General features: G+C 41.3%; 1 protein-coding gene across 3 annotated transcripts; it reads left to right on the plus strand.

The window, feature by feature from the left end:
- Window positions 1–10,580: 10,580 nt before the first annotated feature.
- On the plus strand, window positions 10,581–100,760 carry UBE3A (ubiquitin protein ligase E3A). Of its 3 annotated transcripts, XM_045005182.1 has the most exons (15): window positions 10,581–10,920; window positions 38,867–38,934; window positions 48,730–48,876; window positions 49,527–49,642; window positions 50,140–50,205; window positions 53,404–53,448; window positions 67,196–67,506; window positions 75,521–76,776; window positions 87,528–87,672; window positions 90,846–91,051; window positions 93,283–93,447; window positions 94,691–94,846; window positions 94,942–95,015; window positions 98,240–98,383; window positions 98,697–100,760. In XM_045005182.1, coding segments are annotated over exons 6-15 (2,580 nt in total). In that variant the 5' UTR covers window positions 10,581–10,920; window positions 38,867–38,934; window positions 48,730–48,876; window positions 49,527–49,642; window positions 50,140–50,205; window positions 53,404–53,446; the 3' UTR covers window positions 98,818–100,760. The 3 variants fall into 3 exon arrangements, with proteins under 3 accessions (XP_044861117.1, XP_044861099.1, XP_044861108.1); XM_045005164.1 differs by lacking the exon at window positions 50,140–50,205; XM_045005173.1 differs by lacking the exons at window positions 48,730–48,876; window positions 50,140–50,205.
- The last annotated feature ends 17,034 nt before the right edge of the window (window positions 100,761–117,794 follow it).

A 117,794-nucleotide genomic window follows, 5' to 3' on the forward strand; every position in this document is an offset into this window, starting at 1 on the left:
ATTGTGTGATCATGGGAGACTCTAACTTCTCAGATATAGATGGGAGGACAAGCGCTAGTAATAATAATAGGGCTCAGATTTTCCTAGATGCGATAGCTGATGGATTCCTTCACTAAGTAGTTGCTGAAGCTATTGAAGGCAGGGAAGGATGCCTCTGACCCAAAGAACTTCAGGTCAATATCACTCCTATGCCATCTTTATAAACTTTATGAATGTCTTATCCTCAATCGCCTCTCACCTCATATCAAATAGAACGAGTACCAGAATGAGCCAGATTTAGACCAGGAAAGTGGCCAAATAGTAAATATCAACCAGCATATAGAAGACGGATTCAAGAGAGGGATGTGTGATGGGTTAGACCCCCGTTCTAGGGTGCCACCTGATGTATTGTGGTCCCACTGAGCCTGCTCATTCCACCAGCCTGGGCTTGCTCACCCTGTCCTTCTGCGCGCACGCGCACACGCACACACACACACACACACACACACACCCTAGCTGTAGAATCACACAAAGTCTGCAATCAGCTCTATGTGGAAAGACTCAGCTCAGGGAATTTCCCAGCACTCTGGTGCACACACCCTCTGGAGTGTAAACCCAAAATTTTATATTGTCTTATACTGTATAGAGATCTACACAGCATAAGTTCATGAAATTTGCTCCTTCCCTCAATGTGGGAGAAGATATGCACAGCTTTTGCCCCTCCTTCCCCATTAGGAATTGCACAAACTGGTTATAGAATAAACAAAAATGAGTTTATTGACTACAAAAGGTAGATTTTAAGTGATTATAAGGGATAGCAAACAGAATCAAGATCACTCAGCAAATAAAACATATAAAATAAGCTTATTACATTAAAGAAATTGTCTACAAATAGTAATTTTTCACCCTAAATGTTGTTCTATGCAGGTTGCAGAGTTTCTTTAAGGTAAACTTGCAGCTTAAATCTCCAGGTAAACCCTTCTCAGGCTGACCTTTCTCACTTGGGCTCAGCCCCTGCCTCCCTCTCCCCTATCTTAGGGTATGTCTACACTACCCGCCAGATTGGCGGGTAGTGATCGCTCTATTGGGGATTGATTTATTGCGTGTAGTGTAGACATGATAAATCGATCCCCGATCACTCTCCTGTTGACTGCTGAACTCCAGCAGTGTGAGAGGCAGAAGCAAAGTCGACGGGGGAGCTGCGGCCATCGATCCAGTGCTGTGAGGATTCGAAGTAAGTAATTTTAATTTGATCTAAGATACGTTGACTTCAGCTACCCTATTCTCATAGCTGAAGTTGCGTATCTTAGATCGTTTTCCCCCGTCCCTTCCCCCCCAGTGTAGACCAGGCCTTAGTTCCTTTGTTTCTTGGAGTGTTTTCAGCAGTCTTCCTTCTTGGGTAGGGAGGCAGTGGAGAAGGGCCAAGATTAACTCACTCCCCAGACTTAAATAGGATTTACATATGGTGGGAATCCTTTGTTTTCTAGTTTGACCCACCACCCCTTTCCAGTGGAAAAATACCAGAAGTCCAAAATTATGTCCAGTACCAGGTGACATGATCACCTGACCCTGCACTGTTAAAGCAGCATCCCAGGAAACTTCTCAGGAAGGTGGGAAATTAGCATCTTCAAAGTCTTATTGTCCTTCCTAAGGGCCTATCCAGGCTGTTTGCATACTGTCTGGCGGGCATTCCCCAGGTGAAAACACAGTTGTAATTATTACATAGTCAATATTTCTTACTTCAGATACAGAAATGACACATGCATACAAATTGGATAATCACATTCAGTAAATAATAACCTTTCCAATGATACCTTGCATGATCCATCTTGCATAATACATATCTTAGTTATGCCATATTCATATCATAAGCATATCTCTATGAAGAATACAAGGTGTAGGGTCAGAGGATAACAGCAGCATACGATACAGTCAGCCATCAAAACTTGTTTGGCAAAGGCTATGATGTGATGCATGACTACTACCTAGTGCAACTCATCCAATCACTTCTGGAGACCAGACGTTTTTACATAAAACTGTGCAAGAAACAGAGCTGCCGGAGACAGCAATGAAATAGCAGCCAAAACCCCAGAGCAGTGAGGTTCCCGCTGCTGGCCCCTTGCCAGCCAGGGTCCCGCTGCCAGTCCCACTCAACGCCCGCTGCCGGCCTGGGTGAAGGAACCCCAGGCTGGCAGCGGGCTGAGACCCCAGCTGGCAGGAGCCAGCGGCTGAAACTCTCAGAGCTGGGGTGGGCTGAGCGGCTCCGCGGGCTGAGCACTCAGCCCGCCACCGCTCTGGGGTTCCCGCTGCTGGCCCCTTGCCAGCCAGCGTCTCCCACTCCAAAATCCCACTCGGGACCTGTTGCTGGCCTGGGTCAAGGAACCCCAGGCTGGCAGTGGGCTGAGACCCCAGCCGGCAGGAGCCAGCAGCTGAAACCCCAGAGCGGCGGCGGCAGGCTGAGCCGCTCAGTCACTGCTCTGGGGTTCTGGCTGCTGGCCCTTTGCCAGCCGGAGTCCCCTGCCGCAGCCCCACTCACTTTGCTTCCGGATGCAGTTCCAGCGCAGGCCCCCTGCCAGACAGGGTCCAGGCTTCCGGCCCTGCTCAGCCCTACCAGCCGCCAGCTCCACTCACCTCAGCTGCCTATCTGGGGTTCCAGTCGGTTAACAAGTGATCACTCAGAAGCCTGTGTGCAGCTTAAAGTATCGAAATACGTGCCAGACATTGGAAAACTCAGCAAGGAAAAGCAAGGGCAAGGATCACACTAAACTGATAAGATCTGCATTTTAATTTAATTTTAAATAAAGCTTCTGAAACATTTTGAAAACCTTTTTTACTTTACATATAACAGTAGTTTGGTTATATATTCTAGACTTACAGTGAGACCTTCTAAAAAACGTTAAAATGTAGTATGGGCACGCGAAGCCTTAAATTAGAGTGTATACATGAAGACTCGGCACACCGCTGCTGAAAGGTTTCCGACCCCTGATCTACATAAATAGTCTATAATTAAATTGGCATGTTATATAGCTCTTGTCATGGTGAGTACACCTTTTCATTGAACAGCACAATAATGGTAATGTAGAACATACATGAATTGTCACTGGGCATCACTTACTGAGATGGTCTGTCCGCTTTTCCCTTGGTGTAAATAACACATGACGTCTGTGAAAAGGAAACAAAGGTGGTTTGCTTTGTGGGTTTTTTAAATGACTAATGTTAATGATCTTTTGTTTCTTTTATGAAAATTCTAGATGAAGAATCGTTCCATTATCCCTTCCTATCCACATAAACATGACTATTGCCAAAGTGGGACTGAAGTCAGCTCAACAACTGGGGTAAATCAGCATACCACAGATATGGCCCTGAGTGTTTAAAAACAATATTAAAATTAGTTTAAAATGACCTTCATTGCACTGAGACATTCAGTTCACGATTTCACAAATTGACCACAAATTCTGCCAATGAGTGTTCTTTCTGAAGAATAATTTAGACATGGTAGATACAGTATTCTGGATAAATAATTCCTATCTAGTAAGTAATTAACCCATATGGCTCACTTATAAATACCATATCTATAAAAGTATTGTTGCCAACATTAAAAAGTAAATAGTATTACATCCAGTTTTCACAAGTGATTACAAGCACTTGTTATGTCAAGCAAATTTTAACTGAGAACTCCTATTTAATTGTAATTATGGTTTTGGGAAATTGGGAGCCTTGGCAAAGAAGTCAAACCAAAGCATTTTAATTCCTTGGTAAAGATTTGTTTGTGTGTACATCTCCTTTGGGTCCAGTAAGGAAAAAGCTAACTTTTTTATTTCGGGGGGGTTGTTTTTTCCAATTTCATGTTGAAGCATATAACATTATCGATGTAAACTGAATTAATCAGAATAATAATTGAGAATCAGGGAACATTTCATTTAGCAAAATAATAACATTGAATATAGAAACAGTAATTTAGATATTTTTGTTAATGAATGAACTGTACAAAAGTAAATATTGACCTGAAACAATGTATTGTCTTATTCCTCACCTATCATAGAATATTAGGGTTGGAAGGGACCTCAAGAGATCATCTAGTCCAACCCCCTGCTCAAAGTAGGACCAATCCCCAAATGGCCCCCTTGGGGATTGAATTCACAACCCTGGGTTTAGCAGGCTAATCCTCAAACCACTGAGCTATCCCTCCCCCACCTATGACAAAAGAAAATCTTTAGCATCATCCACTTGTTTTGTTTTTAATTTCAAGTGAGACAAGATAGTTTATACTGTGGAGTAGAAAATATCAGTGTAAAATAAAATAGACCTGCATGCTGTCAAATGGATTGATTCATGAAATACATTTTTCTTGACTTTGACCCCAACAAGAAGCTCAATCAATGTTTACTTTTCACCTCCCTTCTTGTCATTACAAGCAGCAGCTTTTGGGTTCAGAATCATTCATATGTAGATTTACCAGTGCTTTGGCTGACCTTTTTCATTTTTGCAAGCATTTAATTGTCCTCATGCAAAAAACAAAAATGCTAACTAAAAATTAAATCCACCACTAAACTTCCATACAAAACCTGAAAGTAAATGGCTGATCTCTGGCAATATAATATAGCTCAGTAAGATGTTCTTCCAATGCTGGTAACATATACATTGATTTTCAACATCTGTTTTAAATTAGTGAAGCTTCCAAATTAGGTGCTTGTTAAATCCCTGGCCACTTGTGCAGAAGCACTAGTCTATTACCTGCTGCCTCTCTTAACAGAAGGTCAACTCAACCTTTCAGGGTTATGATATAATCCCAAAGGCACAGAATCACTTCTGGTCTGAGTCATATCAGTGCAAACATGGCAACAAAGTGCTTCATAGTTCTGTCTGTAATTGCTAAGCTTTAGGGGGACTGAACATTTACTGGTCAAAATTGACAATAAGTCACAATTAAGTTTTACCATATTTATTTGGGCCTGATTCTTATTTACACTAAGACCACTTTACAGTGCTCATTTTACATCTACTTAAAGGCCCCTTTACACTTCTAGAGTGTTAATGAGTTTCAGTCCCATTTGTTTCTAAGTACTGCAATGTAGGTTAGTAAAGAAGTTAGCCTGTAGGTTTACTAGTGTCAGAGTGGTAGCCGTGTTAGTCTGGATTTGTAAAAGCAGCAAAGAGTCCTGTGGCACCTTATAGACTAACAGACGTATTGGAGCATGAGCTTTCGTGGGTGAATACCTACTTCATCGGATGCATCACCCACGAAAGCTCATGCTCCAATACGTCTGTTAGTCTATAAGGTGCCACAGGACTCTTTGCTGCTTGTAGGTTTACTGGTACTGTGGTCTTTAGCTACCAACTGTATATAAACAAAGCTAAATCAGTATAGATTTCACTTTGATTTATAAAAGCAGGCAAGAAAGCTTGGGATCTCTGAGGAAACAGAGATTGATTCTACGCATCTTTTTTAAATACAGTAACTGCGCCTGAGTTCATTTCAGAACTGGACACCAAGCTGAACCGAGGTACATTTCCTAACTTTAGGAAAATGTGTACCGTAACACACTAGGCAATGGAAAGACAGTGAAAACGGGGGTTGGAAGTGTCTGCAGCACTGGCATTCTATGCTAATACATATCCTCACTGCACACTGTGTGAGAGAGAAGGCTGAATAATAGCGAAGCATTTACAATTCATCTGCAAAGATGTCCAAAGAAAAATTTCTGGGTAGTCAGCCATGAGACTTAAACCTTGTCTACAGGGGAAGGATTTTGAAGATGCCGTCACTCAAGGGGAAGTATAGGAAAATCTGTGCTCTGCTCTCTCAAGCAGTATCGCTGAGATGAGGTTACTCTTCACATGTCAGGTCTGCTGCCAGAGAGAGGTGGGTGTGAGCTACTTTCTCTGCCCTACCTCCCAAATGTGGTGGTATTATTTGTATTAAGTAAACCCTAGAAGCCATAACCAAGATCAGGGCCCCCGTGTGCTGGCACTGTACAGAAGCATAGTAAGGAATAGTCTCTTCTCAAGAACTCACTTCAACAAGACAGACAAAGGAAATACTGTTGCCTCCATTTTACAAATGAGGAACTGAAGCACTGAGAGGTGAAGCGATCTACCCAGGATCAAACAAAATCGGCAGTAAACTTGGGAATTGAACCCAAATCTCCTGAATTCCAATGCAGTGGCTTACCAAAAGACCCCTTGTGTCCCTTGGGTGGGGGTGGGGCGTAGGGCAGGGTTTCTCAGGGGTCGCCGCTTGTGTAGGGAAAGCCCCTGGCGGGCCAGGCCAGTTTGTTTATCTGCCACGTCCACAGGTCTGGCCGATCGTGGCTCCCACTGGCCGCGAATCGCTGCTCTGGGCCAATGGGAGCTGCTGGAAGTGGTGGCCAGTACGTCCCTCGGCCCGCGCTGCTTCCAGCAGCTCCCATTGGCCCAGAACAGCGATCCACGGCCAGTGGGAGCCGCAATCGGCTGGACCTGCAGACGGGGCAGGTAAACACACCAGCCCGGCCTGCCAGGGGCTTTCCCTACACAAGCGGCGACCCCTGTTTGAGAAACTTTGGGGTAGGGGAATAATTGTTTCTTAAAGTCGAGATACCTGCAAGAAATACATATAGGATACATTCCCTTCAATGAGACTTCAATTCTTCAAGATGGAACAAAGACACAATTAATTCAGCTACTAGGATAAGGGTCATAACACTTTCTCCTGACATCACTGCTGCTGTTTCATAAGTTTCCCCTTTGCAGCAAGAAGTTAGGCTAATTGGAGGCTTATGTGACGGAAGCAAACGTGCAGCTCAGTCATAGAGTCAGTACATTTTCTAGCGGATGCACATATCTGCCTTGTGTGTTCCTAGGCTGTATGTTCCTATGGTTTGTACAACAAAAACTGTAGCAAGTTGATGGAGCTTAATCTTTCCATTTAGTATACTACGATACCGTCTTAAAGGTATTGGTTCCCCATATAAGAGCTTCATATGAGCAGCACAATCAAAGGGGTATCTGATCTGATTAAATGTGGGAGTCAGAGCAAAGCTACAGAAGCTACAATGGAAAAACAAAATTAATTACAGCAGAAAATTGATAGGACGTTAACTGTTTCAAATGGCATTACCTGCTATTGGAAAAATCTGAATCTTGTGGCAAAATATGAATGCTTCATTGCATGTGAAATCATATATGGACCTTCTGCAAACAATGGGAACATGGGCTTCATCTCAGACTCTAACCAGCTTTGAAAAGTTAGCTGCACATTTCCTTACGTTATGGCTTCTTGCTTGTCCCAAACTTGCTCCCTCTGAGATGGAAGACCAAGGGTCCAGTCCCCCTACTCTAAAGACTATTTTATCATATACCCCAGGGGTTGGCAACCTCTGGCACGCAGCTCGCCAGGGTAGGCACCCTGGCGGGCCAGGCCAGTTTGTTTACCTGCCGCATCAGCAGGTTTGGCGGACTGCGGCTCCCACTGGCTGCGGTTTGCCATCCCAGAACAATGGGGGTGGCAGGAAGTGGCGCAGGCGAGGGATGTGCTGGCCGCGGCTTCCCGCCACCCCCATTGGCCTGGGACAGTGAACTACGGCCAGTGGGAGCTGCAATCAGCCTAACCTGCCGACGTGGCAGGTAAACAAATTGGCCCGGCCCACCAGGGTGCTTACCCTGGCAAGCTGCGTGCCAGAGGTTGCCGACCCCTGATATACCTAAAGTGGAGCAGCTTCAGCAGAAGACATTGAGAAAGCCCCACAACAGAATATCCTGTAACATAGGGGTTAGCGCATGCTTGTGAGAGGTGGGAGACCCCTGTTCAAATCCTTTCTATCCATCAAGCAGAGGTGGGAATTGAAGCTGGAGCTTCCACATGACTGTGCTAATCAGTGAGCTAAAAGTTATAAAATGGGCACTACACTTCCTCCAGATGATTTGTGTGGAATGAAACAGGCACCTAACTTCTCACAAGAAATGTTTTAGGTGTCTAAAGTACCTCACTCCAGGAGAGAGTTTCCTGGCTGTAGATCGCTAGCAGAGTTAGGTGCCTGGATTTAGGCACCTGATTCCATGAGAGGCAGGCCTAGAACACACTCCTTTTGTCAACATCTCCCACTGGCTTGTTTAGGTGGGTCCATGCCTAGTGTGTTGGCTTTTGGAGATCACATTCTTAGGCATCTGGCTCCCCATGCATTGTATAAAAGCCTAGGCACTAGATTTTGTGGAATGCAGTGTTGTCCCCAATGATTTTTTGAGCGCCTAAAAGTTAGGAGTTGTGACACTCAGCACTGCAATGCCTAACTCCCTTTCTGGGCCTAAGACCCGGGTATTGCTTTCACTAAAGTCAATGATAAAACTTATAGCTCTATAGCTATGAACAAATACATTCAAATGGCAAGGAGCCAAAGAATGGAATCCTCATCCCTAAATTTAATACATTCAGATTATGTCTGGTATAAGGTGGTCACCATTGTTAGATGGAAATAAGGGGAAAACACACACAAAATAAGAGACAGTGCTTTATTTTAAGGGACATTTTAGGGAAACCATTTCCCGTAGCATACCATGTATTTTTCTCTCAAGTATACATTTCTACTGCCCTCAAGTATGCAATGCAATTATCAGAAGCTTCAATTTAATGTTTAAAATGATACTTATAAGTTTTAATACATAAGAATGGCCATACTGGCGCAGACTAATGGTCCATCTTAGCCCAGTACCCTGTCTTCCTGCAGTGGCCAGTGGCAGATCCTTCAGAGGAAGGAACAGAACAGGGCAATTATCAAATGATCCATCTCCAGACATGCCAAACCTGTGGGGAAAAACGCAGAAATTGGACTTGTTTTTGGCTTAATTGTTTTGTGAGTTGCATGTTGGCTAGTTTTTAGCTTGTTGCTTGTTTGGCTTGTAGCTTGTTGCTTCATTTTTTTGATGGGCTCCAGGTAAGCGGGGGCAAGTGGGGCAAGGGGCAAGCAGGGGCAAAGTTGGGGAGAGAGTCAGGGGTGTACAGGGGGTCCACCACAGTCCCAGACTGCATGCCAGGGGATCTAGTCACATAGAGTGTTGAGGTTCTTAGGGATTGGCTTGTTTTGGCCTTGCTTTGAAATGGGATTAGCTTGATATTTGGCTTATTGTGAAAGTCGGGGTGCTTATTTGCTGCATGAATGTTGGCAACTGCGTCCATCTCCTGTTGTCCAGTCCCAGCTCCTGGCAATCAGAGGATTAGGTTATGTCTACACAGCAAAGAAAAACTTGGGTTTGGCTGGACCCCCACAGGGTCCTAGAGCCCAGGCTCCAGTGTGAGCCTGGAAGTCTACAGAGCAATGTAGGACTGCTGTGGGTTTTTCTTTGCTGTGTTGATATACCATGAGGGACATCCAGACCATCTTGGTTAATAATCATTTATGGACCTATACTCCATGAACATATCTAATTCTTTTTTTTAACCCAGTTATACTTTTTGCCTTAACATCCCCTGGCAATGAGTTCCACAGGTTGACTGTACTTTGTGTGAAGTACTTCCTTATGTTTATTTTAAACTTGCTGCCTTAACTTCATTGGATGACCCTTGGTTCTTGTGTCATATGAAGGGGTTAATCACACTTCCTTATCCACTTTCTCCATACTTTTTGTGACTTTATAGACCTCTATCATATCCCCCTTAGTCATCTGTTTTCTAAATTGAATGGTCCCGGTCTTTTTAATCTATTATGTGGAAGCTGTTCCATACCCCTAATCATTTTTGTTGCCTTTTTTTTGTACTTTTTCCATTTCCAATATATCTTTTTGAATGAGCTTTTCCCACTCATTTTCCACAGCTGCAGGCACTACTAGGATGACCAGATGTCCCAATTTTATAGGGACAGTCCCGATATTAGGGGCTTTTTTTAATATGGGCTCCTATTACCCCCCACCCCATCCTGATTTTTCACACTTGCTAGCTGGTCACCCTAGACACTATGTGGCATTTCTGCTGCAGTTGGTCCCTTACAGTTACCCACTTGGGGTGGGAGGGTATCAGGATTTGACTTCACAAAGCAGGCCAGGGTCCTGCAGACAAGTCTCCTTCACTCCAGGACTCATGGTAAAGCACTCCCTGCCTGAGCACTAACTGAGGCAGGAGGCCCAGTGGAAATAGCTTCTGATCACCCAGTTGAAGGCTGAATCCTAAGGCAGCTGCACTGCGGGGCAGGTAATTAAGGCTCATGGTTGGGCAACCTTAATCCTAGACCGTCCCTCACGGTGCAGGGATCGAGCTTGCAACCCTGTTACTGCCCCTTCGTGCAGCGCGTGCGTAACACCCCAGAAGCGCTGCCACAAGCCCGCGGGTTTTACACCCCCTCTCGACTGCGTGCGTGGGGGGGGAGGGGCTGGCCCCAGGCTGAACCCTTGGGCTTGGCAGCCCCCCGGTCTCTCTTTCCCCTTCCTCTGCTGCCCAACGCCCCTCCCCGCCAAGGGGGGGACTGTCCGACCCCAACATGGCCGCCAGCGCGCGCGGCCGCCTAACCGCTGCGTGCCGACAGCGTCCGCCGCGAGACCCTCGGCCGCCTCCGCGCCCCGCCCAATGGGAAAGGTGGAAACTCTATGGTTCCGGGCGGAAAGTAGCGCGCCCTGCTCTCGAGCGCGGTGCATGCCGGGATACCCTGCTATGCCCGCGAGTCCTCCGAGGCTGCGCCGCGGCGATATTCGTGTTTCTCCCAAGATGGTGGCGCTGGGTTCGGGGTGAGAGAGGCGCAACGCGGGCCCTGCCCACCTCCCCGAGCGAGCGCCCCCAGCCCGGACCGGACCGCCGGCCTCGCCCTCATCCACCGCCCTCCGGAGCCCGCAGCCCCGGCCCCTCGCCGCAGACCGGCCCGGCACAGGCAGCGGCGCCGCCTCCCTCGCCCCGAGAGCAGCGCGGGCCCCGCATGAGCCCGGGCGGCAGCAGCAGCGATCGCGTCAGGGCCGCGCCGGGGAGCAGGCCGCAGCGCACAGGTCCGTCCGCGGGGGTTGCGGGGAGGCCCGGCCCGGCCCGGAGACAGGCGCCGCCGGGCCCAGGCGCGGCCCGCCCGCCCGCGTGTCCCTGCTGGGACAGTTTCGGTTTCGCCGCTGGGGTTTGCGGGGATGGAGCGCGGGGCGGCTGCCCGGGTGCCAGGAGACGGGGGTCAGTGGTGACCCCCCCCCGAGACAGGGGGTAGGTGCTGGTGGGGCCTCCGTTCTTTGGGGGGAGGTGCCCCCGGGGCAGGGTCCGTGGGTACTCTGGGGCACACGGTGTAGGAGGTCCCCTTAACGTGGGCCCACCGCTTTGAGAGCAGGGGGTGGAGAGGAAGCATGACCAGTGCTTTGGGCATTAGCTGGGGAGACGTCATGTCCCTGCTCTGTCACCAACTTCCTGTGTGACCTTGGACACGTCACTTAGCCTCTCTAGGTAGGTCTACATGACATTTTGGAACCCACGGGAGCAAGCTTCCAGGCCCAGGGCAATGGACTTGGGCTAGCAGGGTGGCTCTGGTGCTTTAAAAATGGTTGTGTAGACAGCGCTTTGAAGTTGTGGTATGGGCCGGAGCTGGGGTTCTGAAACCCTGGTCTCTACCCTGAGCCACAACTTCAAAGGACTGTCTACACAGTTACTTTCAGAGCACTAGCAGGAGCCGTGCTAACCTGAGTCTGTGCCGAGGCCGGAAGGTTTGCTGCCCTGGGTTCCAAAACACTGTATACACTGTGCCTCAGTTCTTTAAAGTGTGGATAATAGTACTTCTTTATCTCACACAGTGTTGTAACTTACAAATATTTAAAGATTAGGAGGTGCTCCCATGGTACTGTGATGGGGGCCATATAAATGTGGTAGGTCATTCAAGGGGGTAAGCTGACTTGCATGTGTAATATGTCATTCTGGTTGAAGAGTTTGACTTCTCGAGCTGTAAACAAGCTGCTCTTCAGTTCACTTTATTTAGTTAATGTTGATTGCAGGATTTTTTTTGCTTTTTGTGCCAGTATTTAGCATAAAAAAACAAAACAAATAGATTGGCTGGATTCTGCTCCTTGGACTCTTTCTGATCACGTTTCAAGTTATAACATAACTTAGTTAACTATAAGTTATAACTGAGGTGAAATGTTCTGAAGTTGTACCAGTGGCTGAGGTAAATGAATGGAGCTGTGGAAATGTTTTTATTAAATTGTTTAGTTGTAAGGTTTGTAAGTGTTTATAGTGTACATATGCTATCTTGTTAGGGTTGTTACAGTCAAGGAAAGCTTTTCTTCACTTTCTGTGTAATACCCACACTGCCCCTGGGTTCTAAGCATCTTTGGGCTGGAAATGTGTTCTAGGCACCATTCTTGTGATCTGATGCTTGCAAGAAGGCACGGTGTGTATGGACTTCTGTGGGACTCTTTACAGATGCAAGGACCTTCAAGGATCAGTTTGCCGGATCTGAGTCTTATTTGGTGCAGGACATCAACCCTACTGTATCTATGGCAAAAAGTCAGTTTTAGGGAAGAGACCTTGGGTTTTTATTTTATTTTAATGAGAAGTGGCTAGCACATTTTGTGTGCTACCAAAACAAATAATATAATACATCATGTGCATTCCAAAAGCAAAAAAGCTGGGAAACAGATTTAAAGATACAGATTCTATCACTTCGTAATACTATGAACGTTAGTGTTTGTTAGTGCGTGTGAACTGTAACCATATTCATCTTCTAAATTAAACCTCTAAAATGTGTATTATAAAATTAATTTAAATAATTTTCTCGCATAACATCCATCATATTGACTTATATACCTATTCAGATTTTGATTATTCCTAGTTCTGGTCACTTTTAGCTGCACTTCTCCGTCAGAACAACTGTAATTTTGTGTCAACTGTTACAACATAAACCAGTCTTAGAAAAACTGGTTATCACAGTATTAGGTAATATATGGCACTATTTATAACACTGGAATTTAAAAGAAGATACTTGTTCTGTCTACTCCAGTGTTTTCCATCATTACAATATGAGTACCTCTCAATAATTTAAAAATAAATAAGAACAGCCATACTGGGTCACACCAATGGTCTATCTAGCTCAGTAGCCTGTCTTCTGTCAGTGGTCAATGCCAGGTGCTTCAGAGGGAATGAACATAATAGATAATCAAGTAGTCCATTCTGTGTCGCCTGTTCTCAGCTTCTGGCAAACAGAGGCTATGGACACTTCACAGCAGGGTTTCTCAAACAGGGGTCGCTGCTTGTGTAGGGAAAGCCCCTGGTGGGCCAGGCCGGTGTGTTTACCTGCCCCGTCAGCAGGTCCGGCCAAGGGACTTACTGACCACCGCTTTCAGCAGCCCCCACTGGCCCAGAGCAGCGACCCGCAGCCAGTGGGAGCCGCGATTGGCCGGACCTGCGGACGGGGCAGGTAAACACACTAGCCTGGCCTGCCGGGGCCTTCCCTACACAAGCAGTGTCCCAAGTTTGAGAAACCCTGCTTTAGAGCATGGTTTTGCATCTCTGCCCATCCTGGGCAATAGCCATTGATGGACCTATCCTCCATGGACTTATCTAGTTCTTTTTTGAACCCTCTTTTAGTCTTAGCGTTCACAACATCCTCTGGCAAAGAGTTCCACAGGTTGACTGTGTGTTGTGTGAAGAAATACTTCCTTTTGTTTGTTTTTAAACCTGTGTCTATTAATTTCATTTGGTGACCTCTAGTTCTTGTGTTACGAGAAGGAGTAAATAACACTTCCTTATTTACTTTCTCCAAACCAGTCATGTTTTTATAGACCTCTATCATATCCCTCCTTAGTCATCCCTTTTCCGAGCTGAAAAGTCCCAGTCTTATTAATCTCTCCTAATATGGAAGCTGTTCCATATCCCTAATAATTTTTGTTGCTCTTTTCTGTACCTTTTCCAATTCCAATATATCTTTTCTGACATAGGGTGACCAGATCTGCACGCAGTATTCAATATGTGGGCATACCATGAATATATATAGAGGCAATATGATATTTTCTGTCTTATCTATGTATCCCTTTCCCAATAATTCCCAACATTGTTTGCTTTTTTGACTTTTACTGATATTTAAGTAAAAACATGAATCTTCATTCCTAGGTTTTAAGAGAAATAGTCTGATTTGCTTATAATTTATTTTGGGGTTTGATTTGAATGTGAGTGGGGGTGTGCACCTCTGTGTTTGAGAAAAATAGTTATAGAAGGAAAGTTAGGTTGAAGACATTAGTTTTATATTTAGCTCTGAAACTGGTAAGTTCATGGTCATTATTACCTTTTGTGGGAGTGAGTTCCATAGGATAAACGCAGTCCTGTGGAAATTCCAGCTTTGTACTGTACCTCTCTTCCCTTTAAAAATTCACACAAGTTTGTTTAGAACTAGTTCTGCTTATTGCTGCAGTTGCTAAGAGGCAAATGTCAATGATATTCCTTGTGATTGGCAATTTTTGTGGATTTTAGTTAACTAATGAAAGAAAAGAATCGGTAAGTAGTATTAAATTGGCCTTTTAAAAATAATATTTAAGGTTTGTCAAATACAAATTGACACACACTGTCACATTACCTAACTTGTCCCATTATAATGTCTATTTTCAGAAGGCTTAGGAGTTGTCTGTTTTATTTTATGTTGGGCTGAAAGTTATTACAGAACGTGTTGGCCATGATAGATATTTCTTAAGTTAATTAAAACTACACTTTTAACATGCAAAGTTTAAAAAAAAAAAAAAAAGTAGTAGTAGCATTTTGGTTGATTTCAGAAGCTATTCAGTAGAACCCTTACTTAAAAAAACCCAACAGTGCTCACTTTTAAAAAGTTAGAAAGCATGATCATAATGCTATTGCAAGACATTAATAGATTTATCTACACTAGGTTATCTTCTCAATTTCCCCACTATAACTACTCCCTGGTAGTGGTACTAGCATAGACAAGCTGTTGGAGTTTTAACCACTTAGTCAACTAAACCAATATGCCCCAGTTGCATTTTCAGTTCATAGAGCCCTGAAAAGCTGTGCATCTTGCATATGGCTCAATTTTTCCAGCTTCATTTTTTGTTATAATAAAGCAGAGGTATTGATCACTTCTCTGCATCAGCAAAGTTTTCTTACCTATTCTGTCCCACAGTGATACGTTTCATGATGTATCATAACAGGCTTTGTGGTATGTGTACAGAATTTAATAGCTTAATTTAGACTTATTAATAACCTGAATCCCCAATTTATCCAATATTCTGGATAGTTGAGACACTTGATATGCAGTTCTGTACAGTTTAATGTCATTGCTTTTATTTTAACAATTTAAGTGTTGATGTACAATGCATCATGACACTGTAGGTGGGATATTTTAATCCTGTATGCTTGTTTAGCAGCTTAAATAATCCTTGGACATGACACCTTCAATGCTTTTTTATCAACCTCAGTTCTGTATTAAACTTCTACACCGTTGAAATGTGATGTTTTGAATGCATAAAAATCAAGAAGTCTAGTTGTTGAGCAACTGCATCTCTTCTGCGTTGCAAATATATTTTCTCCTCCGTTTGCCTATTTGTAAAATAGGTGTAATATTTAATTTACTAGGGTATTCTGAGATGATTAATTTATGTACGTTATTTTGACATTCTGCTATTAAAGACTGTATAAAGTATATAAATGTAAACTATTTATGTAAAAGCATACACAAACTATAGATGCACTTTTCTTCTCTCCCTTCCATCCCTCAAAAACATTATCAGTGAAAACTGAGGACACTCAGTACTCATGGGATTGGGTCTGTAATAAATGAGGCTCATAATGAGTTAACATGTAAATTCTCATGATGGAGTAAGTCTTTCCTACCAGCTGGTGATGATAGGAGTAGATCCATTTGTAGTTTCCCTCCTAGTAGATATTCATGTAAGTAGACAGGCAGCATATTTCTGCATAGAGCCCATACCGCATGCACTTGTTCATTAGCCCGTTCGTTTATAAGCCTACCCCCCCAAGATGGATAGGTAAAAATAGCAAAAACTGCATGACCCTTTCATAAGCTGACCCTATATTTCAGGGGTTGGCAAACTTTGGCTCCTGGCCTCTTAGGGTAAGCCGCTAGCAGGCCTGGACGTTCTGTTTACCTGGAGCGTCACAGGCACGGAGCCTCTCAGCTTCCTGCAGCTCCCAGTGGCTGGGAACGGTGAACCGTGGCCACAGAGAGCTGAGGGGCTCCATGCCTGCAGACTCTCCAGGTAAACAGAATTACAGTGTATTAGATATTCAATTCAATGATTCCATAGAGTTTAAAATCATCAAATTTTGGTGTAGATCCGTTTATAAGCCGGCCCCTGCTTTTTGACACATCACTTTTTTACCAAAAATATTCAGCTTATGAAAGAGTATATACAGTACTTGTGCTTCTTTGGTTTGTGGTATTCCTTGGGCCATGCTTTCTGCTTTTGGCCTACATGTAATGAAACTGACTACCTATGCACTAAAGGCCTGATTTTCAGAGGTGCTGGGCACCTGCATTTCCCATTGATGTTAATTGGACTTGCTGATGCTCAACAATTCTGAAAGTCTCATCCTGAATCTCTTGATTTCCTTTCCACCACCTCCCTACAGGCCCTCTGTGCTGAAAGATGAATGGAAAGGGGTTCCATTGATCCTCTTTTTCTCTCCCAGCCTTTCATGGAGCAGGGATTTGGGATCTTCCACACACATACTTGTAACAGGAGAGCAAAGGAGAAAATAGGGTGATATTCAAACTGGTTACTTTCATATGAATGGATTCTTTATAACAAAGGAGGCAGTGAAACATTTCTGTAGGGGGCTGAGTATGGGAAAGTTTAGGTGTTTGATTTTCCTCATAGCTATGAAACTGGCCCACACTTCTCTCCAGGAATGCTTATGCATGTAGTAGCTAGATCTCCTGAGGTGAGTTTGGAGAGAACTACCAATGCTTTACTGTATGTCTACACTGCAGTAAAACACCCATGGCTGGCCTCTATCAGCTAATCCACACTCGCAGGTCTCAGACTGCAAGGCTATAAAATTGCATTGTAGCCATTCAAGATTGGGCTGGAAGCTAGATTCTGAGATTCCAGCCCAATCCTGAACATTTACAGTGCAATTTAATAGCCCCGAAGTCTGAGCCCTGCAAGCCCCAGCAGCTACCATGGGCCATCTGTGGATGGTTCATTGTAGCGTAGAAATACCCTTAATGTTTTATGTCTTGTGCAGCAAGGGTTATGTCCCTGTGCTGTCATGGATGAGATGTTTCCCAGATCTACCTCCTGACTCTGCAACAAGAAAGGAGAGAGAAGCATTAAACAAGGGCCATTCACTCTAACCTTAACAAGAATTCTCTTAAAAGAAAATAAATAAATCAGTGAAATCCTGGAGAAACAGGAATTTTGCATTCACAAAAGTTTGAGGAGGAAGTCAAAGGTAGTAAACAGGTGTCTGGTATTGTGAAGGTAAGGGACTAAATGAAGTAGAAAAAACTTCACTTTTTTGGAAGATGACAGTACTGAACCATGGGAAGGCTAGATTTGAAATAGAGGAAGCTTTCAGATTCCTGAGACACTCAGTGGCATGGAAGCAGGATTGAAGGAAGCAAATGTGAGCAATAAACCCAGGTTGAGAGTTAGTACACAAGACCATAAGAATGGCCATACTTGGTCAGACCAAAGGTCCATCTAGCCCAGTATTCTGTCTTCCAACAGTGGCCAATGCCAGGTGCCCCAAAGGGAATGAACAAAACAGGTGATCATCAAGTGATCCATCCCCTGTTACCTACTCTCAGCTTCTGGCAAAGAGGCTAGGGACACCATCCCTTTCCATCGTGGCTGATAGCCATTGATGGACCTATCCTCCATGAATTTATCTAGGTTTTTTTTAATTATAGTCTTGACCTTCACAACATCCTCTGGCAAAGAGTTCCACGGGTTGACTGTGCATTGTGTGAAGAAATACTTCCTTTTGTTTGTCTTTAAACCTGCTGCATGTTCATTTCATTTGGTGACCCCTAGTTCTTGTGTTAGGAGATGGAGTAAATGACACTTCCTTATTTACTTTCTCTACACCAGTCATGACTTTATAGACCTCTGTCATATCCCCGCTTTGTCTCTTTTCCAAGCTGAAAAGTCCCAGTCTTATTAATCTCTCATCATATGGCAGTCATTCCATACCCCAATCATTTTTGTTGCCCTTTTTTGTACTTTTTCCAATTCGAATATATCTTTTTTGAGATGGGGTGGCCATGTATGCACGCAGTATTCAAATTGTGGGAGTACCATGGATTTATATAGAGGCAATATGATATTTTCTGTCTTCTTATCTATCCCTTTCTTAATGATTCCCAATATTCTATTTGCTTTTTTGACTGCCTCTGCACTGTGAGTGGATGTTTTCAGAGAACTATCTACAATGACTGCAAAATCTCTTTCTTGAGTGGTAACAGCTAATTTAGACCCCATTCTTTTATATGTATAGTTGGGATTATGTTTTCCATATGCATTACTTTGCATTTATCAATACTGAATTTCATCTGCCATTTTGTTGCCCAGTCACTCAGTTTTGAGAGCCTTTTGTAGCTCTTCGCAGTCTGCCTGGGACTTAACTATCTTGAGTAGTTTTGGATCAACTTCAAATTTTGCCACCTCACTGTTTACTCCCTTTTCCAGAGCATTTATGAATATGTTGAATAGGACTGGGCCCAGTACAGACTTCTGGGGGACACCACTATTTACCTCTCTCCATTCTGAAAACTGACCACTGATTCCTACCCTTTGTTTCCTATCTTTAAGTAGTGATCAAGATAGAAAGAACTTGGTCATTGAAAGGTCAGGGAGAGAGCAGTACTTAGACATGCTCATGTGTAGGGCCCTACGAAATTTACGATCCTTTTTGGTCAATTTCATGGTCACCAGGATTTTAAAAATTGTAAATTTCATGATTTCAGCTATTTTTAAATCTGAAATTTCAAAGTGTTGTAATTGTAGAGTTCTGACAGAAGGAGGAGTTGGGGGAGAGGGGTACGCACAAGGTTATTGTAGGTAGGGTTGTGGTACTGCTACCCTTACTTCTGTGGTGCTGCTGGTAATGGTGAAAGCAGAGCAGGACAACTGGAGAGTGGTGGCTGCTGTCTGGGAGCCCAGTTCTGAAGACAGCTGCTGCACAGAAGTAAGGATGTCAATACTGTACAATGCCACCCTGACTTCTGCCCTGCTGCCTGCAGAGCAGGGCCATTGGCCAGCAGCCGCCACTCTCCAGTCACTTAGCTCTGAAGGCAGCAGCGCAGAAGTAAGGGTGGCATGGTGTGATATTGCCACCCTTACTTCTGTGATGCTGCTGGTCAGGCACTGTCTTCTGAGCGGGCATCCGTCCAACAGCAGGGTGGTAATACTGTGACTCCCTTAAAGTAACCTTGAGACCCCCATGCAACACCCTTTCAGGTCAGGACCCCCAGTTTGAGAAACGCTGGCCTCCTCCGTGAAATCGGTATAGTATAGGGTAAAAGCACACAAAAAACCAGATTTCACAGGGGAGACCAGATTTCATGGTCCGTGACATGTTTTTCATGGTCGTGAATTTGGTAGGGCCCTGCTCGTGTGAATTAATCTGTAGATGTGAGTGTGTTAACTCATATTGGTGGGTGGGGACAGGGAGACTTTCACTTGAAGAGGAGGAAGAACTATGTGGCGGATGGATTGTGAAGCAGGGAATAAAGGATAAAAAGGCTTATTGATTAAACTGTAATATAAATGAAATAGTAGAGTAAGACAATAGATTCATTAGAATGAAGAAAAAAATTTCCAGGGATAGACTTAAAGGAAGTAGCGATCTGCTTCTCTTTGAATCTCCCATAAGACTTTCTCCCAAACTATCTATAAAAAGCATTTCATATCAACTGGAGGAAAAGGAGAGTTGGTTAAAAAGAAGATATTTATATTGAATCATCAATTTTTTTAAATAAGTTGAGCCTGCTTTCCCTTATCAGTTTTACAAATCCCCTGGTTGGAGGGAAGTAGGGATGGTGTCGTCTGCTTCAGTTTTTTCTACTTCCTCCTTCCACCTTTCCCACCCTTTTTGCAGAATAGTGGAGAATTCAGAGGAAGAGCTGCAAATGCTCAGCTGTGTGGAATTAATTGGTGAGGTCTTTGAATTCTCACTTCAGTGGCTGAGGCAAGAGGATTGAGCCAACCACTTCTTTGAAGCATCCTGCTCTTTTTTTACTTGGAGGGGGGAGGGGCAGGGAATGTGTTTTAAGAGAGACTTCTGATACTCATCTGAACAGAAAACTTGGATTTTCTTTGGTGGTTGAAAGAGGCTTTATAGTCTTGATGTGTGCCAACCTAACCCCCAGTGTAGATGCAGCTAGGTTGATAGCTTCTGTCAGCTTACCTACTGTCACTCAAGGAGATGGTGTTCCTATCATAATGGAACCATTGTGATAGGCTGCATCTACACCAGGGTTTCTCAAACAGTGGTTGCCACTTGTGTAGGGAAAGCCCCTGGTGGGCCGGGTCGGTGTGTTTACCTGCCCCGTCCGCAGGTCCAGCCAATCGGGGCTCCCACTGGCCGTGGATCACTGCTCCGGGCCAATGGGAGCTGCTGGATCCTGGGGGACCCAGCCTTCCCCTGCATCATGAAGTCAAACACCTGCCACCTCGACAGCACCAAGGAACCATTCAACTACTATCTCAGCAGATTTGAATGTGCATTTGGTCGTCTGAAGGGTCACTGACATTGTTTACTCACAAGATTGGACCTCCAGTGAGAAAAATATCCCAATGATTAGAGCTGCCTTCTGTGTCCTGCACAATATATGTGGAGGTGGAGTGTCTGTCTGCTGAATTTTAACACCCAGGTACAAGGGCTACTAGAAGAGCTCAACATGCTGCTATGTAGCTCAGGGAGGCTTTGAAATTTAGTGAGCAGGTGTAGTGTGTGGTATGCTCGACCTGGCCCTGCTCTTTTTGTGGCCTGGTAAGGATCGTCTGGTTACTGTACATGTAGAAATATAATATTCAGTGCACCTATTTTGCTTTGCGTGATCCTATGAGTTGTGTGTCACCGTTATTATGAACTGCTTTTCCGCCAGAGCAGTTCAGTCAATTCAAGAGAGACCAAGTGGATTTTAACCATTTCTTGAAAACTACAATAGAAGTAAGTAAACAATCTCACTCCCTGCTGGGTGGTCCAGCAAGGCATACCGACTGCAGGCAAATTAACCTTTTTTTTCTTATTTAGAGTCTGTCGCTACTCCACCACACAGAGAAGCTCTTAACACCCTCCTATATATCCTAAGTTACACAGGTGCTTTGTAATGGTTACATGCAGGTTGGATTTGATTTAAATCAATTTGATTTAAATCATGATTTAAACCACTGGTCAGGAAGACTTGATTTAATCATGGATTTCTACATAAAAGTGCATTCTTGTTGGTTGTTATAACCTTAATACATATTCTTCACCACTCAGAGATAGATGTAGGTTTCATTTTTAGAAAGTACACACTATACATTTGTAAAGTGATTTATTTTGAAAACTTTTCAGATTAGTTGTACAACTATATCAGAAAATGAATGATTGGTTATTTCATTTACCAAAGGTAATTGAAGCAGATATTTATGAAGTCATTTGGAGGTGAACTATCTCCAATTCAACAGGTTAATCGTTAATATTTGGAGGATTTTCTTGCCATGCTGTATTAGGAGAACATCACCAGACATTTAAATTGTTTTATTTAACTAAAACATCATCATTATGTATTCTGGTTTTTTTTTCTTCAACAGCAAACTAATAATGTTTTAACAAAACAAACATGCGAATTTTTAAATTTAGTTAAACATTCAAGTTTTTTTAATTCAGATTTGTTTTTGTTAAAATTGTTTAACTAAAATAGTTAAATGAATTTTAAAAAAAACAAAACAAAAATTAAATCGACTATCAGCCAGGTCAACATGAGAAACTTAAAATATTGGCTTCTGCAGCTAACTCAGTTGTCTTCACCTTAATTTTCCTGTTTGTTCATAATCTGGAAAAGAAAAACAAGCTTTCCTGCTTTTTCAGGTCCCAGGAAGAATATATTCTTTCTACACCGGCAGAAGAAGCTACTGCTCTTAAGTGAGATTATCAGTTCAACAGTCTCTGAATCCAAGTGCTTAAGTGACTTCCACCAGTTCACTGGTGTGACTTCCTTTAAAACGTCATCGGCAAACATATATTTCTTGAATGGTTCACCCTTAGCTCTGAAGTTTATTATGGTTGGCATTATGGAAGGATGATTGCTGGATGTCCATGTCATAGCCATCTCCTCTTCTTCAGCAGTTTGACCCTAGTACTGGGTATTGAGAATATTTGCAAGAAAATGAGATGGAGATAGTGCTTGTCCCATTCATTTTTTCAATGCTTTAATTAAAATTTAATTTAACTCTATCATTGAATATTTCTCTTTTTAAGATCTCACTCTGTTCCTTCCAAATTTCAACAATATCAGCAATTAAACAGCTTTTTCCCTGCATTTTGTTCAAGGCTACAGAAATAGGCTTCAGGGCACTCAGTGTGTGTTCAATATTTCTCGCGAATCCAATGTTGAGAACTTTGGCTGTGACAGTGCCATCTCTTTTTTTCACAATTTTGTTCACAACTGTCATCAGATTAGGCCAATTCTTGATATAGTGCTCAAAACAGTCCACTACTGAGTTCCATCTCACGTTTTGTGGGAGAGTTAGCTTGGTTCCTCCAACTTTTTTCAGAGCAGCTGCTGCAAAGTGGTTGTTATGAAAGTATTTTGCAATTTCAACAACATTAGCCTTTATTTCTGGATCACTGAAGTCTTTGACTAGGAGGTGCATCAAATGAGCACTGCAACCGTTATTACCTTGGAACTCTTCTAAATAATTTCTTCTCATCTTGGCTACATTTGCAGCATTGTCTATGACCAAGCTGCATACTAGACATTTGATTTTTTTTTCAGTTTGTTATAGCTTTTACTGCTACTTCTTGTAAGTATTTTGCTGTGTGTGCATTTCCAGATATATCAATTGTTTCTGTACGGAAGACATTCCCTTCTTCTGTTGTCTCACAAGCACATACAACAGGATCATTGTGGACATTGCTCTACCTATCAAGACTCAGGTTAACAATTTTATCCTCATGACCAGTAGTTCTCAAAGCCAGTCTGCCACTTGTTCAGGGAAAGTCCCTGGCAGCCTGGGCCGGTTTGTTTACCTGCCGTGTCCGCAGGTTCAGCCAATCGCGGCTCCCACTGGCTGCGGTTCACTGCTCCAGGCCAATGGGGGCTGCAGGAAGCAGTGCGGGCCAAGGGATGTGCTGGCTGCCGTTTCCCGCAGCCCCCATTGACCTGGAGCATCGAAGCGCGGCCAGTGGGAGCCATGATTGGACGAACCTGCGGACACGGCAGGTAAACAAACTGGCCCGGCCCGCCAGGGGCTTTCCCGGAACAAGCGACGGACTGGCTTTGAGAACCGCTGCTCTAGACTTTCTGCACACTGCTCAGCTTCTCTTTCATACACTTTATCCAGCAATTTGCCTGTGACATCTGCTCTGTTGGGGGGACTGTATCCTAGTCTTAATGACTGAACCGTGTTAATGAAGTGTGGGTTCTCAGTCATACGGAATGGAGAGTTTGTTGCATAAACAAACCAGGCAATTTTTTCATCAATTACCTCTTTTTGTAATCTGCTGGTTCTTATCACAAAATTATCTAGGATTGTTTCTGGATGATGGAGACTTTTTGCTACAGGTGATATACTGTGGCTATGCGACATACATGGTGTGACTGAAACACTGTCATTGGTAGATAACTCTGAAACAATAGAAAATGATGGTGATCTTGAAGGCAGATAGTCTTCAGAATCTTGTATGTTGAGGATGGTTTCTCCTAAATAAAATAAGTCAATGCAGTTATTTAATTATTATTTCCATACTGCTCATTTAGTATCACTCATTGCATTCACTGGCACTCAGTACTACTTTAAAGGTGAAATTGTAGAAAAAAGATTTGCCTGTTTCGACTATTTTTTTTATCACAACTGCATCTAAAATGATAGTACCATAGAGTAACAACTATATTTTTTGCTCACACATGAGAATGCAAGAATAGTCCAGAAGGAAGACAGGCAATCCTTAAGAAAGAAGTATGAAATAAAAAAGTTTAGCCACCTGAAGATCCTGCATGTTCCAACATGTTCCTTTCATCTTCTTCAATGCAGCTTCCTCCTGAGAAGGAACACATCTCATGATGTTGTGTCATTTGGGCAACCAGGCCTTGAATTTCTTTGTTGCACTATTTGCATTTTGCACACATGCCTGTCTTACCCACAGGTAGAGGAACTAAATGAAAATATTCCCAAACTGGGTCTCTTTTATGGCCTGCTGCCATTATAGGTTTTCCCTTCTAGTGAGAGAATGGCATGATAGGTCTCAAATCAATGAAGGTTACACTCAGAAAGACCTCAAGACTTCTGGAATATGCTCTTAATCAGTTTCACTTTTGTTTCTACTGCCTGTCCCTCCCTTCTCACATTTATCTCCAGACTACTTCTCCTTGTCCAGATCTATTCCGCCCTCAACAATCTTCTGTTCATTGAACTTTTTGAAACTTTGCACTTTTAGAGAGAGGTAAGGGATGGACTCTGCGTACACAAATTTGCAGAGGGACAATAGGGTTGAGGTCTGTTATTTCTCACCTCTGTCTATTAATAAACAAACATTTTTGCTGTTAACAAGCATGTTATCTCTGGAGACAACAAATCCACAGTTTGAGAACTGCAAAACTAAGCATCTCTGATGGTATCTTCTAGACTGAGCACTGAGTCCCATTCGGTAGATAGAAAGATTAACCAAAATTCATACATAAGCCCCTGGAACTCTATAAGATTGGGTCCCTAATCCATGAACTGTTGGAACTGGTTTACAAAACTTTTCTTAAACATTACATGAATACATTGTCTCATATTATAGAATTAGACTTTATAATTCATATTCCATGATGAGATAGTTTTAATTAAGATACATTATGGCTCAAAGATATCTTTAGATTTTTTCCTCAAAGCATTTTATCCCCTGTGGTAACACTTTAACAGTCTTCCTTTTTGAGGTGAATATACTTGATAGAGGAAATTAGCTTATCAATAATGACACAGGGTCTCACCCAGCAGGAGAGAAGGCACGTTCCCTTTCCTTGAAGATGTTTTACCTTCATTTGACTCCCTACTTCAAGTTCTAGTCCTTTCTTAAAGAGAAATCCTCTGTAGTTTCCATCTTCTTCTTTCTCCTAACTGATGAGCTGCTCCATTGCTTGCTTTAGCAAGTCTAGTTTTTAGTTGGTCCAGAAATCTATCAGCAGATACTAATGCTTGCCATTCTTCTAGAACAGGAGCATACCAGAGCTCTGGCAACTGCTTTTGTCTACCTGTTACTAATTCAAATGGGCTATATCCAGTAGAGGCATTAATTAGTAGCTGCTCAAGGAGCCATCAGAATTTGTGTAATATCCCATTCCTTTCCACTTTCAGTGACGATTTTTCTAAGTGTCTATTCAGTTGTGCAGTTTGACTGCTCCATGTTTCCACTAGCCTGAGTATGGGAGGGGATGTGGACACTCTGCTCGATTCCATATAGCTTGTATACTAATTGGGTTAGATCTCCCTTGAAATGGGATCCCTGGACAAATCCAAAGAATAATAGAAATTCCCCACCTAGGGCATTACATGTTCAGTGAGACACCTCGCCGCATTTAAAGCAGTGTTAGTTTTTACAGGAAAAGCATCAATCCATTTTGTAAAAGTATCCACTTATCAAGAGGTATTTATTTCCTCTACGTGTGGTAGGTATAATCGACTTGCACCTTAATCCATGGACCATATATCCTCTGGGTTTGTTAAGGGAATCTTGCTTCTTCCCTGATCTGCGTTGACAGCAGCACATGGCAATTTCTGACATATTGGTCAATATCAGATTGTACCAAGGGGCCACCAAGCTGTTTGCAATAGACATTCAGTTGAATGAGCAATGCCCTGATGCCCCCCTTGATCATGTGCAAGATACATGATGTCATTTTGTAAGTATTTAGGCACTACTCACATCTGCTGGCTTTGTGGCTTTACTACGAGTAGACCATCCCCTTCAGGCAGTATTTGAAGAGGAACTCCTCCCTCGTTATCTTTTTTTAAGGAGATTTCATAGAGAGATTGTTTGTTCTGCATTTCAGCAAGACTGTATTTTTTTGACTCTGATGTTTGAGTTCTTGCTACAACATTTTGTTGTGGAGATTGCCAGCAGGTTATATTTAATGCTGCCTGTTTAGCTTCAAAATCAGCCTGATTGTTTCATTCTGCTTTGGGTCCTTTCTTTTGATGAGCTTTAACTTTGCCAATTAAAGTTTCATTTCTTCTCCTTTTTAAAAGGGTAACTATATACAGCTATAAATCAGTGAGTGGTACAGGTTTACCATCTTAACTATATATAGCATTTTTTCTCCCATTCTGAAACCCAGTCAACTAGAACCATGCACACCCATTGAGAATCAGAACACAAGTACAGATCTTTTTCTTAGGAAACATTTTCCAAAGTTCACTGCAGCCAGTTCAGCTTACTGAGCCAAATGTATATTACATTTGCTTGCAATCACTGTCTAATTGCCAGGATCTATAAGTGCAAAGCCAGTGTAGGCTTTTCCATCAATGTGGTATAATGAACCATCTATAAACCACACCTGTATAGATTTTTGTTCAGAAAAAGGTTTCACATCCCATTTGGAGCCCCAGAAAGATATTTCTTTCGAGTGCTTAGTTGAAGAAATGGGCACTCCTGGGGCTTCCCACCTACCAATAATCCTAAAGCAGTTTTAGATGGTCCAGACAGGGTCTTTATCTGCAAATCTCAATCCATTAAAGCTAAAGTCCAGCGAGCCAGCTGAGAATTTGATATCTGCCCATCTTTAATTTGTCCAGAGAAGATATTTTAGAAGGGTGTGAAGAGTCCTAAGGACTATGTGTTTAACCCTGTAATAGATTCTGAATGGCCCAATACGCTGCTAGAACTTGTTTGGTTTTGTTTTGGCTTGCAGAAAATTTTTCCTCCACTCAGCTAGGAAGCAGGGAAGCATAGGTGATAAGTTTATCCTTGCCTAACTGAAGCTGCATTAACACAGCAGAAAAAGCTGTAGTTGAAGCTCCTACTTCTAAAATAAAAGGTTTTTGTAGGTTAGTATCAGAGGGGTAGCCGTGTTAGTTTGGATCTGTAAAAAGCGACCAAGTCCTGTGGTACCTTATAGACCAACAGACGTATTGGAGCATAAGCTTGTCATGTCATCTGATGAAGTGGGTATTCACCCATGAAAGCTTATGCTCCAATACGTCTGTTATTCTATAAGGTGCCACGGGACTCTCTGTCACTTTTTGTAGGTTAGGATGTGCTCGTGCAGCTATCTGGGCAATTTTTTATTTTAAGCCCTGGACTCTTGATTGTGTTCAGACTTCCATTCCCAAATATCTCCCTTCTTGAGACATCTATACAGCAGTTCAGCAATTTCAGCAAATGCTGGAATAAATTCCCTATTGAATCCTGCTAATCTCAGAAAGGATCTCAACTCATGTTCAGAGTACTTGGACTTACTCCTGAAGGGGCTATCTGCTATCAGGGCCAATTTCAGTTCCCAGGAAGCATACTTTATTCCTGGCAAGCTGAACCTTCTTCCCATTCAGTTTTAACCCTGTCTCACTCAGTAGTTTAAACAACCAAGGGCAGGTCTACACTAAGGGTGGGGGTCGAATTAGGGTACGCAAGTTCAGCTACGTGAATAGCGTAGCTGAACTCGAAGTACCCTAGTTTGAACTACTTACCCGTCCAGACGCCGCGGGATCGAAGTCCGCGGCTCCAAGGTCGACTCCGCCACCGCCGTTTGCAGTGGTGGAGTACCGGAGTCGACCGGAGCGCGCGGGGAGTTCGAACTATCACGTCCAGATTAGACGCGATAGTTCGAACTCCGAGAAGTCGAACTCACCGCGTCGACCCGGCAGGTAAGTGTAGACTAGCCCCAAGTTAGGACTTCTCTATGTGCTTCCTGAGTTTCTGGGGCAACTAATATATCGTTGTCATGTACCAATACCCTATCAGTTTCTAAAAGAGGAGCCAGAAACTTGGTTATGTCTGCATGAAATAATGTGAGAGAGTTAATAAATCCCTGAGGAAGTAGGGTCCTTGTAAACCAGGAGTAGGCAACCTGTGGCAAGCTGATTGCCTGGGTCCTGGCCACCGGTCTGGGGGGCTCTGCATTTTAATTTAATTTTAAATGAAGCTTCTTAAACATTTTAAAAACCTTATTTACTTTACATACAACAGTAGTTTAGTTATATATTATAGACTTATAGAAAGAGACCTTCTAAAAACATTAAAATGTATTACTGGCACGCGAAACCTTAAATTGGAGTGAATAAATGAAGTCTCGGCACACCACTTTTGAAAGGTTGTCAACCCCTGGTGTAAATTGTTGACCTTTGTGCATGAAAGCAAACGTCTATTTCTGGGCTTTCTGGGGCCACAAGGACAGACCAGAAGCTATTAGTTAAATCAAAAACAGAAAACCACTGCCTTCCATCAGTTACTCGTTCTAATAGGATGCCACCACTGAGGCAACTGCAGGAGTACGCTGATTCAATGCTCAATAATCAGTGGTTAGTCTCCAGGAGCCATCCTGTTTATGGACTGGCAAAAGAGGAGAATTGTTTGTTTTTGTTAGTTGAGAACTAGTATCCTTTGGTCCACTAAGGACTTAATAATTTGAGTAACTGGCTCTTCTGCCTCCTGAGGGTATTTATACTGCTTTTTCGGTGGAGGATCACTTCCCACAATTAGCACTTCTCCACTGAGCTTTCCACAGTTTTGTTTATGGGTAGACCACAATTTAGGGAATTGGCTTGTTAATTGGTCCCATGGGGGGTTCTGCTTGAGGCACTGGGATAGATTCATTGATGGCTCTCATGTAGTAAGTGCCTTCCATTCCTTCCCTTGAATCAGGATTAGTTTCTATTCCCTTTTCTAATACACAAAATTTGTTTCTTATAATCAGTGATAGCATGGATGTCTGGAGAATGTCACTCCCAAGAATCCCTATATCATCTTCCAAATTTTGTTTGTCAGATTTTGTCGGTCTGCTCCCCAGATGATATTATTGGAATTTTACCTTTAAAAGGTATAAAGGGGGGTTGACCAGTGTATCTATCCAGTTCATGTTTCCTGGATTTTAAGGACTCACGTGCACTTGATTCTACAGGTAAGATACTGTTTGACGCCTTGGTATCCACTAACATTTTGTATTGCCTATCATGATTTTAACATTGGGGCGCCCACAGGAATCCCAGGATAAGGGAACCTCCATGGGTTCGTGGGGAATGCTGTCCTATTGTGGACAGGGAGTATTAGGGTCCAGTCCTGGGTCACCACCCAAGGTTCTAACTGTGTTTGCAGGTACAGATTTAGAAAAAGTCTTTCCAGGTGCTATGTACTCATGTTTAGAAAGTGTCATTATTAACTTCCAGCATGGAATTCTTTACTTGACATCTTCATTTTGTTTTTTAAATGGTCCTTTAATTCAGAATAAGAAGGCCTCTTTTGATCTTTTCCTTTATCTCTTTTTATCTCTGAAGCCCTTTTCCTCTCCTTCCTTTCTCCCTTGAATGGTCACAACAGATATTATTTTTCCTTTTATCTTTAAATCCTGCCTAGCGGAGCTATCCTGGCATGCTCCATATGCAATGAAGATTTTGCCATGGGTATTGTTTGCATTGACCAGCAAGGCAATCCTATTCCTAAAACCAGGATGGAATCCTACTATTAGTGTTTGTAGACCAGATTATCACAGTTGGCATCTGGGAAGATTAAATCATAGCCTCCCCAAAAGTGAGCTTCAAAAGGCTGAGTGGTCTCATACTCCCTTTGTTTTCTATTCTACAAATTATTTTCCCCTAAGAGTGTGGCACTAGATTATTTTTAGCTTCTCTTAATTGTGGTTTCTGATCTAGACACTTAACTATAATCTCAGTGGAAATAGCTGATTTGAGGTTGGGTGTAAGTGAAACCGCAACCACTAAACAAAAATCTTGATTTGTCCATTCATTTACTTTAGCTTCTCTTTTCCAGTTTAGAAGCCAGCTCTTGTTAAGGGTCCTATGGACTGAACAATGGCTTGAGTTGTTCAGGAAAAAGTGAAGTAGTCTTATTTACCACTTCTTTGTGGTCACCATTTTGATCGCCCCCTTTGGTGGGTCTCCATCTGACATGATGACATCTAGTGACAGGGACAATTGGATTAGGGCAATGGTTCTCAAACTATTTACCATTGTGGGCCACATCCGATGCTACCTGTATGGCCCCAAGGATGTTACATGGCTCACAGCTGTGTGCTGATTGGCTAGGTTGAGAACCACTGGATTAGGCTGACAGTCTCTCTGATCTGGATCATCAAGCCATAAATCTCACACATAATATGAGGGATATTAATCTCCCTCATTGTCATTCCTCTGAGGAGGAGGGTGTGGACTCTGTTGCATCGGAACCTATAATGGAAGCCATCTTACCCGTCTCACTTTCAGCTGGATTTGTAATTTAGCAATGGTTTGATTGCAGTGACCATGGGAAGCTGCCCATTTCCGTCCCTGGTTCTCCTGCATTAAAGCTCAAAGGACAGATCACATGTCTTCAATTCTTTCTCTAATTCCCCTACTTTTTTCCCAAGTTGTTGGCATTTCTTGGACAGTGTCACATTTTCATTAGTGACTGTTCCCATTGTCACTGAGAAGCTCAAAATGGAGGCTTGAGCAGCCTGCGGATTGCTCTAATGCTGATGGGCATGTTAGTGTCCTGACAATTGGACTTTTAAGTCCTTCAAGGCTTTCTGGATCTGACTCAGTCTTTCATGGGATTCGGTGCTCACCTTCCAGCATCCTTGAATGAGGGTGTTTTTCCTAATGACTCTTTTAGGCTTAGTTGCCATCAACTTTCTCCTTGCTCTTGGAGCAAATCCCAAAGAGGATCATTGAGAGTCTGCCATGAAGGCATCTTGGGACCAGTAAGGCCCCCTGTTGGAGGAGATGTAACTGAATACCTCTTCCTTCCCCATCCTCTCTTCTGTAAAGACTTTTTAGCCCACTACAATCTGTCTTCGAGAGACTATGATATCTTCCCCCACCTGGATTGCAAGGTTGCAGTTCCTGACCCCAAGTACTGTAATTTTGAAATCTGACAAGATCCACTGGTCCTCACATGGTACATCAGTTATTACGAACTGCCCTTCCTTTCATCCCCAACTCCAGAGTAATTGAGAGAGATCAAGTGGATTTTAACCATTTATTGACAACTACAGTAGAATCTAAATATGTGATCCTAAGCTATAATACAGCAAGTAAGTAAACAATCTCACTCCTTGCTGAGTGGTCCAGTGAGGAGTACCAGTTTGGGCGGATGAATCTTTCTCTCTGTTTAGCATCTATCACCCCTCCACCACATGCCACAAAGAGAAGCTCTAAACATATATGCTAAGTTATGCATGTGCCTTGTGATTGTTATGTGCATAATAATAATTAATGATATACCAATCTCCTAGAACTGGAAGGGACCTTGAAAGGTCATTGAGTCCAGCCCCCTGCCTTCACTAGCAGGACCAGTTTTTGCCCCAGACCCCTAAGTGGGCCCCCTCAAGGATTGAACTCACAACCTTGGGTTTAGCAGGCCAATGCTCAAACCACTGAGCTATCCCTCCCCCCCATGCATACACCGCATATCCAGACACATCCAACCGTGGCTCCTCCTACTGCCAGAAAATGTAAAACACATGCTAACAGATGCACCTTTACCCTTTTTGTTTTAATGTTTATCACTCCAGAGCAGTAGTTCCCAAACTTTAACAGCCTGTGAACTCCTTTCACTAAAATGTCAAGTCACGTGAACCCCCTCCTAAAAATGAATATTTCCAGGGATTTTCTTCTTTACCTGAGCATAAATTATAAAAGCACTGATCTTGGAAGTATAAAATTTGTTTTTATTACATGCTTATTACACACTATTTATTTATTTATTTATCATTACAGTATTTTTATTACATTATGAAAACGGTAAAACTCTTCCAAGATCTCACTTTTGTAGCTTGTATCTCTTTGAATAAGCCTGTTATAACACAAGGCTCCTATGTTTCATCCAGGAGTATCAGATGTGAAACAGCATGAAGGTATTTAAGAAGCCAACTCAGAGTTCCTCCTACACAAGCATTCAGGTCTCAAGCAGTCCACACGAACAACGGATGTTACAAGAAAGCTTAAACTTGTTCTTCATAATCATTTTAAAAACAATACTAGCTGCCTATTTAATTTTAAAAACAGCAAAAAATATCCACCTCCCTTTCCATTTCTTATAAGGAGTCTTGAAGGTTAAATCTCCTCAGTGTGATAGATATGCTTGGTTTGATCTGCTTAGCTCTTGGAAGTCCAGGAGCCCCATGCTGTCTGGAGTCCCTAGGTACAGTTCTGTCCGCCATTAGGGATTTTTTTCCTGAGAACCTCCTGTAACATTTTGCAAACCCCCAGGGGTTCACGAACCCCAGTTTAAATCACTGTCAGAGCCCTGCTGCCGCTACCCCGGGTCTCTGGCAGTGGGGCAATTTAACGGGCCCGGGACTCTGGCCGCTGCTGGATCCCCGGGCCCTTTAAATCACTGTTGGAGCCCTGCCGCCGCTACCCCGATATAACGCGGTTTCATCTATAACACGGTAAGATTTTTTTTTTTTGTCTCCCGAGGACCGCGTTATATTGGGGTAGAGGTGTAATTGTTTTTAAATTACACAGGTTGGGTTTTTTTGCACTGATTTTGTTACAGAATAAAATACTACTATTTGGAACATAATTAATCTTTATTATTTTACAATGTATGCAACCAAATGCTCAGCAGTTCTGAAAGCAACCAAACACATTAAAATCTTAATAAAACTTAATAAATTAAGAGAACAGAACTTATGAAGGGGGAAAGAATGTTCATGTCCATTCCAGCTACACAAACACCAACTGTGGCTTTCACAGGTCAGTGCATGTGAATCAGTGATTGTCTTTCATGTCCCACAGGATAGAGTGTTAGCGGTAGTGCAGCAACCCTGATACCATGTGGAATGTTGGGGGGGTACGGGGTGTAGGAACTTCCCAGTATTGAGTTCTCAATGAGCTGCATAGAGGGGCGAGCCAGGGATTGTTGACCAGTCTGCAGCATCAGTTTGCTGCCTAAGAAGCTCCATTATGTCCTGGCGTATCTCCCTTTCCTTCTCCTGCTTGGACTCCTGTATCTTTCTCCTCTCCACTGTTTCCTTCTTCAAGTTGTCCACAGTATTCATCCTCCAGGCCTTGTGCTCAGGGTCCAGTGCAGCATTGGCTTGCAGGATTGCATGGAACAAGTCATCCTGAGTCCTTTTTTCTCCTCCTTATCTGGCTTAGGCATTCTGCGGGTGTGGAGGGGGAGACCCTGAAGGCTGCAATGGTAGCAGCTGAAGATAAAACACTCAGAAGTACCATTGTCAGCGCATTCACTACAGAAAGTGAAACTTAAGATGCTGAACTCACTCCTCTTGCTCCCTAAAGTTTTAAGCACTACATTATCACTTCTGTTTGGGAATGTTTATGCACAGTACCAGCCATGGTGAGTATGGCCTGCCAGGAGTTGGGGAAGTGAGGAGGGAATTGCTTGGTTGCATGATTCTAGTAGTGTAGGTCAGTGGTACTGAATACTGGCATTGTTTTCTGTAGGCAGTGGTTGTTTTAGCTGATATTTCTCAGTGTCGCAAAGACAGAGAGAACACAGCTGCTGCTAGCATCCCGAAGCCACCTGAGCCTGTATGCTGCTAGCCTGGGTACGTAAATGGTGCCTGCTGAAGTTATCACTGAGTGGTGTGAGAAAGTGTCCTAATATGGAGGAAGAAATAAGGCAGCCCTCCCTAGAAACCTTCGGCAGAGGATTTCAGAGGATCTCAAGGAAATTTTCATTGAGATCTTTCAGGAGGATTCCAGGGACATCCTTGTGTACATAAACAAACGGCTCTACATGGCGCCCCTACCTAACTCTAGAGGGGAATGAAAAGCAGATACAACTCTACTTCTCTTGGTTGTGCCACTACCTCTTCTAGCGTGAGTAAATTAATGAAAAGTCAAAAGATGTGTCTTGCTACTTTGGGGGGATGGGAGGGAGGCATCCCTGTAATAGAAAATTTATCTACATATTTACCCAAGGTTCCTTCCCCTGCATTGGGCTCGCCTGTGCTCAGCTGGCTGGACTGCAGTGCAGTCAAAAACAGATCCTGGCTCACTGCCCAGCTGGATCCCCCAGTTCCCTGTCCCCCATACTCTTTCTCCTCACTTTTCACAGTGCTGGAGGCGGGGCGCATCAGCAGAGTATGGCATGCAGCTCTTTGTAAAAGCGGCATGTTTGAGGCTTGGCACCAGATGTATTGTTGGCTTCCCCGGCCTTCTGGTATGTCTGCCACAGCTCCTTGACTTTCCTGCAGCACTGCTGCTGGCACCTGTTGCATCCCTTCTACTGTATCCCCTGAGCAATCTGCTCATAGATGTTGACATTTATATGGCTGGTCCAGAGCTGTGCCCACACAGCCTCTTCTCCCCACAGGCCCAGAAGATCCAATATCTTCTGTATATTCCAGGCAGGAGTGCATGTGGAGCATGTAGCCAGCATGATCAAAACTGGTCAATTGCACTGAACTATGTACAGCTACTAGATGTGCTCACCAAGCCAGGCAATCAGTGTAGACATGTGCACAACTAGGTCAAGGTAAGCTGCCTTGCATCATCCTAACTTTGTAGTGTAGACTAGGCCTGAGTACACTTCCCAGGCCTGAAGAAGAGCTCTGTGTAAGCTCAAAGGCTTGTCTCTCTCGCCAACAAAAGTTGCTCCAATAAAAGATATTACTTCACCCACCTTGTCTCTATGATTATTTCATAGCAGTTCCAGTGTCCAAAGTCTTGGTGCTAAAGGAAAGGGTTAGGAATGCCTGTAAATGCCATACGTTATTTTAAACTGAAGTTTATAACTGAACCTTTGTTAGTCTGTTGCAATCAGGTATCATTTTACCAAAAAGCTACTACGTTTGTGATGTTGGAAAGTAGAGCCCAATGTAAGATTGTGAACATGAAATATTCCACTTGTATAGTTCTGATGTCCTTATCCTTTTGTTAGGAAAGGATTTACATGATTTGCCACTGTTGGACTATAATGCGCTTGTTCCAGATATCTCTTTGGAAGTTGACCACAAGGATGTTATTTTAATGTTTGTATTTTAAAATGTATAGTGTTTTTATGCACAACTCTTATGTGAACATCCATAATACTGAGCAATATGTCTATAGTTTCCTTTAAAGTAACTGGAAGTTTTTTTCTTTAACCTCTTGGTGCTGGTTGCAGTTGCACTTGATGGTGACACTAATGCATTAGGCAGGGAATATAGACTGGTGGGTGAGTGAATGTCCTCTGTTAGTCAAGCAGGAATGTGTCAGTCAGAATGAAGTGATGTGATTTGATGCTTCAGTTTCATTTTTTAAAATTCTTCATTGGTATTTCATGCAGTACAACTGTTTTCTTCTCAATTATTTGCACCAGTTCCAATCAGCAGGTTTTTTTGCAATGTCCATTATGATATCCTGTACAAAGTAATTTTGTTTCTTATTATAGTAAAGATGTGTGCCACAGGAGTGCTGGTAAGACTAATCTTTGGTTTTTGATTCCAGTCACATGACATGAGTCAAGGTTACATAAGTCTTAGACCCCTGTCACTTGCAAGGGGTCTGTGTCCACTGAATCCAGGGCTTAGTTTACCTCACCACCACCCCTCCTCCTCCCCCTCCCCCTCTCTCCTCTTACTTGGATATTTTTAAAAATAGAACGGAACATGTAACCAAATCTAACAATGCCAGTTAATAAAACGCAGATAGAGTATCTTAAGATGACGGTCATGTGGATGTCATGGCAGGATTATTTTGCTTCTTACTGAACAAGAAGTATGAACTCTGAAGCTCAGTTGTTTCCTGATCATATAGCTACTTCTCAAAGATCTTCTATAGTGGCCAGTTCAGCTGCTGAGACAGATTCCACCTGCTGTTGGATGTGGCGGTGTATGTTGAAAGACAGCGGGGTATACTGCGAGTCGGGACACCTGGGTTCTGTTCCAGGCTCTGCCACTGTCTGTCTGTGTGACCTTAGTCAAATTGTCTTTGTCCCCACTTCTCCTGCTTTGTCTTTTCTTTTTAGACTGTAAATTCTGAGGGGCAGGAGCTGCCTGTTTTGTTCAGTGCCTACCATGGTGGGGTCTCAGTCATAATTGGGCTTTCTAGGAGTTGTCCTCTTCTAATTATGATCATAAATGTTCAGTGACTGAGTGAATTTATGGTACTTCTCTTAGCACATGCTACATTGTTCACAGCATTCTGGATGTCCTCAGAAAGAGAGATATTGTCTTCCTTAGTTTCATCATGTGTATTAACTTGATATGCATGGTATGGCTTTGCAGATTGCTGTTTATCTTTTCAGGTTGCCAGCCACTTTGTTTGATGCCTGATATTCCTATGTTGGTCACAGTATTCTTGAAATTCTTTAATGACTGACTTAGTAGCTTGTAATCCTCTTCATGCTACTGCTGAAATATACTATAGTTCTTCAATGTCTCTGGACCTGCCAGTTTTAGTGTGTGGAGAACTTTGCTTGATTCAGATTCTCTGCACTATCCCCTGCTTCCAGGAAAATTGTAAACATTACAGTCACCTCCGTTTATTCCTTTCCAGATTGAGGGATTCGTGTGCTTTCGTATGATCCATTTTTAAAATGTATATTCTGACATGAAATAATAATGTGGGCACACTGTTGCTTGTAAGAGACTAATCTTAATTTCCTAATCCCAGTCACGTGTCATGGGTGTCAGAGTAGTCGTCAAGAGTGTTCAGTAAAGTAGTAGCTTTGTTTCATGTGCCACACAGGCTACATCAGGGATTGGCAACCTCTGGCACGCGGCTTGCCAGGGTAAGCACCCTGGCGGGCCAGGCCAGTTTGTTTACCTGCCGCGTCAGCAGGTTCGGCCGACTGCGGCTCCCACGGTTCACCGTCCCAGGCCAAAGGGGGCTGCGGGAAGCAGTTCAGGCCGAGGGATGTGCTAGTCGCGGCTTTCTGCCACCCCCATTAGCCTGGGAGGGCGAATTGTGGACAGTGGGAGCCGCGATCGGCCGAACCTGCGGACAAACTGGCCCGGCCCGCCAGGGTGCTTACCCTGGCGAGCCGTGTGGCAGAGGTTGCCGACCCCTGGGCTACATGGTTGAATAAAGTTTTAAGACAAATTTTCATGTAGTTTGCATAGCTTAAAGAGGTCACAGTTCCGCTTGTGAGTACCTAATCTTTTACTGGAATAGGTGTGATGGCACCAAAGAATTGAGTGAGTGTGTGTGTGTGTGTGTATAATGGTAATGTGTGTGTGTGTGTGCGTGTGTGTGTGTGTATACACACACACACACACACACACACACACATTACCAGAGAGAAATCATCTTTATTAAGTGAATCTGTGTGCTAACAATATTAAGAACTATGAAATAATTGCAGATACTCATTGTTGCTTGTATGGAAAAAAGTCTGGTCTCGAAAAATTTGCAGTGTGAGACTAAGGATATTGTCTACACTAGTACTTTTGACAGTATAATTTATGTTGCTCAAGGGTGTGAAAAAACACCCCTCTGAGCAGCATAAGTTGTACTGAGAGAAGTGCTGATGTGGACAACGCTATGTCAGCAGGAGATGCTCTCCTGCCAGCATAGCTACCACCACTTCTTGAAGGTGGTTTTATTATGTTGCTGGGAGAGGTCTCCCATCTGAGTAGAGTGGTTTAATATGAGCAGTCTTACAGCAGCTGTGCCACTGCAAGCTCGCTTGTGTAGACATAGCCTAAATAAACACAATCTACTTAGTGAGGGTAATTAGTGACAATTTACCTAGGGATGTGATGGATTTTCCATCCCTTGACATCTTTAAATCAAGATTGGATATTTTTCTAAATGATGTGCTCTAGCTCAACCTGAAGTTATGGACTTGAGGCAGGAATTGCATGGTGACATTCTATGCCCTGTGTTGAAGGTTGGACTAGACGTTCGTAATGGTTCCTTTTAGCCTTAAAATCTATGAAAAAAAATATTATTTCATTTTCAAAGTACCCAAAGATGGTATTTTGTACTAAATTAATGATCTTACCATTTTTATCTATTGAACCACAGTAACACAGCTTTAAAAAACTCAGCATTAACTCTGAGTACATTTTTGTCACCAATCCCCCAAAAGTAAATTTCAAAATTGCCAGAAAAGTAAAATAGAATAAAATAAGGTTGTGTGCTAAGGCAGATTTTGTTGTCAGTTTTATGCTTGATTCCATTGTTAGTTACAACTCCATAAAAAGGGATTCATTATAGCAGTGCCTTCAAACCTGAAAGATTACATGTTCAGGAAAAATACAAAAAATGTGATTTTTCTTCTTTGCTGCTGCTATGTGATGTGTAAAGGCAGCCTTAAACCTTTTTTGCAGTTATACATCTCAATCTCTCCAAAGCCTTTTCCAAGATCCTACATCAAAGAGAGGGAAATGGATATTTATATTAGATTATGTGGGTCTCTTGGGAAGGTCTTTTTACATCCTCAAGGAGAGTAGAAAAAGGAATGTTTTTGTTTTGATTTTTCACCGTTTCCCTTAACACTGCATATGTGTTTGTAAATATTGTATCTATTTGTGAATTATACCGTGTTTGTTTTTGTGCACATAACATGTTTTGTGTTTGAGGATGTTCATCCAGTAAATGACACTAGTTTTTCAAGGCTGCTTTGTTTTGTTCCAAGTTGGTATTGAACTTGTTCGGCAGTGCAAAAACTGAAATGTGATGTTTTGTATTATAGGTCCAAAACCAGTGGAAATCCATTTTATAATTTGCAAGAACAAACTTCTGAAGCTGTGGAAAAATATGGTATGTCTGCTGTATTTTCATGTGTTGTATATGCAACTTGTTGCCAACTCTCTCTTGAGTTGTAGTTGTTACCTTAACAAATCTTGTCTATAAAAATGAGAAGTTGTAACAAAAACTCCATTTAGGGGAAGTACTGAGACATATTCTTTTATTTTCAAACATTTAAGTTGTAATATCTCTTCCCTTATGATACACAGTTCTGACAGTTGGCAGTCACTTGACATTCAGGGATTCAGTAAATGAAGCACAAAATGATGTAGCCTTGATGAACCCCCTTTTAAGTTGTTTAACAAACCTAACATATTGCTGTTACTATATATCTGTACTTATGTGGATTGAATCAGAATTGAGACAACTCTTTTAATTTTTATCTAACTGCTGAACACATTTGCAAATATTCTAGTTGCTAATTTAAAAGTACAAAATAAGATGTACAACAGCATTCCGTGCAAAAACCGATATTAATATAGTATTAAGATTACAAATTGAAACATCAGAAAATGCAGAAATTAAGGTTCTAATAGTAATATTAATGTGGTTGTATTGTGCACCGTGTCCATTTTGTTCATACTTTTAACAGTGTAACCTAGAACTGAAAATATTACATATGTGCAGTGTAGCAAAATAGTTTTAATTTTTAAACTTTTAACTTTTAAAATATCATGCAACCTTTAAACTTAATGGGGAAAAAATATGGACAAGAGAAGAAAAAACAGTGTTAAAAACAGTTTCATAACTATCTAGGTTTTCAATTGCACTTCTACTAGATACAAAAAAATATAGCTGCAGAATTCTAAAATTTCCAAGTGCAGTAACCAGTAATTGACTGAAAACCTTTTTGAACTACACATGCCCGAAATGATTTTTTAATCATTGTTACATTTTTTTCTAGTTTACTGAGTGACTGTCTATTAATAAAGACTAATATTATGGAATGGGAATGCGGAAGTTTTAAATTTCAGCCACTTTTGAATAGTGTACAGAATGTTTTTTTGAAACAGTTTAAATGTCAGAAGAGGTGGTTTTCCTAATTAAAGAACTGCTGAATGCATCTGGGGGGAGATGCGTGGGTTTTTTGTTTTGTTTTGTTTTTTAAATGCCAACCCTCTCTCCCTCCCCCTTCCAATACTTTCTGTTCTAAAGTATTGGAAGGATTGGCCCAGAAGGAAAGTGTTCGTAACTCTTTAAAAACTTTGTAAAACTGTTGAGGGGGGTGAGCTTTATAATGAAAGTTGAGTTACAACCTTAACTACAGATTTTGCTTTTGTGAAGGCTGTAACTCTTTGCAAGAGCTGTGATGTTTCCTTTCCATAATACAGTTGTTTTTGGGAGACTTTAGAAATTGGTCCTCTGCTCTGTCAAGCAGGTAGCAGCTAGTGACTGCTCAGTCATTTTTGTACCCACGGCACCTTTGAGACCACCCACCTGTTTCTTGTTCTCCAGAAAATTGCTCTTCAGTTGCAACTACTTTTTTGCTGACTTTTCTCCTGCTGGCCACTCTGCTCTGAATGATGTAACTATTTGTCATGGTTGGGTTTTTTTAACATAGTCCCTGAATCTGGACTAAACAATTTAGGCACTTTATTAAATAAGGGCATGTTCCTTACCCCATTTTAGAACTTGCAATCTAATTTTAGATGTGGGGAACACCAAGGATGGTGATTACAAGAACATAATCAAATGGTTATTCTGTTTTAGTATCTTCACATTTTAGTAGTTCCAGTAAGTAAGCGGGGCGGGGAGGGACGGAGGAGGATGAGAGAGCACAATCCCATCCTGTAGGTAACATGGAGGAAGTTTGTTTTTAAGAGCGATCAGGGGATGGTGAGGATTGGTGAATAGACACTGGGAAGGTAGTCTGCATAAGAAGCAACATGGAAGAAGATAGGAGTGTGAAAAGGAAACTAATGAGGGGATCTCAGGTGGAGAAGAGGCTTGATGGTATAAAAGGTCAAACGTGAAGGCTGAAGTGGAACTATGTACTGTCTTCATTGCAAGGACAGGAACTTTAAATTTGATACACAGGGCCAGAGGGAGCCATTGGAAGAATTTAAAAGGGGGTGATATGGTCTAATAGCTGATATGCAAGGTAATTTCAGCAGCAGCTGTGGGTATCAAAGACTGGAAGGAATTTACAGTGATGGAGATGATTAAGATGTAGACAAGTTATTTTGCTGTTGCAAAAGACAAGAAGGAATGGATTCTTTTTTATGATGAGAAAGATGGAGCAGGTGAGAAATGGAGTTAAAATGACCCCCAGATTTCATCACTTTATGATGGATACTCATGTTGTCGGTAATGAACAGAGGTAGTGGACAGGGTTTAGGAGGAAAAATAAATGGCTTTTGTTAATGCTGAACCTAAGGTAAAATCACCTATCCAAAAGGCAACCTAGGAGAGAGTCTGAAATGCAAGGCTGGACATACTTCATGTAGAGAAATAAATCAGGGTTGCATCCCTGATCATCTTGGCTGATAGCCACTGATGGACCCATCCTACATTAACTTACCTAATTCTTTTTTGAACCCAGTTATAATTTTGGCCTTCACAACATCTCCTGACAATGAGATCCATAGGTGGACTGTATATTAGCTACCCTCCAATCATCTGGTATAGAGGCTGATTTAAGCAATAGGAAACATACCATAGTTCGTAGTTCTGCAGTTTCATATTTAAGTTCTTGCAGAACTCTTGGTTGAAACCATCTGGTCCTGGTGACTTATTATTGTTTAATTTATAAGTTTGTTCCAAAACCACCTCTGTTGACACCTAAATCTGGGACAGTTCGTCAGATTTGTTACCTAAAAATGGTAGCTCAGGTGTGGGAATCATCCTCATGTCCAGTGGCGTGAAAACTGATACAAAGAATTTATTTAGCGTATCTGAAATGGCCTTGTCTTCTTTGAATGCTCCTTTAGCACCTCGATCGTCCAGTAGCCCCACTAATTGTTTAGCAGGTTTCCTGTTTCTAATGTACTTAATTTTTTATCATTATTATTATTAATTGACTTATTGCTGTTCGTTTTTGAGTTTTTTGCTAGTTGCTCTTCAAATTCTTTTTTGGCCTGCCTAATTATATTTTTAAATTTGACTTGCCAGATTTTGTGCTCCTTTCTATTTTCCTCACTAGCATTTGACTTCCAGTTTTTAAGGATGCCTTTTTACCTCTTACAGCTTCTTTCACTTTATCATTGTTATTTGCCATAGTGGCACTGTTATGATCCTCTTACTATGTTTTGTTTGTTTCTTTGTTTTTAATTTTGGGTATACATTTAGTTTGAGCCTCTCTTATGGTGTTTTAAAATAGTTTCCATGCAGTTTGCAGGCATGTCACTCTTACAACTGTAACTTTTAATTTTCATTTAACTAGCTTCCTCATTTTTGTGTAGTTTCTCTTTCTGAAGTTAGTATTTTCCCTCCCATAAGGATGTTAAATTTAATTACATTATGGTCACTATTATTGAGCAGTTCAACTATATTGACCTCATCCTGTCCATCCTTGGATTTTGTAGAAGTGCCATCTCTCTAGCTGTACTTGTACTCTTCATTTGGTGGTTTCTCTTTCTCCCCACTCCTCTTTGTTGGCACCCATTCACAGGGCTCTATGATTGCCCCTTTCTTGTTCCTCTGCACTATACCTTTTGCTTTTTTAGGATCCCTTAACAAAGGAGCATGGCTAACTCATGGAAAATGGGTTTAAAAGCCCGCTCCTGAGCATCCGGAGGGAGCTACCAAGCAGGAGAAGCAAACAGGAGTTTTGTAGTGGTGTTTGAGAGCCAGATACACCTAAAAGACATACTTTAAACTTCAGCAAATAACACCTCTCCTCTCCCCAAAAAAAGAACAAACAACCTCTACAAGAGTAAAAATAATGCATGCTGAAATCCAGTGGCAGAGCAGGGCTATCAAGTTTCTTGCATTGAATGCATGACATACGATTAGCTCCTTTGTAGGCAGATGGCATACATGTGAGGTTGTTGCAAGCAACTCATGGCCCTCAGAGACGAATATGGGCTCTTGAGACTGGAATGGCTGAACTGGAGGAGCGAAGGGAGACAGAGATACACAGACAAAACTTTCAGGAACATAGTAGTGTGGTACTACCCCCAGTCCATCAGCGTCTGCTGTTGAGGAGGATGAAAGTCTCAAAGGAGAACATCAAGCTGGAGGGGACAAAAACAATCCCATAGTTGGGACCCTCTTTCCAGGTGATGTCATGGTATCTTCTCACACTGAGGAGACCAGTCCTTAGGAAGGGAACCACAGTCACTAGGAAGAGCCAGGTAATAGTATCGGGGGATTTGATCATTTGAAATATAGATAGTTGGGTTTGTGATGACAGGGAGAACCACATAGTGAATTCCCTGCCGGGTCCAAAGGTTGCAGATCTCTCAAAACCTGTAGCTAGACGTACATGCAATGCTGGGGAAGAGCCAGTGGTCGTGGTAAACGTAGGTACTAGTGGCATAAGGAAAGGTAGGTCCGTGAGGCCAAATTTAGGCTGCTAGGTAAGAGATTAAAGTCCAAGACCTCCCTGGTAGCATTTTCTGAAATGCTTCCAATTCCATGTGCAAGGCCAGTTAGACAGGCAGAACAGCAGGGTCTCAATGCGTGGATGAGATGATGGTGTTTGGAGGAGGGACTTAGGTTTATTGGGAACATTTTGAGAGGAGGAAGAGCCTATACAGGAAGGATGGGCTGCACCTACACCAAAACAGAACCAGACTGCTGGCATGTAACATTAAAAAGGGTATTTTTAAACTAAGGGCAGGGGGGAAGCAGACAGTTATGGAGGGACACACGGTTCGGATAGAGACATCCCTTAGGAGAGGATTTATTAAAGGGGATACTTTATATCCTAATAAAGAGGAGAGGATAGAAGTTGATAAAGTACAGGTAGGAACTGAAGAGAAATGATCAAACGAGTCCCATTTAATCACATCACTTGAAGGCAGACAACTAAATACTGACAAATTTTATAAGTTCTTGTATACAGATGCAAGAAGTCTAAATACTAAGATGGGTGAACTTGAACACCTGCTATTAAATGAGGATATTGAAATAACTGACATCACAGAAACTTGATGGAACAATGGTAACCAATGGGACACAGTAATACCAGAGTACAAAACACAGGAATGAGAGTAGGTCACACTGGAGGGGGAGTGGAACTATATATGAAAAAAGAGGATAGTCAAATATAGTAAAAAATCTTAAATGAATCAAACTGTACCACAGAATCTCTATGAATAGAAATTCCATACTTGAATAATAGACACATACCAGTAGGACTATACTACTGATCACCTGACCTGGATGGTTTTGATTGTGAAATACTCAGGGAGATTAAAGAAGCTACAAAAATAGAAAATACACAGAAAAATAGTAATGGGGAATTTTAACTATTTCCATATTGATTGGGTACATGTCACCTCAGGATGGGATGCAGAGAGAAAATTTTTAGCCACTGTTAATGACTGATTCTTGGAGCAGCTAGTCCCTGGAACCCACAAGGGTAGAGGCGTTTTCTGAGTCCTAAATGGGACTCAGGATCCAGTCTATAAGGTGGCTATAGCTGAATCGCTCAGTAATAGCAACTATAATGTAATTCAACTTAACAACCTTGTAGGGGAAAAAAATACTAAAGAAACCCACAACAGTAGTAGTTAACTTTCAAAAGGGGTATCTCACAAAAATGAGGAAGCTAGTTAAATAGAAATTCAAAGGAATAGTCACGAGTGCCATCCCTACAAGCTGCTTGAAAACTATTTAAAAACATCGTAATAGAGGCTCAAACTAAATGGATCTCCCCCCCCCCCCCAAAAAAAAAAAAAGAGTAAGAGGACCCAAAAATACTACCATGCCTAAACAGCAGAGTAAAAGAAGCAGTTATGGTCAAAAAGGCATCCTTTAAAACCTGGAAGTCAAATCCTAGTGAGGAAAATAGAATAGAGCGTAAACTCTGACAGGCCAAGTGTAAAAGTATAATTAGGTAAGCCGAAAAAAAATTGAAGAGCAGTTTGTGTCTTTTGTGAATTAAAAATTTACTCACAGGTTACTTTTAAGACCATTTATGCTACAGTTTATCTAATTAATTTCCTTCCCATTTGGGCCAGACACTATTCCAAGCAGCTTTACAAAAATCAGGTGACTGTCTTCACTGCTCTCCAGAAGATTTCTCTGTTTAGGCAATTGGTTCATCTTGTCCATATTTTGATCCTGGCAACAAACATACATAATTTCTTCCTCATGGGCCTCTGCTATGTTTGGAGGTAATAGTAAAAATGCTCCAGAAAGGAAAGTTTTTCTAACAGACAGAATGGTCAAATTGTCATTTCTAATTAGGGTTTTAAAGAAGCAAATTTCACCAACAAGAAAGTCTCACAACCTGTAGTTTGTCAGCCCTTATTCCTTAGGCCCAGTTCTGACTGAGACCACTTCAGATCATCTTCTAGTGGGTGTCGCTGTATGGAGAATCTGGAAGCAAAACTCAGCCCCTTTTCTGGGGAAAGTCTTGGTGGCTGAACAAGCAATGCACAAAAGCAAGCACCATTCTCCAGGAGCTAGACACTAATAAGCTGCAAACATGAGCCTGACAGAATCCTCAGGGCACATATAGAGACCCTCTCAGAATAAACTCTTTAACTATAGAAGGTGAAGAGTCTGCAGAGAAAAGTATTAGGGCTCATAGCTGTTCAGCTAGCCCTATGATGAGTAACTCAAGTATGTCCCTATAAACACATACCATTCAGAATGGAACCCATGCCAGTGGTGACCTATATGTAGTATGGAGAAGCCATAGTCTTTTCAGGAATCTGTTCTCTTCAGATGAGCAGAGTGAAATCGACTGTGTAACACCCATTTCCATCTGCTAGGCGCCAAAATAGTTGAGGGGAAGGGCATCTAAATCCATAAATCTTCATCAGGGTAACTGAGGAGAGGAGCTCACAGTGTGCATTCATCATCCCCAAGAATGTTTTTTGACATCCTGTCTACATCAGCCCTTTAAAGGGAAGGAAAAAAGCCCAATTATTGTGAAGATGGTTAGTGGTGGTAGACTACATGAATATTGCAGTGAAAGAACCTTTACTGTTCTTTGACCCCAAAGAGAGAGCTTTTTCAATGAAGTCAGTACTCTATTCCTGTTCAAGATCCCTCAGATTTGTAGCATGGCTCATGGCACAGAGCTTGTTATCCAAAATAAAGGTACTGGATATAGCCAAATTAGGTTCCATTCTTCTCTATCTAGAGGCATGCCAATTAAGCTTAAGAAAAGGGGCTAGAATTCAGTTATTAATGGATTTATTTTTCATTTCTAAATGCATACTTACAAACCTGCTTCACTGCACCCAGGCAAAATTGAATAAAAACACACAATTCAGGCAGCTTTCCTGAGAAGCAAAAAGGAAATTACATTGCTTCCGATTAGGGCTTTTTTTCTTCGCTAAAGCAAATTAAGAAGATAGGGCATGACAACCTTTAGACGGGTCTTGTGCCATTTTCGAAGGAATACTGTAAACTTTTTCATCCTGTTTTGCATCACCACCTCTTGCTTGGATCACAGATATTTCATTCTGTGGACCACTAATTGATCCATGGACATTAGTTTTAGAACCACTACCTTAAGGATTCATATCTCTGCCATTGATGGTCTTAGGGAAATGTGGCAGTCTATTCTATGGGCTTTTAAACCTTGTGCCAACTTCCTGGAAATAGTGATTTGCATTTAGATCCCCCTCTTTTCTACCATTAGGTCCTCAGCTATTTTAAGCCTTAATTTGATTTTGAAAAGGTTATTTTTTTATCATTCCTTCCTCACTCAGGCGCCTTCAAAGGTATTGCAGCCGTTAATCTAGATTGTTTTAGATTTCTCCTCTTTGTGGCCATTAGGTTTGACAGAAGAACAGGGATAATAACCCTTTCTGCAGTTCCAGAATAGATTCCCTCTCCCCCCATCTTTTCACTCACCTTTCCTATTTCCCTTTCATTCAGCCCTAGATGTGGGAAGGAAATGTCATGTCACTATTTTGATATTGGTATTAGTAATATTTTCACCTTGCCCTTCTCATCTGTTGATCTCAGACTGCATTACAAAGGTAGTAAGTATCATTACTGCATTTACAGATGGAGAATTTGAAGCCCAATAGTGAAATGAGTTGTCCTCGTGAGTCAGTGACAGAGCTGGGAAACTTCAAAAAGTTTGAAGCCTTTAAGGCTGTTAATGAGCTATGATATACTTCAGTGAAGAGAGTTGGTGGCTGTTGCTAATGCTTGTCAACATTCGCTCCCTTCTGCAAGGGTCCTTGTGACCTGTTCAGCTGAAAAGGGGGGGCTTTGCTGGGTGACATGTATCGAGCCTTCACATGCACTCCCTGATTATTCACCAAATAAGTGTGTGTTTTCGTCATTAGCAGATGTGGTAGTCAGCTGCAGAATGCTGAAGCCTTTTTTTAACCTCAATAGGCCATTTACCTTTGTTCATTTGTATGTGAAGATAGTGCGAAGATAGTGCTAGTTAGATCTCTAAGGTCTGTACAGGTCAGAGTGAGAGCTCACTGAAGGAAATTTCCTAGCTATTGCACAGTGCTGGACTTGTGTGGCCACTGGCTATTAACTGATCACTATTTTTAGAAAAAACTAAAATCAAAATTTTTTTTTCACTCACTAAATGCAGTAGTAACATATATACATATGTTCAAACAAAAGGGAGTGCTTGTCTTGAATGAATCCTTCTGCATTAGGAGATCAACTTACCGTATATACTCGATCATAACCTGGTTCGTTTATAAGCCGACTCTCCCAAGATGGATAAGTAAAAATGGAAATTTTTTATGACCCGTTCATAAGCCCACCCTATAATTCAGGGATCAGCAAACTTTGGCTCCCGGGCCATCAGGATAAGCTGCTGGTGGGCCGAGATGGTTTGTTTACCTTGAGCGTCGGCAGGCACGGAGATAAACCAAGTGTCCCAGCGCCCCAGCAGCTTACCGGGACAGCAACTGGTGAGGAAACTTTTTTGGGGGGAGAAGCTGGATGTCAGGGGAGTAACCCCTGTGACCATCCTCCACATGACCCCACCCCTAGTCCCGGACCCCCACACTCTCTCCATCCCATCCCTTCCCACCTTATCTGGGGAGGGCCAGGAGATGATGTCTCTGGCCTGGCTGGAGCTGCTCCAGCAGGCTGGGCAGCGTGGCCACAGCCTGCTCCAGCTGGCCAGACCAGGCGGCGCGGCAGCAGCATGTTCCGGTGGGCCGGCGGCACGGCCAAAGCCTGCTCTGGGGGGCCAGGCCAAGCGGCATGGCTGCAGCCTGCCAGCCTCAGAGCTGCAGCTGCTTCGGAGGCTGGGGGGAGAGCAGCGTGGACAGAAGTGGAGAGACTCTGGCCCTGCCTCTTCCCTTCTGGCTCTGCTAGCTATGCTGCCTCTCCTTGCTCCCTCTGTTAGCGGGGAGGGGTTGTGTCCCACCTCTCCCTCGCTATATCCGTTCATAAGCCAACCCCCTTCTCTGGTGCTTCCCTTTTTTACTAAAAAAAAATTCAGCTTATGAACAAGTATATACGGTAGGTAAATTTCTAGTTTTTTGATTGCTTTTTGTGAGCTGACTCCATCACAGGATATAGGATCCACGTTTTTTTGTATTCTATACTCCTATCCAGTCCTGCTAGGAGTGTGGGAGTGGGATGGAGGAGGAGAGAATGGGCTGATTTTAAGTGTGGAGGATTGTTTTTTATCCATTAATTTTAGTTTAGGACAGATAATAGAAATAGGTAAGAGACTAACTGGTTCCTTTTCAGACATGGAAGTAATCAGCTGGGGTGGTCCCAGGGCGCTTTGGGCACGAGCATTGCTGAGTTATCATTGGCTGCCACCTGCCTGACAGAGTAGAGGACCAACCCTACAATTTATGCCAGTGGAGACAGATCACAGGAAACAATTTACAGGTAAAATAATTGTTTTTTTAAATGGAAGAAGCCAAAAAATCTGTAATATAAATGGGGCTAACACGCTAATGAGATGTCCAAACACTGTAAAGTTTATTGCTCCTGTAAAATATCAGACCGGTTTCATGCATGGACTTTGATCATTCTGCTTATTTTTAGATGAAAAACATAGCAAAAAAATAAGCTATACGGAAGTTCCTTGAAACCCAGCAATCTTTCTAGAAACAAATTAAAATTGAGTTATATAAAGGAAACATATTATCAAATATAGTAGTATACTGAGAACTGAACTGTAATTCATGTTTATGTAATGTTTCCAAATCTTTGAGTGTTCATTATATTGAAATGAAGTCTCTTCCATTGATCAGTGAGGTTTGTGTGTTTGTTTTTACTGAGTTAACAAACTTCAGGGTTAGTATTAAAGTTCACTTATATGGACCAGTTCCATCTGTTATAGTGAATAAAAGTAGAAATCATAGCTGGTTTTGAATGGCCCTATAATTCTCTTTGGCAGCATAGTCTTAAGTTTATCAGCTAAAACTATTTTTTAGCATCTGTAATTATTTTACCTCTTTGTGTTATGTTTATTCAGTGTACTGGCTGGAAATGTTAACTTTTAAGGACTTTTAACTGTTTTTTAATTTATTTAGAGTTGTTAAGCCTAGGTGTAGTCCAACTTAACGACTGGTGTGACAACCTGTTTTTAAATCAGTGACTCAAAACTGTGATCACCCCGATGTCACCGAATGGCCACAACTTGTAAAAGGTAAACATAAAAAGATTTAATGGTATTTTTGTGAATGAACTAAATATTATCATTAGTATAATAATTTAAAGAATAGTTGATTCATATGACTTTGAAGGTAATTGTATAAATGGAATACAAGTAGCTTTTGAAAGGACAGTGTGACAGTTAGTTGAGACCTAACCTTTGACCTACACTTTTTCTTGTGTTGATGTGAAAGTCCATGTAATTCTCCCCTATGCTGCCTTAAATGTCAGCATCCTAGGACTCATGTCCATCCCTCAACAGGAAACCACTTATGCCAAAGATCTAAGAAAAGCATTGGTAAGAAGCAGATCACAATTTCAAGCCTCCAACTACTGTTATAACAGTATAAAATTTCATGATGGAAAAATATCTTGCCAGCATCTTATTAAAATATGCATTTAATTAGTGAGTATTTGCTAAAAACATTAGTCCAGGAAACTTGATGATACTGAAATTCAGTAGACTTGCATACCTTTACTTTTCTCTCCTAGGGAGTTACAGTGGAGGTAAAAGGAGTGGCTTGCAGAATGGAGAAGTTGCTCCCAGTGTTGTTGGAAGTGAGCCATCATTTGAATTTGCTAGCTCATGCTGCAGTATTCAGATTAGTTGGTGTCTTGTGATCACAGTTTCTGCAATCTAATTCAAGGTTGAAAGTTGTAAGAGCATTTGCTCTGGCGTCTTGTTAAAACTGTTATTGTAAAGTAACTTAAAACTCTTCTGTTCAGATTTTTAAACAAATTATGTTGAAAGGAAACATTTCAGCATGTTATTTAATGTATTCTTAGCAGTTTAAGTATAATGTAATTGTGTCTTCAGTATATTACATATTTAGAAAAGTAGTACTATATTTTGTTAATTCTATTTGATCTTAATAAATAGCTTCTCAGCAAACTAGTGAACTTCTGGTTCTGTAATAAAATTGATTTCCCACACTGTTTTAATGAGTGTTATAAGCTTAGCTTGAATTTTTTTAAACTTGATATTATTCTTACATCCTTTATTTTTTAAAAATATGTCCTGTCCTTTTTAATCTGTGATGTTTAATGAGAAAATTAATAATTCACTAAATCATTATAAACAGGACCAATGGAAACCTAGGAAAAAATACTTATAGGGATTTTGCACTTTGTATCTACGGAAACAGTTTTGTGAGATCCTGTACTTGTTCTGAAGTTGCTTGATTTTTTTTCCATAAACCTCTAAAGGTCTATATTAGTTTAAAAATAAACAAACTGGTCAGCCTGTAGGACAGCTTGGAGTTGGGTGCCTACTCTCTAGTGGTGTCACCTCTCTGGAAGACCAAATGGGATGAATATAGAGTATAGGGATATATTCTACAACAAATTGGTGCCAAAGACTGGTACCTACATCCTTTTGTTTTATTTTTTATTGTTGTTGTTTGCCTGGTGTCTGCTTTCTTCTGTTTCCCTTCTCATTTTGAATGTATTGCTGCATTTTGTTGTATTGGAAACTGCTGATATTCTTCAATTCCCTTAATACCAGCAGCTATTTTTTGTCTGCCCATCAGTTTATGAAAATATAGAGGTGAATGGAACTGGCTCACTATAGTGTGTGTGTGTGTGTGTGTGTAATTTCAATTTAATTCTGCTAGCACATGGATATTGACCACATTGCAGCTTTTAAGGTGACATTCAGAAAAGATATTGAGGCTCTTTTCTAGAAAGCTGCTGGAGGTTCAGAGTTACGAAGGCAACTTGCTTGTTCATTGGGAGTAGAAGATTAGGAAGTTGTATTTGTCATTGCAGTGTAGCTATACCTTTAGTCATTCTGTAAATGAGATAGTGGAGAGGGATTAAGCTACAGACAGCTGTTGCTTGAAAATTCAAGAGCAGGAATGGATTAATATAAAACATCCGACTAAACCCTATTGGAAAAGATCAAACAATCCCTGCCCATTCCTCTAGATGCTACAGTTCTCCCAGTCAAGTTCACTTGTGTCTTGTTTGGACTGAGTTTTAGTCAGTGACTTTCCTGCAGGTTCTGATTTCAGTCAGATATACTTATCATCTATCTCATAGAACTGGAAGGGACCCCGAAAGACCATCTAGTCCAGCCCCTTGCCTTCACTAGCAGGACCAAGTACTGATTTTGCCCCAGATCCCTAAGTGGCCCCCTCAAGGACTGAACTCACAACCCTGGGTTTAGCAAGCCACTGCTCAAACCACTGAGCTATCCCTTATAATCATCTCCACTGGCTTTTCCTTCATATTTAATATGAGGGGTAATTAGAATGATCCCTATGCTCTATGTAAGAAAATTTAGGAGTGGAAGAGCAACCTTTATCCCCCAGAGGAGACATTAAAACATAGTTAGTATCGAAAGTTGCTTACAGAATAAAAATCAGTATGGAAATATTTGGTTTATCTTTAGCTATATATGTACAATGTAAGTAATTAAATGCAGAATTAAAGCTATACAAAACAGTATTATAAAATTATTAAAATCAGTTGTAAATACAAAAAAAAATTAAAGCAACTGGATGGGCTGACAGTTTTTCTCCTTGAGTTTTCTGTAATGTGGCAGATCACTGTAGTACATAAGGGCTGATATTTGTATTTGCAGTAGAGTGATTTGGCAGTACACATTTATTATATTTCATTTGCTTTATCGTTTTTTATAGTTTTAGGTGAGCCTTGCACACTATTCAAATACAAACTTTTTGTAACTAAAAATTCACTTGTGTGTTTCATGTTAAAACTTTTCTCCAGGGAAAAAAAAATCTCAATTACTCAGGAACATTGTCTATAATGGTAATTAGCTAAGCATTTAGGACTAAATCCTGTGTCTGCTAGGCTATATAATGCAATCCCAGAGTCGTCTTCTCATCTGGGAAAGGCTGATTCCCACCCTCTCAGGAGCAGCTGTGAGAGTTGATAATTCTCATAGCTGACACAATGATTTTGGTACTGGAGAATGATTTTAGCTGAGGCAGTGTTTCTCCCTTACCCCCACTGGGGTGGAAGTGACCTGAATGGGCTGGGCTGGCTTAACTATAATTAAGAAAAGGGTGCTGGGGGTGTTCACCTTCTAAAACATTAATCTATTTAAGCTGGGAAGGAAGAGCAGAAAAATACATGTAACCCCCGCACCTTCCCCCAGTCTCTCACCACCAACAGCTCTGTGGGATTACAGTAAGCGTAGGGCTGCAGTTCACGGGCACAGCATTGTGAGGGAGAGGTGACTAGAATCTGTTCAGCTACTGCAGGTGTTGGGTGCTTCACACTTCGCTTCTGTTGAACTTTTCAGTCTCTCTCGCCACACAAGGTTCAACCATATGCAAGATCAGTCCATTTGGTACAGAGCTGTTTTTGTGGTGATAAAGGAACTTAAGTGCACCTTACTACTACAGAACATGCTGTGATGATTTGGCCCGTAGTTGACTGTGAAACCTAGAAGGGGAAAATGACCAACAAAAATCTATTATACTTTCCTGTCATATGAGCCTTGAAAACATTGCCTTTCTCACTAGAGAATCATTCCTGCCTTAATCTTATTCTCAGCCTTTGTCATTACATATTTACATAAACCATGTTTTCCCCCAGAGTTTAACTAAACTAATAAAAATGAATAAGCAAGTCATATTTCAGTTGCTTGTTTATAGTGTTTATATTACTGTTAAACATTATAGACCTAGCAATATAGATAACATTTCCTTTTCTGATTTTCCTATCCAGCATGTTTTAATCTCTTAGAATAAAGAGTGATGCTTAACATTTCTTTTCTGCATCTTGCAGATCACCAGGAGAACCTCACTCTGAAAACATTGAAACTAGCCGAATGTAAGTACATTAAGCAGTAATTAGATGGGTTTTGTGTATTATGTTTAAAGTTCCTCTGAGCTAAATGCAACAGAAGCTTTTTGCAAAAATAAACCTTTAAGTGTACATTTAAAAACAAGCAAGAAAATCCTTTGGCTGTCTCTTTGCAAGACCTGTGCACTGTTGTAGGTGAGTTGGTCCCAGGATATTAGAGATACAAGATGGGTGAGGTAATATCTTTACCTCTGTGTAGCTCAGAAGCTTGTCTCTCTCTCCAATAGAAGTTGGTCCAATAAAAGATAATACCTGACCCACTTTGTGTCTGCAAGACCTATGTCTAATTAGTGTTTTTCTCTATAGGAGTAGTATTTGGTTTTCAGTCTAGAAATATAATTCTCACTGAAATAACATTTTTTTAGAAGTTTAATTTAGTAACAACTAGCAGATGGTAGCATAATACAGTATCTGAAATTTACAACCCTGCACTTCGACCTAATAGCATGTCAAATTATACTCCTGAAGAAGAGCTCTATTGAGTTCAAAAGTTTCTCCTTCACGCAACGGAAGGTGGTCCCATAAAAGGTGGTCTCACCCACCTTGTCTCCCTAAATTATACTTAGAGCCCTACCAAATTTACAGCCATGAAAAACACATCACGGACTGTGAAATCTGATGTATTGGATGCTTTCACCCTATATTCTATAGATTTCACGGTGGGAGACCAGTGTTTCTCAAATTGGAGGACCTGACCCAAAAGGGAGTTGCATGGGGGTCACAAGGTTATTTTAGGGGGTATCGCAATATTGCTACCCTTATTTCTGCGCTGCCTTCAGAGTTTGGCGGCCGAGGAGCAGCGGCTGTTGGCCGGGGGCCCAGCTCTGAAGGTAGTGCCCCACCAGCAGCAGCACAGAAGTACGGGTGGCAATACCATACCATACCATACCATCCTTCCTTCTGTGCTGCAGCTGCCGCTCACCAGCCGCCCAGCTCTGAAGGCAGCACCGCCACCAGCAACAGTGCAGAAGTAACAGTACCAGTACCACAACCCCCCACCCCAATAATAACCTTGCTTTCTCGCACGCGCGCGCACACACACACAACTCCTTTTTGGGGTCAGGACCCCTACAATTACAACACCGTGACATTTCAGATTTAAATAGCTGAAATTTATGACTTATAAAATCCTATGACCATAATGGACTGTGAATTTGGTAGGGCCCTAATTATACTCCTAGAGTTTTAACATCTCATTGCACACATTTGAAAACAAGTTGATTAGTCAAATACTTAGCAAAATAGAAAACAACAAGTTTTGCATATTGTGGGAAATGGGTTGCGGAACTAGAGAGAACGATCCTTGGCCTGGTATGGAAACTTGTATCATCTAGTTTGTGCTTGTTTTCCATATTGATTATTGCAGCTTGCAAGTTAGCTAATTTCCAAAGCAGCATGATAGTAATAATTAGATGTGTTCCTGTTTGTAAGAGCTGAGTAGAATCCAGGGCTGCTGACTTTATTGGCCCAGGGTGTGATTATTTTCAGGTTAACAGGAGGCATGGTCTAGTTATGCAGAAATGCTCATTCATACTTCAAAACGAAAAAGAAATTTTAAAAAAGGCTATAAAACTATTGAAAAGTAAATAAATTCTTTTGGACCTTCCTTTTCTACAGGTCAGCAAGGCACTTCTCAGCAGGACTTCTTTAAATTCTCCTACAGTTGGGAAGAAAAACTCCAGAAAACAAAAAAACACACACACACATATTATAGATATAAGAGCCTAGCTGACACATGAAGAGAGAGAGTCCAAAAGAATTTAATAGAGGAAGGATGACTCAGTGGTTAAGGCAATAGTCTAGGAGTTAGGTTTAAATTCAATTCTTTCTCTGCCACAGACTTCCTGTCACATTAGACAGTCTCTCTGTTTCATATTGTCAGGATAAATGCGTTAAAGACTGCAGGGTGGTCTGCTGCTGTAAAATACCTATCATGCATAGAAAGAGAAATGAATCAAAACTGTTTCCTTTCAACAGTTTGGCAGCCCCATTTTTGTGTTTTTCTAAGATTTTTTCCTTGTAGAACTTGGAGCTGAAAGGAATCTGAGGCTGCCATGTTTGTTTTACACACAGACTAAAAAATTTTGTTACATGAGCTAATGAGACAGTGATTGGAATCACTCTGATTATTCAGATCCCTGCACTTGGGCTAAAAATGATTGTTAGCCAGTCAGATTATGAGGATCTGCATATTTTTGAGCAATAACTATACAATGATTATTGATATCACACTTGCAGAAATAAAGAACCTGGAACTACATAACTAAGAAACCACATGGTTATGCATCACCAACTGCAGCATTTCTGCAGTCTGCCAGACAAAGTTGCTCTTAATACACAAAATGGTACATTTTGTTTGTTAACCAGAATCAGAGTGCCAGGAACTGAATATCTGATCTACATAATCATTGTACAATTAGAAAAATAACTGCAGTATTCAGTCCATGTACTCCAGCTAGTAAAGTCTGTCAGCCAGTTAGAATGCAGGGATTTTCATAATCACTTTTCAGTTTTGCTAATTGCACTGTGAATATGCAGGTTGATTTACTTTAGTTTACTATAATTTCTCTACTCGGATCCTAGACTCTGTTAAAGCCGTGTGCCAGCATCACAGATGGCCAAATGCTTGTAACTGACTTCAACTAAACAAGGAAAACTTACGTTTTATTTGTTTGATATTTTCCCCTCTTCATGTGACTGCCAAACAGCAAGAATTGATATTTAAAAAAAAAAAAATGAGTCTCTTTTCTTGGATTTCCTCCTCCCCTCTCTCCAGTGCAACAGGGCTCTTGTCCCCATAATAACTTTCATTTCTCCAAACATTTTGGTTTCATTGGATTCCCACTTCTAGTTCCATACTTCCACAGTACAACTTAATTGACTCATACTTGTCAAGTTTTTGTCATAACTGTTCTTTTCACAGACCTCATTCAAGTGCCTGGTTTGTCCCTGCTATCTTAGCTGAGTTGTCTCATCCTTCCTGCCCACTTATTAAGTTCACACAATATCCCTTTCTAATTTCCTCCTTTGATTAGTCTTACTTTCAAAGCCTGTTCCTGCTTAATTTGGGGTGGCAAGATCTAATTGCCTGCCTCTTCAGTACATCCAGGTTATTCCCCTGATTCTCGCACTACATCGGATCTCCACTGATGCCTCTCCCAACCTTTCAGGGCAGGTGTCCTGTCTCTCCCAGCCTTTCAAGGCAGGTGTTGACAAGACATTTCGTTTCTGTGGCCCCCCATCTCTCTCCTTATTCTTTCCGGTGTCAAGACTTTGAAATGCTAGGGATTTTGAGCCCTCCTGTTTCCAACACTACAGCTTTTCTTGTCGTTGTGCTTAGTGCATAGTTGTCTCTTTGATGCTTCATTTCTGTTGTATTATCGCTTTTGAAAGAATGGAAGAAGGAAGACTCCAGCAGCTTCCAAAAATATGCCCAAACATATGCCCCTTACAGAGAGGCATGAGTGTTACTTGTCTGGTCAAGGACTGTGTGGTCTTACATCATATCATCTGCTTTCAGATGTCACCCTGTGCCTTCAATCCTGAGAGTGGCCAATAGCCATCCCAGTCTCTTCCAAAAATGCAAGTAAATCCAACACATAGCTCAACACTCTGGCCATGGCCTCTGAATCAGACACCCAAATTTAATGCAAAGACTCTTCATTGGCATCAGTTCCTTTCTTGCAGGTCTAAAGAGAGGCTATATCTACAGTAATACTTCCACATCAGAGTCTTGCACAATCCTATGTTTCACTGTCACCAGCCTGTACTAGAAATTCCACACAGCGCCCAGGCAGCACATGCATTCAAAGGAAATCAGTGCATTCGGGAAGCGACTGATTTCTTTGAAATGTCATGCTCTGTTCATCAGGAAAGCACAATTCATCTTTCCAACTCAGAGCCATCACAGCTCTTGATATCTGGTAGCAACTTCAGTAATCCTCCACTAAGTGCCTGTTGTTCTCATTGCCACAGCCAGAGAAGCTTGAAGGTCACGTCAAGACTCTCTTCAGGACTGAGCTGCTTCAGCTGCCAGCCTAAAATGTGTTGCTGCACAGGTTACTTGCAAAGCCACCACCTTTATGAAGCATTGTTACCCAAAGTTGTCATCTGAGTAGGAATCCATTACTGGATTATTTATGTTACAGAACCTGTTCCCCATTTAAGGTGCTTAAACTCTGCTCCCTACTCCCTCCAGTAGGTATTATTTGTTTGGAAATAGCTCTTTACTTTCATTCTGGGACTCTCTGGCATTTAATCCTCAATTTTTCATTGTTGGAAGTACATTAGTTCCCTATTTTAAAACAGTTTGTTTTCATATTTCCAAATTAGTCCTTGGTGTAGTTTAGAGACAATCCTTGAGCCTTTGGGTTTCCAAGAGTGGGAGTTTAGTGGGATGAACATCTTTTGGAGAAAGCAAATTACTTACCTGCAGTTCTTTTTCTTTGAAAATTTATTGCATAATTTAACATCTTGCTGTGAAGTTTCAAGACTAAATTTACAGTGGAAAACTTTGTTTTAAAATACAGATGTACAAAAATAAATATGAATATACCTGGCACACTGCATGAAATATGCACATGAATATAAAGCAAATTTAAAATATATCATTAGTTTACCTCTCACCAATCCTGCTCCATATACACTCTGGAGGGTTATGTAATTTATTATAGGTCAGTCTTTCTTTGTGTGTTTTTTAGTTGTTTTTTTATTTGGGAGTTTCTGCTTCCTGCTTTCAAAAAGAACTAACTTTAGGACTATTAAAACTTGGCCCAGTATCCTCTCTGTATGGACATCAGTCTGTTGCAAATGTACCTAACTGCTGTGTCCCACATGCATCTTGTATCACCTGGGTCTTGGCAGAGTCTAGTACAGGGGTCGGCAACCTATGGCACGCATGCCAAACACGGCACGCGAGCAGATTTTGAGCGGCACGCAGCCACCTGACGCAGTCCTGGCCCTCAACCCCCCCCCTCCCCCCCCACTGTTCTCCCCTGCGGGGGCAGGAGGCAGAAGCTTGGTTCTGTGGCAGCCAAGCTTCCCTCTCCCCCGCTTCTTTCCCCAGCATGGTGCTTTCCTGCCCCGCCTCCTCTCCTTCCCTGCGCCAATCAGCTGATGGCCCTAGCGAGGGGGAGAGGGGAAGAGCGGCAGTGTGCAGGCAGCTCTGTAGAGGAGGCAGAGAGAGGTAGGGACGGAGCCTTGGGGAAGGGGGTGGAACAGGGCATATCCCTGCCAGCCCCCTGCCATGAGCCGCTCAGTCTTCCCTGATGCCCCACACACACTCAGTCTTCTGTCCTACACCCCGCACACCCCCAGCCCTCTGCCATAACCCCCTTGAACCCCCTCACACACTCAGCCTTCTGCCCTGCACCCCCCAGCCCTCTGCCCTGAATTCCCCTGACCCCAACACACACACAGCCTTCTGCCCTACATCCCCACAGCCCCATCCCTCTGCCCTGAACCCCCACCACATACCCAGCCTTCTGCCCTGCACCCCCACATCCAGCCCTTTGCCCTGACCCTTGAACCCCCCCACACATCCAGCCCTCTGCCCTGCACTCCCCACACACCCCAGCCCTCTGCCCTGATCCCTGAACTTCCCCCCCAGCCCTCTGCCCTGACCCCTGAAACCCCCCTCACCCAGGTCTGGGGTCCCGGCCGCAGGCCGTGCTCAGCCCGCTGCTGGCCTAGGTGAAAAGAACCCCAGGCTGGCAGCGAGCTGAGCAGGCTGGCGGCGTAAGATCAGGACTTTAATTTAATTTTAAATGACGCTTCTTAAACGTTTTGAAAACCTTGTTTACTTTACTTACAATAGTTTAGTTATATAATATAGACTTATAGAAAGAGACCTTCTCAAAACGTTAAAATGTATTACCGGCACGCGAAACCTTAAATTAGAGTGAATAAATGAAGACTCGGCACACCACTTCTGAAAGGTTGCCGACCCCTGGTCTAGTAACTGTTTAGCTCTGGATCTGACAAACATACTTGGAGACCTCTTGTCAGAGTCCTTCATTGGCATGTGAGACTCTTCTGTGCAGACTCCCCAGACCTTGAAACCAGTGCTTTATATCTCCCTAGCACCCAGTTGCTTACATACACTTTCCCAAAGCTCTACCTAGGCTGTGGACAACTGGGCTTCTACTTTAACTAACCCCTATGGGACAATATAGCAGGAAAGCAAGGAACTTAGGCTTAGCAAAAGTATTTCTTTAGCACAGAAATTCTACTCTTAAAAGTATTGAAGTTACAGATTTCTGAAAACAACAAAAAGTACCAAGGCACACCCTCCCCATGTCTGAGCTTTCCCTTTTGTGAGTCAGAGGTTGGTCACTGTTCAGGCTGAACAAAGTCCCTCTTTCCCTCTCTTCAGCAAGTCCTTACAGACGGCTATGGTTGCTCCCTCCCACCCCCGGCCTTAAATAGCCTGTCTTCTTGCCATGTACTCCACTGGAACTCTCCAGCCCCCTGCCTCAATTGTATATGCATCCCCTGTGGGCCCCCTCTATAGAAAAAACATTGTTCCATGGGACATGCATCCGACAAAGTGGGTATTCACCCACGAAAGCTCATGCTCCAAAACGTCTTTTAGTCTATAAGGTGCCACAAGACTCTTTGCTGCTGTTCCATGGGAGTTGGCCAGCAGCTTAGAGACCATCAAATCCAGTAGCTTGATGGCTTTTCGGTGATAGTCCTTCAATGAGGTGGTGCAAACATCTCCTGGGCAGAGCTGCTGTCTGGAATGCAATTCAGTAGGCTTGCCTTGGGCAAGTGTAGAATACAAGTTCAATGCATAATACGAAATAGAGTCTATAATTTGATACAAACATAACCCACTTTGTCACAAGGACATAAGGGGCAATTTAGGCAGTTGGCTGAGGCATTCAAAAAGAGCACATATAGGTGTTTTGGAGGCATGCAACATCTGTGCAGTTTCCCACATGGCTTAGTGCTGCTGTAAGCTGACCTGAACATAATTCAATAGGATAGAAATTTTTAGAAAATAACAAATATAAGAATGATTTTTCTGTAATTGTCTGCATTATTTGTTTGCTTTGGGAGAATTCTAACCACCATCAGCCCAATTCAGTTTTGAAACACCACATGAAAAATATTTCTACATTTACACTGGGGACAAGACTTTTTAAAAAATCATGGAGAGTGAGGGATAGAGAGGATATAATACTTAATATTTTATATATTTATAAAACCATATACAATATACAGACTGACTAATCCTCACAAGCCCATGACGTTAATAGGCAAATATTATCCCCTTTTTCATATGGAGACAAAGTTGATGGTGACTTGATCTAGTCCACACAGCTAGGGGCAGAGTCAGGATTAGAGCTTAGAACATTCCCAATTATCTGTCTTGTGCTCATTCCTTAAGACTTTACTAACTGAAGAGGCTGAGGAGGAAGAAAACAGAGAGAGGAAATGCTTGAAATGTTTTTAAATAACTATTTTACCTTTCAGCAGTTTGAAGCCTATTTTGATTTTGTAATCTCTTAAAGTATCAATAAAAAGTAATAATCATTCCAGTCTTGATTCCAGAAGGCTAGTATCCCAGGTAATCAAATGGAGTCCATCAGTTGAGAAGAGTCTTCTTTCTGTGAATGCTTTCCCATGGTTGATCATCCCAAAATCTTCCACAGAGCACCAGTCCTTGAGCCATCTATTCATCTTCATTATTTTGCCACATCTTCACCCTCCTTCTGTAGGGACTGAAGATCATTTGAGCTTCCACGTCTTTAAGCATCTTACCAACCCTACTGTAATTATCCTTGATCTAGTCCATTGGGAATCAAGCAAGGTCATTCATTCTGACATGCAGCGCAGTCAGTGGATTTTTTTCCCCCACTCCCATCAGGATCCTTTTGAGCTTCACGTCCACATCTTGTATCCTTGTTCCTGACAGATAATGAACTCTTCTGTCTCTATTAGCTCTAGTGACAGGACTATCTCCATTCTCTCTTCTGCAAGGACTGACTGCCCTTCTTTTCTTCCTCGACATCCCATCTGCCTGTTTCTTCTCCTCCTTCAACTCTCTTTCACCTCCACTAGCTGGTCTTTTCCTTGTCTTCATGGTCACATTCTTCCATTGATCACCCTCCTCCTCTGGCAGTCTGCCCTCCAGATCCTTTTGTGGACACCTGATGAACAAATATTTAGTTGTTTGTGCCACCTCCTCTTTTAGATTAAATCCATCAACTCCCCATCTGAATTCTGTCGTCATCTCCAGTCCTTGAATCTTTTCTGCCATGAAGGCTCTATCAGGTAACAGTTTATGCATAAGTAGCTTCCATCAGATGTACATACCACAGCTGCCACATCTGACCATCTTCTTTGTCTCCTCTCCTCCTTGGGACACTTCTAGTGTGCTGCCTCAGCAGTCATCATTGTCTTAACTTTGTAGTCCCTACTTCTAGGGAGGGGGAAAAGAGGACAAAAATCCCCCTAAATGCCTGCCTCCAAACTTCCACATACATTTCACTGTTAGCTGCTAGTTGTTTGTTTCAGCTACAGTTGTTTCCAGAAGTACACTATAAAAATACTATAGCTGTATCAGTGATTTAAAGTTTTGTCTTACAAGATCTCCTGTTTGCCCTTTATTATATAAAAAATAAATGAAACAGTAATTCATGAATTAAAACATCAACATTTTAAATGATTTTTCTTCCATTTTCTATATAGAAAATGGGCACTATTTTCCTTTTACTTCCATAATTTCCACGTGATGCCTGTTGACATCATTCACTTGTTGGGGATAATCTAATGCAGATTTTTTTTTCATTGTGCTTGTTAAAGAAAGGAATTAGATAATGATAACGCTGCCGTGGTACTTTGAATTCCTACTGAATTAATTAATATAAGAGATTGTAAACTTCAGTGAACATTAATGTATATGTTTTTCTAAAGGCATTAAATAGTGATGCTGCTCTGTTCAGAAAAGAATAAAAGTTAGCATGCACATAATGTGTAATCCTTTTTTTTAAATACCCACCATACTCTATACTGTTGTTGTGCTAAGTTACTACAAAATCTTTTATTATGCTTCATTCAAAAATGTGTTATGTAAATTGAACACTTAAAGGTTGGTTTTTTTGTACAAGTTAATAACCTAGGCTAACACCAGATAACACAACTTTGGAATTTTACTTGTGAATTCCTTATTCAAAACAAAGCAGTAGACAGAGATGTGGTTTTAAATTTCTTCTAAAGCTGGTAAAATGTTTATGTAGCTCTCATTTGCTTGGTTGCCTAGTTATGTATGTGTTGCACTTACATGTTTAGCTTATTCACCATTTCTGTGCAAGTGTTGAGTTATTTGAGAAATGCAGATTCATGTGCAATCATGTATTTAAAGTATATACTCTCTCTTTTTATTATGAAGAAACTGTTCTTGAATTGTTCAATAAAACAAATAACCCCCCATAATCTATTCCACAATTTGCATATGAGCCTTGGACATGCTATATGCTATGATCTTGCAACCCAAATTATACTACTGAACAGACAGACAGAAACTTATGAGGCTAGTGCCTAATAAAAATAGAAACACCTCTGAACTTGTAGTTATTTGTAACTGAATTATGGCATATTTATAAAGAGATGTCTGTAAGCATTCTCCATTATTCTACAAAAACAGTCAGTGTAAGTTAAAGTTTATTTAAAATAAAAACCAAGATTTCAGATATTTCTTTGTAATATCTGAAAGCAAAATTATGTCTCTGATTTTGGGGAAATTTACACACACATTTCTGGAAGAACTAGATGTGCCAGGAGTACTATGCTATGAAATATTCTGTTTCATTCAAACCGTGTACAGATGTAGATATTAGTATATAACACTTTTAAACTGAGCGGAGTCTATATAGGATTTCTACTGTCCTGCTTGACTTAGGGCTTGTCTATATGTGGAAATTTACTGGCGTTCTTATACCACTCTAGTTGCACTGATATAATTCCTTGTGTGGACACATATTCTGGAATAAGAGGGCCTCTTTCCGTGTTTAGTTTGTCACTTCCACACACTTTTTTAGCACAATTTTAACTATATGGGTTTAGATACAGAAAAATAGTTAAAATAGAAATAGAAAAATAGAAGTATGTTTAAATTGGTACAAAAATAGTGTAGATCAGTCCTTAGTGTCAACATTAATAATGTCATTGCTGATCTGTCTCCAAATAGGTATTTATATTGCCCCTCCATCGTTATCAGATTTTGTCATTATACTTGCAATAACTCTGAGATACGCAAGTATTAAAGACTAAAACCCTGTGTATACTACATATTCTTCTTTGAGTGATGGTCCTAGCTGTATTCCACACATCGTAGTAGTGTCCATTGACCTGCATGTGCGTGATGCGTTCCTTCCTGCTCCCAGCCAAGGGTATAATAGGTAGTGCAAATCAACACCACTCCAGTTACTTCTTACTGCTGAGTTGGAACCCCTGTTCCTTCATGCTCTTAGTTTTGCTCTGAAAATGACCACTCCTTGTTCAGTGTACGTAATTTTAGATAGTTGTATTTTGTTATTTTAGAGATAGATAGTAAGTAAGTTGTAGTTCTCCTCTTCGGGGAACATTCCCACCCAGGGGAACTATGCTCTGGATTCCAGGATTTAAAAATTTTCTCCTGCCCTTGCTCACTCTCTGAGCGATGAGCACCAGAGATGCCTTTACTGCCTTGAGAAGGCACATATCACGGCTCGCTGCTCCATCTGCAGGTTCTTCCCACCCCAAACCGAGGACACTTGAGAGCTTTGCCTCCATAAGTACTTGATGGAGAAAGCCATAAGACCAGAACCACTAATACAGCATCCGTCTCCAGCAGTGAGCATCCCTGTGAATATGTCCCATGTCCTGGATCCATTGGTACCAAAGAAAAAGGACAAGTCCCAACATGAAAGTAAAAAAAACTTACTCTCACAGGCATAAGAGCAGATTCCCAATGCAGACTGCTCCTAAGCACAACATTTCCTCCCAAAGTGAGATGTGCATGGATCTGACCGGACCAGTGCCCAATAATTGCCCTGTTTTGTTCATTCCCTCTGAAGCATTTGACATTGGCCATTGTCGGAAGACAAGATACTGGGCTACATGGACCATTGCTGTGACCCAGTAGACCATTCTTATGTTCTTAATTGGTCCTTTCCTCTACATTTAAATATATAAGATGCTAACCTACACTTGAGTCTAAATAGGCTGGATCTAAATGCTCAGAATAAGGAGGATTTATACTGGTGTGTATAACACCCAAAGAACTACTAGGCACTTTATAAAAAACAAAGATTACGCCAGAGATCTTGCAGTCTAAATTTAGACATGATTAAATAAGTGAGCATAACATTGCAGGGAATGGTTTAAGGAAGGCTAAATGTTACAGCAATAATATTATGTGGCTATTGTTGGACCATCACGGTTTTATGTAAAAAATTATCTTGTATGTATCATGGAAAAATAGTCTTAAAGAGGGGTATGAGATATGAAAGAAGTAGTGGTTTGGACTTCATTTGGGTACGTGTTCCATGGTGGGAGGTGGTAAAAGTAATGCATTGTAGTAATCGCAAGAGAAGCAAACAAATGAGTTATCAAGGCAAGCTCTACACTTTCCTTAGTAAGCTAAAAGCAGCTTTAATGTTTGGTTTTAAAAGAACCACATACACTATGAGAAACAAAGATCAGTTCTAATTTCATGTATATCTATCCACTTCCAAACATCAAAATCCCCTACTTCTAACATTACGGTCTCCCAAATAAATGCATCTAAACTGTGGACCCGTTTTTACAGTTTTATATTTAAGGTTTGCAAAAGTGGGGGAGGGGTGGCTGTAAAAAGTTGCTTTAATTTTGTAATGTTAATGGATACAAGGTGGAAAAAAATTTAAATCAGTGGTAGGTTTTCCAATGTTGATTTTTATTTTTATTTTTTGGACTGGTAGTTAAACATTTCTAATCTGCTGGCTTATCTATCATCTGCAATAGTTGACTTGATTTTGCTGGCACATCTCTCTTTTTACTTGCTCATTTAGGCTCTGTGTGATGTATCTGGGATGTTTTGTATATTCTCTTGGTTCTGGGCTCAAATTGGGCTTTCAGAAAATCAAGGTGACAAATTGTGAATACACTTGTGTTATAAAATGAAATATTTGAAAAGTCAGTCGTCTTTAACTTGTACAGTGCTTGTTAAGCCCTGAGTTCAGTATTATGTTTTCTCTACAAAAGTTGAAGAAAACATCTAAAAATTTGCAATAAAATGTTCCTTATTCAGTTTTAAATATTTGTCCTCAGCTATTACATGGGGAGGCAGAATTCTGAACTCGGGGCTTGATAGATAGATTAAATATTTATAGTTTGTAACCCGAATCTAAACGTAGTTTTTCATTTTCACATGGATAATATTTTATCTAAATCTTGTTGTTAGACAAGTGTAAAACTCTAGGAAAGGATTGTAATGCCTTACAGAACTATTTGAAGGCATAAGTAGAATTAAATAGTAAAATATAAAATAGAACCTTGCTCATTCACCCTTTGATGAAATGCAGACATGCCGTGGAAGCAGATACTCAAGTTTTTAGTTCAGTGTAGAGCAGTGAGGTTCTACAGCTGTTCTGGGCGCACAGCCAATGCTGGTGACAACATATTTCCACTGTCATCTTTGTATCTAGATGTATCTGTATCATTCATTGCCCAGTTACAGGATTTTTGTTACTGACAGTGCTAGGCTCAGATGAGTTTCCTCTTTGCAGCTTGTCACTTCAAAAAGAAACCAGGGAGAAGGAGGCAGCCATATCTTTGAAACTGTACATGGCACTAGGTTAGTATCTATTTTAGAAAGTACTGCACCACCAAATATAATCAGAAAAAAAAAAAGAGAAGGGAAGATCGGTTGAAAGGATAGTCAGGGGTTCAAATGCCTTATTTGAGCCAGGGGAAATAGTTTTTTAGACTTCAGCTCCACTTTTATTTTATTCTCAGCAGTGTAATTGCCCTGAGTATTAAGTAAATAAACATAGGACAGGGTTCCGTTTTTGCTCCTGGAATGCTGTAAAACTGGAAATGTAATTTTTAAAGGATCTATATCTCGCTGGTTTCAATGGGAGTAGAAAGTGCTCAGCACCTAACAGGATCGGGTTCTAAATTAATCAAGGGGTGCTTTTCAGCTTGGACAGACTTAATGTCACTCTAGCATTTTTATAAAAGAAAACATAAACTTACAAGACTTTCAGATTGTGTGACAGTGTCATGCAAGTGCTTATGCAAGGTGTTGATCAGCCAACCAAGTGAAATGTTGCCTGTAACGTGACAGAAGACTAATTCTAAATTTGGAATATCGAGATACTTAGCTTCAGTTAATTTATACCTCAGTTTTAACTGAGTGAGTTAGTTTCCCCCAGCAGAATTTTCATAGTAAACTTAAGTATTACATTTGAATGTAGAACTGAGAACTTTTAGTGCTGGAGAAACATGGTAAAAACCTGCTTCTCTTTCAGTTTACATATGACCTGCAACTAAATTGTGCATTAAATATACTTTCTTTTGTCAAAATGAGAATCCTGCATTTTCAAAATCTCCTAATGCGTGTCCTTTGATTCAGAAGTGTTTTATTTCATGTCTGACTAATCTCTGCTTTGATGATAATTTGAATGAGCTTTGTATGTGAAAGCCGTACTAATCCTTATGCTTACTGTTTGAATGTTTGGTACAGGAAGCGAGCAGCTGCAAAACATCTAATAGAACGCTACTACCACCAGTTAACCGAGGGCTGTGGAAATGAAGCCTGCACGAATGAATTTTGTGCTTCCTGTCCAACTTTTCACCGTATGGATAACAATGCAGCAGCCATTAAGGCCCTCGAGCTTTATAAGATTAATGCAAAACTCTGTGATCCTCATCCCTCCAAGAAAGGAACGAGCTCAGCTTATCTAGAAAACAATTCCAAAGGTGCCCATAACAATTCCTGTACTGACAGAAAAATGAACAAGAAGGAAATGCAAGGCCCGAGAGATGACTTTAAAGGTAAGGCATTATAGAATCTTTATAAAATAAAAATCCCTAAAAATGGTGGTGTTGGAAGCTTGTAGATTTCTTTCTCATGTCCAGTATATAGATCTAAAATTACAACTCTAGGTATCATCTGTGAACAGTTATACAGGATTCTGGGTTGGAAGCAGATACTGTAATAAAAACTAGTGATTTGATTATTAGGATGTTCAGAATTGTTGGATAGCAAGTAGTGGTTATGAATATCCAACTACTATAACATTGGATACTGGTAGCCTGTATGGAGGAAGGGAACGAGAACTGTACTGGAGTAGGCTAGATATTGCGGGAAATTGGATGGAGATTTCTGGAGAAAAAGATGGGGTTATATATGGAAGGAGAAGGCATTGAATTCAAGCACTGTGGATAAAATGCTGGAAAGAGAGCTGCAGGTTTGGTGTGGAGGGGAAAGAAGCCAGGCCATGACTGTTGCTACATAACTGTTTAAGTATTCGGTATTTGGGCTGCATTTTAGAATAAGATTTTTACAAATACTACAAAAGGGCTGGATTCATGTCCAGAATTGATTTCAAACTGGGTATTCATCACATCCCTGCTAAAATATATGGGTGGGTTGGGTTATTATGGAAACATTTTTTCTTTTGTCTTAAAATTTCAAAAGTTAGTGTTGTCATGTGCTAATGTAACAGGTGCTTCAGTACTGCCAGTTTACTGCTCAGTCACATGACTCCTCAGTTGAATAGATTCTCAAGATTGCACTTTTCATTTTTGGCCTCGGAATTGTGTTTGGGAACAGACAGGTAAAGGAGGAAAGGAACAGCAAAAGGGCCAGCTTGGTTTAATGGTTTTCAAGCTTGGGTGAGGCAGAGCTGGTCAAAATAGAGTTGATTCTAGAGTCTGGGTTTGAATTGTACCTTCCTTTGGTACTAGGATGAGGAGGATTTATGGCCAAACTCCAGAAAACCAGCCAGTTCTTACACTGTGGCTTTTTTGCTGAGCCTGTTGATATTCCACACACGCAAATCATTAACTTACAGATAAGGTTGCTACAGTAAACACAGAAATTTGCTGGCTTAATGTCCTAAATAAAAAGAAAATAAAAAACCTAAGGAAGTATAATATTAATACCTTGGTTAACGGAAAAAATACCAGTCTGTGGAAAGATCTTGTTTAGACCTACATCTATAAAAGCTAAAACATATGCTAAGACAAATTCATTTGTAAGTTAGAGATCTGAAAAAAATACAGCATCCCATAACTGTCCCATAAGTGTGTTTTGAACACTTAAACAGCTGAACCTATTTACTTCTGGCTTTCCAGAAAATTACATCTGTACTCCGACAGACTTGTGTAAATTTGGTTATGACCAATACTTTACTTTCATCCCTAGCAAAGACTGAAATCCCACATTAACAGAAAAACCCAAAGCCTTTAACTGTGGATCTGCCCATCACATTTCCAAAATTAGTATTACTAAGGTACTGTTGCAACAGGTTGTGCAGACATGCAAGTTGGGATTCACTAACAATTAACTAAAAGGAAGGTATAACCTTTTTAGCAAAGAATAAAGGGATGTATTGCACCTGTAGTGTACCATCCTGTTTGTTTGTAATATTACAACACCTAGAGGCCCCCGTCAGGATTGGGGACCATTTGTGTTAGGCACTATATACAAAACATAGTGAGAGATGGACATGGCCCCTAATTTCTTACAGGGTGGGGAAAGGGAACCAACATTGAGACAGAGTGATTGTTGCAAGTGTCATGTTCTGCATTTTTGTGGTGAGGGAATTCTGTCTAATCTATATCTTTAATCTTTCTATATTTAACAGTGTGTTTTTAGTTTCTCTACTTCTTCACAGCTATGTGCATAGATTCTAGACAGTGGTTTCCTTGGAACTCTGGAGGCAGACCAATCCTGTGAGTCGCTGCTTCAGGCTAGGCCCCAGCCACTGCAGAACCTGCCAGTATTGACCTGTCTCCATAGCTGCTTGGACAGACTGACCATCCTCTGCAGAGCATTAATGCCTAGAGGAAAAAACTTCTGAAGTCCGTTTGAGGCTCCCAACTAGCTTTGGAACCAAAATTTCCTTCTGAGGAATTTTGAAATCCTGAATTACTGCAGTGGTCCTTCTGCAGCTACAGTTGCTGGGGAAACAGCAATCAAATTTTAGAATGCCAAGGAAAAGGGTAAGCAGCTTGCTATTACATTTGATTCTGAATGGCAGTTTTGAAGCGACTAAATTGAAAAGCTCAACAGCTTCCCCAAACAAAGCCCACCAAATCCGTTGTTAAACAACCATATGGGTTTGCCTTAGCCGTCTGTGCTACTGACCCTAAACCCAACAGTGAGCTTTTCCCTAACTCAGGGCAGTCTCAAAAAGCTGCAGCCCCAATTCATAGAAGAAAGTGGGGGACCTTTGTTTCATTTGCTGTTAAGGAGACAGACCATTTCCTTTTGGTCAGGTCACTTCAGGAAGGGAGTCACATCAGCCTCTGTCTCTTCAGTCAGCCCAAGAGAAAGGAGCAACCCTCCAAGGAGTTAGCAGTGCTCCAAGAGCAGCCAGGGGAGCAGTTGTGGCAACTACTGCTAGAGCTTCTGCTGACTCATTGCCAAAAATTCTCTGTGGGGTGCATTATGCTGCTGCTGCTGACCATGGCCATAGCACCATGCTGTTTCTGCTCATGGACAGTACAGAACATCTAGCACAGATGATGGAGTAGAAACAAATGGTCAGTTTTTAACAAGGCAAAAGATTGGCAATGAGATATCCCAAAGTTCCATGTTCTGTTGTTCTTTAATATGTATACCTTCAAGATCTGGAAAACAGGATGAATAATGAGGTGACAAAATTTGGAGATGACTCACAATTGTGGAAGTTAAATGAGACAAATATCAGAAAGATGTAATAAGACTAGATAAATGGGTAAATAGTAGCAAATAAGTCACTGTTGAAAATGCAAAGTAATGTACTTTGGTAGAAATAACTTGAACTACTCATATTGCGGGGTCCTAAAAAGTGTGACCATGCAGGAAAAATATCTGGGTGGGGGGGTCAAGAGCTCAGTGCAAATCTCTGTGCAACGTTTAATGACACTCAAAAAAGCAAATATGAAGATGTATAAAGTATGCGCTAGAAAATATTTCTGAAAACAATATAATGCCACAATATAAATAAACACTCTCATCTGGAATGCTGTATTCAATTCTGATCACTCTCCAAAAAAAAAAAAAGGCAGAATTAGATGTCCAGAGATGAGTGACACATAGTTAGAGGCCTGAAAAAGCTTCCGTATAAAGAGATTGAAAAGATTGTTTTGTTTAGGGAAACTCCTAAGAGGGGACACGATAGAGACAAAATAACAAATGGTGCAAAAGTGATGGATCTGGGGATCTTATTTACCCTTTTCATAACACAAGAACATTCAATGAAATTGAAAGGCACAAACACTTAATGATAGAAGGAAATACTGTGCATGAGACATAAATGGAACTCATTGCTATAAAACATCGAGACCAAGCGAATAATACTTTTTTTAAAAAAGCGTCATCTTTTTATATGGGTAATGTGAACCATCCATAATTGCATGAGAGAAGGTGAAGGTGAAAAAAATTGGAAGGGATATATAATCTCATATGTCTAGCACTAACTGATAGGAAGTGCTAGACATACTTTCCTATGGTCATTTTATTCTGTAATTGTTCGCTACGGGAATTCTTGCATCTGGTGCTGATAACTATTGGAGACAAGATATTGGACTGGCCTGGTATGGTAGCTCTTATGTCACTGGTAATGTTATCGATATATAAACAGATCCATTGGACTGTGCTTATAAGGTATGCAGCTATAAAACTTGTGTTAAATGCCTGGAATGCAAGCGATTTGGTCAGAAACATGCATTAGATATGGGTTTTTTTATGATGTTTTTCGGATGTTAACATAGAAGAATATTATACATATATTCTTGTTGGAAGTGGGTGAGATTTGACATGCAGTATATTTCAACAATAATCACTATCATAAAATGATCAATTTGTTATACAGTACAGCTAATAACCTCTGTAGTCCAGAGCCAGTGAATTTAGTACTTCATAAACATGGTTTATGAGACTTATCGTGTGGCATAGAACCGAAAATGTTTGAGATAGTTGACTATCACTTTCTTTTTATATCACAATTTGATTTCTAGATGTATGCTGCAACAAACCTAAAGTGTACTAGAAAGTAATTCCATTAACTACAAGTATATTCAGTACTACAGCTTTGTATTTTAGCAATAACATTTTTATGCAAATGAGTGGAGTCTGCTTTTTTCCACATGGACAAGAAGTTAAAGATCGGAGTCCTTCCTCTGTTTTCAGGAACATAGTTCCTATATGAACTTCCATGGATTATTAGAAAAATTAGAGTTTTTGGGTTTTCTGCTCAGCCACACTTCTGTAATCCTTATATTTTGCCAGTTTTCTTAAATCTGCAACATATTCCTTAGAAATTTAATTTTCCATTTTTCTTTCTCTGATCATAGAATATCAGGATTGGAAGGGACCTCAGGAGGTCATCTAGTCCACCCCCCTGCTCAAAGCAAGACCAGTCCCCAGACAGATTTTTGCCCTAGATGGCCCCCTCAAGGATTGAACTCACAACCCTGGGTTTAGCAGGCCAATGCTCAAACCGCTGATCTGGTCTGTCTCACCTGGGCTTAATCCCTACCTCCCCCAGCTTAGTTCCTTTGTTTCCTCAAGTGTTCTTAGCAGTCTTCCTTCTTAGGCAGGGAGACAGTGGAGAAGAGCCAAGATTAACTCACTCCCCAGCCTTAAATAGGATTTGCATGTGGCAGGAATGCTTTGTTTCCTAGTTTGATTCCAACCCCCTTCCTGTGGAAAAGTATCAGCATTTAAAGATGGTAACCTATACCAAGTGACATGATCACACGACCCTGCGGTGTCAAAGCAGCATCCCAGGAAACTTCTCAGGAAGGTGGGAGATTAGTACCTTCAAAGTCCTATTGTCCTTCCTAATGGCCTGTCCAGGCTGATTGCATACTGTCTGGTGGGCATTCCCCAAGTATACACATGGTTGTAATTATTACACAGTCAATATTTCTAACTTCAGATACAGAAATGATATATGCATACAAATTGGATAATCACATTCAGTAAATCATAACCTTTCCAGTAATACCTCACACGACCCGTCTTGCATAAAACATCTTAGTTATGCCATATTCATATCATAACAGTATTTCTATGAAGAATATGGGGCATAATATCATAGATGTTAAACAGCAACTACTAAAGTTAGACATTTTTAAATCCGCAGATCTGGATAACGTGCACCCAAGAGTTTTAAAAGAGCTGGCTGAGGGCCTTGCTTAACTGCTAATGTTGATTTTTCACTACGTCTGGGAACCCTGGGGAAGTTCCAGAAAACTGGATCAAAGCTAATGTTGTGCCAATATTTTAATAGGGTAAACAGGATGACCCTGGTAATGATAGGCCTGTCACTGACATTTATGCTGGGCAAGATAATGGAGTGGCAGATACAGGACTCGATTAATAAAGAACTAAAGAAGGATAATGTAATTGATGCCAATCAACATGGGTTTATGGAAAATAGATCTTGTAAAACTAGCTTGATGTATCTTTTTGATGAGATTACAAGTTTGATTGATAAAGATAATGGTGTTGCTGTAATATACTTAGATTACTGTAAAATATTTGACTTGGTAGCACACTATTTTGATTTAAAAAAACAGAACAATATAAAACTAACACGTCACACATTAAATGGATTAAAAACTTGAAGTGATAGGATGTTCTCAAAATGTAATTGTAAACGGGGAATCAACATCAAGCAGATGGGTTTCTAGTAGGATCCCACAGGGCTTCGTTCTTTGCCCTATGCTATTTAACTTTCTATCAGTGATCTGGAAGAGACCATAAAATCATCACTGATAAAGCTTGCAGGTGATTTAATATTGAGACAGTGGAATAATGAAGAGGACAAGTCACTGATACAGTGTGATCTGGATCATTTGGTAAGCTGAGCATAAGCAAATAATGTGTGTCTTAATACTGTTAAATGTAGGCTATAATTACAAAAAGGGGCACTCCGTCCTGGGAAGCAATAATTCTGAAAAAGACTTAGGGGTCATGGCGGCTAATCAGTTGAACATGAATTCCCAGTATAATACTTCGGCCAAAAGGGCTAATTCAATCATCGGCTGTGTAAACGAGAATCTTGAGAAGGAGTGGAGAGATTATGTTACTGCTATATTTGGCACTGGTGCAACTGCTGCCAGAATACTGTGTCAGGCATCCACAATTCAAGAATGATGTTGATAAATTGGAAACGGTTCAGAAAAGAGCCATGAGGATTATTAAAGGTTTGGAAAACATGCATTATAGTGATTGATTCAAGGAGCTCAAACTGTTTATTTTAACAACGAAAAGGTTAAGGGGCAACTTGATTATAGTCTATAAGTACCTACATGGAGAATAAATATTTGGCTCTTCAGTCTGGCAGACAAGGATATAACAATATTCAATGGCTAAAAATTGAAGCTAGGTAAATTCAGACTGGAAATTAAGTGTAAATTTTTAACCATTGGAACAGTTTACCAGGGTTGTTATGGATTCTCCATCACCAGCAATTTTAAATCAAGATTGAGTGTGTTTTTTAAAAAGAGATGTTCTAGTTTAAAAGTAATTATTTCGGGGAAGTTTTCTGGCCTGTGTTATACCAGAGGTCAGACAAGATGATCTCAATGGTCCCTTCTAACTTTTGGATCTATTAACCTTTTTTAGGTTCTGATCCTATAAACATTTAGGCATGGTAGTAACTTTATGTGCATAGGTAATTCCACTGAAATCAATGAGATTGGTATAGGTAAAGTAATTTATAAGCAACTTACAAACAACTTAACTGTTTGCAAGATCAGGGCCTCAGAAAGGCTTCTGAAGGAATTGAGAGAAAAGCAGCAACAGTAAAGAGGAAAAAGGATAAATCTTAAATAAATCTTTCACCAAAATAAGATTTTTTTCATATCTATGAGAATGACAGTTTGGCACCCACTGAAACTACCTTTTTAAAAATCAACTTGTGTAGACTTAAATTAACATTAGTAGGCAACCTTAAGAATATCTGTTAGTTTGTTTAACTAATAAAGTGGCCCAGCACATACAGAAGAACCCCTTTGATTCAAGACCAGTTATGTATGTCAGATACACTGCAGCATGAATTTCTGAGATATTGATTATATATTTTTTGAATGCTTTTCAGACATGTTTCATATTCATGAGATTTTTTTTAACTGTTGCAGAAATTACTACTATAAATGACTATATTATCCTTCATTTACTGTATCACAAAATAAACAACTGACTAGCTCTCTTGTGAAGAATCTATTTTTTAAAAAGTTAACATTTCTTATGGTACCTTAAAATAAATAGTTGCTACTGAGCAGTGACCATACTTTTAGTAATTTTCAGCTTAGTTACTTTAATGGGCATTTGATCAACAGATGTTTAAGGACTGTGAAAAGATGAATTAAAGACAATAGTATCCTGTCCTGTAACATCAAATGGAGGCGGTTTTACCAAGTACGTTGATGGGTTGGTCTTCATGCTTTAAGGTTTTTAAAGTTTTACACATTTAAATATTTTACTGACTTTGTTTCCAGGATATAATACCATTATATATTACCAAATGTATTTCATCTTTCCTACAATTCTGTTGCAAAGCTATCTCATTATTGCAATTGACTCCTAGGTCACAGAGCTTCATAGAAGTAAGGAATAAAACATTCAAGTACAGTGAATCTGCTGCAAATAGATGAGTTTGTTTCTCCATGTTAATGAAATTACAAAGTAAATTTGTCTTAAACTCATTCAACAATGTCATAGTAGGAGGTATTAGATGTGAGGTGATGGTAAAAAAATTGTGTATATCATTGCAACTTGATAAAAAGTGAATGTATTTACTGTATCAAGTAAATTTCAAGTGTGGTCTCTTTTTTAACTTTATAGATGTGACTTACCTAACAGAAGAGAAGGTAGATGAAATTCTTGAACTGTGTAGAGAGAAAGAGGACTATTCTCCTCTAATCCGTGTCATTGGGAGAGTGTTTTCTAGTGCTGAGGCATTGGTACAAAGTTTCAGAAAAGCCAAGCAGCATACCAAGGAAGAGCTGAAGTCTCTTCAAGGAAAGGATGAGGATAAGGATGAAGATGAAAAAGAAAAAGCTGCCTGTTCAGCTGCTGCGATGGAGGAAGATTCCGGAGCATCATCGTCATCTTCATCAAGAGTAGGTGACAACACACAAGGAGATAACAACCTACAAAAATTAGGCCCCGATGAAGTATCTGTAGATATTGAAGCAGTCAGACGGGTCTACAGTAGATTACTTTCTAATGAAAAAATAGAAACTGCCTTTTTAAATGCACTTGTGTACTTGTCACCTAATGTAGAATGTGACTTGACTTACCATAATGTGTACTCTCGGGATCCTAACTATCTGAATTTGTTTGTAATTGTTATGGAGAATGGTAATCTTCATAGCCCTGAATATCTGGAAATGGCACTGCCATTGTTTTGCAAAGCAATGAGCAAGCTACCCCTTGCAGCTCAAGCAAAACTAGTCAGATTGTGGTCTAAGTACAGTGCAGAGCAGATTCGGAGAATGATGGAAACATTTCAACAGCTTATCACCTACAAAGTCATAAGCAATGAATTCAACAGTCGCAATCTAGTGAATGATGATGATGCCATTGTTGCTGCTTCAAAGTGCTTGAAAATGGTTTACTATGCAAATGTAGTCGGAGGGGATGTGGATACAGACCACAATGAAGAGGAAGATGAAGAGCCCCTCCCAGAATCCAGTGAATTAACTCTTCAAGAGCTTCTGGGTGAGGAAAGAAGAAACAAGAAAGGGCCTCGAGTGGACCCACTGGAAACTGAGCTTGGTGTAAAAACTATAGATTGCCGAAAACCACTTATCCCTTTTGAAGAATTTATTAATGAACCACTGAATGATGTTCTAGAAATGGACAAAGACTACACTTTCTTCAAAGTAGAAACAGAAAACAAATTCTCTTTTATGACATGTCCCTTTATATTGAATGCTGTTACCAAGAACCTGGGATTGTATTATGACAATAGAATCCGCATGTACAGTGAAAGACGCATAACTGTGCTCTACAGTTTAGTTCAAGGACAGCAGTTGAACCCATATTTGCGACTCAAAGTGAGACGTGATCACATCATAGATGATGCACTTGTCAGGGTAAGTCATGCAACAATGTAAAACTTAAATATGCTATACTGTAATAGTAGCTAGAACCCTTCACTACCTCAAAAGCAAAAATGTACTTATTAGTTATTAGGTTTCTTCAAGGTGAAATGCATCGTACAAACTTAAGGTCCTATCCTGCACATGCTATTGATGGTACAGCATCATGGGACTACTTTGGATAGTAAGCATGACCCCTCTGATGTTTGCAGACTTTGAACCTAAACTGATAAACATCTTGTCCATTAGTAGTGTGGTATCCAGTATTGAGTGCAGCCCTTGCTACTGGACATTGGCATGCCAACTCCTTTCATGTCTATTGAATCTCCTTATTTTCCCTTGAACAAACTTTCTTTAAATTATCCTTTGGGGCTGAAATGTTCTATACTTGACCTTAGTCAAAAAGTGAATTTTATTTTTCAGGAGGGAGTTTGAACAAAAGTCATTACATTGTTTTGAGTTCCACAAAAGAGAGAAGTTTCTCGTTCTATTTTAAAAAAAAATTTTTTTTGAATGCACACACAATGAGCAAAACTTACATTTTAAAATACTCCTGTGGCTTCATCTAAGTATATTAGTAAACCACAGCTTGTAGGGCAGAAGGAAGAGTGGCTTCGAGCATCTGAAAACTGCACCAGTAACCTGCTAATATGTACTCTGACAAGCCTTATTACTCTAGGGATATGGCTTCTTAAATTAAAACTCAGTGTAAAAACAAAAATTGCTAGAACCACTTTTGAGCACAAAGGAATTAGTGGGTTATGCAAGTCATTCACTATGAAAAATAGTACATAGTAAATAAATAACATATAATGGAGAGAAGTTATAAACATATTTTCTCGTATGAATATAACAACTTAACTTTTTAGGATTGGGCAACAAAGAGATGAGGTGGGTAGTACTAAAGCCAACAGTAAACAGAAAGGGAGTAGGCAGGAGGACTCCTATCTACCCAAGGTGAAGATCTGTGACAGAACCTTCATTAACACAGCTGTGACCTTTTTTAAGGTTCACTTGTCTCAGACCACTTCTCCCCTTCCAAGTCTTTCTGTGTGCTCAGCTACTGTTTACCTATAATTTCTGTTACTAACTAACTACATTGGTGATACTAAATTTATTTAGTTTATACTGTTACTGAAGAAACAATTGAGAGCCCCCAAGTAAGCTCCTAGTTCAATGTTGAGTACATTTTAACTTTCAAACAGCGTGGCTTCTTCTTGGGTGGTGATAAGTATGACCAAACTGGGAAGAGTCCTGCTTCAAGTACTAGCATGGAACTTGTGGAGGGAAAATGGCTTTTTTTCCCTTTGAACTCATCTGAGACATTCAGCACCTGAGAAACAGCCAGGTTGTTGTAAAGCTTAACTTTACTCCATGTACCAATATTTTATCATTTGAGTAAGAATGTGCTTAGTGATTTCCCTGCTTGTCTGGTTTATAGCTATAACCAAATATGTGGTGTTGTGTTTAACCTAATGGGTTATTACATAAACTCCAGGTGGCTTCTAGATGCTTAAATTCTGAGGGACAGCAGGAAGCAAAGTACACTTTTTCTGTTTATAATACTCTGAGAGAATGGGCTAAAACTAGGTAACAGCCAGTTTCAGAGGAGTATTAAACGTTGTAAATTCATGCAGGGAGGACTGATTGGGGAGGAATAAAATATGCAAATATGTGAAAAACACTTACAGCGCAGCAGCGGCACAGTTACACCGGTGAAGATATTGCCTACGCTGAAGGGAGAGCTTCTCCCATTGGTGAAGGCACTCCACTTCCCTGAGAGGCAGTAGCTATGTCCACAGGAAAAGTTCTCCTGTTAACATAACTGGTGGTTGGGTTGGTATAACTGTCACTCAGCAGTGTGAATAAATCACAGCACTGAGCAATGTAGTTGTACCAACATACGTTGGTAGTGTAGACCAAGACTTAGAAGGAGATTGCTTATTGTGGAAGGAAATTAAAATCTTTTGACAAGAACAAAAGAACTGATTTCCCTGCCTACCAATGTTAATCTGAAGAACATGTGCAATTTCAACTGGCTCAGTTTTGATTGCTTTCTAATAAACCCGATCTCAGTTAAGACCAGCGGAATTGAATTGTGGTGTGCATTAGTTGGGACGAGCTGCCGGCCTTTCCTGGAAATAAAGACCTTCTTTTCCACCATTAGGGAAGTGAAGGTTCACTTTCTTTGTCAGGCAAGGGAACTGTGGGTGCCCTCCCCAACAGATACAGTAAGGGATCTTTATGTAGGCTGGTGTGTACGTGAAGAAATCCATTAGACCTAAGGAATACTGTGCAAGGATACAAAATGTGACACCTTGGCCTGGCTCTTATATAACAGCAAAGTCAGGGAAACTAGTTACAATACTTATCTCCTGATACATTACAGTTTGAGATATGAATGGCACCAAATCCCAGTTTTTTCCTCTAAATACTAGATAACACTGCTTTCCTGGTCCAGGATTTCTACCTTGGTCCATAACAACATAAAAACCCTGGACCAGGAAAACTGTGTTATCTAGTAGTTAGAGGGGAAAACTGGGATTTGGGTCACCTGGGTTCTATAATATGCTTAGCCATTGTAAAGCATTTTGAGGCCTTTTGACATAAAGCAATTACATGAATGCCAATCAAGTATTAAGTATTCCAGTCTGTATGCAAATATTTATAGGACCCTTCTTATTTCTCTGTCCTCACTGGTATTCAAAACAATTTGTAGTTTAATATCCTTAACTTCCATAATGATCAGGGAAATTTGTAAGGTAAGACTAGGGGTGAAATTTTAAAAGCACTTGAATGATGTAGGCTTCTAAGCCCCATTTTCAAAAGTGACTTAGGCACATACTTTCAATCATACTCAAGCTTGTATTAGTAAATGGATATCATTTAAAACAAAAGGAAGTTCTTCTTCACGCAGCGCACAGTCAACTTGTGGAACTCCTTGCCTGAGGAGGTTGTGAAAGCTAGGACTATAACAGCATTTAAAAGACAACTGATATATTCATGGTGGTTAAGTCCATAAATGGCTGTTAGCCAGGATGAGTAAGGAATGGTGTCTCTAGCCTCTGTTTGTCAGAGGATGGAGATGGATGGCAGGAGAGTGATCACTTGATCATTGCCTGTTAGGTTCACTCCCTCTGGGGCACCTGGCATTGGCCACTGTTGGTAGACAGATACTGGGCTAGATGGACCTTTGGTCTGACCCGGTACGGCCGTTCTTATGTTCTTATGTAGGATCACTTCCCCGATTTTCAAACTAAAATTTTCAGATCTGACTAGATTAATAGTTAATTTGTTAAATACTTTATATATAGTGTTTAGTTCATGGGTGAGTTAATGCTGCTGTAAGAATGTTTTTAATACTTTGACTTTTATACATTCAAATTTGCAACTTTCATGTTAATTTATCTTGGAGTTTTTGCATATTATGAAACTTTTATTGCTATGAACACTAATTGTCTGAGCAACAGTAAGTCATTACATACTCAACAGTCAATAAATGTACAGGTCTAGCTAATTTCTTCTTTATTAATTCAGTTCCATATGATGATTCACTTATATGGAATAACTGCATTTGAATAATTAGTTCCTTCAACCAGGTGCCTCATAACATCAGTTGAGACATGCAGTAATCATCCCCAAATGTATTGCCTGTGGTTTTATTGATTAGATTAAAATTGAGTTAGGAGTATGTCCACTTAAATACATAGAATTAATTTACCTGAAAAAATCTCCTGCATAATTTATTAATAAGTAGCATAAATAACTTTGTTACACATTTGAAAAAACAGACTGCTAGCCCACTCCATGATCCACACTACTTGAGTACTGTCAAGTAGTGTAAAAATAAAACTTTTCTGACCCACTGTTGTATTTTTAATATATTAAACTAGTAGTTGAGATACTTCCTAGATAGCTGCTTTAATTTGCTTCTTGGTGGAAGGATGGAAAGGTGGTAGTGATTGTTGTTGATTAGACATACCTTTTTTTACAAAATTTTATTAAGGTTCCATCTCTTTGCTTAGTCTACTTCCTTATACCTGTAGAGAAGCTGTTCCACTTTTTTCATCTGTTGGATTAGAATGGACCACCTCAGAGTCATTATAGCTATGAATGAGCAACCTTAATTCCTCTCCAGTTTATACTCCCTTGAATGGAATTAAGTTCCACTTGCAGAATCTTTATTGCTGATGGTCGCACACCAAGAAAGAACTCAGCTTGACTAATTCCAGGCTGAATTTGGAGGACTGGCAGTTAAGAAAACTATCCTTATTTGTAAATAGAGCAGATTTGACTGGAGTCATTAAGGGATAACTATGAAAGTATGCAGTGACACGGTCATTTTTGGAGTGCAAGTAACTGCACTTCATGCAAGTTATACTTAAGATGACCTATGCCACCAGACTCTGATACTACTTTTCCTTCAAACTCTAGACCCACTGTGATTGTGCAGCTTCCTTCTTATGCTGGATGTGCTCCCACAATCATTAGGCAGAGAATATTAATACTCTGTTCCAAGTTTCTGAATTTTCTTCTGACAAACCATTTTGATTTTTTAAAAAATCTAAAAGTAATAGTTATTAAAATAAAACTAATTGTAAACATACTTAATTTTCTGTTTCCAAAATTAAGGATTTGAATAATTTCTGTTGTGATAAAAAATACAGTCTAGCGTATAAATTGTGCGTCTGAAAGCACAAAATGTTCTTTTATTATTGCATGTCAAACAATTTTTCCTTTGCCTCCATTGCAGTTTAGATATAGTTCACTGACTGCTGTTAGTGACTGCAGTGGTCTGTTATCTATGCTTTCTACTAAGAGCTATTTTTCCTGCTAAGCAGCAGTTGTCTAAGGGACAAGGTTGACCCTAGAAGCAAATAACCCTGCAGACTTGAATTGAGCTGCCCCAGGAACCTTGCCTAAACCTAACCCAACCTAACCTTGCTCTAACCTAGAGCATATAGTGGAATCAGGTCAGTGACTCAGATGAGCCCACCTTTTTTGGCACTTCTACAGCTGACCTCCACATAGACCTTCACTGGATATGTCTAAACTGCAATGTAAGCCCAGGGTTTCTGGGACTCAAGTCCTCTGGCCCATGTTAGGGAACCCTGGTCTTAAGCATCTCCATTATATTTTAACTCTATGTTAAGGCTTTTCTAAAATGTGCTCGAACCTGCAGTGCACAGGCCTGAGTCAAAGTAACCATATCCCAGAGTTCCTAGCCCTCTCCCCTTCCCCACCTCCCCCACCGAAATGTGGCTGCTCTAGTCCTAGGGCCATGGGGCATTGTGGGAAAACTGTACTGCCTGCCCTTCATGTTACCAGAAAGCAGCTCGATTTGTAACAGGCTTGATCGGTTCGCTCTGCATTGCAAACCTAGGAGTCAGTGACAGGGTGCTTGCAGATCATTGATCTGAAAAGAATGAGTTAATGCTGACCTGAGCTGCTGCTGTTCACAACGTAGGGGTTACTTCCATTTTCAGGAGAGTGCATTACATATTGTTGGGCTAGAGAGAGGACTAAGGAAGTTGTCACATGGAATTGTAGGCTGCTTCCAACTAACTCCTGGGACCCGAGTCAAGAGGGGCTGTGTCTACATTGCAGAGCAATAGGGCCAATGTTCCCTCTAATTTTTTCCATCCATGTATGGAATAAATTTTCTTATGTGCACTGAGGTATGTGCACCACTAGTAGAAACAAAAAAGCTAGATATAATATATAATTTTTAAAAGTTACCATAGGGATAATTACTCCAGCCAGGACAGGTTAGGGATTTTAGAACTCACTACTCAAAGAATTAAACGTAAGTGTAAGCGAAATAAAAATTACAAAATGCATAGATCAGTCTAAACACTAAAATAATATTTTGGAAGAATAAAATTACAGAGAATATATGTGCATTGCAGGAGGTACCAAGTAGTAACAACAACAGTAATACAAGTACACCTCTACCTCGATATAACACGACCCGATATAACACAAATTTGTCTATAATGCAGGAAAGCAGTGCTCTGGGGCGGGGGACCTGCGCATTCCGGTGGATCATAGCAAGTTTGATATAACGCGGTTTCACCTATAACGCAGTAAGATTTTTTGACTCCCAAGGACAGCGTTATATCGAGGTAAAGGTGTATGTGTTGGGAGGTGAGTGAGACAGAGACTCTGTGTGTGTGAGAAAGAGAGAGACTGACTGTGTGAGCTGGCTTCTGGGGATATCTCAGAAACAGTGCACTGTCTCTTTAAGAAAGGCACTCAGCTGAGAGCCACTCAGCATTCAGACTGCAGCAGCTCTGAGTCCTCCTGAGCCAGGCTGTCCCCTCTGCCCTGCTCAGTGGTTTGAGCATTGGCCTGTTAAACCCAGGGTTGTGAGTTCAGTCCTTGAAGGGGCCATTTAGGGATCTGGGGCAAAAATCTGTGTGGGGATTGGTCCTGCTTTGAGCAGGGGGTTGGACTAGATGACCTCCTGAGGTCCCTTCCAACCCTGACATTCTATGACCTAAATCCTCTGCCGGGGAGAGGGACACCCTGACATCAGCACCCTCCCCCCACCTCCTGCTCTGCACAGCGAGCAGGAGGGTCCCAGGAGCAGCTTCAGTACAAAGCAATGTGGGGGGAGGAGCACCTGAACACATGCTGCTGGCTCTGCACACTCTGCTATCAGCTGGGCGGCATTTAAATCTCTCCTGTGCGGCCGCCAAGCACACAGCTTACAGGGAACACAGAATAGAGCTCACATCCTGGGTCCTGGCTTAACTCGACCTCAGACCCTCCCGCCCTGCAAGACCCTGGGTCCAAACCTTGGACAATTGCAGTATAGACACAAGGGGGAGTTAGGCTTGAGCCTTGGCTCAAGCACAGACTTACACTGAAGTGTAGACAACTCACTGAGGACTTCCAATCTACTTTATCCATTGCTGTCCAGCCAGCTTCACTCTAACAGTGTAGTTTTAATTACTACCTCAGTCTGCAGTCTCCTTAGAAATCAGGCTTGTTGAGAAGGCCAATCTGAAATAACATTTAACTTTCATATCAGCAGACTTAATCACTCATTTAATATAAAATCCATTAATATGACAAGAAAATCCCAGCACCATGCCTGTGAAAAGATAGTGTTTTGAAGGAAATTATTCGGAAACTGTGCATTGCTCCTCGTAACTTCTGTGATTTATAAAACTTACAATACAGTATTTATTGCCAGCAACAGTTTACTCCAAAGCCAACAATACATCATGATTAGCTGTCAGTGAGAAAAAGGATTGGGCAACAAAGAGATGAGGTGGGTAGTACTAAAGTCAACTGTAAACAGAAAGGGAGTAGGCAGGAGGACTCCCATCTACCCAAGGTGAAGATCTGTGACAGAACCTTCATTAACACAGCTGTGACCTTTTCAAAGTAACGAAGGAGCATCTGTGATATTGACTCTCTAGTGTTCTTAATATAATATTATGAAAATCATTGCTGCATACGATTCATACTTGGTTTAAATATTTATTCTTGCTATGTATTGCAGTAGCATATATGATCCCCGGTCAGGACCCCTTATACACATCAAAAAAAGATTTTCTTTTGTGAAAAGTTTACAGTCCTAAATTTGAACTGAGACACAACAGGTAGATATAGTGTAGTTGTGGGGAGAACCAATATAAAACTAATAAAACTCTATGGGATTTTGCTGCACAAGTACTGAAAAAAGATAGTATATTTCTTTCAAGAATATTTTGATCCTTTGAGACTAAATATGAATTATTTTTTACTGAAGATATGGGAAGCCAAATGGGCAGTCCTTTTCAGCTAAACCACAACTATGTGTACCCTGGGGTCCTGTAAATTTTATATAAAATTTGATCATTCCTCTTTTAGTTCCATTAACCTCATTGCTTCACTTTTAGGACCCTTCATGGCTTAGCTCTTCCCCTTCACCACCCCCTTGTATATGGTATGGAGCCATCAGTACCCATCATTGCTCCACCAGTGATGCTTGCCTTCATTGCCAGTTAGTCAAATTATCTAGAAAACACCTACATACTTTCATGCTGCCCCTTTTGCATGAGAGGAATTCTCCATAAAAATCCTCGAAGCCACTACATTATGCTCCTCCACGTTGTACTCCTGGGGAAATTCTGCACTGCTGCGCACGTGCAGAATTCATGTCCCCCAGATTTTTTTTCTCTGCAGAAAATACATTCTGTCGGAGAGGAGCTGCAGTTACGATTTTTGCCCACCAAGGGCTGCTGTGGCACCAGAACAGAGGGCAGCCGGCTCAGCAGCCATAGTAGCCAGCAGCTGATAGGGAAGAGGAGAGGCTGCGTTCCTCACAGCGCCCTGTCCATTAGGCCAGGTGAGGAGGCACAGGATACTCGGGGAACAGACAGAGAGCAGGGGTCACATAGACTGGGGTTCAGAAGGACTTGTGGGGGGACAGACTGGGGCGGGGGGCTTAATGGGAGTGGGAGTGCAGAGACACCAAGAACAGGGGGTGACTGAGTGGGGGTACAGGGACACATGGGGATGGCGGGAGGTGGGTGCAGGCACACATGGGGACAGAGGCAGAGGTGCCTGACTGAATGGGAGAGGCTAGGGATCTGCATGGTGGAGGCTCCCCAACAATCCCTTTCCCCCACCCACCCACCCACCCCAAAAAACTGTTCCATACTTCTCCCACCCACACGCAACAACCCTCAAGGTTCACACCCAGGCTTCTTCCCAGCAATTACTTCCCTCTCCCTCAGCTCCTCCGTTAACCCTGACTTTTCCCCCAAGCCTTTGCACTGCTTCTGAGGGGTGCAGGGAATACGGTTCTATATTGTAGTTTAAATGAATTATTATTCGAAGTTCTGTATTAATATGCCTACTAATGAATCTATTTGTCAAAAACATTTCCTCAATCTTTTTTGTTGTCAGTATTGTTACAGACATACTTGTTGACAAGTATTTTGAAATAAATGACCAAAATAATTGAAACTGGCATGATTACATTGTTGTTTTCACAAATAAATTTGCAGAATTTTAAAATATTGTGGGCAGAATTTTTAATTTTTTGGTGCCGAATTCCCCCAGGAGTAACATTCATCTCTTCTGTGATGCCTAGAAAACATTTGACAATGGCCAGGCAGTTCTTAAGCTGTGATCACAGTACACTTGTAATTTTCTCATGGTTACCTAGTCCTGCCCCCCCCCCATCTTTATGTAAGTTTATAGGGACTGGGAAGGTGGTCTTGGGTATGTTTGGGGCGGGGTGGTTGGCATCAGGGAGGGGAGGCTAGCGCAGTTGGGCTAAGGCCTCTAGGCACTACTACAATGTAAATAATTTCAATAATAATTAAATTTAGGATTTTTTCCTGTGGTTGATCAGCAAACTGAATGACTGGTGTAATTTGGAATAGCTGGGATTATAGGCAAGTATTACTGGCATACATATTTCTGTTGTATGGCAATGGATACAACCAGAAAAATTAAAGTAAGAGCTTGTCTATGCTGAGCTTTTCGTAACAGCATTGAGAACCTCAATATAGTTGCACTGATGCAAACCCCCAGTGTAAACAGTGATTTATGCAGGTGTGGAAAGTACACTAAGATGTACCACAGCATGCTACTGCTTACTTTCATGTGTCTGCATAATGGTGTGCATCCTCTGCTGCAAAAAACTCTAGTGTAGGTAACCCAGAAGACTAAATATTGTTTTTCTCATGCCAAAAGAGTACTCCTGATTGTGCAATCCCATCAAATATCAGCGGGGTAGCCATGTTAGTCTGGATCTGTAAAAAGCGACAAAGAGTCCTGTGGCACCTTATAGACTGATTCTTGCCTGCATATTTATACCTGCCTCTGGAAATTTCCACTACATGTGTCTGATGAAGTGGATATTCACCCACGAAAGCTTATGCTCCAATACATCTGTTAGTCTATAAAGTGCCACAGGACTCTATGTCGCTTTGTACCATCCCATCAAAGATTCTTGTGTAGAAATGACTGGACATTTCACAAAGAACCAATTATAGGATTAATGAATTCACACATGTATGAAAGCAATGCATTAGTTTTGTTAAAGAAATTAGTCCAAGAGATTTCTAAGGGTTCTCTGGTAGGTTGATAGGAGAAGCTGGTGAGCCTGATACTCTCAGTTCTTCCCTTTCTGGTTTTGCCTTTATTTTCCATTTTTTCAGTTTTCATGCAGCTAGATATAGGTATGTCAGACTGTTGAATATAATGATTCCTTTCACTGAAAACTGATCTAAAGGGGAAAAAGTGTTGTTAAGGACATTTGTTTAAATAATTCTTTCACCAAACTTTTTTATTGTGAAGAACAATGAGTTACTCCTATTCAAACACTTAAATGATATTCAGTTGACTCTAATGATAATCCCAATTTTTAGTTATTCCATTGATAAATTTTGTAGTTTATTTGTATTTTATTCTGTTTTCTATTTACACTGTCTTATTTTATCTATCTCAAAGACAAAAACTTTAATAAAAATACTGAAAATAAGAGACAGGGCACTAACGCATTTGTGCTATTGATAAGATATGATAGTCCTCACTAGATACCGCTGCCCCTTTGCCCCCAAATTCATGGCTTACCGAATGCATTTAGTCAGATTCTGGATTTTCATTACCTTCCCATATTTACACTTGTGGGTGACATCTACCTGCCTTTCTGTTTCTCAATTTTTCTTGTAGTCTGTATGCATCATTTTTTCTAGTAAAATGAGTATACTAATGACATGTTTGTATTGACCCAATAGCTAGAGATGATTGCCATGGAAAATCCTGCAGACTTGAAGAAGCAGTTATACGTGGAATTTGAAGGAGAGCAAGGGGTAGACGAAGGAGGTGTTTCCAAAGAGTTTTTTCAACTGGTTGTGGAGGAAATTTTCAACCCTGATATTGGTATGCAATTTAATAACTCCCTCATCTCTATGAAGTGCATGTACACACAGTTTCTCCCCATATCTACTTCCTAATTATAGGTACTCTTTTTCTGAGGGTCCTCTGTATCCCTTGTTGAGCTAAAAGGGCATCTGATTCAGTTTGGGATCCTGCATCTAACAGAGCCACCATCCCAAGGACAACTGGAATGACTGCAATACTTTTTGCCACAAGTGAATGTTACCACTTATACATTTAGATCACTGACAAGTAACGCAATATTTTTATTTTTACTCGCTTCTGAAAATGTGAATCTAAACCTTCTCTCGGCTTTCCCCTTGGCTCTAGGGCTAGTAATCAAACCTGAGAAATAAAAATATCTCTTACCAAGTGTCCAAGGCAAACCTGTTTAAAGTGGTGGGTTTTTTTTTTCAAAAATGGCAATATGAAAAAGGGTTAACTTTGTTCTCAAGTAGTGATGCTGATTTAAATTTTTGTTGAAAGTTTAGAAATACTGTCAAATGCAAATCAATTACAAACAAAAGTTAGCAGTCGTTTCTGGTATTACACCTGCTCCTGAGTTCCCCTACCAGTTTTTGTGGTTTAGCAATCACATTTTCCTGGTGTGTGGGTTTTTATAAATGTTTTTTCTGTCCTGTTCTCCCTTCACTTTCCACTGCTGTGTGAAAGAGCCACTCAGATAAGAGAACTGACTATAGGGAATACAATGAAACCAATGATGCACAGTTCTATGCCAAAAACATAAAATGAACTTGAAAAAAGTCTCTAGTTTCTTACAATTATAACTTTTAAAAAATTCAGACAGGTATGATTTATCAGGTACCAGTCCCCTTTAAAATTGAGTATAACAGAAGGACATTGTTATGTAGGGATGAGGAGGAGGAAGAAATGTTAAAGGGATACTTTGGTCCAGTTTGTCCCCAGATTTAGTCTTTTAGAAAAAAGCTTATACAAAACTTAAAAGATCCCTAGAGACTTTCCCAAAATCTTCTAAAAATTGTAATCAAAATAATTTGTGCTATAACAGGAGAATATTTGGGTAATGAATCATTGCATCATTGTGCTACAGTATAAGAACTTGAAAGTGAAATTGAATAGAAACGTGAAATTGGCTAGACTGTTTTCATTAGCAAAGGTCAGAATAATGAAATATGTAGACAACATAAATAGAAAATAAAAGTTTTTTGAGTGCTTTCAGTTTCACTATTATAGTGCATAATGTAGGAAAGGAATTAATGCCTCAACCTACCAATTACAATTTGAACTGTTGGTACGTAACCACTTTTTTACACCTATTGTGCACAAAGTTTTAAAATTAAAACATTTCAGGAAGTCTTTCAGTAGCTTACGTATGTCAGTGGACTTTTCATGCCTTTTATGACCCATTCAATGAAGATACATATTTGAGTGTTAAAAATCTTCCTCTGAAAGGATGTCTTGTTTCCTTAAATTCACACTTTTGAAAAGTAAATAGAGCTTGTTTTGAAATCCAACTCTTCCCCCCCCCCCCCCTTGAATGGAAAAAAAGTCCCTGCCTTTTAGTTAGGCGGTTGTCTACACAAACAGCGTTGATGGGGTCAGCAGCTAAACTGCCTGAAAACAAGCTTCCAGTGCCAGCAGCAACCCTAAAGGAACCTCAAGGAGGGAAGAATGCATCTCTAAGTCGTTATTAGCCAAGTCAGAAGGGCAGAGAGCACACTGCTGTTGGGGAGCATTTGGGTTTGGCAGGCATCAGAGCTGGCAGTGAGATATCTAACTTTCCCTTTTTTTAGCGGTGTCAGCCTGGCCCGCCCACCACTAAGTGAAATGTGTTTTCAATTAATGTGTCGTATTCCATGTTGTACATACAGTAAAACTACAGCAACCAAAAAGGATCACATTCATATCACCATCACGTATACATTAGATTGAAGATTTTCGCCTGTCTAATCTTGAAAATTAATTTGGATTAAGGAGAGTCCACATATGGAGTTATTCCTGAATAGCTGTTCTGGAGTAATTCCACATATAGACAGTCCCTTAAAAACTGCTTCTCTCTCTATGCACCATTCCACTAGTTGAGATCTACTAAGATACTTTTATAACCCTAAACTCCTGCACACAGGCCAACTTTTGTGAATGGGCCTCAACCCTGGATTTGGAATTCACTTACCCTGTTGGCCCAAGTGAGCTAGAATTTGTTGGCCTACAGCTTTTGTCAGCGGGAGGTTGCTTGAGTGGGATATCTTATGTTGTGATTTGGGGAATGTAATGGGGTCCACTAGGCCCAGTGGCTCCTGCTGGAGGCCTCAGGGTCCTACCGTACCCCATCCCAGAGAGGAGCAGAAGAGAAGTCCTCCAAGCAGCCTAGAGTGGTTGTGGGGAAGCAGCCAATCAGAGCCCAGCAGACTCACATAAAAGGAACTGCAGGGCCAGAGTCAGTCCGTTGCTGCCTGGAGCTGTGTTCCTGGCTAGCTGACTGAAGGAGCAGCAGGACCACAGACAGATCAGTTGCTGGCAGGGACTGGGGGAGCAAGAAGGAGCTCCTGGTTGGCTGCTGGGACTGAATAAGGACTGAGCCCAGTGAGGGCTGCAGGAAGACTGTGTGTCCAGGGAGCAAGCCCTGGGGGTATGGCCACATACCAGGCCTGGGACTATTTAAGGACTAAGTCTGGGGAGGGCTACAGAGATACCAACAGATGGGTACTGGGATAGGCACCTGTTGGACTGTATACCCTGGAAGAGGTCTGTTCTGTTTGACATACAGACTGTGTGAGAGAGTTGGCTTCAGGGCTGAGTTGTTGAAAACTCTCCTGAGAAACCACTGACAAGGGTCAGCACAAATTGAGAGTCTGCAGGAACACGTACTCAACCAGGAGGCACTCGCGAGAGGTGGGTGCCATCCCATTGCAGGGAAACTTTGGGAGATTGGTTATAAATGTGTGAATTTATAACTGACGTATGTGTTCCTATAGGCTGTGAGCATCACAATTTATAAAACCCGAAACATTAATTCATGCTATGAATATGTAATGTTTTTGGTAAAGTATACGATTCTAAATTTAAAATGTAATTTTATATGTATATCTGGTACAGATGGATTTAGAAGGTGGATTTTTAAATTTCATGTTTGCTCGACATTTTTGTTGTTTTTCTAAATATAAAAGTAATCATTTTAAATTAATTTCTTATAGGTATGTTCACATACGATGAGTCTACAAAACTGTTTTGGTTTAACCCATCCTCTTTTGAAACTGAGGGTCAGTTTACACTGATTGGCATAGTACTGGGTCTGGCTATTTACAATAACTGTATACTGGATGTACATTTTCCCATGGTTGTCTACAGGAAGCTAATGGGCAAAAAAGGAACTTTTCGTGATCTGGCAGATTCTCACCCTGTAAGTTCATTGTGTTCCTTGAATTTATTACTACAGGTTGTGGAAAATGTATGTTCATTTAATTAAGATTTGATTTCAACACAAGCTTACTGTCAGAATAGGTGAAAGTGAAATGCCCTGTTAGGTTAGTGGAAACATTATAGGGTTATTTGTTAAAATGTGTGGATTGGTACATGATGCTACCACTACATCTAATTTGGAGGAGTATGCATTGGCTAGCAATAGTATGTGGGTCCTGTTTCTGCCTCGCAGCATGAATGTTGGCAAGTCACTTAACCTTCTGTGCTGCAACAAACTAGTCTGTAAAATGAGAATATTATTGACCAATCTTTAGTAAAACACTTTTTAAAAATTCCCATGGAAGTGCTACGCTGTAGTGACTCTAAGTTCTTTTAAGTGAAAGGCAGTTGTAGCAGATGGAGATGATTCACAAATTCTTGAAGCAATTATGAGTTTTCTCACATGCTTTTTATTGTCTCACCTTAAAAACTATAGAGAGAAAGGGGAGGGGGAGGGTTCTTTTGCTGATGGCTGTAAAATAGCAATAAGCCACAATAAATATGTGTGAGTTAACAGTTAAAGCACATCTCACGTATTTTGGTCCTGTGCCTTCAACCATCCAAAGAACACCAATAGCTTTCTAACATGCAACCTAGTGTGTTTTATTGCTGTTAGACTGATTTATTTAAATTAATTTGGGGTATTTTTTCCATTTTTATTTGTTAGAGCTATGCAATAAATCCTTCCACTATCACAAATGGTTCAAAGAAAGAAAAGAGAAAGTGAATAGGATAAAGGTTATTATAAATGCCTTTTATTTTACTATATTAGAAAAAATAACTTATTTTTTTATAGATTCCCTGGTCTGTTTAAATTGCTTTTCATGACAACAGTATGCCAACTCAGGCCACTCTTTCAGCTGTAGTTTGAGGGCTAATAGCTACTTTAAAGTCATTTTTTATTGTAATAACAAAATTGAGCTGTTTCATATTCCCAGTTTAGTTTTATTTTTAGTAACAAGTGAATTCAGTCTTGTCAAGAGGCTACAAAATGTGGGGCAACCAGTCTCATTTTTGTGGGAAGAGAACGGGTGGATTTAAAAGTTCAGTTTACCTCTTACCTCCATTCCTCTTCCACGGTTGTCTTACTCTGCCACCTCTACTTTAAAATCATCCTTCATAGACTCTGTTAAACAGACCAAGTTATTTAAATGCTGATTGAGAGTCTTAAAACTTGGGGGGAGGGATAGCTCGGTGGTTTGAGCATTGGCCTGCTAAACCCAGGGTTGTGTGTTCAATCCTTGAGGGGGCCACTTAGGGATCTGGGGCAAAAATCAGTACTTGGTCCTGCTAGTGAAAGCAGGGGGCTGGACTCAATGACCTTTCAAGGTCTCTTCCAGTTCTAGGAGATTGGTATATCTCCTATTATTATTATATTATTAAAACTGTATAAAATTCAAAGTAGTCAGGCCACATAAGGCATTGTTGAGTACCACAGCAAGAATTCAGAGGGCAAGAGAGCCAGATCTTGTTTAAAAGGTAGTGGTTCCTAAATTGGTGTTTACTAACATGGTACCTTTGAAAGTGTTTGTGGGGCATAGGAGGAAGACAACTGGTGAGAGGATGAGGATTGCAGCTAAAACTTACAAGAAGTATATGGGGAAAGTTAACTATACTTTCTCTAATTAAAGAACACTCTGACTTTCTCTGACCTTCAGTTTGCATCCCTGAGCGGCTCATACCTCTGTCCCCTAATGGGAGCCCTTAAACTGCTGCTGCCTGCACATCATCTGCTGCTTCTGGGCAGTATTACTAGGGGACTCCTCAGGGGTGTGGGGCTTATTACTGCTTGAGTACAGGGACTCAGAGGGCTCCCTAAACCCCTTCAAACAACTTGCATTCATTTTTTTAAATTTCACCTATACTGCACAGTTACTGACCCTAACTTGTGCTTATTTTTCAAAGTGAGGGTCAAATATTTAGCAACACTTTAACTTCCTCCTCTTCACATTATGTACACACACATTTTCCTGGCACTTCTGGTGATTATGTCCCAATCATGAACAATTGGGATTTGGTACAAAGTTGTGACCTCACCCAAAAGATATAGCTGACCAATTCAAGTATGTGTTTGGACAGTCAGTATCTAAAGCCGTACTCTGATTAACATTGATGATATATAGTGGAACTTATATTTTACAACTCTATCATCAAATGTTTTTATTTTATTAGGTTCTTTATCAGAGTTTAAGAGACTTGTTACAGTATGAGGGAAGTGTGGAAGATGATATGATGATAACTTTCCAAATATCTCATACGGATCTCTTCGGCAATCCAATGATGCATGATTTAAAGGAAAATGGAGATAAAATCCCTATTACAAATGAAAACAGAAAGGTAATTCACATGGCACTCTAATGGTGGAACGATCTTTGTCATTACTATGTATCTCAGAATTTCAGTCAGTATTCTCTAGGCATGTAACTAAAACATTAATTTCGGCTAGCGATAAAGAAATAGTTAAATTTAAAATTCTAATAGTCCAATTTGGTTAAGAAGCAGAAGAAAACACTTTTCTAAAATTCTCTTGCATGTATGACTTTGAGAACACCAGTTGAAGATACATTTGCTGTAACATACACGTTTATGTATAACAAGTCAGAAATATTTGACTCCCTTTTAATGTTTGCTGTTTACAAGCAACTGTTAACAGAATCCTGAATAGATATCTAAGTTATGTATATGCAGATTGCTGAGTAAACTGGCTATAAAACTAGTAAATTGAAATGTGCATACCAGACTTCACATTGTATATCTCCCCAAACGTATTTTGCACTCAGCATCTGAGCATAATCGTATAGGAAAATGTGACAGACCAAAAGATCATCTACTCTCTCCTTTAGTTGTAACTTGCTGCTGAATGGGCTTAGGTTTAATACAAATATAGACTACACAAAATTTTGATACATGTAGAAGTAAGCTTTTGTGTTAGATTTTGTGTTTGTGATGGCTTAAACTTTATTTACTGCTTGCTGTGTCCTACCAGAGTCCTCCAGATTGGTGGATGTTTGTGTAGGAGAAAGAGAGAATTTTTCCTTGCTCATAAACTTGGTTTCTCAAATGAAGTTGTCCACCAACTGGGAGGAATCCACCTGGACTATTTTGTGTGTGCATGTGGATAATTTCTGTTTGAAAATTTCAGTACATGTGAAGTTGACAGAAGTGTCCAGTCATAGCTCAGCTGCCTCTGAAATTGGGGGGAGGGATAGCTGAGTGGTTTGAGCATTGGCCTGCTAAACCCAGGGTTGTGAGTTCAGTCCTTGAGGGGGCCATTATAGGGATCTGGGGCAAAAATCTGTCTGGGGATTGGTTCTGCTCTGAGCAAGGGATTCAACTAGATGATCTCCTGAGGTCCCTTCCAACCCTGAGATTCTATGATTGATTGTAGGTGGGCCAAGTCCAGCAATACACTCTGGCTTGGTTCCAGTTATGAGAAAACAAATGTATACAATGCCATGAAATACTTGCTTTTCCTAATTAAAACATTAGACCAAAATGTCTTGTTGGGTGTATCTTGTTTTTTGAAGGGTTGGGTTTGGCTATTAACTATTAAATAAGTTTTGGGGTTGTTTTCTTACAGGAATTTGTCAATCTGTATGCGGACTACATTCTCAACAAATCAGTAGAAAAGCAGTTCAAAGCCTTTCGGAGAGGATTCCATATGGTGACCAATGAGTCTCCACTGAAATATTTATTTAGACCAGAGGAAATTGAATTACTTATTTGTGGAAGTAGGGTAAGAAATCTGGAATGTGCAACAAAACAAATTGCTGGGTTTTTTTATCCTAAAGATACAATTATGGGTGGTGATAAAATGTCTTACATTTACAGAATCTAGACTTTCAAGCACTAGAAGAAACTACAGAATATGACGGTGGCTATAGCAGAGACTCTCTTATTATTAGGTAAGTTCTTTAACTTTTCAAGGGATGTACAAGAAAACTGTATTTTACTAAATTTATGATGAAGAAGCAGCATCTGTAATGTGAGGTTTGTGATTTTGAAGTACACACTAAAGTCCAGCAAGAGCTAAGTATCATTTATTATTGTTACTGAATTATCTAGAATTTCACTATGAGTATTTGAATAAAGTCAGCAAATGATAAGATGCTTAATATGCTGTTATAGAATAAACTCTTTAAACAAATGAAAAGTTATCAAAAGCTGTTGAAGAAACTGAAGGGTAAAAATGATGATTACTTTGCACTTGCTCTTTTTTACTTGTGTGCTTTCTTGTTGAGAGATGGAAGGGACTCATTAGGTAACCCCCAACTGGGCAGAATTGTTTCTTACATTATGCTACCTATTATTTGCCTAGTTTAGTAAAATAGTCTCTAAGAAATGACCTGGATTACTCCCACACATGGGAAAGGAAATTCCACATCTTGTTGCTTGCAGAATTTCCAATTAATTTTTCTCTTAGTGTGAGAGAATCTGTAGGAGCCATGCTGATAAAGTTCCCCTGTAATTTATTAGCCAACCCCTCAAGGGAGAAGTTCCTTAGTACACAGCAAGGGAAGCAGGTAGATTAATGTTCAGAGTCCTTTGGTGTTGCCCTTAGGGGATGTGTGCTCAACTACATCCTTCTCACTCACAGAGCCCATGTTGCACAGAAGGGCTTCTGTGGGGTCAAAAGTGGAATAATGCTATGGAGGGTTTTCCTATCCTCCTCTGGGAGAAGATGGTATAGTTCTTGTCATCTTTGGCTGTCTGCTTTTCCTCCAGGCCATGGTTGTCTTTCTCTTCTAATCCCTCTCTGGTCTGTCTACATCATTCTAGTATAGAGGTTCCCAGTTCTGAATGAAATAGTCTGTGTGTAGTCTCTCTTATAAGTCTAGAATATATTCAAATGATCTTCAGGACTATGAAATAAGAGATGGTGATGATTTTTGCTCAATGATGAATTATCCTAATAGGATTTTGTGATGGGTGGAAGTGTCATTATTTGTTCTGATGGGCCATTAGTGAGTACATTCATTATCACATATAATCGAAACAAAAGGCCTCCAAACCATGCCATATGTCAAGAATAAGGATGTGCGAAATATTGTGTTTACCATAGTTACGATTATAGAAAAATGTAGGGGCTGCAAAAACTCCTGCTCTGATTATTTTACATGTAATCAGGCTGACACTTTTTTGATGAATTACTGTTTTTATTCCTCTAATATTGTAGAAGCCATCTTTTCTGATCTTTATTTTCACCTCCGTTTTGATCTTAACACACAGTTGGTAATTGACACGTGACTTGAACTATTTAGTCAAACTAATATTGATATGTTTGGTAATACGATACGAGAAAGAGAGAAACAATATTATCAGAGAATAGACAATGCATTGCAATAAGGATAATTGAAAAATATAGAAAATACGAACAGTATAGAAAACAAATGGACAGCATCTGCAAATTATTTGCTAATTTTAGAGTAGTCTGAAAAAGTTTTAAAAAGTTAACACTTTAACCTTCAAGGATTTTGAAATACTTCAGATGTAGCTTCAAAACTTCAGTGGTTAGCAAAGGTTTGAAGGAGGTTACTAGTGAAGTTCCTCAGGGATCAGTTTTGGGACCAATCTTATTTAACCTTCTTATTACTGACCTTGGCACAAAAAGCGGGAATGTGCTAATAAAGTTTGCAGATGACACAAAGCTGGGAGGTATTGCTAACACAGAGAAGGACCAGGATATCATACAGGAAGATCTGGATGACCTTGTAAACTGGAGTAATAGTAATAGGATGAAATTTAATAGTGAAAAGTGCAAGGTCATGCATTTAGGGATTAATAAGAATTTTAGTTATAAATTGGGGACACATCAGTTGGAAGTAACGGAGGAGGAGAAGGACCTCGGAGTATTGGTTGATCACAGGATGACTATGAGCTGCCAATGTGATATGGCCGTTAAAAAAGCTAATGCAGTTTTAGGATGCATCAGGCGAGGTATTTCCAGCAAAGATAAGGAGGTGTTAGTACCGATGTACAAGGCACTGGTGAGACCTCATCTGGAATACTGTGTGCAGTTCTGGTCTCCAGTGTTTAAGAAGGATGAATTCAAACTGGAACAGGTTCAGAGGCGGGCTACTAGGATGATCCGAGGAATGGAAAACCTGTCTTATGAAAGGAGACTCAAAGAGCTTGGCTTGTTTAGCCTAACCAAAAGAAGGTTGAGGGGGGATATGATGGCTCTTTATAAATATATCAGAGGGATTAATATCAGGGAGGGAGAGGAATTATTTAAGCTTAGTACCAATGTGGACACAAGAACAAGTGGATATAAACTGGACACTAGGAAGTTTAGACTTGAAATTAGACGAAGGTTTCTAACCATTAGAGGAGTGAAGTTCTGGAACAGCCTTCCAAGAGGAGTAGTGGGGGCAAAAGACATATCTGGCTTTAAGACTAAGCTTGATAAGTTTATGGAGGGGATGGTATGATGGGATAGCCTAATTTTGGCAATTAATTTAGCAATTGATCATTGGTTATCAGCAGGTAAGTATGCCCAGTGGTCTGTGATGGGATGTTAGATGGGATGCGATGGGATCTGAGTTACTACAGAGAATTCTTTCCTGGGTGCTGGCTGGTGAGTCTTGCCCACATGCTCAGGGTTTAACTGATCACCATATTTGGGGTCGGGAAGGAATTTTCCTCCAGGGCAGATTGGCAGAGGCCCTGGAGGTTTTTTGCCTTCCTCTGCAGCATGGGGCACGGGTCACTTGCTGGAGGATTCTCTGCAGCTTGAGGTCTTCAAACCACAATTTGAGGACTTCAATAACTCAGACATAGGTTAGGGGTTTGTTATAGAAGTGGATGGGTGAGATTCTGTGGCCTGCATTGTGCAGGAGGTCAGACTAGATGATCATAATGGTCCCTTCTGACCTTAAAGTCTATGAGTCTGAGTCTATGAATGCAATTTTGTTCAACTCCTGTATGCTCGGTTTGTATGCTGATGTGTTAAGAGGATCAAATATGGTTCCATATTTGATAATGTGTCAATTAACAGCTGCAAATTGCATAATTCTGGCAGTTGGGAAAGTTACATACAAGTAGGGGGAGGTCTTGTCTGTCTCAAATATTCTTAACAATATTTTTCTCTTGCTTTCTCAACTTTTTGTTTTTAATTTCCCCTCAATAGGGAATTCTGGGAAATAGTCCATTCATTTACAGATGAGCAGAAAAGACTATTTTTGCAGTTTACAACAGGCACGGACAGAGCACCTGTGGGAGGACTTGGAAAATTAAAGATGATTATAGCCAAAAATGGCCCAGACACAGAGAGGTAAAATATTGACCTTTTGTTTGGTAAAAATTTTATTTTGACTTCCTAAAAATTAAGATGAATTCTGCAAAGTGAAAATACCAGCAGCCAAACCTTAACGTTAAGGATTTTTAACAGCATTTTAATAATATTTTATAATGCTGTGACCTCAAGGTTATGTGAAAACAACGGGTATAAATTGTAAAGCAAAACTGGAGTATTGTTCTTGCATATGTAAGCTGATGAAATAGCAGGGTATTTCTCAAAGATGATGATTATGTGCGTGCGCTGTACATTCCGATGACTGAATTCTTCCTCTTCTGTTTTTCCTCAGATTGCCTACATCTCACACATGCTTTAATGTCCTTTTGCTTCCGGAATACTCAAGCAAAGAAAAGCTTAAAGAGAGATTGTTGAAGGCCATCACATATGCCAAAGGATTTGGCATGCTGTAATAAATAAATAAATATAACAAAAGGGATTAAAATTGGTGGTGGTGATGTCCCTGTCCAAAAAAGGCCATAAGATAGTGAGCTACAGTAGTCACCTGTGTTTGTGCCTCCCTTCTTCACTGGGGACACTGGGCTGGAACAGCAGATTTCAGCTGCTTATATGAACAAATTCTTTATTTTTTCTTTTAGCGTGAAAGTATTACATATTCTTTCACTTGTATGTACAGAGAGGTTTTCCTGAATATTTATTTTAAGGGTTAAATCACTTTTGCTTGTGTTTATTACTGCTTGAAGTTGAGCCTTTTTGAGTATTTACAAGAAAACAAACTGTACTCTCCCAAGGAAAATATTGCCATCATTTGTAGCCCATGTAACCTTCAAGTATGTGCTATATTTTTGTCCCTGTATCTAATCAAATCAGGAACTGTACTTTTTTGGAAGAGTTTGCTTTTGAAACTTGAAGTCTTGGAAAACAGTGTGATGCAATTACTGCTGTTCTAGCCCCCAAAGAGTTTCTGTTCAAAATCTTAATCAATAAAGATGGAAGGGAGAACTTGGAATGTTAAACTGCAGCCTTGAGAACTTTACTTTAGTCACAGCACAACAATTAAAACTCATTTCACTATGTGTTGTCTTCACATGTCTTGTAATATATTGTCTTTTAATTAGCAAAACATATTTCTTAGTCTACGAAAGGGTAGGCGTTTTAGTTACATTGTTGAAGAAAAAAAAAAAAAGTTTACTGGGGAAAGTGCATTTTCAGCCAAACAGCTTTAGACTAGAGAGTGAAGTTTGTTTGAAAAAAGGATAGGAAGTTGCTATATTATAAACAAAAAGCATGTGGAAGTGCACTTAAAATGAAGTTTTATTATTAATTGCCTATTACATTGACATTTTAAATAGACAATCCAAAGTCTTCCCTACATGTTATGTCATCATCCTTATTTAATGAACTGTTGTTCCTTTATCAAGGCACATGATCAGTGTTGCAACATAATCAAAAGGGATGGCTACTGTACGGTATATTTTTCAGCTGACAAATAGACAGAAATTGAAAATGATTAAAACAAACTTTTAAGGCTTACTTTATTCCCAACTATTTAATATGCTGTTAGAAAGGAAATACTAAGGTTACTTTCATCTGCTACATAAAATATACAGTAGGGTTTGAATTTAAATCTACAGATCATATCAGAAGTAAATCCTTTACCTTTCGTAATCTGTATATGTAATGTTAACTTCTCCTGTTGCAATATAAAATAAAGGGATTATGCATTTTTAACTGAGGACATAATTGGCATATCTCGTTTTACTGCAAGCAACAGCTGATGTGCAGAGCTGAGCTTGTGCCTTGACAATTGCTATAACTGACTACTACAGATCAAATCCATTTGATGATTTGTGTGAAATTGGCATTAAAAGGCATAGTTTTGAAATCATTGGAGGGAGAAAAGATGTCTTTTCAGGATTATTTTAATAAATTCTTTCTAGTAATAGAAACAGACAAATGTTATGTACCTATAATGCTGAATAAAACAGTGACGTTTTTCACCATGGTTCAGTGAAAAAGAAGACAGTGATTTCCTTACTTTTATAAGTTAACATGGAGCATCATTAAACTATTTATTTTGAAACCTTTAAAATATATTATATGCTGAGGATGAGACAAACGTTAAGCTGTCCAGAAATGACATAACGCAGTGTTGCCAACCGTAAGTATTCAAAAATCATGAGTCAGGCCCCAAACCATCAAGATTGCCTTAAAAATTGAGATTTTTTTTTAAATGAGATTTGAAAAGATGCTTTTTATCTGGTTTTGAGCCTTTAGGGTGTACTTAGAATACATTTTCAAGGTTTTCTCCACCACCATGTGGGCTAGAAACTGTTTTTGCTTAAATGAAAGCTGAGATTCTCACCTAATCACATCTGCAGAAGCCAGGGCTTGTTTTAAAAAAAAAAAAAAAAAATCAACTATTGCAAATCTCTCACTACAACACTGCCTTACTGAATTATTTGGGCACTTCGCCATCTTCCTGTGCTTTAGGTGGTGAGCATAGATGCTGTTCATGATTGCCTTGCTGCAGTTTGTAAGTATGAAGAGTTCTTGATACCACATGTTTGTTCTAGAGCTGTTCAAATCATATCCCTTTAATGTGATTTGCCCAGGAAATGTTCTGAATGATATTTATGTCCGGTTCTCTCGGTGTAAGATTTGTGGTGATGGTTATTTTTATATAGCTCCAAAAGTGCTAGGCATTTCACAGTCAGGTAAAAATACACGGTTCTTGCTCTGAATTGATTACATTCTAAATGGATGAGAGCTTTATACTACAGAAGAAAAAGTAACATTAAAATAATGTATAATTGTACTAGCTTTCAAAAAGCATGAATTGCTTTTGAGGGGGCATTACCAGATACATATAAAGCTCGTAGAATTACTAGACTTCTCATTTAAAGATACCATATTAAAGATACCATCTATACTGGATCCTTCGGCCTGAGTTTTATCTCTTAGCACAGCACTGATGGAATTCTCTAGATATAAAGGCTTTTTTACCCTTGAGGAGTAGAAGTAGTGGTAGTAAGCCAGAACCCTTACTGGCAGCTGCCCACCGTAAATACTTCCCTAAAATGTTCCATTCAGTTTCATTTACTGACCTTATCAAGAAGAAAGCATTTCCCTCAGAGGACTGACTTTTCTGTCTTCAGCTTTTCAGGAACACTGACTGAATACCTTTCACCATTACGTAACTCCCAGGCTGGTCTGGTACAGTAAAGGCCTACAAAATTTAGCTTGGGAACTTGGGTACACCTGTGCAGCACTTTGATGCTTGTTCCTAGGCATTTTAGTGCACACCTTTTTCTTTTTTTATTTCCCCCAGGGTGAAGGTGTGGGGGGCATTTTGGAATCTCTACTTTTTTTGCCAACACCTTGGTGTTTTTACTAGATTCACAGAGCTCTACCATTGCCGTTGTCCTTGGCACACTGACACCATAATATCCTAGGCACTTGAACACCTTACAGTGAGACACCTGTCCTGGTTCAATGCCTTGTTTGGTGCTCATCAATTATTTGGTTCAACATCCAGCACTTCCTTCAGTGCCCCAGGTATCTATGGGCCGTTGATTTCAGGCATGGCATTGAGGGAGGAAAGAAGGTTGCTCAGGTGCTTCAAACATTTGCCAAGTGGGCACTCAACATTTGGGAACATAGAGCCCTAACTGTGATGGGTTTTTACCAGCACACACACAGGTAGGGATACACCCAGCTGCAGTTACATATGGATGCTGTGCTCAGCTGTGGATGGGAAGGCTTTACCTAAGGGACTTCCTAGCTACTCACCTACACACACCTCTCCGGGGTATAATATAAACCCAAAATTTATACTATCTTGTGCTGCACAGCATAAGCTCATGAAGTTCACCCCCCTCCCTCAGTGTGGAGAGAAAATACACAACAGCTTTCTGCCCCGAGTTATGATTTTCACACACTGGTTTTAAACAAAGTAAAAACAAGTTTATTTACTACAAAAGATCAATTTTAAGTGATTATAAGGGATAGCAAACAGCAGATTACCTAGCAAATGAACAAAACTTGCAAACTAAGCTTAATATACTAAAGAGATTGGATATGAATAGCAAATTCTCACACTAAGTGATTATAAAGCAGGCTCTTAAGGGGCAAGCTGCACTGGCTTGCAGCTTAGAAACCCCAGTTCCATTCACAAGCTAAAAATCCCTTTAGCTTGGATCTAGCACTCCCCCCCCCCCCTCCAGTTCAATCTTTGTTCCTCAGGTGTTTCCAGGAGTCTTCCTGGGCGGGGAGTCAGTGAAGAACCATAAGGAGGTCATTCCCCTGCCTTCTATAGCTTTTGTGTATGACAGGAACCGTTGTCTCAAAGCTTGGTTCCCACACCAGTCAATGGAAAAACACTGGTATTCCAAGATGGAGTCCAGCACCAGGTGACCTAGTCACATGTCCCTGGCTACAGCAGACGAGTGGAGCCTGTTTGAAGCATCCTCAGGAAGGCCCCCAGGTGGGCAATAAACTGCTTCTATGGGCTGTTGTTCTCCCTAATGGTTCGTTAATTTGAATGGGACTTTCCCAGCCAGCCATCTACACTGAGAATCTTTTGTCTAGTGGGTGTTCCCCATATGTAAACACATTTGTAACAGATACATAATCAATATTCACAACTTCAGATACAAAAATGATACATGCATACAAATAGGATAATCATATTCAGTAAATCATACCCTTTCCAATGATACCTCACATGATGTATATTGCATACAATACATTGTCATACAATAAAATCTCTGAAGAATATGGAGGGCAGTGTCACACTGACCTCTACCTCATCACATATACTGAAGGCAGGCACCAAGAGGGCTAGCAGCTCCCTGAGGTACTCCTAACTCAAAGCAGCTTGTATTGAAGTTTCCTGACTGCTTCAAAGCAGTGAATACAAAGGAGAGAGATGATATCCGTTCCCCATATCACTCTATAGTAAGTGACATGCAGCCATTCCTAGTCCTCTGCAAGGATGCCATGAAGCCCTTAGTGTCAACTTTGAGTCACTCGTCTTCCATGAGGTCAGCAGGGCTATGATCTCAGTGCAGCAAGTTTACACATTCTGAGTCAGCGCTTCCCACACAAGAAAAGCTTTGGCTTCACCATCGGTGCCTCAGTACTCAGGCCTCTGACACCGCTAATGTTGGTACTTGCAAATATAGAGTATTTGGGGATTCCATAGCTTTGCCAGCTTGCCATTACCAGTGTTCTGCCTGCTGGAGGCAGACCTGGAGGACCTTTTTAAAACTGCACTGGCAGCTGGTCTCCTCAAACACAGCTCCTGAGTATTCTTCAAGGTGGATGGCAGGGTACAAGATCAAAAGATTGCCCCACTCACGAAAATGCTCCCCTGTTTCTCAATAACAGAAACATGCAGGCAATTCACTCCCTTCTGGCACAGAAAGTCATCAGGCCTGTCTTACCAGACAAGATGAAGTCTTATTCCAGAAATGAATGACTATCTTATCAAAGAAATGCTCAAGATAGTCACTCTGAGTCATCATGCTGCTTTATTATTATTTTTAAAGAGGCAGGACACCTAGGCAGGACACCTTCATGTACCTGGGGGTGCTCCCCAAATACTGGAAAATTTGCTGTACTACATTCATATATTACCTTTGAGGATATCATTGATGCCAAATGTTTTCACTAAAAGGCTGGAAGGGTAGTTGTGTCCTACCTGCACAGCCTGGCAGTACATGTGTTCCCCTACTTGTAAAATTGGCTGATTGCTCCACTCTGAAATGTGTCAAAAGATCAATCCCTGTTGTGGGGTGTTGAAGCTGGAATATAGGAGTCACTACGGTTCATGATAAATTACCCAGCGATCCAATTTGTACCTAGCAGACAACTGGAATACAGATAGGTTAAAAGTTTCAGAAGTGCCTAAGGCTTGGTCTACAGTGCACTTAGGCACTTCTGAAAATTTTACCCTGTTAGCTATTACTCAGCTCAGACTTCTTTGCCTTGGACAGGATCCACAATATCACCATTCTGTCAGAAAGGGGTAAACCATATGCTACAAGAATATTTTGGACTAAGTTACAAATGTTGGGTCTCGTAGCCTAGCAGTGAGCCCTCTTCACATGAAACAATCTCACTGGACTTCATGGCACCAATGGCAACAAGCATCATAGAGTCCCACATCGTATCTGGGCAACAACTGAGCTCTGGACTTCTCTGCCCTCTTGATATTCCAGGGACAAACTCCAGTCTAAACACTATCTGGTCAAATACTAGTGACCACCTAGCATTGAATGGAGAGTCCACACAGGGATTCAAAGTTCCATGGGAGTGGTCTCTCCAAGAGCAGCAGTTGTGCAGATGTTTTGCAAATAAGGATGGATCTGTATATTCTAATAACCTTTAGAGACCAGGTATCCCAAAAAGGGTGTCCTGATTGGCATGGTGAAGCAGGCCACCATGTTCTACATTAACAAGGAATGAGGCACAAGTCACACCTCTGTTGGCAGGAAAGCCTTACAGGTGAGGGGGCTGACTTCTGGCTCAAGATATTCCTACATGCCATGTACCTAGTATGGAAGAAGACTGTTGCCGCAGGTAGGCAGTCAGTTTGACAGAGCCCTCTGAGTGACCTAGATCAGGAAGCAGCAAACCAGCTCTTCCTCCAGTAGAGGGGGGATATACTGATCCGGGGAGACTTCATTTGCTATTAAAGGGTTTTGGAAGTTCTCTTAAAAAGCAACTTTTTTCCAGTTGACACATTTGACTGGCATTGCTGTTACCTAAAGAACCATATGAGATGATTTGGAGGATCTGTCTATGCAATTTATGAATTCTGTTTGATAGCTGTTATGAAGTAGCTCTGTCATGGAATACCTCTAGCTCTGTGTAAATGCCAGGGCTTACAAGACTGAAAGCACACCGTTACTAAATCAGGGACAACAGCTGATGATTAAGGACTATCAGCACCTGAATAGGTCTTACTTGAAGAAAACAAGAGTAACTGCATCCTAAGGGAACCCAGATCTCTTCACCTTCCCTCCGCTGGGGGCTAGTGATGGATAGAAGACTGGAAAATTACCAAAGAGACATAGACAGACAAGATACAGCTAGAGTGTAAAAAGGAAACACATGAGGAGGAAGAGGGGAAGTTTGGGAGGAGATGGATACCCAAGGTCACAGAAGGCAAGCTGAGGAGAGAAAGCTCCATGTTTCAGAACACAGTAGGACTCTGGATGGGCCAAAGGACTCTGACCACAGCCCAAGGAATACTCTGGAGTGCTGAGGAAATGGAGGCAGAGAAATGAGTGTAGGGTTTATTATTTTTGTATAGAACTATGTATTTCTCATGCTTTTGAAGAGCTATCCTGTGTTTGTCTCCTGTGCAAAGTCTGTGTGTGATACATGAGGGCCAGCTCTAGGCACCAGCGTTTCAAACATGTGCTTGGGGTGGCACTTTTCAAGGGGCGGCATGCCGACCTTTTTTTTTTATTATTTTATTTGTTTTTGCTTGGAGCGGCAAAAAACCTGGAGCCGGCCCTGTGTTACATGCTATGCCTACCACGAAGGCCCACACATTTGGGTAGAGTTCTGAGTCCTAAGAAATGTAGTCAGATCTGTAGTACACATGTTTAGTTTACAGGAGAATTTTTTTGCAACCAGATTCCTAGTCAATCAGTAAAAGTACTTCTTGACTACAAAGATGTTATGAACTACTTAAAAAATACCATTCCAACATCCTATTCTGGCTCACAACACCATTGCAGTATATCTCCAGTCCCAAGTTTGCATCTCATAAATGCAAAGTTCTATAGTTCCTGAGACTGCATTATAGAGGAAAGCTCTGTTTCTAAATTTTAGAGAACAGACCAATCTGTAGCTGATAGGAACCTTGATGGAATGGCCAACAGGTGTGTCATTGCCAGGTCTACAGTAACCAGGATCCATTACATTTGCTTGGCTGGTTGTAGCTTTGATTTCACATGAAGGGTTATCATAGGCCTGGTTTACACTACAAAGTTAGGTTGACATATGCCGTGTTAGGCTGAGTTAATAATGTATGTGTCTACACTACTGAGTCCCTTCCGCTGCCATAAAGGGCTTGTAAAAGTCAACTTCTGTACTCCACCTCCACGAGAAGCGTAGTGCTTCAGTTGACATCCACATATCAACATGGGGATAGTGTAGACAGTTATGTAATTTGAATGAATTGGCCTCCAGGAGGTGTCCCACAGTGCTCCACTGTGACCGCTCTGGAGAGCACTTTCAATTCCACTGCACTTCAGCCAGCTACACAAGAAACAGCCGCCTTCCCCCACCCCCACCCCCACGTTAAAGCCCCAGGAACTTTTGAATTTTCATTTCCTGTTTGATGGACGTGGAGAGCTCGTCAGCACAGCTGACAATGGATGCTCAAGGTCGCAAACAGGTTCCAGCATGGAGCACACAGGAGGTAGTTGATCTTATTGCTGTGTGGGGAGAAGCGTCTGTGCAGGCAGAGCTCAGAACCAGCAGAAGAAACACTAACATCTATGCCAAAATTGCACAGGGCATGGAGGAGAAGGGCTACACCAGGGACACAGCAGTGCCGCATGAAAATAAAGGAACTTCGACAAGCGTACCAGAAGACAAGGGAGGTGAGGAAGACGTTGACAAGGAAGAGGAGAATGTGAGGCAGGCATGCGGAGGATCCATTCTCCCTGACAGCCAAGAATTTTTTTTTTAACTCCGGAGCCCATCTCTTCACAGGATCAATTGTCGGCGGAGCATGATGCTGAGGAAGGCACCTCTGGTGAGTACACACAGGGGTTACATGCTTTTATTTTTAATGTTGAATCTGAATTTAAAAAATGGGATAGAAGTTATCGGCAGCCACTCCAGAGCGTGCTCTCTGAAAAAGGCTGTCCATGTGATGGGGGTGGCCGGGGAATCCTCCCTTGCAATCTCAAGGAAGCTTTCATGCAGGTACTCTGCAATCCCTTGCAGAAGGTTTCTGGGAAGGGCTGCCTTATTTCATCCACCACGGTAGGACACTGTCCCATGCCGCTCCAGTATTAACTCTTCTGGCATCATTGCAGCACACAGCAATGCAGCATAAGAACCAGGTCTGTACCCAGACGCTTGCAGCATCTGCTCCCTCGCCACCTCTGTTACCCTCAGGAGAATGATATCGCATATGGTCACCTAGGGGACAAGGAGGAAGCTTTCAGTGGTAGCGCTTAAACTGCAAACAATTCAACAAGTAATCCGCCCCGTTTGGTGAAATCTGGGTCACATAACCACAGTTTCCTGAGCGTGCCCTGGTTGTGGTTGGAAGGGATTGCCACGTATTGCAGCCAGCATTTAAAAAGGGGGGCAACACTTCCTGTTTGTGTCCCAAACTGGTGCCGGTTTTGTAACTGTTTGCGAGGCTTAGCGCTGGTATTTGTCCTCAAACACCATCCCGGTTGCTATGGCAAAGGAGGCTGTGCTGAGGTTACAACCAAGGATGTCTTCACAAAAGCTGCAGCACAAGACCTCTCGCCCATGCCTCATGGCTTTACTCACTATGGCTGGAGCAGCAAAGCGACTCTTGCAATAGCCAGCGCTTCTGCTTACATTGTGGCTTGCAGGGAAGTGCATTGAGGGGTGTTTCTTTTATAAAAAGAATTAACCTTGCACCAGAAACAATGTATGCACTGTCAATGCTACCCTTGTTTTGTATTCTTTGCAGCTGAAACCTTGGCCGTAGGCACATCCTCCACACCAGGACAGAGACTTTCCCAGATTAGAAGGCAGAAAAATAAGAGTCGGGAGGACATGTTCAATAGTTAATGCACCTGCCGAAAGTGACAAGATGGAGCTCAGCACATGGAGGATTGCACTGTCCGACAGCCTGCACAATGACTGCAAGGACAGGAGAGCATGAGGAAACATGAGCATGACATGCAGGACAAGATGGTGTGGATTATGGGGGAGCCAACAGACATGTTGAGACATCTGGTTGAGGTTCCAGAAAGGCAGCTGGACACTAGAGTCCCACTGAAGCCTATGCTGAACCTGCTGCCATCATCACCAAGTTCCACATCCTCCTCTCCCAGATGTCCTAGGATGTGGGGGGAGGGAAGTCCAGTATCCCTTGCACTCAACTCCAGGGGAGGGTACAAGGACCAGAAGGTGTCCGTTCCCACACCTTTGATTGTTATTGCAATGCAATTGTAAGAAAGCTGTCCTTGTTTCTCTCTCCCCCGCCAGCCCTTTTGCCCCAGGTTATCTTACTTTTCTTTGCTGTCTCTGTGTTTATATGCAAAATAATAGCGGATTGAGGAGAAAAGGCTCTTTATTCGTTCAGCGCACTGTGGTTAGTGGGGGTGTAGTTTATAGGGGAATACATGCAATGAAGGGGACAGCTAGGTAAGGAACAACACACGTAAGTGTCATGTTACTGTGGGTCATTGATTAAACTAGTTTTCAAAGCCTCACAGAGCCGTAGAGCTCCTCAATGTGCTCTTCTTCTTGCCCTGGTGTCTGGCTGCTCAAAATTGGCTGCCAGGTGATCTGTCTCCACCCCCCACCTCACTGGAAACTTTTCTCCCTTTGTTTCACAGATATTGTGAGTCTGTGCCCCGACCCGCTCCCCAGCAGGGTGGCAGGGGAAGCCGCAGCACCCGGACCCCGGCTGCGGCCCCAAAACTGGAGGAGGTCTCACTCTCTGCCACGGCCTCAGGGCTGGGGGGAGCTCTCACTCTCCACCACTGCCCTGGGGCTGTGGCAGGTTGGGGGGCACAAAGCTTCTCTGGTCTGGGGGGGCCATAGTGAGGGGGCAGAAAAGGAGAAAAACGGTTGTGGGGTTATGGGGGGGGCAGAACAGGGCCCACAAGCAGAAGGGATGGGGGGGGTCCCACTTGCTCTGGCCCAGGGACCCACGAAACCTTAATCCACTTCTGGAACCAGGCTAACAGAGATGTAGGTAGAGGGCAAGAATTATTGCTACATTTTAAAAAGTGGAAAACTATAAAATGGCATTAGAAAATGCTGCATTGTAACTGATCAGGAGTCCTTATTTGAGGAAGCACATGGATGGTTTTGTGAACCAGTTTAGTAAATGCAAATGGAACCACCTTTGAATGTTGGACCAATATATCACAATAGATACTGGATCAGAATGCAGGATTTCCTCTTTTACAACAGCTGTTGTTGGCTGAAGAAGGAGGGACGTTTGGGTGGAGCATGGAGCCTAATGAAATTGTCCAGACACATATTGTGTACAGTAATATTTCTAGAAAAGTTGTTCATTAATGTTGCACAGTGTAACAGAGCCAGTGAAGATATGAAGAACTCTTCATGGATTAGAAGGCTTATGGTTGAGAACTATTGTCTAATATATCTTTCATGCTTTTATCTGAGGCCCTCTTGTGTGCCTCTGTATTGTGCCAATCAACATTTCTTTAGTAGTGCTACATTCTTCTTGAGTGCAGTATTTTTCCCCATGCACCTTTACACCTTTCCTGTTTCCAAACCGGATACCATTACAATGTAACATACACACAAAAATAACTGATATAAAAGGAAGTTATTACATAGATATTCATACTATAATCTTGGAGAGGTGCAGTTCTTTGCATTACTCAAGTCAGACCTGGAAAGGCTGAATGATTCAGTGATGTCAACACTCTCATCAAGAACAGATCTTTTACATATCAAAGGAAGTGATCTAACGTGATACAATTGAGGTATTTTCATAATTCCTAAAATAATTGATTAACCTTAGTATTTTACAATTAAATTTGGAAATTCAAAATTGAAATCAACTTCCCTTACCCAAATTTTGGCTTTCCTTAATTAGGTGTGAGCACTCGTTCATTACTGTAGGGTTACTTTTAGTCAGTGGGCTACTAGTTTTGATATTTAAAAAGTAAGAGTATTGAAGCTTAATAAACACATACGAAGAATCACATGAAATTTTAAACATAGATACATCACCCAAAAAAATTGGTCACATTTTGGACCTACCAGCTCAACAGGATCCTTTTGAAACAAAAGCCAAAGACTTCTGTATGATCGTGTGATAAGGATTGTTGTTTGGCCAGTTTCTCTCAAATTGGTTCTCTTTGGTGAGTATCTCATTGTAGCATTCCCAAATCAAAAGCTCTGCAGGGATATCCTTTCTGATAAAATTCCTATCCAGCTTCTTGACAGTAATACTTCGGTGGTTGGGTTCTGCACCTACCAGGGTCCATTTCCTCTGCTCCTGCTGCGTGTCTAGTAGTAAGCCCTGGTTGGCAGGGTGCTTCCTCTCTAACTTGTCCAGCAGTCGTTCCGAATAATAATCTTTTAAAAGAGAGCCCTGCTGCTGCCTCAGAGCTTTGAGTTTTTGAACAAAAAGTTTGACTTTGTCATTAAAACCAGCCTCTACACTGGCCGTGACCTGTGCCTTGACAAAGGAGGGCATTTCCACTGCTGTTTCACGCAACCCTAAAAAAGGATTCCTGGAGCTAGATCTCAGTGCGTGGTTCCCTCTGCTCGCGCCGCCGCTGTTATATGGGTGTCTTGGGAGCTCTCCTTTCAGTCTCCTGCCCTCTGCTCTTCCTTCGGGGGACACTGGCACACTAAGCTCGGTGTTGTTGGCTTCTGGGTCCTGGTGCTTTGTAGTGATTAACACAGAAGACATGCCTGGTGTACAGTCACCTGCAAACTGCTTTCTGTCAGATTTCTCATCTTTAGCAGTGTGGGGGCGCAGGTGATCAAAATGGACTTGCTTGTCAGTTCCCCGCCACTTTCTAGAGGCTGGGAAGCTTTTAGTACCTGGCTTACACTCTTTTTCACAGTTCTTTAGATCTCCCACGACTAGCTTTATTTCATTCTCTGAGACCCTTGGCCATTTGATGGATACATCCTTATTCTCTCCTTTCTCATCTTGATAGTCGCCACCACTTTTCTGCCCAGCAGATGAGATGGGAGCCCCTTGAGACTGGAGTCTACATGGAGCAGAAGTCACTCTGATGCTCTGTCCCTGCTGTAAAATGGCTCTCACGGCCTTCTCACTATTGTCAGTCACAGTGGTGTGGAACGTGGAAAACGCACTCCGGGGGAGCTGTTTGACAAGGGCCCGGTTGCCATGCAGCTTGGCATGAGCCAGTTCCGACCTCCTCAGCTTGGTGGTGAATCGATTGTACAAGATTTTCTGATCAAGCGTTACGGAGTTTGCTGCCTGCCTTTTCATGGACTCCAGGAGGCTGAGTTTCCTCTTTAACAGGGTCTCTTCTTTGCAGTTGAAAGGCAAAGCTAAGTGGGACGTCGCTCCTTTGAACTGAATTTTCTCCCCCATTATGAAAGAGCAGTTTAAAACTGCTAGTAACAAGTGCCTCAATTTTCCTGCTGTCTTTCCTTTCCACCTCGCTCACATTTAGTTTGCTGTACTCACTGCTGCTGGAGTTAAGTATTAGCATAAAGGCTTTTAAATCTGTCAGTCCTGAAATTCTACACCAGGGACCCTGAGTTTGCTGACATGACTTGGTCCATTATATGTTGTCAAGGAAAGACAGAAGCCTTTTATTCAAAGGGCGGAGAGAGGAGGGGTGTGTTGTACCTTTTAAATGATAGGTTTAATGCTTTGGGTAGTGCCAGGAACAGGCCCACCTCCAGCTGAGTAAATGTATTTTGTAGCAGGAAGCCTCAGTGTCTACAAACAGTGCATTGGGAAACAAGCAGAAAGAAGAAGGTGAAAAGTAAATGCACCTTGTTGTCAGCAACCATCTTAATGGAAATCCTAGAGCACTTTATGTAGCAGTTTGTTTTCAAACTATTTAATCCTCACACATACACCCAGTCAGGCAACTAAACTAGTAGTAAGAGACAGTGCAGAGTGTGGGGATTTTAAATATAGTCAAGACATTTTTAAGGGATGGTGTCTCCAGCCTCTGTTTGCCAGAAGCTGGGAATGGACGACAGGGGATGGATCACTTGATGATTATCTGTTCTGTTCGTTCCCTCTGGGGCACCTGGCACTGGCGACTGTCAGTAGACAGGACACTGCGCTAGATGGACCTTTGGTCTGACCCAGTACGGCTGTTCTTATTCTTATGTTCTACAGGTTCTTTTCTTTTATTTAGCTTGTGGGAGTGCCTAAGGGTGCTAACTCTAATTGAGGCCCCATTGTGCTAGGCACTGTCCAAATACCCCAAAACCACATGGGCCATGCTCTGTAAGAGATTGCTTTGTAAGGGCCCAAGCCTGCAAATAATTTGCACCTCTGAGAGTCCCATTGAAGTTAATGAGATGACAATGGTGATCCCTTCTGGCTTTAAAGTCTTTGACTCATCTGTGTCATTATTCACATGCATACACGTTTCCAGACCTGGACCTTAATTTAGGCTGGATTAAAAAACCCTGAATACTAAAACCGTTTAGAGCCTGGCTGTGAGTTTCCACAGAACAAATGCATGATTTTGCAGCACACTCTCTCCTTATTCATCAGCCCTGCGGTGTCTTTAAGAAGCAAGTGCTGTTGTAACTCATGTAACACCATTTAGATCAGTAATTGTCCCATTTTGAAGAGGCTGTTAATAACCAACTAGCCTACTGTTAGCCAGCAGAAGTAAACCACTCAATATACAGGAGAGTTAGTTCTGTGGGCTGATTGCTTTGCTGAGAGGAAAAACGTTTGTTTGTGGTGGCACTCCAATGAACATTCATTATGAAAGAGGGGGAGGTTTTGCTCTGCAGGATGATTTAATTATTAATACAATGAGTTAAATATAATGTGTTAAAATAGACGAGCATTGAGGAAGCTGAGATATTAGCTCTAGTCAAACAATACAGAGTTATGTTCTGGGCTGATCTTGACTCATACCATTTTATACAGACTATATAAACCCTTCTTTGGCTAATTGCAGGAGTCAGAGTCATCCCCGAACATACCGCGTGAATAGAGCGCTCATGCTAAAGTATTAGCGTGTTGTTTTACTGACCAAGTATTGTCCAATATTGCAGCTTGACGGGCACCAGCTGCTAAAAGTGTTGAAGGAGCAGGAGCAACGGCAGAATAAATGCAGCTCATTCAGCCCGGCTCCTAAAAGAGGATTTTTGATTGCGCGTGGTGATGGGACTGACTGGAGGTGTAACAATGCGGCTTGTAAATTGAGTTGCCACATTGCAGCCTTCTGACCGCAGGCAGAGGCCTAGAATCTCAGGCTCTGGAACTGTGTCCTGAACCCTGTTGAAAAGGAAGCCGGTGCTCCCACCCCTTTGATTAAATGTCCCTTCAGCCCAAGCAGTTAGCCAATAGTCAAGGCCAAGCCGAGTTGTTTTCATTAGGAGGCGAAATTGACGATGGAGTCAGGTGTATTCTTTGGTGCAAAGAATGTACACAAAGTCCTGTTTCCTTGAATACAGTAGGAATCAAACAGTGTCAAGCAGTTTCCTTGCTCACAATTTCTAAGCCTGCTTTTCCAGCCAGTCCTGGGCCCCAAGGAGCTCTGTGAATGCTCCCTTTGGGATCATGCTCACAACTGGCACTTTCACTGCCTGTTGGCCTGCTGCCTCTCTCACACACAATGCTTGTCAAACCATTCCATTGCCTCTGCTTGCAGCCAGTGCCAGGGAAACCCCTCTGCGTCTGGCTGAGTGAGTTTTTTCTCAGGCTTTTTCATGCAGCCTAATGCCTTGTTTCCACTGATCATTACCTAAAAGGGGCTTAATTGCTCCTTCCACTGGCTTTATAGATTCCAAGGCAAGAAGGAACCACTATGATTATCTTTTGTAGCCTGACCTCCTATGTAACACAGGCCATAGAATTATGTGGCTAGCACAGCCATTAGCTTTCACAAGGTCTGTGATTGCCAGTAGCTCAGAGACCTGCTTCGTGGCAGCTATTCATGCAGTCCAGCATTAAAAGGCTTTGTTTCACTACTCAGTTTCCTATCTACAGCCAGTAAACTATCAGTATAAACTCAGCTTAGCTGCTCGAACTGACTGGCACGATCCTAACTACTGTGAGAGAAAACTGGGATTAGGCCTGATGATAAGACTGTGTGGCCGGACACTGTATCCACTGGCAAGGCTTTCTACAGTCGTCCTGCTGCTGAAAAGTAATGTCTGTGCACAAACTGCTTCCACTAGCCTACGGCTGTGCATTAGGGTGCAGCTACATACCCCCTTTGTCTCATTAAAGCTTGGCAGTTTGTGCAGAATGAGCCACTTTAACTTGCCGTCCCACATGGTTGGACAATTTGCAGCCTGGAGCCTTCTAGCAGATGCCTGTGTCTTCACCCTTCTCCAGTCAGCCAATGGCCATTTCTTTTGACTTCTTCCCCAGGCGCTTTTCATTAGAAGCTTGGATTGTGAAATCAAGATGCTTCAAGTCATTAACTCGATATCATACATCTTCTAGAAGAGATGCTCGCATTCAATTGGAAGTTCTGGGCTTGGTGCAGAAATTACTGGGTGAGGGTCTATGGCCTGTGTTATGCAAGATATCAGACTAGACCAGCCCTTCTGTCTATTAAACCCACCCTTTCCTGTGTTCAAGGGATTTTCAGTCTGTTTAGCTGGTTAAAATCCTGAGAGCTACTGGTAGGAGCAAAGCATCTCATGCTGCAGGAGAGGCAGAAGCCCTGCGATTATTGATTGCTGCACTGGCAGTTACAATGTCTGGATTTGTGAACTGAGTAAATTTGCTATAGAAGCAAGTGCAAAGTCATAACTACAGAACCAAACCAGACCATTTTTAGTTACTAGCCACACTTGGCCTTTAGGGCTCACACCTGCTCCCATCCCCTACTCCTACCCCCTTTATTTATTTACTTACCTAGGTCTCTCGCAGTTCTGCTTATGTAAAGCAGAATGGAAGGGGAAGTGTTACAAGCACCCTCAATTATGGAGTCTCCCCAGGGGATTTTTCCCTCCATTCCAACAATGCAGCACACTATTCCAGGACAGGCTAGCAAGAGAGACCTCAATGAATCATAGAATATCAGGGTTGGAAGGGACCTCAGGAGGTCATCTAGTCCAACCCCTGCTCAAAGCAGGACCAATCCCCAGACAGATTTTTGCCCCAGATCCCTAAATGGCCCCCTCAAGGGTTGAGCTCACAACCCTGGGTTTAGCAGGCCAATGCTCAAACCATTGAGCTATCCCTCCCTCTTCCCAGTGAATTAAAACTGCTCGCTGTCCTCAGGAAGGCCGGAATAGCTGAACTGTCTGTGGTTTAACTTACCATGGCAGCGCTAGGAGAAGAAGTCGGTTTTCCGTTTAGTGAATTATTCTTATTACTCACAGGCCTGGCCTGCACTTAGCTCAGGTGCTCAGGGACATGAAAAATTCACCTCCCTGAGTGCCACAGTTAAGCCAACCTAACCCCCAATGTAGATGTGGTTAGGTCGATGGAAAAATGCTTCTGTTACCTTAACCACCACTGCGTGGGGAGATGGCTTACCCACTGCAATGGAAAACCCTTCCATCAGCGTAGGAAACATCTATGCTAGGACGCTACAGCAGCATAGCTACAGCACGTAGCTCTGCCACTGTAGCTGCCGTACTGTAAAGGCAGCCAAAGGAGTACGTAAGTGTTTCTATGAATGCTGAGTTGTACAGGCACTGATACCTTTAAAGGGCTAGAGTCCTTTTGGCTGTTCCAAGATGGAACCACTAAGAGCATAGCCAGGACAGTTGCATTAGGGATGATTTTGATCCACTCAAGAAAAAAATACAAATTTCTGTCCCATTACTCAACTGAACGTATTCAGGAGTGGAAGGGTTAGAGTTTTCTCAGGAAATATCAGTTTGGGAGCATATTAAAGTTTGATTTAAAGATAAATGTGAGGTCATCAGTTTGTGTTTTAACTTCTATAAAGCTTAAACTTTTTGACTCTCAATGTCTCCTATCATTAACTATTGTCTAACCCCCCCACCCCCACCCCAGTTACCTACTATGGTGAACATTGAAATTGATAATAAAAATGAGCATTATCTGTCAAAATTCTAAAAAAAATCAAACTCAAACACTGCTAAGCCTAAACGCAGTGGGATGAGGCAGAACCCCCAGCTGGGCCACTTCCAGAGCATGGCCGCCCATGACAAACTGAATGTGATGGGGCTGATGCAGCCTCTTCTCCCTCTGACCACGAACAATAAAGTGATACAATTTTCCAACCCCTGCAACAGCCAGACAAGCTCAGAAAAAGCAGATAGACTTTCTTTTGGTGGAGGGTGGGAAGGAGGGAATGTTATATAAAGCAAAGGCATTTCTCCTCCTAGAATAATGAATGGCTGGTATTCACAAAAACCTGACTTACAGCAGACCTCCAAGGAAAAGAACTGGGCTGAAGGAATTTTGGGTGTTTTCTCCTTAAGGCTTGCTTTTGCTGCAACAAGTACACAAAATATCAGGCAACTAACAAAAACTCACCCTCTTCACAACATGATGGTGTGCCCTAGCCCTTGTGAGCAATCCCATAAGTAAGTCCCTACCAAAATCATGATGTGATGTTTCCCCTATGCATTTCTTAAGTTGCCAGTGTGCATAAATGGCCAACACTCTGTAGCCTGGCAACAAATGGCTGGGGCCCTTCACCCTGCAAGGGAATAGCTAAAGGTGAACAAAGAGATCAGGTGACCTCCTGGCCCGGGAATGAGACAAAGGCCAGAAAGGAGAGGCTGGAGGGGATTGCAGTTTGGAGCTGGCTGGGGACAGGAAGTGAGGGCAGACGGGGTTGTCTGCCTCGTTGGGCCCCAGAATGGACCCGGCTGAGGGGTCCTGTTCTCTGTACCTACAAGCTCTTTTTAGACCGTGTTCCTGTCATCTGGCTGGCTAAGAGTCACGTCTGACTGCGAAGTGGGGGGTGCAGGACCCTCTGGCTTCCCCAGGACCCAGCCTGGGCGAACTCGCTGTGGGATGCGCACGGAGGGGCATATGCTGAATGCTCCAAGGACAGACCCAGGCAGGTGAAGCCATGTGAGCTTCTTGCCTTGAAGACAGTCTGCTCCAAGAGAGAGGCGGCTCCCCAAAGTCCTGACTGGCTTTGTGGGGAGCAGTTCCAGAGCATCACCCGGGGACTCCGTGACACACAGCTGTGAAAAATGTGTCATGGACCATGAAATCAGACCTCTCCTGTAAAATCTAGCTATTGGAGGGGAGGGACAGGGTTGGGGGTTCCCCAGCTGCGGGCTCCTATCATTCCCCTGGCGCCAGCTTCTAGTCCCCTCCAGGCTGGGGAGGGTCAGGACTTCCCTTGCACAATTGCTCTTGTGGGGAGCTCAGACCCACCTCCAGATACCTACCCTGGCTGTAGGAATTGTCAGGGCTGGGCAGTAGCCCCAGAGCTTCCTGCAACTGCGGGAGGTTCGTGGAGGTGGGGCTGATATCTGCCCGTGCTGCTGGGAGCCGCCCCAGCTGGGGCTCCTAGCTGTTAGTCCTGGCTGGGTGGGGGAGGGACAGGGCCTCATCTTCCCCTGCATGGCCACG

This window comes from Mauremys mutica, chromosome 1 (assembly GCF_020497125.1).
Source record: "Mauremys mutica isolate MM-2020 ecotype Southern chromosome 1, ASM2049712v1, whole genome shotgun sequence".
Classification (NCBI taxonomy): Eukaryota; Metazoa; Chordata; order Testudines; family Geoemydidae; genus Mauremys; species Mauremys mutica.

Coding starts and splice junctions, on each gene's coding strand:
- UBE3A (XM_045005164.1), top strand. CDS start 49,623: ATGGCCACAACTTGTAAAAG. Junction 67,507..75,520: donor CCCGAGAGATGACTTTAAAG/GTAAGGCATTAT, acceptor TTAACTTTATAG/ATGTGACTTACCTAACAGAA. Junction 76,777..87,527: donor TAGATGATGCACTTGTCAGG/GTAAGTCATGCA, acceptor TTGACCCAATAG/CTAGAGATGATTGCCATGGA.